The 141,318-nt window shown below is 46.4% G+C and overlaps 3 protein-coding genes, 1 long non-coding RNA gene and 3 other non-coding genes across 7 annotated transcripts; 6 read left to right on the top strand and 1 right to left on the bottom strand.

Annotated features, from left to right (window-relative positions):
• The first annotated feature begins 54,917 nt into the window (after window positions 1-54,917).
• Window positions 54,918-106,430, top strand: CLMP (CXADR like membrane protein). Its single transcript, XM_053963266.1, has 7 exons — window positions 54,918-55,056; window positions 95,080-95,237; window positions 96,220-96,421; window positions 97,509-97,676; window positions 98,185-98,307; window positions 101,025-101,166; window positions 103,255-106,430. The coding sequence occupies exons 1-7, from the start codon at window positions 55,029-55,031 to the stop codon at window positions 103,547-103,549; spliced, it is 1,116 nt and encodes a 371-aa protein (XP_053819241.1). The 5' UTR covers window positions 54,918-55,028; the 3' UTR covers window positions 103,550-106,430.
• Window positions 106,357-110,455, bottom strand: LOC128799138 (uncharacterized). The gene is made up of 3 exons (XR_008434650.1): window positions 109,922-110,455; window positions 106,743-107,052; window positions 106,357-106,473 (listed from the first exon to the last, which is right to left on the bottom strand). It is a non-coding gene; the product is annotated as an uncharacterized LOC128799138 (long non-coding RNA).
• On the top strand, window positions 109,440-114,591 carry HSPA8 (heat shock protein family A (Hsp70) member 8). Its single transcript, XM_053963265.1, has 9 exons — window positions 109,440-109,535; window positions 110,465-110,674; window positions 111,131-111,336; window positions 111,424-111,576; window positions 111,667-112,222; window positions 112,498-112,700; window positions 112,983-113,181; window positions 113,441-113,673; window positions 114,084-114,591. The coding sequence occupies exons 2-9, from the start codon at window positions 110,470-110,472 to the stop codon at window positions 114,267-114,269; spliced, it is 1,941 nt and encodes a 646-aa protein (XP_053819240.1). The 5' UTR covers window positions 109,440-109,535; window positions 110,465-110,469; the 3' UTR covers window positions 114,270-114,591.
• Window positions 112,332-112,428, top strand: LOC128799335 (small nucleolar RNA SNORD14). The gene has a single exon (XR_008434706.1). It is a non-coding gene; the product is annotated as a small nucleolar RNA SNORD14 (small nucleolar RNA).
• On the top strand, window positions 112,810-112,906 carry LOC128799337 (small nucleolar RNA SNORD14). Its single transcript, XR_008434708.1, has one exon. It is a non-coding gene; the product is annotated as a small nucleolar RNA SNORD14 (small nucleolar RNA).
• LOC128799336 (small nucleolar RNA SNORD14) lies at window positions 113,750-113,846 on the top strand. The gene has a single exon (XR_008434707.1). It is a non-coding gene; the product is annotated as a small nucleolar RNA SNORD14 (small nucleolar RNA).
• Window positions 114,592-139,187: 24,596 nt separating the features above from the next.
• Window positions 139,188-141,094, top strand: BSX (brain specific homeobox). Its single transcript, XM_053963571.1, has 3 exons — window positions 139,188-139,455; window positions 140,277-140,473; window positions 140,855-141,094. The coding sequence occupies exons 1-3, from the start codon at window positions 139,188-139,190 to the stop codon at window positions 141,092-141,094; spliced, it is 705 nt and encodes a 234-aa protein (XP_053819546.1).
• Window positions 141,095-141,318: the final 224 nt, after the last annotated feature.

Below are 141,318 nucleotides of genomic sequence, written 5' to 3'. Positions count from 1 at the left end.
AGCCCAACAATCTGCCCGTTTATCCCAAATTCAGAGCACCTAATGAGGAGGCAGAAGCCCAGACAGATGGAGGAGCAGGCTGAGTCTCTCCCCCTCAAGAAGTGAGGATTCAACAGCATCTGCTGCAGACACCCAGAAGGTTCCTGTCACACAAATAAAAACAATCATCACCTGCCAGCCTCCAATCTCTGCAGCAGGGATTCTCAGAGAACTGAGATTCTCAGCTCCAGGAGATCCAGCTGTTCTCTGGGGGAGTGAGCACACACCCAGCACTGCCCGGGGAGGGGGGGATCTGCAGGAATCTGGGAATCTCCATCCCATTTTTACCACATCAAACTCAAAGGCAGCTGCAGGGATTGGATATTTATTGCAGGGATTGGATGTTTATTTCAGGGATTGGATATTTATTGCAGAAACTGGATGTTTATTGCAAAAACTGGATGTTTATTGCACGGATTGGATGTTTATGGCAGGGATTGGATGTTTACTGAGAGCAGCCTGCTACAAACACAATTTCTCAGCAGGTGCTTCCACAAATCATTTTCTCTAATGAACCTACACCACAAAATCAAGACCAGAAGAATAGAAAACTACGAATTACTTGTCTCAAATAACCTTTTTAAAAAAAATAAAATACCAAAACACTCTTAAGTAAGGTCATCAACAGAGGGGGGGAAACAAATGGAGAGGTGCAATTAGAGCACAACAGTGCAGTGTTCCCTCTCAGTGTGGCACAAAATGCCTGGAAAGGCAGTGGAGCTCTTTGTGGGATAACTGAGGCTCAGCCAACACATCCCAGCCCCTTCCCCACCAGCAGCAGCTGCCAGGAGGGTCTCAGGCACGTCCTGGTGCCATCCTGGGGTGTCCCCACATGGTGCTTCCCCCAAGGAGCCGCTTGTCCGCAGCAGCTGCTTTTGGGACAGAGGGCAAAGAGAGGTGAGAGGAGCTCATGTGACACAGAGAACATAAAACCAGGATTTTTTGGGAGCAAACAGGAATTCCACACGTCCTTTCTCACTGCAGGAGGGATCAGCCTGGCTAGATGTGTAAAAACTTGAAGGGGTTTCTTCCCACCTCCCCGGAATTATTCATGGGCTGCAGCAGGAATTTGGCTTCTGCACGAAAGGAATGAGGGACTTGTCTTTCCAAACAAACTGTGGGTTTGCTGATCAGTCAAATGGGGTACTGAGAGGTGAAAGAAACAATGGGAAGAATCATGAATTCCATAGGAATTCCACTGATTGACACAAGGAAAAGGGAGGGCACACATTAGAAGGGGGTCTGTGTTAGGTGATTTTGTCTGAACCTCTCAAGTACCTCACCCAGTGGGGAAGAGAGAGGGAAATGTGGCTGGGAAATTGGGATTAAAAGTAGGCTGCATCCCTAAAAATTTGAGAGACCCCATAGGAAATGCCCCATGGCCTCTCCCTTTATTGGAATGAAGTTCCAGGACTCCTCTGTCTCCTTTTGGACATCAGCTTCTGGTGTTTGTGGATGAATTTTCCTGACATTCACAAGTTTCTTCACTTGCTGAAAATGGAAATCCACACAAGGGTGGATGGAGCTCTCAGTGTGGAGCAGCTGCCAGCAGTCCCAGCAGCAGAGCTGCACGTGAGGGCTGAGCTGATCCCTTCCAGGGCCACTCTCCTCATTTGTCACCTCCAGCTCCAGAAAAAGCGAGTGACAGGAACACAAAAGAGCTGCAGTTTTCCAGCAGGAGACCCAAGGCTCACATTTTCCAAGGTTCACATCATTTCTTTAATGCAGCAGTTGATGATCCACCTCCAGACACTCCAATGAATCCAGCACTTCAGCCAAACTCACAAAACTTGACAGAATTTCCCCTCTATTGATGAGTCATTAGCAGAGCATTTCCATTTCCCTCTCACTTAACTCCACTGGAATACAATCCCAAATCACTGGAGTGACACAGGCAGGACTAATTTCCTTGGGAGACTTTCTACCCCCTTCTCCTTCTCTAGAATTCTTCAAGGCTCTTGCAAGATTAAAGTCACAGGATGTGATTCAGAAATCCCTGCCAGCATCCCCTCGGTCAGAACAAGTGAAACCTGAAGAATTGTGGAGGGTGTGGGAACGTGAACGAGGCTGCTCTTGACTCTTTGGTGACACAAATAAGAGATCAGAAGTTTTTGTTAAATACACAAATTCTTCCCCAGTCAGTACAAATGAAAGTTCAAGCAGCTGGGTGCTGTAAGAACGTGGCCAACCTCTGTTCCAGGGAGTTTTAAGACCTGCCCTCACGTTTCCTCCCAAAAAATGTGTAATATCCTTTTATAATCAGCTCCAACACAGATTTTCCACCAGAATTCCAGATTTTCCAGACCAACCCCACCACTCTCAGAGGCTCAAATCAGACTCTGCCCTTTCAGCTCCAGTTTCCTGATCTCTGCTCTGCTTCCCACACAAACCAGCTCCACTTCCTGCCTCTGCTGGAATGGCACAGTTCTGTTGGTCCCAGCCTTTGCCAGAATTTACAGTGAATATTTTACTTTCCTCCTCCTCCCAAAAAGATTGGAAGTTTTTCTTTTAAACTCTTTTCCTCTAGATATACAATCAGTTAAAATATTTTAACCAATTTATATTTAATATATTTCTTCCAAAGCTCCTTAAATATTAAAACCCAAAGCTTATCTCAAGGAATCACTGTCCTAGAATATTCACTGCCACCGAATGAAGTTGATGCCACCGTTCCTTTTCCATCTCAAACATCTTTATGGCAGCACACGTGACACAGCTCAAATCCTGGATTTTTTTTTTTTCCCTTTTTGAACGGCGACTTTCAGAGTTTGAGCTTTATTAAGCCAGGTAGTCCCTCAGGCTTTTTTTTTTTTTTTTTTTTTTCCACTGTATCAAACAGGATCCAGAATTGCAGAAGAGGCAATAGGGCAGGGGACAGTGCCATCATGTGTGCCAGGGGCACACAGCCACACTCTGGGGGGTGCCAGGGATCACTCCAGCCTTGCTGAAAACATCACAGCCCCTCCTGAGATGTTGCCATAGAAACCTCAAATTATGTCTATAGGGGAACAGCAAAAAAAAAAAGAAAAAAAAAGGTTTCTTAAAGGTATGGATGAAGCAGCTCCATGGAAACCAGCCCTGGCTGTCAGAGGAAATGAACGGAGGGCGTTTGTGTGGGAAGATGATCATCAGCTAAATCTGCAAAGTGCCAGCCCCGGCAGCCAGGAGAGCTGGCACTGCCTGCTCCGGGGCTGGCACGGGGGCTTTGTGCCACAGGAGCTCCTGGCACGCTGGGGAACAGGTTTGGCCAGTGACTGCAGTGCCCACAGGGCCAAAATACCCCCCACACACCTGCCCATGGGGCCAAAATACCCCACAAACGACCACAGGGCCAAAATACCCCCCACACACCTGCCCACAGGGCCAAAATACCCCACAAACGACCACAGGGCCAAAATACCCCACACACACCTGCCCAGGGGCCAAAATACCCCACAAACACCTGCCCACAGGGCCAAAATACCCCACAAACGACCACAGGGCCAAAATACCCCACACACACCTGCCCAGGGGGCCAAAATACCCCATAAACACCTGCCCAGGGGCCAAAATACCCCCCACACACCTGCCCATGGGGCCAAAATACCCCATAAACACCTGCCCATGGGGCCAAAATACCCCACACACACCTGCCCACAGGGCCAAAATACCCCACAAACGACCACAGGGCCAAAATACCCCACAAAAGCCTGTCCAAATGTCTAAAATACCCCATTAATACCTGTCCAAATGGCCAAAATACCCCACAAATGACCACTTGGCCAAAATAGCCCATTAGCACCTGCCCACATGGATGAAACACCCCACGAACGACCACAGGGGCAAAATACCCTACACATGCCTGTCCACATGGCCAAAATACCCCAAGAACACCTGTCCACATGGCCAAAATACCCCAAGAACACCTGTCCACATGGCCAAAATACCCCATAAACACCTGTCCACATGGCCAAAATACCCCATAAACACCTGTCCACATGGCCAAAATACCCCACAAACACCTGCCCACATGGGTAAAGCACCCCACAAACGCCTGGGTAAAGCACCCCACAAACGCCTGCCCACATAATAATAATAATAGAATCTAATTATATTAATAAGAATAATATAATAATCATAATTATTATTGTTGTTATTATCATTATCATTATTATCATTATTATTATCATCATCATAATCATTGTCATTGTCATTGTCATTATCATTATCATTATCATTATATTATATTATTATCGTTATAATTATTATAATAATCATTATAACGAATTATTATCATAAATATGATTATTATTCCATTCATTATATTAATTATATTTGTTATTCTATTTATTGTTATATCTATTATTATTCATACCATACTATATATTTTGTATATTTTGCATATTGTGTTCTATATTAAATATATTATATATTATGTTTTATATGTTATAATAGATAATATTCTATTTGGATAGTATTGGTATATAAGTCTATATATCTATTATTATAGTAATACATTGTTTATAATATATATAATAATTTGTTTCTATATATATTATATATATATTATATATATTACTTATATATATGTCATTTATTATTATATATAATTTATTTATATATAATCTTTATATGTAAATTTAATATATTTTATATATTATATATATATTATATTATTATATTATGTATTATATTACATATATATAATATATAATATTATAGATTATATAATTTTATATTTTATATATTATTATTCTAATTATTGTTATATTTATTATTATTGTCATGCTATATATTTATATATTTTGTATATTATGTTCTATATTAAATATATTATATATTTATGTTTAGATATTATAATAGATAACACTATATTTGTATAATATTTGTATATAAGTATATGTATTAATTATTATAGTAATATATTAATATGTCATTTATTGATACATTATTTATATATAATTTATTATTATATATAATTTATATGTCATTTATTTATATATACAATATATATTACTATTGATATAATATATATTATATATAATATATATTTATTTTTATATATTGTTATTATATCTATTGGCATATTTATTATTATTTATATCATACTATATATTTATATATTATGTATATTATGTTCTATATTAAATATATCATATACTTTTGTTTTATATATTATAATAGATATAGATAATATTCTATTTGTATAATATTCGTATATAAGTATCCATATTATTATAGCAATACATTTATATGTCATTTATTTATATATATATAATTTATGTATGTGTTCTTTATTATTATATAATTCATCTATATCATTTATACGTCATTTATTTATGTATACTATATATAGTTATATATATAATTTATTATATATTTATTTTTATGTTTATCTATTATATATTATCATTTATTGTTTATATATATATATATACATACATATATATGTATACACACACACACACACACACACACACACACATATATATATATATATATATATATATATATATATATATATGCGGCCAGCTTTTCCTCCCCATTCTTTTTCTCTTTTCCCCTCATTTCTCCCCATTCTTTTTCCATTTCCCCCTCTTTTCTCTTCTTTATATTTCCTGGAAGGAGTTCTGTATCCAAACTCTGATTTGGGCATTCACATCAGTCCTGCAGCTCCTCTCCCCTACAGATTTCAGGCTCATTCATGAAGCTTTGATGAGGGTAAGGAAATGTATTTGGAAATATCCAAACAGATATGGGAGTGCCTGGAAATCCTTCCAGAAACAAAAATAAATTTGTATTTTACAGCATTTGGCTGCTTTATCACTAAGGAACATTTTCTGTGGTTATAAAAGGCACTGAGCTAGACAGGGGTTATAATTCCAGTTTTCCTCCCCATTCTTTTCCTATTTGCCACTCATTTCTCCCCATTCTTTTTCCATTCTTCCCCTCTTTTCTCTCCTTTATATTTCCTGGAAGGAGTTCTGTATCCAAACACTGATCTGGGGATTCACATCAGTCCTGCAGCTCTTCTCCCCAGTTGGTCCCAGCCTCACTCATGAAGCTTTGATGAGGGTAAGGAAATGTATTTGGAAACATCCAAACAGATATGGAGTGCCTGGAAATCCTTCCAGAAACCAAAAAAAATTTGATCTTTTACAGCATTTGGCTGGTTTATCACTAAGGAACATTTTGTGTGGTTATAACAAGGTACTGAGTTAAACAGGGGTTATAATTCCAGGTTTTCTCCCCATTCTTTTTCCATTTTCCCCTCTTTTCTCTCCTTTATATTTCCCTGAGAAGAGTTCTGTATCCAAACTCTGATTTGGGGATTCACATCCATCCTGCAGCTCCTCTCCCCAGCTGGTCCCACAACACTCATGAAGCTTTGATGAGGGTAAGGAAAGCATAGAAACATCCAAATAGATATGGAGTGCCTGGAAATCCTTCCAGAAACAAAAAAAAAATTGATATTTTACAGCATTTGGCTGCTTTATCACTAAGCAACATTTTGTGTGGTTGTAACAATGTACTGAGCTAGACAGGTGTTACAATTCCAGTTTTTCTCCCCATTCTTTTTCTATTTTCCCCTCTTTTCTCCCCATTCTTTTTCCCTTTTTCCCTCTTTTCCCTCCTTTATATTTCCTGGAAGGAGTTCTGTATCCGAACACTGATTTGGGGATTCAAATTTGATGGGATTTGAAGGATTTGAGTCCTTCCAGCTGGAGGACACAGCCCTGAGCTGGGGGAAGGCACAGAGCCCCAGCTCTCAGCCAGGCTCCGCAGGAGCTGCTCCCGTGTTCCATGAAGTTGATGTCAGGCAAAGCTTCTCTGTCGCAGGAGCAGAATTCCAGGGCACACAAACTTCCTGCCCTGCCCCCAGCCCTCCACCCCCTGCTATTCCATGGTTTTGCAATCCTACACCACACAGCTCTCAAACCTCTTCCTGCCCGCCTTGGGTTCACATTCCCCCCTCTGCTTGCCAAAACCCAACTCACAGAACTCTTTATTTATAAAATTCCCCTCTCTCAAGGCTCAGGAATAGCCTTGTCTCATCAGTGGTTCAGCCCATCTCTCCAGCCAGGTTTGCTATTGACAGCTGGAAAATTCTGCATTCTCCAGAAGTTAAAACAAACTTTTAAACCTATTTTAACCTTCTAACCAATTTAAACCGATTTTGTTAATAGGTTTGCTATTCACAGCTGGAAAATTCTGCGTTCTCCAAAATGCAGAATTTAAGTTAAGCAAAAGTTAAAACAAACTTTTAAACCTATTTAAACCTATTTTAACCTTCTAACCAATTTAAACCGATTTTGTTAATAGGTTTGCTATTCACAGCTGGAAAATTCTGCATTCTCCAAAACTAAAAACCAGCTTTTGAACCTGTTTTAGACCTATTTTAACCTTTTAAAGCTATTGTGTTAAAACAAAATAGGTTTGCTGTTTACATTTGGGGAATTCTGCTTTCTCCAAAAGTTAAAACAAACTTTTAAATCTGTTTAAACCTCTTTTAACCTTTTAACCTATTTAAATCTTTCAAATCTATTTTGCTAAAACAAAATAGATTTGCTATTCACAGCTGGAAACTTCTGCATTCTCCAAAATGCAGAATTTAAGTTAAGCAAAAGTTAAAACAAACTTTTAAACCTATTTAAACCTATTTTAACCTTCTAACCAATTTAAACTGATTTTGTTAATAGGTTTGCTATTCACAGCTGGAAAATTCTGCATTCTCCAAAACTAAAATCAAACTTTTGAACATGTTTAGACCTATTTTAACCTTTTAAACCTATTTTGTTAAAACAAAATAGGTTTGCTATTTAGAGCTGGAAAATTCTGCGTTCTCCAGAAGTTAAAACAAACTTTTAAACCTATTTTAACCTTTTAACCTATTTAAACCTTTTAAAAATATTTTGTTAAAACAAAATAAGTTTGCTATTCACAGTTGGAAAATTCTGCATTCTCCAAAAGTTAAAACAAAAAAACCTATGGGGAAAAGGCATCACAAACCCAAAAGGCAAATTATCATTTCACTGGAATAAAGCCATAAGAATTCCAGGATTTTTTTTTTTCATTGGGCAGCTCAGAACTGGTTTTCACCAAGTGCTTGTGAAGGGAATCAAAGCTGAGCTTTAGATGAAGGAGCAGCATTGTCACAGCAAGAACCAGACTCAGGATTTTACATTTTCCAGGCATTAATCCGTGCAGCGTTTGGTTTCATTGAGACAAACAGCTTTAATCAGCAGCAGGAATAAATTCATCACTCAGACAAATCAATTGCAAGCAGCACCTCCCAAAGGCAGCCCTGCTGTGGCAGCTGCAGGAGGTACCTGTGCTCCTCTCACATCTCCAGAGCACAAACAAGCCTTGCTTCTCTTGGCCTGCCAATCACAGAGCAGCAGGGATTTTTGGATAAACAGCCAGGAGGGATATCACTGTCCTCCAGAGGAAGCTGCAAAACATTCCCAGCTCTTGGGCTATTGTGCTTCTCTCCTTGACACCGTTACAGGAGTTAAAGAAACATTTTCCCTGGTGGGATGTTTCACATTCTCCAGTGTGGCATTCACATTCTCTGGACAGACAGACACAATTCTGTCTCTCAGGATTGCACAGAGAGGAGAGGAGAGGAGAAAACAATCTTTATCTCTGCTCCTTGGTTTTGCCCATGTGGAATGTGGTGTGGAGATTGTTCACCTGCAGGGATTGCTGGGCTGGATTCTGGTGAAGGTTGTTTGGGGTCAGTGACCAGTGGGATCCAGCTGTGCCTCGGGCTCTCAGCAGAGTCACCAGTTTGTAAATTAGGTAGGTAAGTAAGAAATAAATATATAGAATAAAATAGTATCTCTTTAAATAGTATATTAATGGAATATAGTAGAGTTTTAATAGAGCTGTCCTTCAGCCTCCTGATCTGGAGCAGACACCAGCATTTCTTCCCTGAGTCCGGGGTCTCCGTGTTTTTACTATATTCCAACTCTCCTGAACTTTGCTCACCAAACCCTTTTTCCCGTTTTCCTTGTAAAACTCAAAGCCATGAAGGGGCTTTAAACAGAGAAGAATTTAAGACAATTAAAGCACTGCTTACTCTACCCTAATCCTCAGCAGGATATTCCTTTCCTGAGTATTTACATCCATCTACTCCTGAAAATTTAAGATATCTTGTCGACATAAATGTAAATCTTCACAAAGGTGAAATCAGTGTGTGGGACAAACCCCAGGGCTGAGCACTGGAGGGGGCCTCACACAAGGTGCTGTTGTCACAAAACACCTTCCAACGTTTCTTTGGAAAGAAATGCAGACACAAAATCCATTTTTTCCTCCCACTTTCAAAAGCAGAGGATTTGTATTCCACAGCTTCATCTCCCAGCCAGTGCTTTGACAGCTGAGACACCCAATTCTAACAGGAAATCCCCTTTTTTATTCCAAATGTATCAGTTTGTTGCCTGTTCCTTGGGCTACCACTGCAATTCCAAATATTTAATTGCATAATTACCATTAAATGCCATTTTCAGCGCGGAGGTGGCAGCTCAGAGCCACAAGCAGGGGACATTGTCCAGAGGTTTGCAGTGACAATCAGAATTCCAGCCCAGAAGAGCAGCCACACTCCAGGGCTGCATTTACCCTGAATGACCCTGGCAGACTGATCAGTGTTTATTTGTTCTGCTCTGAATCCATCTTCTCCAGACTGCCACGTTGTGTTATCTCCTCATTTCCCTCCTTCAACCACTTCATTATTTCCATTTCTCTCTGATGCTGATACATGAACTTGCATCTTTTGTTGCTCACTTGTAAAACCTGACCTCTCCCCTTTTAATGAACCGTTGACTTTTTAAACTTTTTTTCCTTTACTTTTTTTTTTTTTTGGCTCATTTCCTTAATCCTTAATTCCTTTTTTTTTACTTTACTTTTTTTTGGAGGGCCTCATTCCTTAATGAGGAACACTCGGGGAGGTGTAGGAGTTCCTGACTTCATTTCCTCCTCAGATCACAGTAAAGCAGAACAATCAGCTGAATTAACCCCTCTAAGAATGAAAAAAAAAACTCATCTCAGGAACTCTGCTTGGGGGCCAAGGGTGTTAAAGAAAGGAACAACACACAAGAATGATTAGCAAGCTCTGCAGAGCTCCCCCAGCAAACACACAGATGGCACACAGACAGTCAAATGCTACACACACATTTCATGACATTTTGGAAGCAGCACATTTGGATTTGAATACCCCAAGCTGTTACTCAGAGCAACTTTTTTTCTTTTTTTTTCCTCTTTTTTTTTTCTTTTTTTTTTTTTTTTTTTTGCCACCAATAAAACTCTGCCTTGTTTATTTTCACATTTCAGCGCACCCACAGCACAGATCTTTGAGCATGCTTGTAGTAAAACTATTAACATGGATTTGGATGTTGCTGTGATCACTTTGCTTCTCCCTCTTCAGTCTGGAGGGAGCCAGAAGCCAATGAAAATAGAAAATCAATGTGTAAACCCATCAGGAGGAGACCTAAAGCGTCAGACCTCTTCAGAAACTCTTCTTATTCCTGGAAGTGCTCCTTGAAGTGACTTTGAGGTGCCTCAGCCAAGCTGTTAAAGCTCTGTAAGAGCAGACCCAGCAGCCCTGTGCTTTCTTTGCCCACCAGAGTTGGTTTTTTTGCCATCCTCATTCTTCCCAGCCCATGCAGAATTGAAGATGCCCCAATTCCCCTTCTAAAACCAGATTCAAACGCTCCCTGGCAGTTCTGCAGCCAGCACAACCCCACTCCATGGCACTCATACATCAGATTTATGAGTACTGGAATACTTTTATTAAATAAAACAGGTTTTATAAACAGTGGGGCTTTACTGAGGAAGCAGAGCTGGCCGTCCACCAGCTGCCACAGCAGCGAGGGATAGGACACAGAGATGGGAATTTCTGGATTTTATCAAGCAATTCTATTCCAGAAAGAACCCAGCACATCTGCTCTGAGCCCAGAGCTGTGCAAAATCATCCATTCAGTCACCAACACTCTTCTTCAGAAGGGAATAGCCCAGGAGATGCTGGCTCCCAAAATGCTGCTGGGAACCCCAGCTGCACTGAGCTCACCTGAGCCCTTCTGCAGGGCTTGTGCCAGAAATCAGAGACTCGGTGCTGCCAGACCCCAAACACTCCCTTTAGCTACAAATCCCACAGTTTTATCGAAAGTTTAACCACATCTCAAAAAAGGAAAGGAAAGCACTCCCTCATGGGCAGGGCTTGTGCCAGAAATCAGAGACTCAGTTACTGCCATAGCCCAAGCAGTCCCTCTAGCCACAAGCCACATTTATTTAAAGTTTTATCACATCTCAAAAAAGCAGAAGAAAACACTCCCTGGTGGGCAGGGTTTACAGGTTTTAGCCTCCAGCAAATCTCAGTTCCTGCTCACCCTTCAGGAAGAGGGGATGTCTCCAGAGAGAGCAGAGCATTAGTAAGCAGATCATCTCAGCTGTAATTACACTTGGCATTCAAATAATCATTTAAGCCCGGAATAATTTCGTTTGGGCCTTCACTGACTAACAGGAGAAATAAAAGACATCAATAAACATCACGGAGGGACGACAGGCTGGCATCAGAGCAGAGCAGAACTCCTTCCATCCCTGCTCTCCAGGAAAAACTCATGAATGGGGCACGGGAAGGTGCAAAAGCCCAGCCTGGAGAGCTCGGCTGCCTCTGAAGCACAGCCAGCCTCACCAGCCACTGCAGGGTCTCTCAGAAACAAACGTGAAAAGCAAGGAGCATTCAGCAATAAACACAGCAGCTCTGGGTTAGGAACAGGTTTGAAGGGCCTGGAATTTGAGCCATGCTACTGAAGACAGCAGCTTTAGCAAAAGCCCCTCCAATTTTGTGTTTTGAATGCCCAGAAGGTTTCCTGTGCTGTCCTTACAGTGCCAGTCTAAACCCTTCTGTGTTTCAACTGAGTGCTCAGTGTTTGAATAGATCTTGAGCCATCTCCCCTTTCACGTCCAAATTTGAGAAGTTTTGTTTGCTGTTAGTTGCCATTTCAACAAGTCTGAGATACAATCAACTTAGGAGCAGCACTTAGAACTATTTTTAAATTATTTCTGCTTTCAATTGCAATGCTTGCAGGAAGCAATAAGCCATATTATGATATGCATTATCTTAAATATATCCAATATATATGGTACAGGATATCCCTTATCTGGCTCCCACACCCATTTTGCTCTTCACACCCCATAAAGCACTGCCAGGAACGCACCTGGCTGCTGGGTTCACTCTCAGTTTCGGGAATTGCCAGCCAGAGGAGACAATGAATGGAAGGATGGGGTCACATATAAGCACAGCCCGGCAGTGACAAGGAACCCCGCCGGGAGCACATTAAAAACAAATCCCTAGAGGAGAGCAGCTCCATTGATTGATTCCAGCAGAGCTGCCTCAGCTGCTCAGGAGCAGGGGGAGCTGGGCTTTGTGTCCTGCAGCTGCAATCCAGATAAGCTGTGCTCTGCTCCAAGTGTGCTCCCCTGGAAAAACACAACAGCCTGCCATGTAAACCGCTAAGGAGATTAAAAAGCTCCTTTTCATCTCAGATGTGCTGCTCCCCGGGAAATTCCTCGTGTCCATCCCCCCCATCACAAACCCAGGGATGTCACCAGCACCAGGACAATGCCATGTGTGTGACAAGGAGCTCCTGTCCAGGGCTGGGCCTGACATTTCAAACGTTGACTGCTCCCCAGAGCCTGGCCCTTCCTCAAAGACACATTAGGAGATAAAAGTCTTATCTACACAAATAGTAAACATCCAGCTGGCCTGAGCTGCTTACCCCAGCCCTGGGGCTGGGAGGGCTTGGAGAGGGAGCACAAAGTGCCCTGAGATCTCTGAGGGCTTGGAAAAGGAGCACAAAGACCCCTGAACTCTGTGAGAGTTTGGAGAGGGAGCACAAAAACCCCTGAACTCTCTGAGGGCTTGGAAAAGGAGCACAAAGACCCCTGAACTCTGTGAGGGTTTGGAAAGGAGCACAAAGACCCCTGAACTCTGTGAGAGTTTGGAGAAGGAGCACAAAGACGCCTGAACTCTGTGAGAGTTTGGAGAAGGAGCACAAAGACGCCTGAACTCTGTGAGGGTTTGGAGAGGGAGAACAAAGTCACTCCTGAGATCTCAAAGGGTTTGGTAAAGGACAACAAAGCCACTCCTGAGCTCTCTGGGGGTTTGGAAAGGAGCACAAAGTCACCCTGAGCTCTCTGAGAGTTGGGTAAAGGAGAACAAAGTCACCCTGAGCTCTCTGAGAGTTGGGTAAAGGAGAACAAAGTCACCCTGAGCTCTCTGAGGGTTTGGTAAAGGAGAACAAAGTCACTCCTGAGATTCAGAGGGTTTGGAAAGGAGCACAGACCCCTGAGCTCTCTGAGGGCTCCTTAGCTCGGGGGCTGCACTTGGTGCAGAGCATTTCCAGATCTGAGGTGCCACAGACAGCTCAAAATCAGACAAAAACGGTGGTTTTTGGTCATCTACCAGGGCAGAGGCTGGAACATTCCCTGTCCAGAGCAGCACTGCATCACACAAGTTTGGAGTTAAAGCTTTAGGGACACGGCCTTGTTCTGCTCTCGCCCAGAGCTGACAAGTGGGAGATCAGCCCCAGCTCCCTCTGCACCCCAAGGTCTCGTTAAAATTAAATCAGAAGTGTCTGGCAGACTACCAGGGCAGCCCAGAGCCTCGGTCCACACCAGACATTTTTTAAACTTTCCCTTCGTTGTGGCACAGGGGAGAAGTCTTTCAACACTTAGGCTGCTCTAAGACTAAGTAATGAAGATTTCCCCCATTCTCTCTCCAGCCTAGATCCCCAAAGCCTTCCCTGGCAAAGGCAAAGCAGAGCAGATGTTCAGTTCAGATGAGATTAAAGGGAAATATCCCATTTTGGTTCCCCTATCCTGTAAAAGAAAAGGTGGAGACTAAAATGAATGTAAAGGGAAAAGATCTCAGATTTGCTAAGTGGTTCTGCTGCTAAAAGTGACAAGAAATTGGCCAAACGTGGCAGGACCAAGGAACCTGGCTTCAAAAATTAGCTTGGCCTGAGGAACTGGTTCCACTCTATTGATTTTACCTTGCCAGCCACTCATAAGTCTCAGAAACCAAAGTGTGAATTCCTAATTATTTATTGGGTACCCCAGAGGCAGGAAAAGTTAAATATTAAAGGGAAAATAATAATGTCAAGAAAGGGAAGGGAAGGGAAGGGAAGGGAAGGGAAGGGAAGGGAAGGGAAGGGAAGGGAAGGGAAGGAAGGGAAGGGAAGGGAAGGGAAGGGAAGGGAAGGGAAGGGAAGGGAGGGAAGGGAAGGGAAGGGAAGGGAAGGGAAGGGAAGGGAAGGGAAGGGAAGGGAAGGGAAGGGAAGGGAAGGGAAGGGAAGGGAAGGGAAGGGAAGGGAAGGGAAGGGAAGGGAAGGGAAGGGAAGGGAAGGGAAGGGAAGGGAAGGGAAGGGAAGGGAAGGGAAGGGAAAGGAAGGGAAGGGAAGGGAAGGGAAGGGAAGGGAAGGGAAGGGAAGGGAAGGGAAGGAAGGGAAGGGAAGGGAAGGGAAGGGAAGGGAAGGGAAGGGAAGGGAAGGGAAGGGAAGGGAAGAGCCAAGGAGAAATTGATAAATTAGGTTAGAATAAAAAGTTTCTGTGTGTACATCTGGGCTGGGTGACTCATGAGATAAAACATCACCCAGCCAATGGAGTTGTTTGAAGAGGTCTCCAGGGAGGGAAGCAAGGAAAAACAGAATAAAAATGAACCAAGACAATGATGTGGATGTTTCTTTCAGTCACAACACAGCCCAAGTGGAGGGTGGGAAGGTAGGCGAGGTGCGTGGGTTGAGACACAAACAAGGATTAAAGGCATTTTGTTAAACCTGGAACCAGATAAAAGTTTGCAATTCCCAGCCTGGTGATCTGAATCAGATTATTCTGTGTTATTCCAGCACAAAAGGTGGAACTGATGGTGGAAAGGAGCCGTTATTCCCTGATTTTCATTAGTGCTGGGCCAGCCCTACCACAACCATGGGAAACAGCAAACACTCACATGGGTGGGACCAACGAGCTGCTGATTTTCTCCATCCTGCTTTCCCAACTTTTCCCGGTGTCCTGTTTCCTGTAGAGCTTTTTCTAGCACAGGGTCCTGCAGTCCTAAGTGTGATCAAAGCCCTGCCATGGTCATGAAACCACGTCCTGAAAGATTCTCTCCAGCAGGGCTGGTGGCAAACCTGCCTGGTTTGGCTTAGGGGTTTTGAGCACGCTGCTGTCACCAAGCTTTTCGTTTTTATCTCTGCTAATCCCCCTAATCTCTTGCTCTTTAGTTAAATTAGGCCCTCAGTAGTTACCAGTATTTATGCTCTGAAGATTCAGAATGGGGTTACAGCAAATCCAATTTCTGTTCCCTCTTGAGTGAAATCTCAGAACTCTCATTAAATCAGGTAAGAATTACTAAATTAACTTTTCTGTGAGTTTCTGAGGCACCCCACAAGGGAAATCCCGAGAGAATCCACAAAAAAAGGCACATACCCCAAAGAGAATGGACTCTGGACACCCTAACAAGAAATTACACCCATTAAATGCTCTCTCCACCAATTTCTGTAAAAGGGGAAAGCATAAAAAGACATCAGGACTATAAATTCTAGGACAAAGCACCAGCACTGAAAGCAATGCTGATCCAGGCCTAACAGAGCTGTCATTTCCCTCCCCAGAATTTCAGGTTTCAGGGCTAAAACTGGTAACACAAAATGGGTTTGCACCTGGCAGGCAAATGCAGAAACAAGCATGTTCCAAGTGCGAGGAAAGGTGTGAGGAAAGGTGTGAGGAAAGGTGTGAGGAAAGGTGTGAGGAAAGGCTTCAGAGGGAGGACAGTGAGGGCACAGGGCTAAAACTGAGCAGAGATGGGGAACAGGCAGCAGACAGGGAGTAAAAATGGCTTGGGTGAGTTTCTCATTTTGTTTGCCATAAACACATTGCTGAAGAAGAAATCACCTTGCATGAACTTGTTTCTGATTCTCTTAGAGCTGCATCCAACAAAAGAAGTTTTCAGAGCAACCCACGGCTCCAGCCTGATTCTTCCTCTGCCTGAAGTATTTACTGGGCATAGAATTCCTATTTTTGGCTTCACAAGGGCCCTGAGCATCTCATTTCCAGCCCTGAGAGTCTACCAAAACCACTCCAATTCTCCCAGTCGCTGCTCCAAGGCCACAATCCCTGACACAAATTCTCACGAAGATTTTGTGTGACAAAATCAGATTTGGTGTCACAAAATCCGCCTGGATGCAACTTTGCCAGGTTCCAGGCATCCAGAATGCTCTCCAGACTTGGGGTGCAAGGCTCTGGCACTGCCAGAAGCCATCCTTAATATCCTTAATTACATCATGGAGCTAAAAAGGGGGATTGTCCCCTTCAATGTGGACATGACAACATTTAGTGTGTCCATAGATATTTATACCCACAGGAAGAGCACCCACTCCGGATACCTTGAAATTCACATCCTCTTTTAGAAGCAGCCACTTTTAGACCCCTCACTTAATTGAATTTGAGCCCTCCCTTGCAATAATTAATTGTGCTGGGGAAGTTTCTGGAAAGTGCAATCCGAGCCCACAGCTGGTGCCTTGCATGTGGATAATTGCAGCTGGGGAAGTGCAATAAGCATTCCTCACTCATCTCCCTCCCTTCCTAGTGCTTGCAAATGCTCTGCCAGCAGATCCTGGGAGCTGAGGGATCATTAATCACTTGGGTACAAAAAGAATATTAACCCAGCAGTGCTCCCTCCTGGGACTGAGGCCTGAGGCAAGGAGCAAGTCATTAGCTGGACTCTGCAGCTCCACCCCACTCACAGCAGTGCGCCAGAGCAGCTCCTTGATTAATCTTTTATTTCAACACAGATTATCTGTTAATGTTTGAGGCTATTTGTCCATTTTCCCTGCCACGGAGTTAATTAAAAGTGTAACAAAGAGCAGCACACAGTTCCAGGAGTGGGTTTTTCCTGTGGTGTCATCACAGAACCTAACGTGTAGATTATGCCGAGTCCCTCCTTCCTGACCCCCCCAGATTCTCACAAGAGCTACTTCAAATTTTTTTTATTTGCAGTATTTTATTATTTTATTTTATTTTATTTTATTGTATTTTATTTTATTTTATTTTATTTTATTTTAATTTTTCTCTCTTGTGAGAGTAGCTCTTTATCCATGGACAGAGAGCGGGGATGGAGCAAACCTGTGGCTGTGTGCAGTCAGAGCCCTGCCAGGCAGGCGTGGGTGCTGTACGTGACCTAGTTAGGAATGGAAATGTGAGCGAGAGCTGCAGAGATCTCCCACTCAGCCAGCACTCCAGCCCACCCTGAGCCTTGGCTTCCACCTCCCTGTCCTACCAAGAGCAGGGACCCCCCCAAACGGCACCAAAAATTTGGGTGCTGACTTTGGGTTCTGCAGCTCAGCTCAGCAAAGCTGGGGGGAATTTCCACCCTCCTCCCCTGCATTGCTGCTGTTATGTGTCTTTTGGATAATTCGTGCTTATGAGAAATAGACGTACGAAATATGTAATGTTGGTAAGAAATATTCTTATAAGGTTTCTTAAGCACGCAAGGCGGAGCCGGGGAGATCGCTTCACTTCGATCCACTTCACTTCGCCACCACTTCGGTGTGGTATTTCGAAACCACAGCTGGCAGCAGAGGGAGAAGGACCTAATTTGTAAGAGAAGGAAAGTGGCTCGAGGACCCCCTGAGATGGGTCCTTCTCCAAGGTGATCCGAGGAACACCCAATCCGATGGATAAATATCCCAATCCGATGAATAAATATCTAAGATTGAGACAGCCAGAGCCATCAGGAGGACACATCTCAATGCCGAGTTCCAGTAACTCCGTGACTGGCATACGTCGCTTCCCGGACACGGTTTTGTTCAGCTCGGACGCAAAGAAACCAGGTGAATATGTGAACCTCTGAAAAGAAGAAAAGGAACCCTGCCTCAGGCAGAACGGACGGTATAAGAACTGCTCGGACAGAACAGGGGTGAACAGAGGGGATCCGATGCTGTAGAGGTGGGACCTGTGTTCACCCAGCGCCGATCCCGGGCTTGGCACTGACCTTTTGATTGTGGCTATCTTAGACCGAATCTCGGTCGCGAAATAAAAATCTATTTTATTAATTATTAATTCGGCTTGATCTTTTGTTGTTGTTGTTGTTGTTGGTTGTTTTTTTTTTTTTTTGTTTTTTTTTTTTTTTTTTTTTTTTTTTTTTTTTTTCCATCTAACACTGCCTTCCATATCCCGTGCAGTTAGCTCGGGAAGCAAGGCTGTCACATCGCTGAGGCCGGCCCGGCCGGACGGGTGCCCTCCTTGCCGCGGGGGGCAGGAGGGCAGCGCGGCTCTGCAGCCCCGGGCCCCCTGCCCTTTGCACGGTGCCACGTGTCACAGCGATGAGTGTCACACCACGGGCAGGCACTGCAGCCTGCCCGCCCTCATTAGCTTCTCCCGGCAGACAGAAGGGCTGAAGGTGGTCGGAATTCGCTCCAAAAAGGAATTCCAGCCCCTCTTCCCCCTGTGGTACATGAGTAATGCCAGGGTTGACTCTCACAATTAAAAGGCAAATAGTATGGATATGTTAAGAGAAGTTTTATAGATTTATAGTTATGTTTCACCCTGCCTTGTGTTGTTATCGGGGGTGGCCTGGGTAGTCAGGACATCAAAGACACTGGACAGCAAAGAAGGAGTTGATTACAAGACTTTGAGAGGGGTTAAAAGGCAAAATATCCATTGTGTGGATGAGCACATAGTGGGAATATCCTCTTCTCCTGGTAATATTTTCACTATTCAGTCTTCTGTTGTATTTTTTGATAAGGTTTTAATAAACCTTTTTAAATGTTTTGAAAGTGAGTAGCGTTTCTCACACTCCCAAAATAGCAGGCACAGGACACGAGCAGCAGCAGGTTTGCTTCACGAGGAGGAGGTGGTGGAAAACTCCAGGCAGCAGTTCAGAATTGGGGGGTGAGTCGTAGAAAAGCCTAAAACACCAGAGCTCAAAACTGGAACACAACATGGGCACCCCCATCCATCCCTCCTGCCTCTTCTGGGAGCAGATCTGAGACTTCCAGCTCCTCCAGCCCCGAGTTTCCCTGGTCAGCAGCAGCCACACAAAGCAGGACATTTCCCTTCCCTTACAATTGTCACTGCAAATTCCACCTGGTTTAGACAGCCAGCTGTCACCAGCCTGGCCCAGAGCAGGACATTTCCCTTCCCTTACAATTGTCACTGCAAATTCCCCTGGGTTAGACAGCCAGGTGTCACCAGCCTTTCTAAAAGCCCAATTCCTTCGTGCCCTTCTTGCCAGGCCGCCGGGGGAGGAGGGGAGGCTGGGCAGAGGATGCAGAGAGGCGTGGGCAGGTGTGAGAAGCGCTGGGAACAGCACGAAGCTGATAACAGAAATCAAACTGTGCCTCCAGAGGAGCTGCAGAGGCTGAGAAACACAACACCTCTGCTGGGTTTGCAGACAGGAGACACCACGTGAGACACACCACCCCCGCTTTTTGGGGCTGGAATTCCAGAGCTGGATCGTACAGAACCTCAGGAGAACCCTCACACACAGCAGGGCAGACCCCACAGCAGCAGCAGGGAAATCCCACAAACCCAGGGCTGGGAAGAAGCTGGGACAGAATAATGCTCTGAAAAGGAGCATCAGCAGGCACTGGCACGGGCTGTAGGACCACTGTGGGGTGTCCCGTAGAGGTTTCAAGCCAAATCCCACAACCAGACATGGAGATGGCCCCGCAAAAGGTCCCAAATTATCCAAAGGTAAGGAAAAGGGTTTAGGATTTAGCTTTTACAGACTGTCATTGGTTTAGCTGCAAGTAAGAGAGGAGACTGTGCCTAAAACAGGCCAATGTAGGAAGTCTGGAGTTGAGCAGGAGAAAGGAAAAGCTGTAGTGCCAGTCTGGGTCCCACTACAACTGCAGAACATTTTTTGTGTTTATCATTCCAGCATCCTCCAGGGCAGTGCTGGCAGCCCCAGCTGCCCCACCCTAAATGAAGCCCCAGAATCAACACCAGGACAATCATGACCTGACCCTAAATAAAGCCTCAAAATCAACACCAACACTATGAACAAGTGCCTGACCCTAAAGGAAGCCCCAAAATCAACACCAGCACAATGAACAAGTGCCTGACCCTAAATGAAGCCCCAAAATTAGCACCAGCACAACCATCAAATGCCTGACCCTAAATGAAGCCCCAAAATCAACACCAGCACAATCAACAAGTGCCTGACCCTAAAGGAAGCCCCAAAAGCAGCACCATTTCCTGCCCCTGCAGGAGCCTGCTGTGGAGCAGGGGCAGAGCTGCAGCCTCCTTTTTGGCTCTGTAATAATTCATTTTATCTTTAAATTGAAGTTTAAAGTACAGAACTCAGCCTCTAGCAGCAGGGTGGGACAAACCCCAGGCTTTTGGGATCGAGGCCAGGATTTCAAACAAACTGTTCAAATAATTCCAAATAAGCACTTGTTCATCTGTCAGTGGGAAAGAGAGGAGAATTCCCAGTGAGAGCACACCTGACCCACTCGTGTTCTGTAAGGAAATCATTTATTTCAGAGACTCCAGGACTAAACCCAAATGTTTTTAACTTCACTCTGCACCTGCATGCCCAATGAAGATTTATCAGAGCATGGAAGCACAGGAGAGTGCCTGATTTGCATCTCATTAGCATGGATGTTTATTGCACTCTGCAGCTCCAGCTCCAGTTCCAGGGCAGAACTGGAATAAACTTGTGCAGCACAACCCTGTGGGACAGGCAAAGTGCACAGGGCAGGTGAGCTCCAAAATGCAGGAGCGGGGGAAGATAAAAAATGGAAAATTGGAAGAAAAATTGAATAAAAAAATTGGAAATTATGGTGTTATAATCAGCAATTTTACCTTTTGGCTCAAAAAATGAAACATGCCATGAAACCACTGAAAATGTGACAATTCCTTATGGGATTGCTGGGCTTTCTCCCTCCTCCTTTCCTACCGTGTTTTTTACTTTTTGCTGCTTCGTATTTCTGCTCATCCCCAAAACAACTGAAGATTTTTTTTTTTTTTACTTAACCAAGAGCCCACAACTCCAGCAACCTCAGCCCTTATGGCATAAATCAAATTTGCTCCAAGAGAAAAACTTGAAAATCCGTTTGGAATAAAAAAAATCACTAAGAAAACACCCCAGAAGCCCCAGAGGAGTGTGAATAGTTCTAGTTTTGTTAAATAAGATCTATTTCTAAGTTCCTCATATCATTAAACAGCAACAGATGCTTTGAGTTCCCTGTGAAATAGATCAAACTCAAACTCATGGCTTAAATTCCTCTCTGACACGTGCACATCACTGCCTAAAATCCACATTATTCACAGGCAATTCAACTGCAAAAGTTTTTTGTCTTTTGTAAGTGGAAGCCTTGCAGAAAGTTGAGCAAAACCACAACAGGATTATTCCCTCTCAGGTACTGCTCGGTGTTCCCTTCTCTTCCTCAGGGTCTCCTTTCAAGACTCAGAATTTTTTGAAGACACTCCTGTGTTTGCTGCTTTCCAAAACCTTTCAAAAATATCTCCTATTATTCTATTATTAAATATTAAATTAAATTTAGAATGAAGTATTATTCTATTATTCACTTGTTCGTTATCCTGGTTTTGATCAGGGGTCCAAATACGCTCCTGCTTCTCAACTGAAGAGTCAGAATCCTCTTTATTTTGTGAAATTAAAAGCAATGAAGACTCTAAGCCAACAGCACAGGGTGGTGTTTGGAAGGTGAGTGATGCAAACCCCACATATTCCCAAGAAATTCAACTTTTTCCACCCCTTCAAGGCTCCTCACTGCTACATCCACACATTTTTCCATCATTTCCCTCCTCTGTCCTCTCTGCCAAGAGTCCCCCCTGACTCCTTGGCACACCCAGAACCTTCAAGAGCTCCATTTGTGCTCCCTCCTGATGTTCTTTAGTCTGGGAGCCCCTGATCTCTGCCTTCCCAGCCAGGACCTGATAAATTGGCAGATGAATTTTAATGCCCCCATTCGCAAAAGAAAATTGGTGCTCTGAGGTGTCCGGACAATGTTCTTTTCTGGATAGGCCAAAAATTGAATTATTCAACTCTGCTGCTTCCATGTTTAGGGAGGAGAAAAGGCAACAGGAGCTTCAGGGCTCAAACTTCTGGTTTTCCAAGGCCAAACTTCAGCCTTGTTGTTTATATTCACAAAATGTAGGTTGTAAAAGGAAAAAAAACAACTATTCAGAGCTCATCTAGTCCAGATAAAGCAAGATGCAGATCAGGGACATTCATAAATAAATGAAATTCTGTAAAAAGCTCTTATTTATTTAACATTTACCCAATAGTTTCAGGCTTCTTCTATGGAAAAGGTCAAAAGGAGATGATGGTAACAGCACCTGATAGCTCCATATTGACCTTAAATTTCTTTTTCCCTCTTTGCCTCAGAGTGTTCTCATGAAAATGCACAGAAGCAGAATGGATTAGATATCAAATTAGAATTTTGGTTTAAGATAAATAAAAGACAAGCTCTGGTCAGCAATCAGCATTCTTGCATTCCATTTGCATGCTTGCAATTGCTCTGAGCAACAGGACATGAAGCTGTGGAAAAGATTAAAAAGAAAAAAGAGGGAATGTTTCCTAGATCTCAGGTGATGTTTCTTCCTTTCAGTGTGACATTTCTATCCAGATCCCCGCAGTGTGGGAAGTCTGCAATTCCTGCATCCCCTCCACACATTGACAGCACACTGCTAATATTTCAGAAAGGTTTTCTGTCGAGCAATCCAGAGAATCCCAGCCGGCTAAAACCCCAAGATTAACAGTGTCATTTTTTATTCAAGGCCTAATGCCCGCTCCTGAGGAGGATCACTATTAATGAGATTAGCTGGGTGTGCATTTGGAGCTGAGTGTGCTCACGGAATAATCAATGCCTGGCCAAAACCCTGGGCTAGGCTCAGCCCAAACTCCAGCCAAGGATTTTTGGCAATTGTTTATTGCTCTAAGTAATGCCTCCTCTCAATGTTTGTGTGAATTATATAATATATTTGAGTTAATTCTGAAAGCACACAAACAACTGGCTGTAAAAAGCGTGGTCCCACTGATGCTATTTGTGGCAAAAGCTGTTCTGAGAACTCAGATGAGAGGTCTGGACCAACCTAAGCCTGCTAACTCCCATCTAGCTGCTATTTCCAGGGCAATCACTTCCAGAAGGAAGCTGGGAATACTTGTTGACAGACAGAAAAGCTGCTCAAGAAAAGATAATCAGAGGAAAACCACCACAGAACGAAGAGCAGGGCAAAAGGTTTGGTTTTAGAATTGAGTAGCTGCACAAGTGGTTTGGAATATCCAGGAGGTCCAAAAAAATACTCTGTTATCAGAGTTGTCTGAACACCCCATCCTTCCTGTGCCAGCCCTTGGTTTGGAGGATTTTAATGCTCCGATTCCTGTCTGAGACACTGAAATCTTGTGGGATGAACAAAGCCAAAAGTCGCCGAATTTCCAATCCCCTCCAGGAGCCCCCATCACAGCCTGTTCCTCAGTCCATGTTAATAGCTTTACCAGCGGCTCGCAGCAGCTCCAGTGCTCCGAGCAAGCGGCAGGGCTCCCACTGCACCTCCAGAGGGGCCGCTCCCCGGAGATTTGCACTTTTGGTTCCCTCATTTACCCGCCTGGCTCCGCACCAGCGCCGGTCCCGGTGCTGTGGCAGAGCCTCCCGCGAGGGTGGCAGCAAGAGCACGGTTCTTACCCGGGTCCCGGCGCTGTGGCAGTGAGGATGGAGCAGGAACACGGCTCTCACCTGGTGCTGTGGCAGAGCCTCCCGTGAGGATGGAGCAGGAACACGGCTCTCAGCCGGGTCCCGGCGCTGTGGCAGTGAGGATGGAGCAGGAACACGGCTCTCAGCCGGGTCCCGGCGCTGTGGCAGTGCCCCCCGTGGGGATGGAGCAGGAACACGGCTCTCAGCCGGGTCCCGGCGCTGTGGCAGTGCCCCCCGTGGGGATGGCAGCAGGAACACGGTTCTTACCTGGCTCTCATTCATTCAGCAGCCGCGGCCAGCGGGGCATCCCATCGCGGAGAGGACGATGCGCTCCGGGCTGCGGGGACGCTCCGGGGGGATGAGAGGCGGCCCAGCCGGCACAGCCCCCCGTGCCGGAGCTCATCTCAGCGCCAAGGACACGCAGAGCGCCCGCACGGCGCCTCGGAGCCTGGTAAAAGCCTGTTAACCCTTGCCCGGCTGCGGCGCTGCGAGCGGGGTTCCCGGATCTCCGGGGATGTTCCCTCCGTGCCGGCCAATCCAGGCGCTCGCAGCCGCGCCTTTCCAGAGCAGGTGGGGTTCGGCAGGCTGGAGGTTGAAAAGGTGTCAAACCAGCGATCCCTTCTTTAAAAACCCCAAAAACACCCTGATAGGGAAGGTACAAAAAACCTCATTATCAGCAGAACGAGGGGGTGCCAGGACCAAGTGAATCCCAAACACACAGCACTGGAGGTGGAAAGGTGGCTTGGATCTTACAGAGGAGGTGTCTGAATATTTGTATTTCCTCCTTTCACGGCAGTATTAGAGAGGTTTTGAGCATCTGTGCCCACCATCTGCTGCAAGAACACAGTTCTTGGGGAGTTTAAGGATTTCTTTGTTCCCAGAATCAGAGGGGTGAGGGCAACACCTGAGCAGTACCTGGCAGAAATGTCACAGAGGAGACACAGATGCTGCAGCAGGTCAGGTTAATGGGCAACCAGGTCCATTCCAGCATTAAAGCACTTGCACTGGAGCAACCAGCCCTGCTGCCAACATAAACTCAGAGCTCTGACTGATTCTCTCCCTCACTGTGATCACTTTCCCTTAATTCAATGACAGGACCTATTCTATTTCTCTCTCAACAATGTTTATCCTATTCTATAACATTTCTAAATCAATAGTTCTTATCTCAAAGTTTACATAAAAATGCAGCCTATGTAAACCTTCTGTCAAGCTTTTAAAATTCTCTACAAATTCATTTCCCACAAAGAGCAAATATTCCTTCCCTAAAAACACACCCTGGGGACGTGGATCCCAAGCTGTCATTAACTGTAATGAATCAAAATCCATTGTGGGGCCTGAGGTTCAGCTGCCTGCTCCTGCTTTTAACCACAGCTCAATACAACACCTGAAACTTCCAGCCCTGACAGAAAGAGCAGCTCCCATCCTGGGCTTGCCAAGCCTCGGGGGTTGTACAATGTCAGAGGAAACAGACTGGTTTTTAGCAGGCTGGCACAGCCCACGCTAATCAGAGAAAGAAAAGACTCAAATTACAAAGCACATCTCCTCAGTGGTGCTTGCTCAGGACCAAACTCACACCACAAATGCATCAGGGTCAGGGAAATAAAACACGTGGGGAAGGCAGCAGATGGCAAAAAACCTTCACAAAGCAAACCCCAACCATCACATCCTTCCCCTCCAAGACTGTCAGATTCAGGGCTTCCTCTCTCCTGTTTGTTCTCAAAGCAAACCTCAGCCTTCCTCTGAGAGTTTCAAGGCAGACATTGGCAAACTCCAGTGCTTGTTCTTTGATGCCTGTGGGGGCACAGGGCTGGGTGCAGCCTCGTTTTGTGAGGATTTGAGCAGACTGGAGCCAGAGATGTCCTAGAAAAACAACTTTGGCCAGCACAGAGGAGTGTCCCAGCCAGCAGCCAGGGGCTGAAGGTGCTGTCTGCTCTGCAGGCAGGTGCCAAGGTTGTCTCAGGCACCGAGTGCCATCCAAGCAGAGCCAGAGCAGGAGGATCCTTCAGCCTGCCCAGCCCGACCCCTTGGAGCTGCTGGGATCCTCATGGGCAGAACAAGGAAAAGGAAAATCTGATATTCCACAACTCCTCCTGGTGGAAAAGAGAGTCTCCCCTAATTCCCAGGATGAAAGTCCCACTTCACAGAGGGTGGAATTTCCACATTGCTCTGATTTAATGCTGAAAGCCTGCCAAGATTCACCAGTGCTGCGGACTGTAGAGCACTGACACAGTTAACCAGCAGCACACCCATCCCAAACACCTCAATCGGGTTGCTCTCTCGAGATGTTAATCCAGAAAATTTAGTTAATTAACTTTTTTCCCTATGAATTTGTCTTCTCAGGAGCACAACCAGCATGAAGCCCATCACAGCATCCAGGACACATAATAAACATAACAGAGCTCCATGCCTTGGTGTCTCACTGAGGAAACTCCTGGCCTGGACTCCTTAAAAAAGCACAGAACAGCCCCACGGCTCCTCAGCAGACTGGGGGTGTAAAGCATCTCTCACTCTCTTCTGCAGGCAAAACAATCTGTCTGCAAGAAACCACCAGCCCCCTGCAAATCCACATTTTAATCAGTCTTGGGTTAGTCTACCCAGACTTGAATAAAAAACGGTGCTGAGGAGCCAGAATTTATCAGGGAAATACAGCCATTATTCAAAGCCAGCCCTCACTCGAGCTTGTTTGCTCCGTTATCTCCATCCCTCTTGCTTTGAGTGCTCCTCTATAAAAAGCAAAGCTGACCCTTTGCAGGAGCCAACTCCTTCATGCATCGCCTGCCAGCTCAGAAAAACATCCTTGAAGGGAGCTGTCAATGCAGAGCTCAAAATATTCTGAGGATGACAGAATTACACGGGGATTTCCATAGGGGCAGGCACCGTGGCTTTTGGAGGTAACAAATACAGCAAGGGCACCAAAACTCACATTTCTTGTGCTCCCAGCCAGCAGGAAATTGGACATCAGGTTTCCACCTGCCTGTTTTCAGATCTAAATCTCTTCCCTTGGAAAAAGGAAAAAAATCTGTGCCTTCTTTTACCTCCCCCAGACTCTAATCTCTCTTCTGCAAAGCAAGGAGTCCACACAAAGCCAACCCAGGGCTTCTGAGAAAGGAATTTGACCTCAAAGACTCATGTGGAGGCTGATAAGCTGCAAAAGAAAAACAGTTTCACAAAGGAAAAAAGTCCCAAACCTCAAACATTTAAGTGAGCCCACCTAGACACAGGATTAAGTCTGTCTGCACAACAGGTTTGTATTTATTCCCCTCAAATATTGAGTTTTCTGCTAGGACTCAACTCAAGAGAAACAAAAGAACAAGTATGTGGGAAAAAACAACAATGGTAAAAAAAATAATGGCAAAAAGTCAAAAGCTGCCTCATCACTGCACAACCAGAGAATTCTTTATTCTCTGAGCAGAATTAGCACTTGAATTGTCTCAGCCTGTTGCAGTAGCAGCCCTTCAAGGCAGAAGTGCAGCATCCCATAAAGGCAGAAAACAAACTGGCAGAGATGGGATTAGAATTTAGGACCAAGCCCCTGCCCAGGCTGAAGAACTCCCGGTTATCCCATTGCTCTGCTTTCCATACATCATTTTTTTAGGGCCACACGTTCATTTCTGTCCCGGAGCAAGCAGGGAACGGAGCTGGAGGCAAGAACAACTCCAAAATTATCCCAGCTGCACCTGGTTCCAGCTGCCAATGAGAGGGAAAAACCAACGAAAAAAAAATTAAAAACCCAAAAAAACCAAAAAACAAACAAACAAACAAAAAAAAAAAACCAAAAAAAAACCAAAAAAAAAAAAAAAAAACAAAACCAAAAAAAAAAAAAAAAACCCAAAAAAAACCCCCAAAAAACCCCACAAAAAAAATAAAAAAAAAACCCTTCCAAGTTGCAGGGAGACCTGAGGGAAAGTGAAATTAGAGCTCCTCTGGGGATTTTGCAAGGAATTCTGAATGAGTTAGAGGTGGGATTTCTGAGTTTTTTTAAGATGCTGTGGTTTATTTTTATTATTTTCTGTACAGGTAAGAAGGGTGAGTTTGGTTTACATCTTTACTGTATGGTTTAGAAGGTCACAAGGCTTCCAGTTATAAGATTTTTTTAAAAGGATTTATTAATTAATAAAATATTGTTAACGAGGATATTTATGGGTTTGACTTAATTTTTGAATATTTAGTTTTATGGACTTACAGTGTAAGTTTTTTTAGCTAATCATGTTACAACACACAAACTTATAATATTGTATTTTAAACTTCTGTTTATTTTTGTACCTATTTCTAGTTCTTTTTATATCTTAAACTCCAAATTTTCTTCTACTTCACATGTTTCTGCTTTAAATTATAAATCTACATTCTTGCTTTTAACACTTAAGTTTAGAAATCTTTTCTAAAGCCTCAGTTCCAACCTTGTGTTTAACCCTAAGCTTTAGCTTATGGACCCAAAATTCTGAGAGTTCCCTGTATTTCAGATTCCAACAGAGAGCAGTGGGATTTATCTCCCCTCCCACCACCCATAAATTTGAATCTGAGGACTGGAGCAGGGAGAAAGGAAAGCAGAGCCCTGGAGGACAGGAAATTCAAGAAGAAATTGAGCAGCTCCTGGTGTTTGGGATGGGGACCCAAGTGGTTTTATGTGATTTAAGAGGTCATTGGACATCAACTCAATCTCCTTAGGAACTGGGCAGAACTGTCCCTGCTGGGGATGGGTGGAAAATGTAAATCCAGTGTCCAGGAGGGTCTGGCTGTGCCCTTCACATCAAAAATGGATTCACCTCCTCTCACACCCTGCTCTTGGACAGTGTTGCCCCAACAGCCTCATTGTTTGCTAGCCCATATTGTACAAGTCACACTGCTCAAACAGCTGCACAGAAAAATAAAAAGCTTGTTCAGCTGCTCACAAGGTTGAATTCACAATCTGTCAGCTCATAATTGCTACACAAACATAAAAGGAGTTCCTCAGAAATGGGATTTTTTTTTCCTCAGAATCAGCGCTTCTATTAAAGAAGCAGGTCCCAGGCTTTGTTCCCATTTCCTTCTGTATTTTTTTTTTGCCATATGACCAAATGTAGTTTCAAATAAATCAGAAGACAAAATTTGTCTCAGTACCTGTGAGTGCTGAAGCAGAGAAACTCAAGCACATTTAGGCTGTGGAGAACTTGAACACACAAATACTCTTTTCCCCTCTGAACCATTTCCATGCAGCATTCTTGGTTTAGATGCCATTTTCCACAGAAGAACTGAACATTCCTCAGGTTCTGGAGGTCGGGACAGATATGAAGAAAACTTCAAACAGATTTATATTCTCTCCAGTTCAACACTCTTTGCAGAAATACTCAGAATTTCTCCAGTGAACCATTCCACTCTGCTCTGAACTCATGTTTACTTCAGGCTACCCATTTAAAACAAGGAGAAAAAGCCCAGATGAGTAATTGGAGGCAAAAAAAAAAAAAAAACCAAAAACAAGAAAAGCCCTCATGCCCTGACAGCAGGGCTGGGCAAAGCGGACGTGGCAGCAAAAGGCTGTGGTAGCTTTGAGGGGGCTTTTCTCAGGAAATAAACCCATTAGCTGAACCTTGCATGCTGGAAATGCCTCTGTCTTTACTTGGCTGAACTCGGTGAAACTCCTGAGCATCAGCTCCCCTTGCAATCCTCAACACTTCCACAGGGAGAACAAACAAAGCCGTGAAGGCCATCAAGGCTGTCTGACACGGCCCTTTTGATATGATAAGATTGTTTATTTACCTATTTTCAACCTCTGGCGCCGTTCCTGAACGGTGAGAAACCTGAAATCACACGTTCCAATTCCAGTCTGATGTGGTGGTCCCATAAATTCAGCTCCTTGGGGTGATCAAATCAAATATTTTTTCACCAATATGCCTCTGAAAAAGGATTTTTCTCTTCCTATAAATTCTACCACTCAGATTTTAAGTGAATTACCTCCTGCATTGTTGAGGAACCTCTTCACTCTCCCATTTCCTGAGAAACTGCGCTCAGGATTGAAGATCAAGCTTGTTTTAGAAGCCAGCCAGGGCCTTCCAAGATTTCCAGCAATAAAAAGATTTGCAAAAAGCACACCTGAGGAAAAAGGGCCCCATCTCCCTTCTGAGCTTGAGCTGTCTGGACTTACCCAAGAGGATGACAAAAATCTGCTCTCTGACCTTCAATCACACCTCAGCATTCGGCAGCTTTAGGGCTGCACTTCCAACCCTTCATCCTCAAATTTTACCTATTCTTTTTTTGGTTTTTTTTTTTTTTTGGTGGTGGTGGTTTTTGTTGTTGTTGTTTTTTTTTTTGTTTGGTTTTTTTTTTTTTTGTTTTGTTTTGTTTTGGGGTTTTTTTTGTGAGAAAAGGCAGAGCTTTGTGCCAAGTTCTGCCCCAATAAAAGCCTGGTGAGGCTCCAGATTTAAACTCGGTGCACAAAAAGTTGATTCTGCTTAGTTGTGCTTTGGGGAGGGAAAATAAATCCCAGCTTAGGGCAGAATTAGGAGCTGCCCTCTTGAGCCAGAACTCAAGTTCTTTTCCAGTGGCCACAATTGAGGACTTGTCCTTTAAAGTCAGGCAGAGAAAAGAATCCCAACATCTCCACTGTGTCATTGCCACCGAGGCCAGGAAAAGCAGAAATCTTAAATTCCTCAATGACATCAGACACAGCAGTAAACAGAAAATACCAGAGATATAAAAGTTCACCAGGCCTCAAGGCTTCTTCTTTCAAGGGCTGGGGTGTTAAATAATAAATGGGAGATGAATACAGCTCTCCATCAGCAGGGCAGGCCCTGGCGGGGAGCTCAGGGATGCAGGCTGCTTTTATTAGAGCCATTTAGAATATTCCCAGTGTCTGCTCCATCCCAAACCCGCCCCACAAGGATAAACACAGCATCCACATTTAGCTCGCTGATTTCTTTCCAGCACTTCCACAAACAAAAACTTGGTTAAAAAAAAAAAAAAAATATATATATATATTTTTGCGGCAGCAAAGAGAACAAAGAGAGTGAAAAACCAGCGGGGTACCAAGGGCGTTGCTCCTGCTAAGCAGAAGAACTTTTCTGCTCAAAATGAGATGGGAAAATTCCCATGTGAGAGGAGGAAAATTCCCATGTGAGAGGAGGAAAATTCCCATGTGAGAGGAGGAAAATTCCCATGTGAGAGGTACGGGGACAGCAGCTGCCTTCAGAGCTCCCAATTCCCCTCTTTCATTGGAGCAAAGCCACAATAAACATTCCCCAGCCTGGCCTCAGGAATAAAATCGGTTTCTACAGAGATGCCAAACCCCCAAATTTCAGTAAAACAATATATATTTTATATAATATTTACCATTGAAAATTATTATTTATAACTATTATTTAAGTTTAAATTATTAAATTTAAATTATTAATTATTTTAAATTATTAATTATAATTCTATGTAATTTCAGTTTTAAAAATTATTCTCTTTTTATCATTTCAGTAAAAAAAATTATTATTTTCAGTAAAAAAATTATTCCCAGCTATATAATTTCAGTAAAAAAACCTTCTTGAACATGCAGGTGTGTACAGAGCATGTGATAAAGACAAAAACCAAACACCAAACATTCTTCCTTCATGAAAACCCAAGTCTCATAATCCAGTGCTTGCCCAGAAGCAACTTTGCAGCTGTAAAATTCAAGAAAAATTGAATTTCAACCAAATTCAAGCTGCAGAAACTAACAAAAAAAAAAAAAAAAAAGACAGTTTCTGCTAATAAACACCCCAGTTTCTGCTGTGAAATACATTAATAACCACCAGCTGAGGAAAGGAGAAAAATCACGTAACCAATTAAATGCAATTCAGAAACTGGAGTGGAATATTTTAATGATTTCAACATTTCAGAAATCCCAGAATAATGAGGTTGGAAGAGACCTCTAAGATCATCAAGTCCAACCCGTGCCCTGACACCTCAGCTGGGCTGTAGCACCAAGTGCCACGTCCAGTCTTTTTTTAAACACATCCAGAGATGGTGATTCAACACCTCCCTGGGAAGACAATTCCAGTGCTTGATTATTCTTCCGGTGATTTTTTTTTCCTAATATCCACCCTGTACCTTCCCTGCCGTAGCCTGAGGCTGTGTCCTCTTGTTCTGTCAGCGCTGCCCGGTGGAAGAGACCGACCCCACCTGTCTGCACCTCCCTTCAGTGGAGAGCAGCGAGGTCACCTCTGAGCCTCCTCTTCTCCAGGCTGAAGCCTCTGCTCTGGGCTGAGAGCCCGAGGCACAGCTGGATCCCACTGACCCCAAACAACCTTCACCAGAATCCAGCCCAGCAATCCCTGCAGGTGAACAATCTCCACACCACATTCCACATGGGCAAAACCAAGGAGCAGAGATAAAGATTGTTTTCTCTTCTCCTCTCTGTGCAATCCTGAGAGACAGAATTGTGTCTCTCTCTCCATGCCACATCGTAACTGATAAAAAAAAAAATACTGAGAGAGGCGTGCCAGCCTTAGTTATGGCAAGCCAGAGAAATCCATTCCCTAACACAATATACCTGGGACAAATAATCCAGTGCAGCAGCAAATTCGCTTCCTCTGGAGATAAAGATTGGATTATTTCAGTAGGAGTCAGAGAAAACTCAATATGAAATCTGAGTGAGTTCTACTAATCCAATGCAAGAGACAAGCCCTTACATGAGAGAATTGAGAGAGAAAGCACTTGTCTGTCTCAATAAAAAAGCTGGAGAAGCCTGGCAGGAAAAATTCCCTTCAGCTCCTCCAGGATGAAGTGCAGGATTTGAATTTTAAGCTTTCCAGTACAAGACATTTACATGCAAATTCTTTCTTCTGTTATCTAGACCCAGACTATCTGAGGCTGAGATTATTTATCTTTATTCGTTGTTCACCCAATGGAAAGTGTTCATATTGCACAGTTTCCTGGGGTAACAGCATTTCAGTCTGTTGAAGAGCAAAGCAAAATATTCACAGCAATCACTCTGGGAGGATCTATCAGCAAAGTAAAATATTCACAGCAATCACTCTGGGAGGATCTATCAGCAAAGTAAAATATTCACAGCAATCACTCTGGGAGGATCTATCACCAAACATCCTCAGTGAGGGGAAGAAAGATGTGGTGGCATTTGCCAATATTTCCCCTTCCGTGTGACAAATTCAAAATTAAACCTAAACCAGGAAAACACAGAGGCCATGTAACAAGTTTTTATTTACCCTCTACTTTCTGTTGTATTTTCAGGCTCCATTTCCATTATTTTTATGCACACTCAAGTCACAGTGATCTTGCCCCAAGGCCATTTTCTGGGTGAAATGCTGCAAAGAACACGAGTGTGAGCTGTCTGTAGAGACAGAAGGCAGAGGCAGTGTCACAACCTCCCTCGTGGGTCCCCCTGATGGGGAGACCCCTAAAAAGTTCTGTGCCAGGAATGAGAGCTGGTTGGGACTCTTGGGTTTTCGGTCTTCAGGTTTTGTTTATTTTTCTCTTATCAGAAATTCAGCACCCTGTCTGCATCTGAGACTTAGCGTGCAAAGAGAGGGCACCAAAAGTCACCAGACACAGAGGTTCAAGGTCTTTTAAAGCTGTTTTGTCCAACTAACTCTTAGAACGTGCTTTATTTCTACCTTTCTACCAATAACTAATTGTTTTTCTGTATTAACATCTGTACTGCAGCTTTTTCTAACCAATCACCCTGTGCTCCCAGCACAGCAGAAAATGGAGCAGATGAAGAACAAGAAGGAGATCACACAATGCCCAAAATCATTTTGTCTCCTACCCACCTCCACACTAAAAACCCCAAACTCCAAGATTTTCACCCTGTGATAAGCTGTACTACTGTCTATTTCACACACGCAGATTCCAGTTCATCCCAAAGTCTTGGAAGCTTTCCCCATGGACAAAGGTTAAAAGCAGAGTTCTCCTGGGGGTCAGGACATCTCAGGAGAGGCAGAGAAACATTCCCAGTGCCCTGGGTTCCAACAAGGCAGAGTCACTCTGAGACTTCTTGCCACGATTCACTTTTTCACCGTCCTTCCTTCAGGATTTGGGAGATCCGGAGCAGCCTCTTGGCTGACGGGAGGTTGGATGGCAAGAAGCATAAAGATGTGTCTGCTGGAATCAAAAAGGAAATGTGTTCAGCCAGTCTCCAGAGAGCAGAAGGAAAATTAGGAGGAGATTGGGAGCCCTGGGGGGCAGAACTTGTGGCAGGCAGGGCCAGCAGCTCATCCCTTGCTTTGACTCCGAAAGGTTGTGGCAGCAGCAGGTCTGCCAGCCTGGAACAACCCCAATTATTTCCAGTGCTATGGCAAATGATGGACCTTCCAAGGAGGAACCCGTGCCAAACCATCTTTTCATAGCTACAGGGGATGCATCAAATGTAGGATGAATTCTTTTTGCTGGTATTACCCAGACTTGTGTTCCTGCTGCAGCTGTGCCCTGCTAGGGTTTGTTACATAAGCACAACCAATGCTTTCCCAGAGGCTGAATTTCCCTTTTTATAGGAAAACAAAAAGGCTGAATTTCCCTTTTTATAGAAAAAAAATAGCAGAAGCACTCCCCAGGCTGAGTAGGGGGGAAATGAAGTTCTATCACATTAGTGCAGCGAGAATCTGCATTACCTTGACAATTTTCTGTCACAAGCTCCAGCCCTTCCAGCCTCCTTCAGCAGATCCGAGTTTATTTCTCTGGACTGGAAAAGGGAATGAGCTTTGCTACATTTTGCTCTGCAAAAAACTGGGGGCAGGAGAGAAGCTTTGAATAAAAAAACCACAGGGCCTGACCCAGCCACGTGGTCTGAAAAATAAGGAGGGATTTTGAAGCAGGTGATGTTAAATTTGGATTTATACAGATCTTGTCCCACAAATGCAACCCCAAAACACTTTGTAGAAGCATCTTGATTTTTAGTCAGCTGCTGAAGGCAGGGTAGTGTTGATGCCTTGTGCAGGCTGGCCTAGAGCAGAGCTGGGCAGAGCTACAAAATAAAGCAGGGATTTATTCAAAGGATCTCCTCCATGGATCCACCTTGGGCAGCACCAGAGCCCAGCCAGGGCTGCACCCAAATGAACCAAAATGGTCCCAAAATGAACCCAAGATGAACCAAAATGGTCCCAAAATGCACGAGCGCTCCCGGGGGCTCTCACTGGGATCAGCTCTGCTCCATTTGCACCTTGCAGTTCATTGTCCCATTCCAGCTTTAGCCCAGGCACTCCCATCCTGCTTGTTTTTCTCTCTCCAGCCCACGCTGTTTGTGCTCCTGGGCCTGAGCTTTGGATCATTTGTCCTTGGTGCCCAGCTGGAGCAGGAATTGTTTTGTCTCCCTGCTCTGTGCAGAGAGCTCAGCATCCCATAATGTGAAGCCCAGACCCACAGACTGAAGCAGCTCAGAATGTGAAAAATAGAAAAGCTCAAACCTGAGGCATCAGTGTGACCCCTGGCAGTTCAGGGGTGGGGAATTCTGTGTCCCCCTGGGAAAGAACACAAAATCCCTGCTGGGCAGGTCTGTCCTGGTGGGAATCTCTGGCTCAGTCACAGCTTTAATGTTAAGATTTTCGGGTGCAAAGGTCAGCTCTTCCCCCATTTATTATTCACACCCACAGCAGCCCTTCATCACCACCTTCCAGCTCAAATTGGCTTTTCTCTCACGCTCACACCCTTCCCAGCCACTCTGGCACAAAGGACTTTTGCCCAAAAAGCAAAGGATTGCATGAACCTTGTTAAATGCACAAGTCCTGGCTCCTCGTTTTGCCTGCAGGGGTTTTTGTTGCATCCAGCACAGACGAGAGCCCAGGTTTTTGTCAGGTGTTTGCAGAGTGCTGGAGGACACTGCTGTGACATCTGGGAGCAGCTGAGGCTTCCCTGCCATCTGCTCCCTGTGTCCCTGTGCAGGGAATGGCCATTCCAGGAGCATCTTCATCCTGGGGTTGCAGGGCCCCAGGAATTTTCTTCAGAGAGCAAACCCTGGCATCATTTTGGCACCAAAACTGGAGCACATTTTGCACCCACAGCAGCCCTAAGGGGTTTTTTAAACAGCACCAGTGCAGGGTGCACACACTGTAGGACAAAGACCAACCAATGTTTCCTGTGGGTGAAATAACCCAGCTGACAAGAAAAAAATCTTTGAAATAAAGCAAAAAACAACTTCATTCAGAAGTGCCATCAGCACCAACCATCAGGACCTCACTCCTTCACGCCACAAACGCATCTCAGGCTCACCCAAAGCCATGAAGAAGAAATCCAACACAAATAATCTATCCTCAGACTTTCTGGGGTTCATTTAAAAGTCTTTATTCACTTGTTAACCCAGGCTAGCCTTGCTTAACTTCCACTTCCTGATAAAAATCATGACCTAGAAAAAAATTTTTGCTGTGGGAAGCAGCAATGTTCGTAATTGAAGTGCAAGGAAAGGAAAGATAAAAGCACTGGGGAAAGGCATTAAGTTTCTTTGGAGGCCTGGGGAGAAACATATTTAAGCTTTAATGTGGGCTGACATGTGCAGACTTAATAAAGAGTTGTTAGATCATGATCCAGCTTCCTGCATCCTCTCCCCTGAATTCCAGGGATGAAGCACCAGGCTCTGGTCAGAACACTTCTGTTTTCTCTTTAAGTGCACTGGGTTTGTTTGCCAGGACATTTTTATTTTTTTAATCTCTGCTCATCCCATGCAGGAATTCCTTTATCTCCTGGATCAGCTCCTGCAAAGAAATGAGCTTTAATTCCTGCCCTTTCTTCCTTGCCCCACAAAACCTTCCAGGACTTTTTGCTTCAAACCCTTCCCAGACTTTTTGCTTCAAACCCTTCCCAGACTTTTTGCTTCAAACTCTTCCCAGACTTTTTGCTTCAAACCCTTCCCAGACTTTTTGCTTCAAACCCTTCCCGGACTTTTTGCTTCCCAGGGTGTGTTCGGCAGGACTGGAAATGTCCTGCTACATTTCACAGCTCATTATCAGTGCAATGTACCGCTCTAGAAAAAACATCCCAGCAAGGCACCTTTCATTCCCTTGGTGTCTTTCTTTGCTTGCTTTTCTCTGGAGCTTTCAGAAATAGCCAGAGGAAACAGCTTAGCACAGCTTAAAGCCAAGTGTCTGGTGTGTGTAAGAAACAAAAACGTTTACAAGTCCTTGAAACTTCCATGAGACGTGAAAATAAAATAAAAAATACTCCTATTGATGCCGAATGTTTTTATTATTTGGGGGTAGGGTTAGCTTGAAGTTCCACTTTGCAGAGATTCCAGCTGGGCAGGGGCTCCACCTGCTGGGACACGGGACAGCCTCGGGCTGTTGGGACATCCCCAAACAGATCAAAGAGATCCCCAAGGATCAGCGGGCAGCTCGGGAGCCTTGGAAGTCACAGCATCCACACAGACATTCCTTAAAACGGGATGTCTGTTCTTTATTCAGGCTCCGAGCCCTCCTAAATCTCATTTTTCATCCATGAAGTGATCTGTGCTTCCCAGAGCATCCCTGAGTGGGAGCTGAGCACAAATCCCTGCTGGCAAGAGCTGGAGCAAAGCCCTCCCAGACTGTTTTGGGCTCTGGATTCCCCAAAAGAGAGATGAGGAAATTCAGGAGCCTCTGGAAGTCACAGCATCCACGCAGACATTCCTTAAAACGGGATGTCTGTTCTTTATTCAGGCTCTGAGCCCTCCTAAATCTCATTTTTCATCCATGAAGTGATCTGTGCTTCCCAGAGCATCCCTGAGTGGGACCTCTGGGAGTCACAGCATGGATACAGACATTCCTTATCCTCCAGAGCTGCAGATCCATGGGGCAGACACCTGGATGGACAAAACTTCCCTGTCCTGTCCTTATTCAGGCTCTGAGCCTTTCTAAATTTCATTTTCTCCTGTGATTTGTGCTTCCCAGAGCATCCCTGAGTGGGAGCTGAGCACAAATCCCTGCTGGGAAGGGCCACACCCAATTCCAGCCTGGAGCAAAGCCCTCCCAAACAGTTTTGGGCTTTTGGATTCTCCAAGACAGGGCTGGAGGACTGAGCAGGAAATTCAGGAGCCTCTGGATGTCACAGCAGGGATGCAGACATTCCTGTCACAAATTGATTTTTTTTTTTAAGAACAGCACAGAAAAATCGAATTATTTTGTTTTTCAAAGGCATCTCATCAGTCCTGGGGAGTGGAAGCATTTCAGGACAGACCCAGATGTTGGGAATATCAGGAGCTCTTTCTCAATCCTTGTTTTTAATCCATTTCTGCTGGATGTGGGATTGAACTACGTTGATTAAAGTAGTTAAAAAGCACTTTGAAATCTTCAGCAAAGACCCGGTGCCCAGTGTCTGTGTTATTAAAATTTCCCGCTAACAAGCTGCAGTTGGCACTGCATTTCTTTGATATGGGTTTGACAGAATTGCCCAGAAACTCCTTTGAAAAATGAACATTAAAATCTCCCAAATAGCTCTTGTCTCGCTACAGCGGTGAGAAGCTGGAAAGAGGAATAAAAAAAAAAAAAAAGTTAACAAGAAAATTGTTGCAAGGTGAGGCTGTAAAATGGGAATTAGAGAGCTGGGAGCATCCCCTGCACCCTGGATTTCAGCCCTTCCTCCCGGCGGAGCCCACGAGGTGGCACCGTTTCTAAAAGAATAAAGGCTCGGGAATTAATTATTTCATCATCCATTAACCAGCGGTCAACCGCAACCCCCGAGCTCTGGTGGAAGTTTGGAGCTGGCTTTTTCACCCAACACAACAGCTTTTAAATTCCAATTTTTCCTTTAAACCGACACTGAGAAAGAAATAAAAAGTCGGATTATCTGTTCTGCATTTCCAGAGCACAGCAGAGAGCTCAGAGAGGCTCTTCAATGCCTCTAAAAATCAAATTACACCCAGGCACCCCCTCCGAGGGCCGGGACGAACCCCACTTCAGTCTCTGTAATAGAAATATTTTGTTTTAACGGCAGCTGCTGCCTGGATCCAGCTTTAATTAACCTGTGCCTGCGGTGCCCCAGAGCTCTCCTCCTGTTGTGCATCTCCTCTCCAGCCCTAATTTTCATAACAATAACATCAACAGAAGCGCCCTCATCAGTTCCATTGCTTTTGACATCTGCCTCAATATTTAATGATGGAATAGGCCCCTGCCTTCCATCTTCCTGTCCCTCGCTCCAAGCCTCAGATTTTTGCCTATCTCCATCTCCAAATGATAAAAACGCTCCCATTTTTTCTGTTCAAGCGCTGAGAAATGTTGAATTTCCATTTAGCAAATTAATACCATTTTTTTCCCCTCTCCCAGGGGCAGTTTAGCAATGTCAGTACCCACAGAACATTTCCTGCAGGTGTTTCATGAAAATAAAATTGCCCCCACTACAAATTAACAGAGAAGGGGGGAATTTAAAAGCCTGCATTAAGTACATCTAATTAACATGTCCTAACTCCTGAAAATCCAACCATGGTGATGCCACCCTTGAATTAAGTTCGCCTTCAAAACCCTCAGCTGATACAGAGCTGAGATCAAAGTTAAAATCAGTCCTCACCTTCACCTCGTTTTTCTGAGCACAAGGGACAAGTGACACCTCTTTGGGTGATTTATCCATCCATGTTGCACTAAGAGGAAAAGAGAATTTATCCTTGATTAACAAAACTAATAATAAAAAACCCCACAACAAACAAAACTAATAATAAATAAAACTAACAATAAATAATTGTAATAATAAATAAATATTATCATAACAAAATAAATAATAAAAAATAATAAGTGGTCTTATTTTATTTCAACTCCACTGGATATTCCCAGGCAGGCTGAACAATCCCAAGGGTTTTCTGCAGAGCATGAAAGCTGCAGGAATCCCGAGTTTGTGCTGCTAAAGATCACCCTGCCCTTCTCCAGGCCCGCTGTAATCGATGTGACAGAGGAGAAGCTGAAACAAGGTGACATTTTCTACTCCACTGTGCAAAACACGAGCTGGGAGTGGGTTTGCATTCCCAAATTACCACGAGCACCTTTCCAGCCGGGGGAAAACATCCCGAGAACGGCCCCGCGCTGCCGGCGGGGTGCGGGCGCACGCACGGAGGGCAAAGCCCTTGCACAGGTGCAGGGGGAGCTTTCCCTCCAAAGAAATGAGAAAAACCAGGCCCCAAACCTGCTCATGTTTTCCCCTTCTGTGTCAAATTCCTCTTTTTCAACCACTGAAATCTTCCCTCACCTCACCACATCCTTCCCCTGACTGCAAGGCAGGCTGTGGGCATCTCCTCATTCCTCCTCCCTGCTGTAACTGCAGGTGAACCCGGTGGAGGAAATGCTGATGTCTGACTCCAGCTCAGGAGGCTGAATGATTTCTTTATTAAAACTGTGCTATAATACATTAATATATTATTTAAAGGAGATACTAAAACTACAAACCTGCTTGTTCTAACTGTCATACCTAACTCACAACTCGTGACCCTCTCTGAGAGTCCAGCCACAGGGGGGTTGGATTGGATTGGATTGGATTGGATTGGATTGGATTGGATTGGGTTGGGTTGGGTTGGATTGGATTGGATTGGATTGGGTTGGGTTGGATTGGATTGGATTGGATTGGGTTGGGTTGGATTGGATTGGGTTGGGTTGGGTTGGATTGGATGGGTTGGGTTGGGTTGGATTGGATTGGGTTGGGTTGGATTGGATTGGATTGGATTGGATTGGATTGGATTGGATTGGGTTGGATTGGGTTGGGTTGGATTGGGTTGGGTTGGATTGGATTGGGTTGGGTTGGGTTGGATTGGATTGGGTTGGGTTGGATTGGATTGGATTGGATTGGATTGGATTGGATTGGGTTGGATTGGGTTGGGTTGGATTGGGTTGGGTTGGATTGGGTTGGGTTGGATTGGATTGGATTGGATTGGATTGGGTTGGATTGGGTTGGGTTGGATTGGGTTGGGTTGGATTGGGTTGGGTTGGATTGGGTTGGATTGGGTTGGGTTGGATTGGGTTGGGTTGGATTGGATTGGGTTGGGTTGGGTTGGATTGGATTGGGTTGGATTGGATTGGATTGGATTGGATTGGATTGGGTTGGATTGGGTTGGGTTGGATTGGGTTGGGTTGGATTGGGTTGGGTTGGGTTGGATTGGATTGGGTTGGGTTGGATTGGATTGGATTGGATTGGATTGGATTGGATTGGGTTGGATTGGGTTGGGTTGGATTGGGTTGGGTTGGATTGGGTTGGGTTGGATTGGATTGGATTGGATTGGGTTGGATTGGATTGGATTGGATTGGATTGGGTTGGGTTGGATTGGATTGGATTGGATTGGGTTGGGTTGGGTTGGATTGGCCACCAGCCCCAAACAATCCTCACCAGAATCCAACCAAGAAATCACCCCAGGTAAACAATCCTCCAAACACATTCCACATGGGAAAAACAAGGAGCAGAAATAGAAATTGTTTTCTCTTTCTTCTCTCTGTGCTCCTCTATGAAAAATCCTGAGAGAGAGAAGAATGTGCCTGCCACACCTCCCCATCATTTTCCAGTTTGGAGCAGCTTTTCCCTGAGCTCCTGTGGAAAGGAGGCCCCAGACAGGCCAAAAGCTGCTCCACGAGAGGGCCATCCCTTCTCCCAGATTGACCTGTCCTTTCTCCTCAGGCAGAATGAGTTAATGCCAAGACACAGCTGGATAAAGCAGCTTGGAGTTCTGTTCTTATGCCAGACTGAGGGCAATGGAATAAAAGGGGAGAAGATTGTTCCAAGTCCAAAAGTCCCACCAAGCATGGAGAAACCCAATCTCTGAGGTCCACATCCAGCTTTAAATTCACATTGGCATCACAGTTTTGATCAGCCCAGGGGACATTAAAGTTATTCCCCTGCCTCCCTCCTCTATTAAATAACTCCAGCCCCTTGCTGCCCCTCAGACATCCTCAGGCTCCTCTGCAGCCAGGTCCCGTCAGATCTGCTGCCAAATTATTGCCAGGAATGGCTGAATCAGGGGTTGCAGAGCTGTCAATGCAGAGTTTGGAGTGAACAGCCACTCTCAGGGCATCAATCAACAGAACAAACCACAAATCAGCTGCCCCTGAGCAGGGCTGGTCTCTGTTTCAGAGCTCTCTTTCATTCCCAGAGATATTTGGGATATTGGCTGCTCCATCCCTCCATGCTCAACCTCAACCCTTCAACAACAGCAAAGCTTTCACATGGAAGTGACTGAACAAAACACAGGAGAGGGGAAGGATGAGTGAGCTGCACAAAAGAGATTTTATCACATTTATGATCACCTGGACAGGTGAAAGGTGTCTCAGCAGAAGGCCCCACCACAGACCACATTTCCTAGCAGGTGGTAGAAAGCACAGCTGCTTTTTACATCCTTTCTCTGGGTGGAATTCAAAATAAACTCTGGCTCTCCTCCCCTTCTGAAACTCAGGGGATTCATAACTCCAGTTATTCAGTGAAGGGATCAAAATCACCTGCCAGACTATGGGTGGTGATGCAGGAAAAGCTCACAAGGGTTGGAAAAGACCCCAAGGATTATCAAATTCATTTTTTAGCCAAACACCCTCCGATGAACCAGAGCAGAGCACTGAGTGCCCCATCCATCCTGATGGGGCAGAACAGCCAGGTAAATGTGATAGGGAAGTTGGAGTTGATGTCCTTGTATTATGAGAGGCTAAAATCAATTTAAACTCCAGGCTAATATCGGGCAAAGGCCAGACCATGGCCTGTCCCCTGTGTCAGCAAAACCCCTTCTTCTTCAGGTCCACAAAACCCCTTCTTCAGGTGTCCACAGCAACATCAGTGACCCTGTGTCAGAAAATGAACTTCTGGTGAGTTTTCTCCCTGTTTCCCTCTCCCTGTAAGGAATGGGATGCAGCAGGAGGGAAAGGCTCCATCTGCACACTTTGCAGTGCCAGAATCCCTCCCCTGGGTGAGACCACCCAGCATCCCCCAGCTCAGACACAGCAGGGCACAACTTCCTGCAATTTATCTCCCCAGGAGCTTTTTTGCTTCATCATCTCCCAGACGTTATTTTGTCTTCAGCTCCAAAGGGACACACAATGTTCTGGGGAAAGATATTTGCATGTTGAAAGCATTTCCATTAACTGGCTTTTCCTCCTTTTTTTGTTTTTTCTTTAATTTATTTTTTTCCCTTTACTTTTTGAAGGTCACATAAATAATTCAGAGCTACACGCTGAGAGAACATGCAAAGCTCAACTTTGGACACGGACTGGAGCTAAAGGAGGCATTTCCATGAGCAGAGGATCACAGCTCATCTGAGTGCTGCTCCACTCAGCATGGAAAGCTGTTCCAGCACAGCAATAACGCAGCACTGAGCACAAAAACACACACGAGGTGCTTCAAGGGGTTCAGTTGTGCACAGGAATCCTTGGTGCAGCGACACAGGCAGAGGGTGATGGGCCACCTTATCTGAGTGCAGAGTTAGGAGCACACGGTGGCTCAGATCAAAGCTCAGGACTGTTTATGCTTTGTGAAATTCCTCAGGAGTGCTGGCGAGGGGTGGGAGATAACAAATGGAGCTGTGAATAGAGCAGATCAAAATAATTTGGTTTATCTTTCATTTCTCCAGCTCTATTGAGTTAAAACAGTTCGAGGGTTTTTTCCAATCTCTTAAGGCAGTGTACAGAAATTAGCTGTAAACTCTGCTGGTTATTAAGCAAAGAAAAAAAAAAAATCAATACACAGGAGTTCTCCTGCATATGGAGCCAGAAGAATTCCAGCTCACACCTCAGCTTTATACATCTCTTAAACCAAAGTTTCAACGTTTGATTTTATTCCTCTACGGCAGCAGTGGAGCGGGAGGAGCACTCCCTCCCAGGTGGGAATTTACACACTCCTTGCACGAGGCTGCCTGGAGCTGCGGCCAAGCCGGAGCTGGTTTGAAGAGCAGCTGATGGGGACATTCCCCAGGGACCGGAGCTGCCATTCACCCCCGAACTCTGCAGTCACAGCACAGTCACTGTTACCTGCTCACAGCCCTAAGAGACTCCATCTCATCCCAGCCATGGTTTGCAGGGTTGATTAATTCCCTGAAATTCATTGCCGTGACAAAAGACACGAGTGCCGCCCAGGACAGAGCTGTCAAGTACCTGTAAGGAGCAGGAAATGAGTCAGCCAAATCTGGGATCCGCTCTCCTGCAGCGTCTGCTCCTCATCTGGGGGCAGAGCAGTGATGCCGAGCATCATCTCACACACAGGATACAGGAGCTGGATCCAGCAAACACAGGGAGGTGCAGCTGGTCACCCCGGAGGGTGAGCCACAGGGCCTGGTGCTGAGCAGCTTGCTCCAGTGACGGGAGAAGGAAAATCCTGCTCCCAGTTCCCTGTTCCTGGCAAAGGCAGCGTGTTCTGAGCGACTGTGCTGCAGTGTACAAACCACATTTCACCCCCACGCTGAACGATTTCCATTCCTGACCTCTCTGTCCTTTCCCCTCCCCTCCACCTTTTAAAAATATTTTGCATTTTAAGTCGGTCGTGAAAAAAAATTTTGCGTCTGGAGCTTTTCCAGGTTGGAGCCTTCACGTCCCCGTCAGCAGAAGCCTCTGAGTTAAGAGAAAGAAATTTGCAAAAATCTGACACCTGCCACTTTCCATTGAGCTTTGGGTGGAAAATGTCCCTGGCCTCTTCCATTTTTAATGTCAGAGCCAGCCTGGTGGAAAAGATTACCTCAGGTAAAGTCACTGGGAACAGGAGCTGCTGCCAAAGCCCTCCCCTGCTCCACACAGCTCCTCCTTTGCCAGGGATAATCCTCCACGGGGGAGCTGCACACAGCCCCCACAGCCAGGATTTCTGCTCTCAGGGGGGATTTGGGAGCCCAGCACCCAATCCTGGTGGGATTCTCCTCTCCAGGAACACGGCAGAGTGTCTTTGAAATTTCTTCACAAGAACAACCAGCTTGTTTCTGGAGATGGGAGAGAACAGAGGAGGATTTTTGCCTCTCCTGGTGTATTTGGGAGCCCAGCACCCAGTCCTGGTGGGATTCTCCTCTCCAGGAACACGGCAGAGTGTCTTTGAAATTTCTTCACAAGAACAACCAGCTCATTCCAGGAGATGGAAGGGAACAGAAGAGGATTTCTGCTCTCAGGGGGGATTTGGGAGCCCAGCACCCAGTCCTGGTGGGATTCTCCTCTCCAGGAACACGGCAGAGTGTCTTTGAAATTTCTTCACAAGAACAACCAGCTTGTTTCTGGAGATGGGAGAGAACAGAGGAGGATTTTTGCCTCTCCTGGTGTATTTGGGAGCCCAGCACCCAATCCCGATGGGATTCTTCTCTCCAGGAATGGGGCAAGCTCTGTGCTCTCCCAGAAATTCCTTCCCAACAACAAAGAGATGCCAATGCAGGAACCTCCACTTCACAGATATTTAACAGCTTTCAAATGCCCTTTTTAGTCTTCAAGGGGAGAATGTCCTTAGGAAAATTCTGGTTTGTTCCCAAATCTGTAGGATTGTGGATTTTAGCTCTCCCCAGCCCAGGCTGCAGTAATAATAAATGAACAGCCTCCTCCTCTTCTACATATCAGCACTTTCAGAGCTTTTTTGTGCTGCAAACTCGGGGGAAAAAAAAAAAAACATCTAAGGATCTATCAGAGCTTCCTAGAGCAGAAAATGATTGGGTACGTTCCACATTTGTACAGAGGCTGCTCAGCTTGAGGGTGAAATACATTTGCATTAGAAGTGAATTGCATGGAAACACTTGGATTCCCTCCGCAGTTCCCTGGAGAGACCAAGATCTCCAGCCCAGCAGAGACTGAGATGTGACAGGGCAGAATTCCTCCTCAGAAAGGAGCTACACAATCATCAGGGCTGTGCCACCAACCTGCAAGAAAAGCAGAGGATTCCAATTAAAGTAATGCTGCCTCGGAGGTGATGCATTTCTGATTAGGGCTCAGTGCAAAGCCTGAAGGATGCCTAAATCTTACTAGACACCAATCAGGTCACTCAGACATGGAAACCTGGGAGGAACAAGGAATTCTTCAAGGAAACTCACTAACATAATAGTTGAAAAATGGTTCCCTTGTTATCTGTACAAGATAGAGCAGTTGTGGCAGGACTAGAGCAAGATTTTACCAGATAGCACAGTAAATAAGGCTCATCTAATTAGTACTGGACTAATTACTTTTTAAAAACCTTGATCCTTCTGAAAAAAAAAAAAAAAAATAGGATTTCAGTTCTGCCAGAGCTCCCATCCCTGACAGCTCATGGAAAATGCAGCTCTGCTTCCTTCCCTGCAGGGGCTCCTTGGGTAGTCCTGAATTCCCTGTATCCCCCAGGACTCTCCAGGCCAGACTGAGCTGCCTGGTGTCGGAGTCCAGCACATCCCTGTGGCTGCCCTGGCTGGCTCCAGACCCTGGCAGGGGGTTTGGAGACCTTGGCACGAAGTCAAAAACACCTGTGGCTTTGATTTTAGCCCGTGGGAAAAGCTGCCAACTCTGTGTGAGGAATTACAAACCACAAGGGTTTGAGTAGTGTGGTAGTTGAGTTAACACAGGGTGAAAAAGTAGAATTTTGGGGTTTTTAGAATGGGGTTCAAGGGGACAAGATGGAGGGGTTTGGGTGTGTCCTGACCTTCTTCTCCTTCTCCTTGCCCTCCATGTCTTGCTGTGATGGTGACACTTTTCTATTGGTTTAAGGCAGAGATTCAGAGTCTAACAGAGGTGACAGGAATTGGTGAGGAAATTGTAAACATACACAGGTAACTTTTGATATAAAAGGAAAACACTGCCCCACAGGGCAGGGCAGAGGGCCACGGCCTCCTTGCTAGGCAGAGCTCGGCAGGTCAGAGACAGAATGTTATAGATAAGAAGAAATCAGCAACCTTGAAAGCGCAATCGGACACATTCCTTCTTTGGCTGTGTTGGGCCTGGGAAGCAAAGACTCTTTTTGATCTCTCGGGGTCCCCCTGAGCTTAGGAACCCCGAGAGAAATCGACAGCCTGGCAGGGCTGCATGCCCTGACTCGGGCAGGAAGAGCCCACGGAGAGGGTTCAGGGCAGGCTCACACAGCTGCTCAGCCCTCTCAGCTTAATGGATCCCTTTAGCACAACACAAATTCCCTTTTTTAATCCAGAACCGTGCTCCAAGTGCCACTTGGAGCTGAATATTATAACTTGAATGTTCCAAAATAGAAGGAAATAAAAGCAAAAGAGATGTCATTCTTTCCTCTGGAATGTGATAAGATACTGATGCTCTTTATTTATTGATGGAGTGCTCTCACTCCAGTCTAGCAATCTCAACATCTTCATGAATATTTCTGTGCACAGGGGAAGGAAATCCTTCTGCCTCTTGCCTTTCTGCTGGGACCATGAAAAAAATTTGTTTCCTTTGAGTTGTTGGGCTATTGTCATTTGGCTGCCAAGAAACAGGAGCAAACTCATCTTGGTTATCTGCTCTGACTAAACTCGCGATCCACAGAAATCCAGGTTCAAGTAGCCAGGAAGATCTTGGAGAAATATTAATTTAATGATTCATTCACAGCATGGCAAGGGCTGTTCCAAACCCTTGGGCCAGGAATGGTCACAGGAGGTGGAAGGAAGAGAGGAGCAGAACAGGAACTACTGAGGGTGATTTATCAACCCCATATGAAGAAAAAAAGGGGGACTGGGATTCCCTCAGAACATGAACGGCACTGGATGGAGCAGTCCAACACACTGATCTGAAATGAGAATTCCAGCAGGAACCTGGCTCCAGAGCCTCAGAGAGGAGAAGAGAAATAGATCTGCTGTCAGAAGAGATGTTCCTGTGAAAGCAGAGCAGCCAGGAGCAGCCAGGGACAGCAGGGACAGCTCCTGCTCAGCTCCTGCCTCCTGGCAGGGAAGAGCTGCTCCTGCTGCCTGGCCTGAGCAGTTATCCCAATATTCCCATTAACCCCACTCCTGCCTCTTCCAGGCTGCCCCAATGCCCAAACAATTTGCTCAGAGCCCAGAGAAGAACAGGGGAGCATGAGGGAAGGGATGAGACACTTCCTGCTGTATTCCTGCCTCTTTATTCCACTGCTCCAGCTCTTCTGAGGGCTGAATTCCATCCACTCCTCAAACACAGGCAGGGAAACTTCTAAGAGCATCACCCCCATCACAGATCCCTTGAGCTCATTCAGGATTTCCTCTCTCCTCTCCGGTGTCCTCTGGGTTTAAACAGCTTTGATTGGTGCACCTGGGACTGTCAGGAGAGGTTTGGGGAGTGAGCAGGAAGCTTCCCAAGTGTCCTTCAGCCAGCCAGAGCCGGTGTCACCGCCCCGGTGACCACGCTGGCATCCTGACAGGAGCTGAAGGAGCGCGTCTGGGAGCCCTCACTCCTTGCACTTCACATTAAATTAGTAATAGCCGTTAAATGATGATCTTAGCCGGCATTATTTAAACATAACCTCGCAGGACATTCGCCCGGAGCAGCTGCAGCACGGAGCTGAGGGATGATGCAGCTCAGCTATGCATGAGTGTGCAACATTCATCTGCACGCGGGGCTGTGGCCAGGCCCTGCAGGAGCTCCAGCAGGTTTGGAAGCATATGGACACCCAAACTCATTAAAACCAGGCTGAAAATCAGGATTTTATAATGGATACAGCGATTTTTTTTTTTAATTTTTAAATTTTTTTAAAATTATTTTTAAATTTAGCTTGGAGGCCTCCCATTTGTAGGTAACTTCCTTAAATATCAAAAAAACTGAGTTTAGGCACCCAAAAATCTCAGGGATTTCAGGAAATCATAAAAGAAATGCCTCAGAGCTGTCCTCCTTTATGTATTAGTGCAACAGGACTCCGAAGCGTGGCTTGCAGTAATTAAATAAAGCAGTTACACTGGGGGTGAGCAGCACAATTAAACAGAGAGAAGTGGGGAGAGCAGGGATGTGGGACCATCCCACAGGGAAATGACCCGCTGGATCCTCCCCTCCCCTCCCCTGAGGGTGAATAAATGGGAAATGCAAGAGGAACAACTGAAAGAATGACAAACGCAGGGGAAACAGCTGAATAAACGAGAAATAAAAGAGAAATAACTGAATATATGAGAAATACAAGAGAAACCACTAAATAAATGACAGATATAAGAGAAACAACTGAACAAATGAGAAATGCAGGAGAAAAAATGGAATGAATGACAAACACAAGAGAAACAACTGAATAAATGAGAAATACAAGAGAAACAACTAAATAAATCAGAAACACAGGAGAAATAACTGAATAAAAGAGAAATTCAAGAGAAGCAACTAAATAAATGACAAATATAAGAGAAAAAACCGAATAAATGAGAAATACGAAAGAAATAACTGAACAAATGAGAAATACAAGAGAAATAACTGACTATATGCGAAATACAAGAGAAACAACTGAATAAATCACAAACACAAGAGAAACAACTGAATAAAAGAGAAATTCAAATAAACAACTAAATAAATGACAAATATAAGAGAAAAAAACTGAATGAATGAGAAATACAAGAGAAATAACTGAACAAATGAGAAATACAGGAGAAAAAACTGAATGAATGACAAACACAAGAGAAACAACTGAATAAAAGAGAAATTCAAGAGAAACAACTGAATAAATGACAAATATAAGAGAAACAACTGAATAAATGACAAATATAAGAGAACTCATTGAATAAATGACAAATAAATGAGAATCAGAGTGGGGCTCAGGACATTGATAGGAAAATTCACAAAGCTCTCCCCTTCATTTCTCTTTTTTCAACGATGCTTCTTTTCAAGATCAGCTCTTCTAAATAATATGTTCTAATAATAAGAGTAAAATAATTTTCTAGCCAAAATATTTTGCATTCTGTTAACCAAAGCAAAGGATTTACTTTTCCATAGGCTGCTGGCAAAAGCCTGTCCCAGGAATTGCATCCTGTGATGGAAGTGCTCAGGAATGTAAACTTCACTCTGGTGTTTACCAGAGCAGAGCTTAGAAGGGAGAACTTGGACAAAAGCTACCTGAGAGCAATTCAGAAGCACAGAGTGACTTTATTTTTAATTTTACAGAATGATTATAATTTTGTTCACAAGAAGCTTGAAATTTACATTTAAAGCATCAAAATATTTGTTTGAAGACTTGCCTTGTAGCTGCAACACTTTAATTTAAAAATATTTAAACATTTGTTGTTAGGGTAAAAAAAAAAAAAAACAAAAAAAAAACTCCTTCTTTTTTTTGTAATTAGATTTTATTAACCTTTTTAAAGTATTTTTATGTATTTTAAGAAATAAATTTCTGTGGAGTGAAGACAATCCTCAGGATGGGCCTTCTAAACTGTGCTGTACTCGAAGGCAGGGAGGTATTCCAAGGAAAATTCAGCTGTGAGGAGCGGTGCAAGAGGTTCCACACGGATTGTGCTGTGGTGTGAGAGGAGTGGAGGGGGAAAAGGGAGGAACAGAGAAGGGAAATGGCAAAGCAGAGCTGGCAGGTGCCGAGTGTCACCGAGCAGGTCGGTGACAGGGCCTGCAGGAAGGCTCGGGGCCACCTCCAGCCCCAAAGTGCAGAGCTACAGCCACTCCATAAGTAAAAGAATCCAATTATGATATCATTTTATAGCAATATAAAATGAAATAAAATGCTGGGGAAAGGGATTTTAGCAGCACCACATAGAGCAGCATCTTTGCCTTCCCTCATTTCTCCGGCAGAAAGCTGCACCAAGCCAAGGAGCACCTTCTTTAATTTTTTAATTATTGATTTAATTCGCCGTCTGGATTAAACTGCTCGTGCTCAGAAGTCCCAGCCACCCAAACCTCCTTGAGCTGAGGTTTAGGCCCAGTGACACCTTCTTCAGTCCTTCTTCAGCTTCTTTCTTTCTGTTTTCCTCTCTTTTACTCTCAGTTAAATTCAGTTTATGCATTCAAATCCTTCCCCAGCACACTCAGAAAAAGAATAATTCCAGAGCATTAAAAAATCCAAGGATTTTACCTTGCACTAAAAGAAACAATTTATCTTTTTCAGAGCCATTACTTCCACATAAATTCCTCTCCCTGACCACTTTATTCAGCTTTTCCTCCAACACTTTCTATTATTATTACATTTCAGTTCATGAATAAATTAATTTAAAAATTAAGACCTTCAAGCTTACAAGCCAATAAATTTTTTTTGCCATGTCCCCTGACCCTCCCTGTTTAATCCCCTGAACCCCACACCTGCATTCCTCTGCACCCTCACATTTTCCCCTTGTAGCTGGGGCCTGAAACTTGAAGGAAAAGAGAAATTCTTCTTTTCTTGTGATGCCTTGGTGCATTTTTTAGACCAGTGGGTGATGTTTTCTTCTCAGGAGTGTTCTTAGAGCCTGGCTTGTAAACAAAGGTCTTGTATTGTACAAATATTTCAAGATTTTATGGTGATAAAAATTCAGCCTTGTAGGTTTCGACCTGGTTTGCTTTCTGGTAAAGATTCAGTGGAACAGGTTTGTGCCCAGTTCTTTATTTTTGAACCATCAGCGTGAAGTTAGGAGACTAAAAATGCTCTTTCTTTGTGTGAGGAACAATTTACTTTGACTCTACTGAGTTACAGCCTCACAGAGGAAAATAAGACTATAAAAAATAATAGGGGTGTTTTCCCCTCAAACAAAGGAAAATAAACCTTGGAGCTCTGTGCACGGGGGCTCTGAGCTGGAGCTTTAAAGAGCTTTTCAGTTGTTTTTTTTCCCTCAAATACATTTACTGACACTGTGAGTGCCGAGCCTCATTGAAGGGATATTGATAGGAAATGACTAATTGTGCTTTTTTAATCAATTATTGAAGCCTGGCTGAGGGAGGAGAGCTCCTTCAACAACAACTGCTTTACAAAGCAGGGCTGGCTCCCACAAAACACAAATCAGCCTTTCCTCCAGTGGCTGATTGTGAAAAGAAATCTGTGTGAAGGGTTTTATTTCTCCCCTAACATTTTTTGTTGTCTGTTTTGAGGTTTGTTTGTGTCATTTGGGTTGTTTTTTTTTTTCCCTCGTGTTCTTGGTGCTTTATTTCAGTTGCAACCCCAAAACCAGAACAGAAATGGTTTTTTGCTCAAGAGATTCAAAATGATGAATGAGTTTTGTTCTTTTAGTGACTTTGTCAAGAAGCTGCTCAGATCATTAAAACTGAGTGAGGAGAGGAGACAAAAACGAATCAGCACCAGGGGGGAGTCAGCAGCAAGAGTGGGAGTTTGGGGGAGAAAATGCAGATTTTGGATAAGTTTGGGGACACTAAAACACCACTGAGAAGAGAATGAGCAGCTCTGCAGCGCTGGGGGACAGCTCAGGCTCAAGGAGGAGTTTCCTTGGAGGAGGAAGAGCAAAGTGAAAGGAATAAATTGATTGACAAAAAAGATCAGTTGGAATTAGAGTCCCCACACTTGCCAGGTGGGGTATAAAACCATGTACAACTGTGCTGGGCAGGCTCTTGGGGTGAGAGATCCTTTAAGATTTAAGATAATTAAGATTTAAGATATTTAAGATATTTAAGATTTAAGAGATTTAAGATGTAAGATTTAAGATTTAAGATTTAAGATTTAAGATATAAGATATTTAAGATTTAAGATATTTAAGATTTAAGATTTAAGATATTTAAGATTTAAGATATTTAAGATTTGAGATTTAAGATTTAAGATTTACGATTTAAGATTCAAGGGAGAGTGTTTTCTGAAAGGTTTGGTCATCCAAATGTCATGGGGCTGAAACTGAGGAAGCTCTACCAAAACTGCTCTGTGGCCCAAGAGGATTTCTGCAGATTTTTGTAGCCAGGTGTTTTAATCTGAGCTTAAAGGTTGGGCTCTGTCAACAGCAGTACAGGAACTCTGAAATACTGAAAAACAAATTCAGTTTATCACAGTTTTTTACAGAATTTCTTGTTTTAATGATTATCTCCAACATCGGTTTCCCTTCCCCTGCTCTCCCTGGTGGGAATTCCTGATCCATCTCCCATGGAGCAGCAGCTGGGAGCTGTCCCAAAGTGTCTGGAAGGAATTCCTCCCTCCTGGAAGCACAAAGAGCTGCAGAGAGGAGCTTTTCCCCCCGAACAGAGCCAGCAGAGGACGTGTGGGTGAGCAGCACCTCTGCCCTGCTTCTGCCCTCCCTGCAGCTGCTGCAGGAGCCCAACAGCAGAGGGAGAATCCCCAGTGCACCCCAAAGGAGGAGGTGGTGTGGGAACAGCCTTGGAATGGGATGAGGATGAAGAAAAGGAGATTTTCCATGCACCTGGACCTTTCTTTCCACCCTCCACCCTCCTCCCCCTGCACACCCCGGCCCCGTGGGATGGGAATTTTTTTTCTAGAGGAAACCCCCTTAGAGGTTTTTCACCTAAAATTGCCCCAAACCAGGACAGGGGGGCAAACAAAACTTTATTTTTAAATCAAGTTTAAAACCTGTAATCCTTATTTACAAATGAAGTTTTGTCTGGGGGAGGCTGGGCAGGCAGTGCAGGGTGCCAACACTCCTCTCCCTCTCCCTGGGGAGGAATTGATCCCATTAAATCCATCAGGGAATTCACAGCAGAGCCAGGGACATCTTCTGTCACACTCGTAATGCACAGAGACAAGCTCAGTGCTGCCTGGCCTGCAGAAAAAAAAAGAATTTTTCTCCATTGATTTGTGTCCTGCTCTGAGAATCAAGGGGGTTTTAGGTGCATTTATTAGGGAAATCAGCAGCAGGTTTGGTCAAGCGTGTGGGGAAAAATTCTGGAGGAATCTTGGGATTTGGTTATGTGGGATGGACAGAGCTGCTCTGTGGGAACTGTGATATCCACCTGATCTCGATTAGATTTGGATAATCAGTCTGTATTAGGCAAAAATAATGTTTCAAACATTGTGATAAAGAGAGAAAATCAGTTCTGGAGAGGAGGAGCCAAATGCTGCTCCTGTCTCCATCTGAGGCTGGAAGGGGCAAACAAAACTTGGATGAAACTGGATGCAGAAAGATGATTTTTATCATCTATCTATTTTTACCTGGATCTATCCAAATCTAGGGTTTGATTTTGGTTCTAGGTTTCAAAGATCTAGGTTTTGATCTTTGCTATCTTCCCATAAATACCTACAGAGCTCATCAACACCAGAGGCACCAAATTCCTTCAGAGCATCCAAGAGTTGTGCCCCTCGCTGAGGGCTTCATAAATATTTCTGTATTTCATAAAAAATACAATATCCTCAACTGAAGGTGACCAAAAGAATCACCGAGTGCAGCTCCTGGCTCTGCACAGGGTTTCTTTTCATCCCTGGGGAGGCTGAGCAGCATTTTAGCCCTGATTTTTTGGGGGAAAGTATAGAGAAATGGTGTGTGGGTGGAGTTACACAGGGAAAGACAAGAAAGCTTGGAAAACTGGAGTGTGATGTCCCAAACCACAGGCTGGCAGCCTTGCCCATGGTTTGCTGCTTTCCTCGAGGCTCCACAAACACTTTCATAACTGTTCTGAGGGGAGGAATTTCTGCTCTGCACTCCAAGGCACCGAGGTGGGTAAATCTGCTTTATTTCCTTTCTGCTGTGTGGGCTGCGTATTTCCTTATGGGGTACCTGAGGTAATTTTAAAATCTTGCTCCCCTGCACGAGGGTGAAGCTGAAGCTGGGCTGTAAAGGTGTCTCTGTGTGCCTTAAAATGCCCTTTGGGGGGGAGTTAAAATTCACACCCCATAGCCACCAGTTTCTGCTTGATTGAGCTTTGCCCTCATCGGTGAAGCGCAGCTACGACGTGAAATTAAATCCGTTTTTAGGGGATTTCTTTCTCTCCTAAAAACACAAAAAGAAACCCACGCAGCAGGCAGAGCGAGGGTTCCAGCAAGCCTGAAATCTCCGATTTCCAGTGCAGAAAAAAGCCCAAAGCTAATGCATCCAGGGGAGTGTGTTTATCCTCCTGAGGAGCTTTTTCCAAGAGTCTCCCTCCAAACCCTGAATGTCGAATCTGATTTTTTTTTTTTTTTCATGCTGGATTTTTTTTTCTTTTTTTTTTTTTTTTGCTGCCTCCAAACTTAACTGTTTTGCCACTGGAGAAATCCTCTTGTTTGTCTGTTAAATATCTGTATTCCTGCTGGAAATCAGCTCTACCTCACCCACATGACTGGTCTTCACTATTAATCCCAGCTGATGGCAGGGAGGGGCTCAAGTGGGAGGCAGCCATGTGGTGAACATTGAGCTCAGTGTTTTCCCCCTGCTTCTCTCCTCTCCAGACAGGAAAAACTGTTCTGTGCTGCCGTGGATGTGAAGTCCTCGCCGTGCTGCCTCTGCCGCTTTCTCCCCCAGAAACTCCCAGGGCCCTGAATTTACAGCCCCAAAAATCCACCCCCCTAAAAAAAAAAAAAGCTCTGGCTGGATGTGGATGGACGATGGAGCAGGGGATGAATAGCAGGAGGGAAGAAAGAGTGAAGTTGGTTCTTTTTCTGGCACATGGATGCAATTACACTCAGTGCATTCCAGAGGCGTTCCTTTGAATCCTGTGCAGGTCTGCCTGCCGTCCTTGGGAGAGAGGAAGAAAAAGGGAGGAAAAGTCCCTCTTGCTGGGAGACGGAATGTCTGCATTTTCAATCCTCTTCTTAGGTAGGTTGGCTTTTTGGTGTTGCTCGCTTTTGATCTCATCAAACTTCCCCGAGTCTGCTCCGTGTGCCTGAAATTCATTTCTGGTGAGTTGGAGAAAAGGGGTTTGTAACGAGGAAACTTTCATGGGAAACTGTAATTTCAGTGGTGTTTGAGTTCTGATCCTTTTCTGGTCGCTTTATGAGCAGGTTGAGATCTCTGATTATCTGGATTAATTTTGAAAAGTGCTGGTCAAACAGACTCATTTGGGAATGTGTGTTTCTTGTTTGAAGAGAGCAGCGCTTTTCAGGGATAAAGGAGAGAGGGGCTTGGACCTCTTGGGCAAAACAAGGTGAATAAAATGTCTTTGTTTCAGGCGGAGTGTCAAATTTGTGTAACTGTGCTGAATTGTTGGGCGCTCGGCGTTCAGATGTTGAAAAGAAAAAGGGGTTATTGTTTGCAATGGATGGCTAAGATTAGAAACAGATGTGTTGGAGTGCAGCAGGGAGCAGTTGGGGGAGAAAAGGATGCAAGAAGGGGGGAAGGAGAGAAAGGGCCGCTGAAAGGAGGGGAAGAGAAGAGGGAGAGAAAAGAGAGAGGCTGATTTGTTGAGGAGGAGAGGAGCAGAGAATGGAAAAAGAGGGTGGAAAAGGAGAGTGAAGGAAAGCTGGAGGGAAAAGAGTTGGCAGCCCTGAGGTGTCTGAGGGGCTCCTGCTCCTGCAGGGGTGAGCAGTGAGCTGTGCCTCCCTCCTGCTGACAGGCACCGGCCCTGGCTGGGCAAACCTGGCCATTGCGGGGCCAGCTGTGAGCTGGAACCTGCTCAGGTGTGACAAAGGGGGCTGGGCTCTGCCTCCCTGCGAGGAGCTGAGCGCCAGGGCATGGGGGACAGGCACAAATAGGGTTTTTGAACAGCTCTAAGGGCTTGTGGCACGGAAAGCCCAGTTTAAGGCTCCCAGGTGTGGAATGTGGACTGGAGAGGGAGGTTTGGTGATCAAACACAAGGTCTGTGCAGCTGCTGGTAAAGGGAGAAGTGGCTTTTGCCCTGGGGATTGCTGCCAGCACAGGTTTTCTCTGTAGGGCCGTGGTGCCGGGGGATGTGGGCACTGCAGGCAGCACTTGGTGCCTGCACATCTGCTCTGGCCATTTGTGCCTCTCTGGGGTGGGGAGTGCTTGAGAGAGCAGGGCTAGGAGCAGCTCAGCCCTTCAGGAAGCGGCTCTGTGCAAATTTGGGACACAGAGGGGTTGGTTGCTCACCTTGCTGATGGAAACAACGGGAATTGCAACCTTTGATCCTGTTCAGCTGCTGGATATTCCAATATGCTCAAGGTTTGGAGTGAAAGGAACAAACTGTTGCTGCAGAAAAGGTGGGTTTGTGTGTAATTAATATAATGACTACTTACCTTTGCTGCTTTTATCTATAAAACTTTATCAGTTGTCTTGGTTTACAAGACAGGTGTTTGCTGGGGAAGGCAGAAAGCCTTCCTGGAATGGAGAATTTAAATTATCAATGTGTCCTCAGCATCTCCACTATGACAGGAACACAGGAATGCCCAGGAAAAGACACTTTGCTCTCACCTTTCCAGAGGTTTCTCAACCTCTCCTGTCCAAGCACTGCTGAGGGGAGAATTGTCTTCAAAACTCAGAGCAAAACCTGGAATGTTTTGTTTCCTGGTCCTACAGTGGGCACTGAGCTGCCCCCTGAGCTTTACCTGCCCTGCCAGCAGAGGACTTGGTCTTTCTGCTCCTTGTCCAGCTTCATTCACCAATATCAGAAGCAAGTCCAGGGAAAAGTAAGGAAAAGTTGTGGTTCCCTGTTCCTGGATCCTCCTGAGCACGAGGAGGCTGGGGAGTCTGATTTGCTGGCTAAAGCCTGGATTTTCTGCAGTAAAAATCTACAGAACTGCCAGTGATGTCTTGCTTTTTTTTTTTTTTTTTTTTTTTTTTTTTTTTTTTTTTTTTTTTTTTTTTCCTGATAAAGTGAAGACTAATATGGAAAAAAAAAGGTTTTAGAGAAGCCTTGAGAGGAAGGTTTGTGTTGTCATCATTAAACATCCAGTAACGTGGCTAATATACACAAGTCTTGTCTTTTCCACTGTTTACCTCTCTGGGGCACACGAGCAGCTGTGTGAGGAGACAGGAAACAGGAGCCAATCTCTTTGAAGGAGACTTTATTAAAACAGGACAAGATGAAAGACTTGGCTGAGTGTGGACAAGAGCTCACTTTGCCAGGAGAGGCTGAGGAGGGGAAGGTGGCCCTGTAAGTTTGACATGATTGTGACCAGCTGAGGAGTGAGAGTCAAGTGTCACAAACTCCCTTTGTAACCCACTGCACCCTTGAAAAGCAGAGTTTTGAAGTGGTTCTTCACTTCAGAGTGGAAAAAGTTCATAATAGGATGTTGCATTTTTCACCCTATAAAGAAGTAGCCAATGCTTCCATTGAAATGCGTTCCTGAATTGGTTTAAATTTGATGGGGTGGGAAATCTCCCCTTTGCCCCACTCCAAGTCAGTCATGAATGTTTTTAATGACCCAACAACTAAGGAAAAAGCTGATTATCTCGTGGTCAGAACAGCTCCCAGGGGTGATTATTTGTATGCCTGGCTTTGTCACTGGTTTCTTGTGCTTTGTCACTGGTTTCTTGTGCTTTTCCTTAGCTGTTGGCTGCTGTGAGTGCTCTGCCCTGCAGGAGCTGCTGGCTTTGGGGATCAAAGCAGGAGATGTGCCAACCCCAACCCCCCCCACCTCGCTGCCATCCTGCTGTGGGCACTGACCCCTTCCTGCAGTGCTGGGGGTCACCCACCACAGTGCAGCAAAACCAGCACCTCAGCAGTGATTATGTGCCCTGTGGGAGCTGGGCTGTCAGTCTGGGGTGTCTGTCAGTCTGGGGAGTCTGTCAGTCTGGGGTGTCTGTCATTCTGGGGTGTCATTCTGGGGTGTCTGTCATTCTGGGGTGTCAGTCAGTCAGGGGTGTCAGTCTGGGGTGTCTGTCAGTCTGGGGTGTCAGTCAGTCTGGGGTTTCAGTCAGTCTGGGGTGTCTGTCATTCTGGGGTGTCTGTCATTCTGGGGTGTCTGTCAGTCTGGGGTGTCTGTCAGTCAGGGCTGTCATTCTGGGGTGTCTGTCAGTCTGGGGTGTCTGTCAGTCTGGGGTGTCAGTCAGTCAGGGGTGTCATTCTGGGGTGTCTGTCAGTCAGGGGTGTCAGTCAGGGGTGTCATTCTGGGGTGTCTGTCAGTCAGGGGTGTCAGTCAGGGGTGTCATTCTGGGGTGTCTGTCAGTCAGGGGTGTCAGTCTGGGTGCTGCTGAGAGCTGAATCCCCGCAGAGCAGCTCAGCCCTGCCCTGCCAGCTCTGAGGTGGGGGATCTCTTTCCGCGCTGTCCCAGGGCTCTGACAGCGCTGTGCTGAGCCCCAGCTCCTCCTGTCTCACTGCACAGCAAAAAGGTTATGGAGCAGCTCCTTGCAGGGCCTGCTGGCGTGAGGAATTGCCTCTGACAGCCGGCATTTGCCCAGGTACCCACGGGCTGGTAGCTGGGAAATCCGAGCTGATGCAGAGCTGGGGCTGCCCGGGGCTGTGCTCTGCTGGAAAAGCCTCCCGTGAAATCCCTGCCGGGAGAGCACAGCAAGCCCTGTGCTTGGCATCCTGCTCCCCAAACCCTCCTCTCCTGGGCCACAGCAAAGCAGAACCTGCTGGGGTAGTTGGTTTTTAAAGAAGTGCCCCCGCTCTCAGCGAGCGCGCTGGGAACTGGGAATTCAGTGGGACGCTGCTGCCTAGGGGTGGTGGGAACCAAAGGAGACAGATTTCAGAGTGCTTAAAACAAAGCTTGTGGTCCTTTATTTCCCAAAAACTAAAGGAAGAGTTTATTCCTGTTCGTTTTCCAGAAGTGGTAAAAGAACAAAGGAGAGAGTTTTCAGGTTCCTTAAAACAAACCTTGTGGACCTTTATTCCTGTTGGTTTTCCAGAAGTGGTAAAAAAACAAAGGAGGGTTTTCAGGATGCTTAAAACAAACCTTGTGGACCTTTATTTTCCAAAAACCAAAGGAGAGCCTTTTCAGGTTCCTTAAAACAAAACCTATGAACGTTTACTTCCCAGAAACCAAAGGAGACAGATTTCAGGGTGCTTAAAACAAAGATCATGGACCTTTATTCCCCAAAAACCAAAGGAGAGTTTCCAGGTTCCTTAAAACAAACCTTGTGGATCTTTATTCCTGTTGGTTTTCCAGAAGTGGTAAAAAACCAAGGGAGGGTTTTCAGGATGCTTAAAACAAACCTTGTGAACCTTTATTTTCCAAAAACCAAAGGAGACAGATTTCAGGGTGCTTAAAACAAACCTTGTGAACCTTTATTTCCCAGAAACCAAAGGAGACAGATTTCAGGGTGCTTTAAACAAAACTTTATTCCTGTTGGTTTTCCAGAAGTGGAAAAAAAAACAAAGCAGGGTTTTCAGGTTGCTTAAAACAAAGTTTATGCATCTCTATCCCTGCTGATTTCCCAGGAGTAAAAACCAAAGGAGACAGGTTTTATGTTGCTTAAAGCAAAGCTTGTGGGCTTTTATTCCTGCTGATTCCCCAGAAATAGTAGAAGGCAAAGGAGATTGTTTTCAGGTTGCCTAAAACAAAGGTTAGGGACCTCTATTTCTGCTGATTTTCCAGAATTTCCAGAGTTTCTCAGTGATAACTGGAAAATAGCAAATATATTATATACTTTAGTTTTCTTTGGCTCCTTCTCTTGCCTTTGACTGTCCCTTTGTGGTACAAGGGCTTTGCCTCACTTTTTTTTCTAACATTTAGCACAAACCTTGGCTCAGGAGTGGTGTAAAAAAAAAAAAAAAAAAACAAAATCAACCAGCAGCTGGGAAAAGAGGTTTTGAGTGTGATTTTGTGTCTTGATTTCACCTCCCCTTTGTCACTGGCTCCTGAAGGAATGCAGGGAACTTGGTGGTGTATTCAGCTTTAAAAAAGGACAGCTCTCCCCAGGGCAGCTTCATGGGATTGATCCTAATTTCTCTCAAATTCCAAGAGCAGGCAACAGAACATCGGCTGTGTGAGAGTTGTGGGTTAAATTCCAGGCTGTCAGAGGAGTGTGGGTTAAATTCCAAGTCTTTATTAGCACACTGCCCTGGGAATACCTGAGCAAAGGGAATAAAGGAGAGCAGAGGATGGATTTGGCACCCCTGGGGAATTCAGAGGAGGCAGACAAAATTGAGTTGCTCTCTGGCAGAATATCAGGGTTAACACTCCTCTGAGACACTCCAGTTCTTCCAAAGCCAGGGATGGTTTGCATCAAATATTTGCTGTCCAGACACTTGATGATAAATTGCCTGTTTTTCTCTAGTGGTGCTTTGTTTTGTATTAAATAGTTGGGATTTTTAACAATTAAAACCAAAAAAACTTTATTTTGGAGGAGTTTTTTTTAATCCAGAAATGACATTTTATCACGAGGAAGAAAAGGGAGAAAAGAATAACCTGCCAGAGTGAGGAAAAGCAGCCAAATTTGTGGAGAAAAAAATCATTTTTATGGGAAGTATAGCCAGAGGGAAGGCAACTTTTCTGAATTTCCCATGGAAAACAAGTGGTGTTTTGCCTTTGTACCCACCCTGGCTTTGTCTCCTCCACATAGAATTAGTGGTTTGGTTTTGGGGGGCCCTGGCCCGCTTCAGAAGGATAATTTGTGTAAGAGCAGCACAAGCTTCTTCCCAGAAATGCCACTGCACAAGTGGCAGGGAGAGATCCTGGTGTTTATCCTCAGGATCACAACCAAGAGCCCTGCTCTCCCCCAGGCAAGCACGGGGTGTTGGGGGGGATTCAGCAGGTTTGCAGTCTGGGATTTGTTCTCAGAACCAGAAGGAGATGTGAACAATCCCTCTTGGATGTATTTGGGAAATCTTTTCTAAGTCCTTGTTACGCTGGACTAAAAATCGTGTCTATACCAATAAAATTGGTGTTGCAATGCTACAAATGGCACTGCGAGCTGCTTTGTGTGCCTTTTCCCCACAATTTTAATCAAAATACACCTTAAATTCCTGATTAAACAATGCCCTGTGTTAGCCCAGGCTGCAGGCAGTGTTTGTGCATCTGAAACGTGTTTTATTGTGCCCATTTGTGTGCTACAGAAGAGGCTGCTCTGGGTGCAGAAGGAGCCTGGTGGTGCTGTGTTGAAAAGATGAATGGGTCTGTTTTGGTTGTTTTTTTGTTTTGTTTTGGTGTTTTGTTTGTTTGGATTTTTTTTTGGGAGGTATTTTTTGTTGTTGTTGGTTTGGATTTTTTTTTTTTTTTTTTTTGGTGTTTTTTTTTTTTTTTTTTTTTTTCCCTCCAAAGCTGTGTCTTCATTTGTTTTTAGAAATGCTCAGTTTACAGAAGCAGCCCAGCAAAAAGTCAAGGGTGAAGCCAGGTCAGGGAGGTCTGTGAGTAGAGCCTTGACAGGACAGCGCAGGGCTGGGCAGGAAGCACAACAATGGAAAATGTGTGAGAAGTCAACAGGCACGGGGCAGAATTCCAGCTCCTCCATCTCCCGGGCTCTCTCCTCCCCTCAGCATTGCTGGGGGCAGTGACAGCCCCCTCTGTGCTCTGTCCCTTTTAGTTTGGCCCCACCAGGGTTAAATGCGTTTCCTTTGGGTGCACCTGGAGCTCTGCACTGGTTGTCAACCCAGAATAAAGCTGGTCCTTCTTGCCAGAAATAGCCCAGTCCTAGAAAAGGAGGATGGGCACCAGGCCAGGCTCTCCTAAACCACACCTTGGCACCTTGGTTAATTTATCTGACTCCTTAACGAGCTCTGGCTCTTCTTTGCAACAAGTTGTAAAGGGGACAGAGCAGCTCTGAGGTGCTGGATGTGACAGAAGGCCACAAAACCCACCCTGTCCTCCTCTGCTCCTTCCCTTGCTCCAGGAAATCATTTGGCAGCTGAAAAAAGGCAAATGTTTAAGTGAGAACTTCCCAGCCCCAGCGTGTCAGAGTTGCTGTCCCACAAGGATCAATACCCATCAGAGCCTCTCTCTCCTCCTGGGGAGCTGCCAGGATGTTTTTTTTGCGTGGCAGGAAAACCAGGCTGAGCCCTGGCCGGGTGGAAAGGTTGGAGCTCAGCTTAGTGCCTGCAGTGGAGCTGCCTTTGGAGGGAAAAGGTCACTGAGGATTGGGCTGGTTTTGTGACATTGCCTGGCAGGAGGGAGGCTGCTCTGAAATGGAGCGTGCAGGGTTAGAGGCAAGGCATGAGCACGGCTCGGGCTCTCCAGGAGAAAGGGTCACTCCACGAGAGAGCTTTTGTTCAGCCCACGTTGCACAGAGAGCATTTAAAGCACACCTGAGACAGGGGGAAGCTCACACACACGGGTGGGTGCGCCCTGCTGATGGTGCTGGAGCACTTGGAACATGTCTAACTTAAATTCATTTTAATTTAACTTCACTTAAAGTGATTTTCCTCCTGATACATCCCCAGATGTGGGCACAGGAGTGATGTGCAGATCCTTAACAAAGCTGAATCCAAGCTGAAATCCTTCACCTTCCACCTGGAGGGACGAAGCTTTATTTTCTGGTCAGATATTTATCTAGTATCTTGTTTTCTAGTAAGGTATTTATTTATTTATATTAATTTATTTATCACATATTAATGGTTTGTGGTGTCCCTGGAAGTCGCTTGAGCTCCCCCAAGAGATGATCTCATATTAATGGATTTTTTGGTACCACTGTGCTGAGGAACTCCACTCATGAAGTGTTGCTGTGCTCTCAGAGAAACCTCCCCGAAAGGAAATCCTGGGCTCTGAATTACTCCATGCTGCACATGAAAAAAAGGAAAATGAGTTTTTTACCAATACATGGAGTGTATTGTGGCTGTGAGGTGTTTTGAACAGATTCTCTCCCTAAGTGCCTGGATGGGCTGCTAGGAGGCCTTTTCAGAAATGTAAAATAAAAAAAAAAAAAGAATTACTCCATTCCGCTCCCTTTGTGCTTCAGCAAAATATTGGAATTAGGTGGATTTCCAGTATTTGGAATATTTGAGATGGGTGCCGGGTGAGTGTCACAGATGACTCAGGCTGTGGTTTTCCTTACAGATCTGATAGGACTTCAAAGGTCACAGGAATGTTTAACACAAATATGAACCTTTATTGGCCAGGTAGGGCCAGGAATCACAGAGTGCCTTTGTGTGTGTTTGTGCTTTCATCCAACACAGCAAGCCTGGAATATTGAACTGAACCACAGCCAGGCACTTTTTTTTTTATTATTATTATTAAAAAAAAAAAAATATTGCAGGGTTTTCAACCTTGAAGGCAAATCACTTTATGACTTCATTGTTTAAATTTAGGTTTTGTTTTGCGGGGGGATCGTTAGACTTGAAGCAAAAGCCTTGTAGCCCAGGGACTGTCACTTCTGATTACTTCCAGTGACACTTCCAATTATTTCCAATCACAATTCCAGGGACAAGAGGAAAAAAGGAGACACATTCTCCAACATCAGGGCTCTATTTTCCCCTTTTCTTTCTTTCCCTTTTTCCCGAACAAAGCAGCATTTCCCGAAGCTCTGCAGGGAGAGGTGCAGAGGCAGACGTGGAGCTGTAATTCCGGGGTGGATCTGCTGGAGTGAGGCTGGAGGCCGGTGTCTGGCGGGGTGCTGGCACTGCTGCTCTGGATCCTGCCTTGTTGAGCAATGTTAAGGAAATTGCTTCATTCTCCCCAGGCTCTGGCTGGCACTAGCACTCGCTCCAGAGCAGCAGCATCAGGCTGCTCCACCCCCCGTGCCCAGGAGCTGCTCCTGGAGAGCAGGACACAAAATGGGACACAGGGATCTGCTGGGAGAGCTTGGGAGACTCCCAGCGACACCAAAACCAGGATTTGGTGCAGTGAGTTTTGTCCAGAGACACAAAAATTCTGCTGGGGGAGCTCAAGTGACTTCCAGGGACACCAAACCCAGGATTTGGTGCAGTGAGTTTGGCCCAGAGACACAAGAATCTCCTGGGGGAGTTCAAGTGACTCCCAGGGACACCAAACCCAGGATTTGGTGCAGTGAGTTTGGCCCAGGGACACAAGAAATCTGCTGGGAGAGCTTGGGTGACTCCCAGGGACACCAAACCCAGGATTTGGTGCAGTGAGTTTTGTCCAGAGACACAAAAAAATCTGCTGGGAGAGCTTGGGTGTCTCCCAGGGACACCAAAACACAGGATTTGGTGCAGTGAGATCCCCCAGAGACACAAAAAAATCTGCTGGGAGAGCCTGAGTGACTCCCAGGGACACCAAACCCAGGGTTTGGTGCAGTGAGTTTTGTCCAGAGACACAAAAAAATCTGCTGGGAGAGTCTGAGTGACTCCCAGGGACACCAAACCCAGGGTTTGGTGCAGTGAGATCCCCCAGGGACACAAGAATCCCCTGGGAGAGCCTGAGTGACTCCCAGGGACACCAAACCCAGGATTTGGTGCAGTGAGTTTGGCCCAGATGAGCCCAGGCTGCTGCACCCTTCATAAAACGAAGCAGGAGCCCTGCCCCATTTCCAGAGGTCTCTGGTAGCCTCACTTGGAGCCCCTGGAGCATCAAACCAGCCTGAAAACGGTGCCAGAGCCCTCGGGCACACCCAGCCAGGCCTCTCCCCCCAATGGTGCTGCACTGGGCTGTGAGGCTCTGTGCTTCAGACTGGTGCAAGAGCTGGGCTCTGCAAGAAGGGGATTTTATTAATATTTTATTACTATTTTATTCACATTGTAATAATTTACTAAAACTGTGTAAGTGAATATTTACAATTTGGATACTGTATTAATGTTTATTTACCATTTACATATTTACATATTGCCGTTTACATTGCATGAATGTTTATTTACTAATTGTATATTGCATTTTTGTTTATTTACTATTTGTACATCCTGCAAACAAGCAGCAAGCCTGGTGTGGTGTTTAGAGCCACATTTGAAGAACCTGAGTTAATTTAGGATTCTGGGCCTGAACATTTCCAAAACAGCAGTAAATGAAACGTAGCTTTACGTGGCGACTGACAACCTTTAACTTTTAAAGTAGAAATTAGATTTATCAGTGACCTGGCTGGGTGATTGCTTCTCACTGCCTTCACCCCCTGGTGCTGTGGGAGTGCAGGGAGCTTGGCTTTTCTCGTTTTCTCAGTGCTGCAGGTGTTGGGTGTCACTGGGAGCCACCTGTGCCAGCCCCATCCCTTCCTGTGAGGAAAACTGCGTGGCTGTGCAGGATGGACGCTGCTGTGACGTCCAAACACGGCTGAGTCGTCCCTTGAGCACAGAGCAGCCCACAAATCCTGTGCCAGCTATTGCAAATGCAGGTGAACCCGTGGGAGGAGATGCTGATGTCTGACTCCAGCTCAGGAGGCTGAATGATTTCTTTATTAGAACTATACTGTAATACATTAATATATTATTTAAAGGCGATACTAAAACTACAAACCTACTTTTTAAAACTATTATATCTAACTAACAACTCATGACCCTCTCTGAGAGCCCAGCCACAGGTGGGTTGGATTGGATTGGGTTGGGTTGGATTGGGTTGGGTTGGGTTGGGTTGGATTGGGTTGGGTTGGATTGGCCACCAGGCTCAAACAATCCTCACCAGAATCCAACCAAGCAATCACCCCAGGTAAACAATCCTCCAAACACATTCCACATGGGAAAAACAAGGAGCAGAAATAGAAATTGTTTTTCTTTCTCTCTGTGCTCCTCTATGAAGAATCCTGAGAGAGAGAAGAACGTGTCTGTGACAGTCAGTGACGTTCAGAAGCTCAATTCCACCTGAGCAATTTGACATCAGCTCCTGGGCTCCTGGCCATCAGCTCTGCTGCTGCTGTGGCATTTTCTGTTTGGGTGGGGTCGGGTCCCTCACAGTGTCACTGAGGTGACACTTTGGGACAGCCTGGTGCTGCTGCCCCAGGACTCAGCATCTCCAAGGAGCTGTTTGGATCCATCCAGTGCCATGGAGACATTCCCACTGTGCAGCCTTGTCTGTGGTCTCTGCTCTGGGCAAAACCTCTCCTGTTTCCATTGTTTCAAGCCCTTGCTTGGAGACAAAGGGAATTTTAGCCACACAAAGCAGATCTTTTTGTGTTGACAAATGCCTTTTTTTTTTTTTTTTTTTTTTTTTTTTTCTATTCAAGGGGGATATGAAGCAATGGTGAGTGTCTTCTGGTCAAAGAAGCATTCAGGATGTTGAGGTTCCAGCCTGGATTTTGCCAGTGATTCATGATTTAGTGATTCAGGCTTCCTTTTTAAATGCCTGCTCATTTTGAGTGTCTCCATTTCCAGTGTTTTAAGGGATTAGTGCTCTGGAATTTGTGAGTGTGGGGACACCCGAGCGGGGTCACACCAAAGGAGGTGACACTTGGTGTGTCCTTTAATCCCCCCAGGTCTTGGGGGGGCACTGGAGAGCTGAAAATGCTGCGTTTGTCAGCTTTGTGCTTACTGTGCAGAGGGAGAGTGTCGGAGTCCAGCACATCCCTGTGGCTGCCCTGGCTGGCTCCAGACCCTGGAGGGGGCTCAGAGACCTTGGCAAGAAGTCAAAAACACCTCTGGCTTTGATTTTAGCCCATGGAAAAAACTGCCAACTGTGTGTGAGGAATTACAAGCCACAAGGGTTTGAGTAGTGTGGTAGTTGAATTGACACAGGGTGAAAAAGTGGAATTTTGGGGTTTTTAGAATATAATTCAGGGGTAAAAGATGGAGAAATCTGGGTGTGTCCTGGCCTTCTTTCCCTTCTTGCCCTCCATGTCTTGGTGTGATGGTGACACTTTTCTGTTGGCTTAGGATAGGCACAAACTGTCCAACAGAAATGACAGATATTGGTGCATTGTTATAAACAGACTGTACGTAACTTTTGATATAAAATGTAAACACCTCCAGGGAGGGCACGCCAGACTGCCATGGCTTCGGTACCAGGCGGACCTCGGCAGGTCAGAGAGAGAATATTGTAGATAAGAAAAAATGAACAACCTTGAAAACTCGACCTCACACATTCCAGACCTCTTCTTCGGCTGCCGGGCTGGGGGAACAAGGACTTCTACAATTTCGGGGTCATTCCAAATGGGCAAACCCCAACAGGAGAGCACTCAGACCGTGCAGCCTTTCCCTCCCGAGCCGCAGAGTGCTCTGAAACCGCTGCAGAAACGGGGCTGGAGAGCCCAGCCCGCCTGTTCCACCTGCCTTAATGCGGGAAGAGGCTTCCCGTGCTGTGCCAAATGCATCCCGGCTTTTCTGGCTTTGTCAGCTCCTTCCTCTTAGCCCGAGGCTACCCCCGGAGCCAGCAAAAACCACAATTCTGCAGCTGCCGCTTCACTCAGGCCCCGTGTGACCTGGGAGGAGGGAGAGGCTCCAAACTCTGCTCTGCAGACAGCGATGCTGAATTACAACAGGGCTTCTTCTCTAATGACTTGGGCTCGCATTTTTCCCGTTGAGCAGCGCCCTGGGCGTGCTGCTCCCATTGTGGGGCAGCCAGGAATGCGTTCCCATTAGGAAAAGGCTCCAAAGGTGGTGGAGGCCGCGGGGATGTCACAGGCATCCTCCCCTCTCCATGTCCTCCACAGAAGCCAAAACCAGGATGTGAATGGAGGAAACATGGCCTTATTTAATTTTTTTCTGGATATATTGCACATTTTTTTCTGGATATATTGATTTTTTTTTTTTTTTTCTGGATATATTGATATTTTTCCTGGATTTTAAGTGCTCTGAGGCAGGGATTGTTTCTTTGCCTGTATGCAGTGCTCCTTAAAACACTGCAGATCAAATGTTTGTATGGAAATCCTAAGTTTTAACCAGGTTTAAATCTGGTTTTGTCCCTGCCTGCTGTCCAAACGAGCCAGGCACCTGGTTTGCATCTCTCTGTGGCATTCCAGAGCATAAATTCCTGCACAAAAGCTGGGATCTGAAGATATCTTAAACAAATTCTTTACTTCCTTCCCTTTCTCCTGACAAACACCTTTAAGAAAAAAACATTCAGGGGGATAAAACAAAGCTGACAACAAAAGCTGATTATTCATGCATGTAGAATGATTTTAACTAGGCAGTTAGGCAATATTGACATTTCCCTGCCTTGTTAGTGCTTTTCTGAGCACTGCTGGAGACTGTTCTTTGTTCACAGGCACCACTGCTCTGATACAGCACAACCTGCTGGGGTTTTAGGATTTTTAGGGTTTTTTAGGGGTTTTTTTAGGGTTTTAGGATGGTGCAGGGCCTGTTCTATCCCACCTCAGTGATTGTTAAGTGAATTAAAAAACTATTTGCTCTGAGTGATTTACTACTGTGCCTTCACACCCTTTTTTTTTTTTACCGTCGCCTCATGGAGGCTGTGCTGGGCAGAAGAAAATCCTTTATTTTGACCAATAAAATTCGCCTTGCCCGAGGAGAACCCTTTGAATGCAAACCCTTTTTCTCACTTTGCAGTGGCACGTGACATATGCAGGAGCATTTCCCCTCGCAGTGAAGCGATACACGGAATAAATAAACAGACCCCACACCCTGGGGTAGTTATGAGGTGGGTCTGTGTGTCAGCGCCCGGCACAAGTGAGATATTGCTCCAAAACTTGTGCCCCGAGCCTCAGTCTGACCCACACCTTTATTCCCAAAGCTGTTCCATGTGGAACACACTGCACAACTTTCCCATGCATATTCACCCCCTGGCCCCGCCTGTCCTCGCCCCTCACGCTAAATAAATCCACGCCCTCTGGGCACGCCTGGTTTGCTGTGGTGGTCGCACGGGGGTCTCTCGGTGGTCCTGAGGCTGAAGATTTTGGTCTTCCTCATGATTGAACTTTTGAACTTTTCCTCTCTGCGCGTGCACTTTCGGTCCTTTGGTGCTTATCTGAGTACGTCTGTCAGTCTTGATGGGCTTGGACACAGAGGAGCTTCTTTATCTGGGTTCTTCCCCTCCTCTGGTATTGCTCTTTATGCAAGAAGCTCTAGAAATCTGCATTTTCCTATGCCCTTTGTACCAGGCAGGGGTTTCTTAAGTAAAAGGTTAAAATTCAACACATAACTCTACAAGCTAAATTATAAATGCTTAATTCATTTTGTTAACCTAACTCTAAAAACCTCTGTTTCAACAGTGCCACTCCCGCAGCCTCCCCCTCTCCCCGAGCAGCCTCGGAGCCTCTCTCTCCCCACCGTGTGATGCAAACCCGTGTGTGCAGCATCCCTTTGCTGCTGGCTGCAGCTTTTCCTTCCAGCTCCTGCCCCTCGGGGTTGTCCTCTGTGAAAAATGCATCTTTTAGGATTGGCTTTTGGCAAATATTACAATGAATATTACATGTGTACTGTTAGAAAGTTATGCTGTGTTAATTCTCTTAAGTTGTGTGTTAAATATAGTTTTAGGTTATAACATCATGTTAAAATAGAAACTCTGCGATGTAAGATATTTTTCACTAGTTCAAGAAAGAGATTAGATAATCAAGAAACTCTTCACACAGAGATAACAGCGACAGGGCACATAAAGAGTTACAGCCTCCTTATCAGAAAAGACAAACATCCTTCCACCTTCTCTCCGTCTTTATGGAACCACCAGGATTAAGGGGAAGAAGTTGGCAAAAAACAGAAAAATTCTTAATTTGCAAGGAATTTCTGCACCATGTATGAGATATATGAATATGCAACAGGCTGTTGCTTTTCAGGGTTGTTCCTTTGTTCACAAGGCGTGGTTTTGGCAGCTCAGTGCCCAAAAACATCCACACGTCCGAAATTCTTTGCTTTTTGTAATTGTCCTACCTCTAAATTTTTATTACTCTAATTGTATTACTATTTTTATAACCATTTTATTATTATTAAACTTTAAACAATTCTAAAAACAAGTGATTGGCGTTTTTCGCGTCCTCTCAACATTTCCTTTTCTGCAGTGTGGAAAACCCAGCGTGCCCAGAAAAACCAGCAGCCCCAAGAGCTCCTGCCTGCTGCCGAGACAGGCTGGGAGTGTGCTGGAGCTCTTTTAACTCTGTGTGCTCGTCTTCTCTTGGGGGTTTGGGGCTTTTAGAAGCCTTTGATGGGGTCTGCGATTCTCTGTTTCTGTCATCTCTCCCCACTGAAAGCTCCTGGTTTAGCAAGTCGAGCTCAGGAGCAGCTTCAGCCCATGGAAGGCAAATTAATTTCCAGTTCCTGCAAGGATGGAGCTGATTCAGGCAGGAATTAGCGCTGCTCTTCCACCCTTGCTGCTGATTTAAATGCTGCTTCATTTTTTATGATCGTCTTGTAAAAGCAGAACAGAGCGGGGGGAAATACTCCAAACAATAAAAAGCAAATAAATTCTGGTTTTCTAAAATATCTGTGTGGGGATTGGAACAGAGCTCCCTCAATGCTCTCTCCTGGAAAAGATATCTCCTAACTGGAAGTAGGATCTGCCTGGCAGTGAGAGTTAATTGCCTTAAAAACTCCTGGATTTAGGAGTTTGTGATGTTCTTGCCTCTGAGGAGAGCCAGTTCTCTTCTTCCCTCTCTGATTTAATGTCCCAGCTTTGCTGTAACTTCTGCTGTGCCTCTGAAAGCTTTAATTCATGGAGGGGACACAGTGTGTGGGCTCCTTGTTACCAAAACTGATAATCTTATCAGCAAGTGAGGGAGAGGCCGTCAGAGGCTCCGGGACTGCTCTGGGTGAGGAGAAGGAGCTGGGTTTAGGTTGGCTCTGGCTTCTGGGAGGAAAGGGCAGGAGCAGCTCTGTATTCCTGCTCTGCTCATGGTTTGAAATCATTCAGGGGCTTTCTTTTTCTGTGTCAGCACTGTCAGAGCCTATATTCCTCAAGCAAAAGAGGCCATCCTACCCCAGCAAGAGAAGGACTTAGCGAGGAATCCCCTTCAGCAAGGATGTGACAAGCAGACTGACAATGTAGGAGAAAGGGGAAAAAATATCCTGAGCCAATATGCATAAAATTAGGGCCTGATTATGAGGCAGAATTAAAAATAAACCGGGAAGAATTCCCCTGGTGGAGGGAGCTGGTGGAGCAGCAGCATGGGCAGCTGCTGGTGCCAGCCGTGCGTTCTAAGAGCAGTAATTAGCAGGTAATGATGATGAGAGTGCCTAAAAAGCCTCCCTCGCTGCTGGAGCCACGCAGGCAGGGCTGGATGGAGCGGATAAATGGAATTCCTGCAGCCACTTTGAACAGCAGCCACTGCTCATCTCCTCCCGTCCCCTCTGATCCAGGAGCTGTGCATAATGGATGAACGTGCCAGGGAAAAAAAATGTCCTGGGCAGCTGGGGGAGATGAGAAATCCTGGGGCAGCGGGGCTGGGCTGTGCTCTGGGTGCTCGGACAGGTTCTCCTGGTGGGCAGAGGGGCTCCGAGCAGGATCTGCCCTTCGGCTGTCCCGGAAATCTGAGCAGAACACTGCCCTCGAGCTTCAGGTGGAGCTGGAGACTTCCTGCAGGAGCAGGGGTGACTAAAGCATGGCAAATGGCGTTTAAAGCGTGGGATTTTTATAGCAAAAAAGTCAGAATCCTTTGTAAGGAGACGAGATGGGAAGACAGAAAACTGTGGTTTTTCTTCCAGTTCCAGTGGTGACCCTGTTTTCACTGTTAAAATTCTGTTCTGTTGTTGATTAACTCATCTCATTCTCTTGTTGATTAACTCATCTCACCTCACCCCCAGTCCCACAAGGTGCTTTTGACAAGTCCTTTTGGAGCCTCGGCTTCCCCAGCTGTAAAACAGAAAGGGAAACGTCTCATTATATAATGGAATCTCTGGTCTTGAGACAAAATGGGGAGTATTGGTAAATAATTTGATCATGGTTTTTATCAGGCTGCCCTTTCCAAAGAGCTGATAGCTGCTGTCTGCTTGCATTTGTATTTCGTGTCACTGGGATGGAGCTGTGCCCTGACAGAGGCAGCTCTTTCAGCATTTAGGGAAGAAGGCTTTGAAATCTTAAGGAGCCACACAAGCCCTTGCCAGAATTCTTTATAAATTTTGTAGGAAATACACTCAACCACACTTCCTAAAAGAGGAAATGCTTGAGTCCTGTCTCCTGTGTTTAGCATAAACAGAGTCCAGATAATTTAATCTAAAAGGAAAACGCTCTTTTGAGGATAAACAGCCTGAATAAAACATTTCTGAGCAAAGCCACGTCCCCCCTGCACACCCCAGAGAGGCTGGGATCCTGCAGGATGCCAGGAGCAGCTCTGAGCAGGGAATTGGCCTCACCACAACCCCGGCCCTGCTCAGGACGCCCTGTCCTGCCTGGTACCCCAAACACCGCCCTGGATCAGCCCACAGCTGGGCACATCTGGCTGCCTGCTCCTACAGAAATGTCAAATATTGCCCGGCAGACACTTCGGGGCTGTTTCTGGATGTTCATGAGGAACAGATGGAGACTGGGCTGCTCCAATCTGCAGCTATTTGATTGGTTTCATTTTATTTATTTTATTTTATTTTATCCCTTCTCTACTAAGCAAAAACAACAATTTCCAGTGTGAGGAAGCTGTTGCTGCTTTGTTCTGCTGATCTGGCTGAGCTGGAGGAGCCCAGGAGGGAAAATCCAGGCTGGAAAGAGGGAAATGAGGGATTGCTGTCGCTCCAGATGCAGCAAGGACAGCAAACAGGGATGGGAATTGTCAGGGCAGGAGTCACACGTGAAAGTGCCCAGGGTGCCAGGATGTGGTACAGAAAACAGGGACAGTCAGGGCTGGGACACTGCTGCTTTCCAGTTATTTTAAATATTAAATAGTTAAATATTTTTAATATAAAATATTTAAAATAACGGGAATCCAGTTATTTTCAATATTAAATATTTAAATATTATATATAAATACACTATTTAAATATTAAATATAAAAATAACGGGAATCCAGTTATTTAAAATATTCCTTAGCATAAGGCAAAAAACCAGTTAAAACCAGTTATTTTAAATATTTAATATTTTTAATAACTGGAAACCAGTTAACAGGAACTTTAACTTTGCCTGTTAGCTGGTTTCCAGTTATTAAAAGTATTTATTTAACCTGTTATCTTGTTTCCAGGTATTTTAAATATTCCTTTACATCCTATATTGTTTCAAAATATGTAAAATATATCACTTTATCTGTTAGCTTGTTGCCAGTTATTTTAAATATTCACTTTACTTGTTAGCTTGTTCCTAGTTATTTAAAATATTCCTTTACTTGTTAGCTTGTGTCCAGTTATTTTAGATATTCCCTTAACCTGCTAGCTTGTTTCCAGTTATTTAAAATAAGATCACTAAACCTGCTAGCTTGTTTCCAGTTATTTGAAAGACTTCTTTGCCTTGTTTCCAGCTTGTTTCCTCCTGCCTGTTGGATTGAGTTTTTTTTTAAGTGGGGTGTGGCAGGCACATTCTCTCTCTCAGGATTTTTCATAGAGGAGCACAGAGAGAAGAAAGAGAAAACAATTTCTATTTCTGCTCCTTGTTTTTCCCATGTGGAATGTGTTTGGAGGATTGTTTACCTGGGGTGAGTGCTTGGTTGGATTCTGCTGAGGATTGTTTGAGCCTGGTGGCCAATCCAATCCAACCCAACCCAATCCAATCCAATCCAACCCAATCCAACCCAACCCAATCCAACCCAACCCAATCCAACCCAATCCAATCCAATCCAATCCAATCCAACCCAATCCAACCCAATCCAACCCAACCCAACCCAATCCAATCCAACCCAATCCAATCCAATCCAACCCAATCCAATCCAATCCAACCCAATCCAATCCAATCCAATCCAATCCAATCCAACCCAATCCAATCCAACCCAATCCAACCCAATCCAACCCAATCCAATCCAATCCAATCCAATCCAACCCAATCCAATCCAATCCAATCCAATCCAACCCAACCCAATCCAACCCAATCCAACCCAATCCAATCCAATCCAACCCAATCCAATCCAACCCAATCCAACCCAATCCAACCCAATCCAATCCAATCCAATCCAATCCAACCCAATCCAATCCAATCCAATCCAATCCAATCCAATCCAACCCAACCCAATCCAACCCAATCCAACCCAATCCAATCCAATCCAACCCAACCCAATCCAACCCAACCCAATCCAATCCAATCCAATCCAATCCAACCCCCCTGTGGCTGGACTCTCAGAGAGGGTCACGAGTTGTGAGTTAGATATGACAGTTAGAACAAGCAGGTTTGTAGTTTTAGTATCTCCTTTAAATAGTATATTAATGTATTACAGTATAGTTCTAATAAAGAAATCATTCAGCCTCCTGAACTGGAGTCAGACCTCAGCATTTCCTCCACCGGGTTCACCTGCAGTTACAGTAGTGGGGCACCAATTTTTGGATTAAACCCTTTCCTGGCCCAGGGATGGGGTAACTGAGAGGTGTTTGAAAAACTTTTATTCCATTTTCAGTCTCATGAGAAGGGTGAGATGATACAGCTGTCATAATTCACATTATCACAATCAGAAGCTGACTATTTCCTAATTCCAATACACAATATTGTGTTTTAATTACACTATAAGTGTTTCTTGGCCTACCAGCTTTGGCTATACCATGCTGAAAATGCCTGAAAGCCAATAATCTAAAATTACCCCTCATAAATCCTTCTACAATGCATTTTTCATAGTTCTGTTCCTCCAAAGCATCTATCTATCTATCTATCTATCTATCTATCTATCTATCTATCTATCTATCTATTTCTCCAAAGTTTTTGTGTTTTTTTTTTTGTTTGTTTTTTTTTTTTTTTTTAATAAAACCAGCCTTTAAAACTTGTTTCTAGCTCTGTTTCTCTCTCAACAATGTCTGTCCTATTCCGTGGCATTTCTAAGTCAGCATTTCTTACCTCAAACTTTACATACAGAAACATTCTATCAGATTTGAGAATTTTCTACAAATCCATTGCCCACACCTGCCTGGCAGAAAACTCAGGAATAAGGAGCCAGGAACTCCAGATTAGAGGAGAACAGTGGTTGATTTAATGATTGTTTCACTCTGAAATAATCCAGGTGGAAGAAAACCCCTAAGTGGAATCACAGCAATATTGGGAATTTATTGTTGATTATTAAGCAGCTGGGGAGAAGCATGTGTTGATATTCTGGAAGAAATAAATCAAATTTCACTTGTCATTGAGCTTCCTAAATAGTCTCAACAGACAAAGATCTATTTTTGGACAGACGTTAAACACTTGGAATCTGTTTTCCAGCAGCTGGATGTTCCATTTCTTGGGATAATTTCCTTAATTCCTGAGGAAAATGGGTCCGGTTCTGCCTTTGTCAATGCTTAGCACCACATCTTCTGCCCAATGCCACCAATGAGGCCAGTTTTGGCAACAGCCTGTAGGATTAGAATTCTCCAGAAAGGAAAAGTGGGAATCTTTACAAGATCTTAAATCAGTTTTAAAAAATGCAAAGTCAAGTTTTGCTCCTGCTGTTCTTGGGTTGTGGGAAAGGAAAATACTTCAGGTTTTGCTGATACAGTTTTATTTAATTTATTTTTTATTTAATGATTTAGTCTAGTATTTTGCTGATACTGTTTTATTAAACTGTTTTATTTCACTCCAAATCTATCTTCTAAAAGATTCTAAGGACTGAGTGCTCAGAATAAAAATTTGGATGCTGTTTAGCCTTGATGGGATGGACCCAGGTTTCCATGGGAAAAAGGGAACCAAACTGGGGAGGAAAGTTGAGCTGACTGAGATTTTTCATGTTTCATGGCCAACACCTGAGTGAAAATAAAAACTACAGACACTGGCTGAGTTTATAGATCTGAACTGCTGAATTTGAGTGGATCTGATGTTGGCTGTGCTGAAGAAAAGAGCTTTTCTCAAAGTGATGGTGGAGTTGGGACAAAAACAGTCCGAGGAACATTTTGAGGGGTTTGAGCTTTGGCTTTGGGAGAGTTCTGTGTAGCCTGGGGTGAGGAGCTGCCCTCCCACATCTCCCTGCAGCCTCCCAGCCACGCTCTCAGTCTCTGGCTGCTTGAGGACACGAGAGATGTGTAAATAATCAGAATGTGGGGCTTTGTTTAGGAGCTGGTGCCTGCAGAGCCTTTGCTTAGTCTGGGTCAGGGAAAGGTCCCTGCTCTCAGCAGCTCCAGGAATGTGAGCCCTGGCAGGCTGGGGGTGGCTCCAGGCTGTGTTTGCTGTCACACACACAGGATTTGGTCAGATTGTGCTGTCTGGCACCTCTTGCTTTACCTGCTCGCGTTTTAGAGCAAATATTCCTGCACAGGTGTCCAGGTGAACAGCAGGCTGGGTTACACTCAGCCCAGATGGAGAGTGCTGGGATAATCCTCCCTCTTTTCAGGGAATCTAAACTCATTGAGTCATGGAAATCCCAGCCTGGGTTCTTAATGAGCCCTGGATCCTAACAGCATCTGACAGCTGAGGCTGGTCCGTGCTCAAGCTCCCCGGGATCAGGACAGCCCCTGCTGCCTTTGCAGAGCCCTCTGAGAACTCTTCAGAATGGGAATTTAAGCTCTGCTAGCTGGAAGTTTGGCAAATGCAGGCTAGAAAGTGAATTTCAAGCAATTTTCTGTTTCAAAGAAAAAAGATGCTGCCGGAGCTGCAGGCTGCCAAGCTGCAAACACTGTGGTGATGTTGTGTGCTCTCTGCTGCACTAAAAACTGCTGAAACTCCATCCAAATCACCTGTTCTGTTTTGACAGATCTATTGCCAAACAGTGCACTTCATTTTTGCAGTTTGATTGTTGGTTGAGACTTAAATTGTGCTCTTAGAAGGCCCCACTGAACTGTTCTGGGCTTAAAATCCCTGTTAATTCTGAGCTACAGCTGCCTCATGCATCACCATTAAATGCAAATTTAGGTACAGAAATTTGTGGTAATGACTGCACCAGGTCAGATCCTGGACTCTAAAAAAGGCCAGGCAGGTGTCTGACTCACTTTCCTGTTTTACTTTAGTTTGTCTGTTCAAATATCTTTTGTGACCCATCTCAGTTTCATATTAGAGGCTTGACTTCTCCTCAGTCTTATAATTTGTTCTAAAGATATCCACAAGGCTGCTTTTGTTCTCGTGAGAAACCCCAGGGAGTTTGAGGCTTTGTCAACCTCACCAACTCTTTAAAATAACATTTAGCAAACACAAGTTCAGGAAAAATAGAAAGCCAGAGGAACTGGAATGCAAGTCCAGGCTGCTAAAGGGGTGGCATTTAAATGGGTTTGAAATTGTGAGGAGTTGAACTGCAAAAAAACCTGCAGCTGTTTGATTTTTTCCCCCAGCCACTCGATAACCTAAAGATTTTAAGTCTCAAATTCTCCTTTCTGAGTTTCTTCATCAGTCTTAACTTGCCTGGTGCCCCCTTTTGCACAGAAATTTTCAGATGCCACAATCACAACTTGGATATTCTTTATGCAGCACCTAAATAAAATATATCCTTGGCACTGCAAAAAAACCTTCAGCTGTTTGTTTTTTCAGCTTTCCCCCCCCCCGGCCACTTGATAACGTAAAGATTTTAAGTCTCAAATTCTCTTTTGTGAGTTTCTGTATCAGTCTTAACTTGCCTGGTGTCTCCTTTTGCACAGAAATTTTAAATAACCACAACCACAACTTGGTTATTCTTTATGCAGCACCTAAATAAAAGATATCCTTGGCTAATGCAAATAATATCAAGCCACATCTCCAGCTGGCATCTGGAATTTGCCAAATTTTTGGCCAGAAGAGAATTTTTACTCAGCAGTAATTTGGCCTTAAATGTGAAAGCTTCAGATGCTCTGTTTTTCAATGCCTTTGGAATAGATTCCCCACGTCCTTCCAAAAGCAGGGAGGCTTGTTTGTAGCATTTATCCTGAATTGTTTATTCATTTGATCTTAAAAGTTCTGTGGGGGAATCTCTTATCAGCTCGGAAATGTGGCTGCGGTAGTAAACTAGGAAGCTGTGACATTAAAAGTAATTGACATTAAAATGTTGTGACATTAAAATTAATCACGTTTGATGGATGCTAGAGACTGAATCCACAAGGCTCCCGGGTTCATGTTCCAGCAAGCTTTGACATTCACTCTCCCCCTCAGTTCCTGCAGCACTTATGTAACTGCTGTCCCCAGCACTGGTCCCGAAACTGGGAGCTCCTGGAGGGAGCTGGGTGGAGGAGAAGGGATTTCCTTGGAATTCTCCACCTGGAATTGGGAGCTCCTGGAGGGAGCTGGGTGGAGGAGAAGGGATTTCCTTGGAATTCTCCACCTGGAATTGGGAGCTCCTGGAGGGAGCTGGGTGGAGAAGGAGAAGGGATTTCCTTGGAATTCTCCACCTGGAATTGGGAGCTCCTGGAGGGAGCTGGGTGGAGAAGGAGAAGGGATTTCCTTGGAATTCTCCACTGGAAATTGGGAGCTCCTGGAGGGAGCTGGGTGGAGGAGAAGGGATTTCCTTGAAATTCTCCACCGGAAATTGGGAGACCCTGGAGGGAGCTGGGCAGGGAAGGAGAAGGGATTTCTTTGGAATTCTCCACCTGGGAATGGGAGGTAGAAGAGTTCTCTCAGTCCCCATCCAGTGAATCTCTGTCAGGTATTCAGGATTGGCACAGAAATGGCCACGTTGGGGTCTCAGTCACCATGAGTTGAAGATAAAAAGGAACATTTTGGGTTCTTAATCAGCAGCATGAGATGGAGCTAAAAATTATCATTTTGGGTTCTTAATCACCATGAGATGGAGATAAAAAGGATCATTTTGGGTTCCTCATCAGCACCATGAGATGAAGATTGAGGGAATCATTTTGCTCATCCATCCTTGGGATCTTGGAGCAGAGCTGCTGGAGTTGGTGTGGAGCCTTTGTTCCCTGTGCTGCGACAATTCCAGACAGAAAAAAAACCTTGGAAAAAAAACAACCCCAAACCCCAAACCAACCCCCCTTGGCCCTTGCAGTGTAAATAGTGCCAGTTTTTGTTGCCATTTTTAGTAATAATGGGGAAATATTTCATTCTTGTACAACAGTGCCAGGTTCAGGAGGAAACATTCCCAGCTGCCAGCTCAGCTCACGTGGCACCAGCACGGAGTGAAAAGAAATTGAGTTTTTTTCTGGAGTTCCTCAGAGCTGCAGGGGCTGCGGTAGAACCTGACACGTGGATTTTACAGCCAGGAGTATGGGAGTGCCAGGAATAGTCATTCATTCCGTGTTTTTGGGGGCAAGAACTGGGGGAAACCTCTTCCAGAGTGGGAAGAGCTCACCCAGAGCTCACCCAGAGCTCACCTAGAGCTGCTCCTTGCTGCAGGCAGGGAGAGAGGCAGAGATGCAGCATTTTGTGCTTCCAGGACATTTTCCAGCTGCCTTTTTTAGCCATGTGGAGCTGGAGGGGCCTCAGAAAAAGGAAGGGATGTTTTGGGCAGGAAGCCAGGTACCTCCTCACAGCCTGAGCTCGGGGCTGGCTTCACTCACTCTCCTAGCTGGAAACCAGGAGGAATGAGCTGATTTTGGTTTTTTTTCCCTTCCCACTGTGGGCTGTGTAAGATGCCAATCTCTGGATGTCAGCACAGCGGGGCTACAGCTTTTTTTCCACAGGTACCTTGCATAAACTCCATAAAATTTATATTTTTTTGAGCAGCAAGACTGGGCCATAAATTAATGTGGAGTTAAAGCTTGGCCTCGTGGTTAGGGGGCTGAAATCTGCAAGCAGCCAGGTGAAAGGTTTCCTTGTGGATTGTAGATTTATCTCAAAATCTGTCACAGACTGGGTTCCTCCCAACCTTGGTGAGTCTTGTTGCATCCTGAGTTACCCACTGTGCCTTCAATATCTGTTTTTTTTCCCTTGCAAATTGAAAACAGGGAGAGTTGGGAGCTTCAGTGAAGAGAACACAGAGGTTTTAGCAGGGGGAGTTGTGATTTTTGTCCTTTTTTGTTGTCCAGGTGGCACTGTGGGATGTCTTTGCTCATGCAAGAAGGAAAAGTGAAAATAAGGAGGCTTAAAACAGTAAATAATGACAATGGTGAACATTATTTCCTTTTCTGGGCAATTTTCTACTTCTCTTTGGTGTTACATCTCTGAGAGAGGCTTAGAATTGGAAGGGGCCCATCAAGATCATCAAATCCAACTCCTGGCCCTGCACAGGACACCCCAACAATCCCCCCTGGGAGGTTTTCCCCAATTTCCAGGTTTGGGAAGTAAAAACCAGTTAGAGATGAGCTTTTCTGGGGCTGTTCTGCAGAGGTGCTGGAGATTTCCAGCAGGGGATGGAAATCCTCCCTGGGTGAAGGGGGTGAGGGTGAACAGCAGAGCCCAGAGTGCTCAGGGCTTTTATCTGGGATTTCTTCTCCCTGAAAATGCCTTTTTAAAGCAAGGGGGAGAAGCTGGGTCAGCTCCTATTACAGAAAATGGGTTTTCCTACAGAATTCAAGCCAGCAAAAAAAAAACCCCATGAATGCTGCAGGGAGCAGCCAAATATTTCAGTGGCTTCTCGTGGCAATTCTGACTCCAGAAGATTGGGAATTTTCAAAGCCAAAATGAACCCGTTGGAACAGTAAATTGCTATAATTCAAATTCCCTGCAGGAAAGGAGATTTTGTGGGGTTTGCAGATGTAAACCTGGGGTTGTTTGCATTTCCAGGATCACAAGAGGGAATGGAGGCAAAGGAACAAACTGGGCTGGTTGAGCTCCCCAGTTCTTGCCTCAGTTCCCCAAATTAAAGCTTTGAATAATATCAGATACTCTGCTAAGGTAAAACCTTAATATTTGCACATTCTGTGCCCCTTTTTGTGCTGCTCTGTGGCCAGTTCATGATTTATTAAAAGTCGTTTTTTCTGGCACCTTGAAATTCCAGTGCTGCCCAAGCAAATATTGGGAAAACCCAATATATGCAAAAGCAATATCAGGTGGTGGATCTGATCACTCACTTGTTTATTTTTCTCTCTATGTGATGGAAAAAAGTGGGGACAGCTGGGACCTGTTCACAGATACTGTCAGCACAAAAAGAGGCTGAATTCATCGAATTTCAGCAGGGACAGAGGTTGAATTCCTCACATTCTGAGCTCAGCTATCCCACAGACCACCCAGGCTGGGTTTGGAGCTCCTCGGGGAGCCGCCTGCTCCCTGCTGGGAGCTGCCTGGGCTGTCACTGTGGTGAGACCAACTGAGGCACTTCAGGGGCTTCTCTGCACTGGGGGAAGAGCCTTCTGTGCTTTCTGGGGCAGTTTAGGAGTTGCAGTGAAAGCTGAAGGTTTCAAGAGTGGGATTTGACTCTCAGGGATCCGTCTCTGACTCCAGACTTGGAGCGTGGCACAGAACAGTGAATTGGAAGGGGTTTCTGAGGGTGGTTGGCTCAAAGCAGGACCAGTTCACACCAGCTCAGCCAGTCCAGTTTGGAACAGCCCCAAGGATGCTGATTCCACAACCTGTGAGCCCTCACTCCACGATTCCACAACCTGTGAGCCCTCACTCCATGATTCCACAACCTGTGAGCCCTCACTCCATGATTTCACAACCTGTGAGCCCTCACTCCATGATTCCACAACCTGTGAGCCCTCATTCCATGATTCCACAACCTGTGAGCCCTCACTCCATGATTCCACAACCTGTGAGCCCTCATTCCATGATTTCACAACCTGTGAGCCCTCACTCCATGATTCCACAACCCGTGAGCCTTCATTCCAGTGCTTGACTGCTCCCCCTGTGATTTCTTTCCCTAAAATCTGACTGGGATTCCCCTGTTTAGGATTTCTCTCATCCACCTCTGAGAAGTCTGGCTCTGCTTCCTTTAATTTTCTTGTTCCCTGTGTCAGCTTTACACATTCCCCCCCGAGGCACTGCAGCTTTTCTTACACAGATTGGAAAGGACAGAAGTGAGATCAGAGAAGCTGCAGCTTGTCCAGGAAACGCAGCTTGTGCAGCAGGGCTTCAAGTTCTCTTTTAACTTGAGCTAAAGCTTTGCCCAGTTTGGGGCTCCCCAGTGTGAGATAAATGCTGGAATGAGCCCAGCTACAGAGGAGCAAGGGACTGAGTGTCTGCTTGGAGCAGGATTTTGGATTCTTTGGTTTCTTGGGAGGTCCCTTCTGACTCCTCTGTCCTGATGTTCTAAAGCACTCCTGGTAAAACTGAGATCTCACTTTATGGCAGGTGTTGCAGCTAATCTGTTGTCCTCAAAAAGTGGCTCTGAACGATGATGTTTTGATCAAACAAAATCCAAAATAGCTGTTCCCACGAAGGGAACGGTGTGGCACAGTCTGGTTTTTGTTTCCTCCAATGAATGCTATTGGAGATGAATAATTATGATAATAAAGGTGAATTGTAAGATGAATAAAGATGAATTGTAAGATGAATATTTCTTCAGCATCAGCTTTGTGATAAGTCAGGGCTGTGGCTAAAACCCTTCTTGGTGCTGAGGAAATCAGCCTGACTCAGGACATGGGAAACGTTCAGTGATGGTTGCAGTAAGGTAGAAAAATCACAAAGAAAGGCTTCACAAAATCTGGCTGGCCTGTCATTTCTTCTAAGGCAAGCTGGCACTTTGCAAGTTCCCATGTGAAAGCAATCCTGGTGTGAGCAGTTCCTTAGCACAACAATCTCTTCCTGGGTGAAAAACAACCAGCACCTGTAGAAACTGGTTTTACATTGTAGAAAAATGAAAACTACCTCTCACAAACAACTTTTCCTGCACGTACACCCTGGGGGTTTGAGTGGCCAATCAATACAGAATTGATTATTAACCAATAATTGGCAAGAAAGCTGCCGGCCAATTGGACTCCCACACGAGGTCTGTAAAACTCTATAAAAAGGAGTTCTGTGAATAAAAAAGGGCTTTTTCCACCATGAAGGGAATGGAGTCCGTGTGGTTTGCTCCATCAGTGATGGTTTCAAGGCTTGGGAGATGGGCTGGGAAGGAGGGTGGAGCCCCAGCCTGGCGGTGGAGCTGGTCCTGAGGCCCCCGTTCCTCCCGGCCTCACTTCTCCATCTTCCCCTGACCTTCCCAGCGTGTTTCCCCGTCAGATGCCTGACCTTTTCACATCCCATCAGCAGAACGCTTCAACTGCTGCCTGAATCCCATTTTCACCTCCTCCTCCTCCACCCCAACCCCTGCTCAGATCCTGGAAGCTCCGTGCTGGCTCTCCAGGGCTCCGTGATGTGCCGTAGCTCTCAGCCAGGGGTTTTTTAGGCTGATCCCCAATTCCTGTCCTTCCAAAGGGCTCTGCCTCTGCAGCCTCACTCGGGGCATCCCTGTCTGCAGGGAGGGCCCTGTGCCAGGGAGCTGCTTTGCTCTTTCCCAGCAAAGGTCACAGGAACATTTGGCAGGCGCGACGCTCGAAACCTTCTCGCTCGGGGTCGCCCCCAGCCATGGCCCTGGGCTTGCACAGACCCGCTGGCTCTGCAGGACCCTTGGTATTTGCAAACATGAAAAAATCCGTGTAACATCTCAGCTGCTGGCAGGGGAGCCCGTGGTGGGCAGGGAGGAGCATCTGCTCCCTTCCCAAGCTCATCCCTAACACTGAAAGCGTCGGGTGTGACACCAGGAGTGAGTTCAGAGTGATGGGCTGAGCTCCCTGCCTCTGGGACATCATCCCCCTCTGGCCCCTCCAACACTTTGCAGCTTTTATTTCACCTCAAGGAATACTTTTGGTCTTCCCACCTGTATTTTTGACAGGCTGCTGAAATTGGAATTGAAAAGCTGTAATTTGAGAGTCTTTCTGAGAGAAAGGAAATGGAGCTGCTTTCTGCTTTAGTCCTTATGCCTTTTCCAAACATCTTACTTGGTGACTTAACTCGTGCTTTGAACTCTTAAAGATCAGGATTTTGGTACATCTACACCAAAACTGCACAGGTTTCTAAGTAAATAAGTAAAAACCCCAAAGCCAACCAAGAAACATGATTTGAAAACAACCAACAAACAGAATTGCCCAGAAGTTTTTAAATCTCCCAAAATTTTGACAGTAGCAAAGAAAAACAAATCAATATTTCTTCATTTTCTTCATCTGTTTCTTAGGCTGCAGCAGTGTTGCTGCACTTTTTATTGTGCATTGTCGTGTCCTTTTTAGGTTTGTGGGCTGTTGTCAAGTGGAATGGATCCAGAAGTTGGAATTTGGCACCCTCAGCTCCCAGGCTGGAGCCCTGTGGGGAGCAGAATCCCCCTCAGGCTTTTTTCACTACAGGAGAACACCTTGAGTCACGGAAAACAAAAACATACATTTATATACATATGCAGGAATCGATCCTACTTTGTGTTAATAACATTTCCTTGTTTCCTGTGTCTGAGTTTCCCCGAATTTCAGGATTTTGGGATCACTTGCTGTCAGTTAAAAGAGCTGCTGTGCTCCCCTTTGGAAAGGGAGAATTCTTTCCAAATTGTGTTTTGTCTCATTTTAAATTCTCAGGGGTACAGCGTTCAGTCCAGTCCTTGGCTTGTAAATGTTGTTGGGCAGGAATTTGGGATCCCTTGGAGCCTCTCCAAACGCCAGGTGAGGCTGTGCTCCGTGCAGTGTGAGCTCACACAGGGTGTGCAGGGCTGCAGTGAATTCCCTGTGAGATTCCAGCTCCCTAAAATGCAGCTGGGGTCCCTTCCAGCCTTTCCAGTGGGGTTTGCATTCCTCAGCAATCCCCACGGGCAGAGCTGATTCACAAACTGCATTCAGAGCTCCACCTCCACTCAGAGCTCAGTGTGATGTCCAGATGCTTCAAACCCTGCCAAGAGTGGAAAAAGTGAGAGAAAAGCTGTTCATATCCTCAGAGTCTGCTTGCAGCTGGTACAGGGCTGTGCCAAACTCCAGGGGAAGTGCAGGGAGGGAGCTGAACCTCAGTGATGAGAATGAAAACTCGATCCTTAATTTGAATTTCTGGTTCACACTAAAGCCAGTGAAAGATGAGGATTAAAGAATGAGGTTCCTTTCATTTTCTTACCTCTGGATTAGCACAAAATAATTGACCCTGCCTAGAACAGAACTGAGGAGGAAGAGGCTGCAAGCAGTGGATTGACAGTGTTGATGCCTTAGGATTTCAGATTTTATAGTTTTCACATATTTGTAACCTTGCAGTTCTTTAGTGTAGAACTCCAAACTCCACACACAATGTGAGCTGCTGCTTCCCCATTTGGGGCAGACACAACAATTCCTCTCCAGGCCTGGCAATCAAGGACCCCTCACTGCCTCAGGCCAGAGATGGAAACAAAAGTGAGTTGGGGGAGCAAACTTGGGGTAAATGACTTCATTAGCTGAAGCTGTAATTGGCAGATTCACCCCCAAAATGCAAACTTTTTTATAAAAGTGTGAAACCCGTGACTAGTTGTCCATTTTTGGGTGTAGCCCCTTGGGGGGGCTTCATCTGCCCTAAATGCACCTGAAAACCTGAAGGAATAACAAATTTTTATTCTCTTCATTTTGTCTGGCCTCTATTTTTAGGTAGCCCAAAAAGGCATCAGCGTGACCACCCTCACTGTGAGCGAAGCTGCAGCTGCTCAGCCCCTGCACTTTGCACCTCGGCTCCGTCTCTGAAGCCTTGCAGAGTTTAACATCTCCCTTACAAGACTTCTGGGGGTGCTGGGGAGGAGCTGCTGCTGTTCATTTTGTGCCTTAGGGCAGCTGTGGCCGAGGGTTTGAGGCTGAGCGGAGATGAAAAGTGACAGAGTGTTAATACATTAGGCATTCATTTTGTACCATATTAGTGGTGCTTGGAGTGGGGAAGGGAGATGTCAGAGCCTGTTAGGTGCAACTGGGAGCCCACAGCTGAACATCCCGTGGAGGTAACAGGGATGGGCTGGGCAGGGAGCGAAGGCTGGGCCTCAAAACTGCACCAAACCCTGCTGGGAATGGGATCGGGGGAAAGCTGCAGGGAGCAGCCAAATATTTCAGTGGCTTCACGTGGCAGTTCTGGCTCCTGAAGATTGGGAATTTTCAAAGCCAAAATGAACCTGTTGGAACAGTAAATTGCAACAATTCAAATTCCCTGCAGGAAAGGAGATTTTGTGGGGTTTGCAGATGTAAACCTGGGGTTGTTTGCATTTCCAGGATCACAAGAGGGAATGGAGGCAAAGGAACAAACTGGGCTGGTTGAGCTCCCCAGTTCTTGCCTCAGTTCCCTCCTGCTGGGAGGGATGAAGCTCACCTGTGAATACCTTGAGTTTCCTGGGCCCTTTTTTGGGCAAGTTTAGAACAAGCTGAATTTCCAGGACAAAAGAAAAGCACAACCAGTTCACTGCCTTCTGATTAAAATCTTACACCTTGATGCAAAGGGATAAAAAAGGCAGAGGGAATCCTCAGCACAATAACATTTCTATTAGGAATCCTTACCAATCTCTCAAGTCTCTTCCAATCTCATCAATTTTCAGACTTAGCTGATGCAACCTTCTCCTTGGATTTCAAAATGGGTGAGGAAAGATCTGATGGACAAATACTGCTTTGAAAACAGTTTTGTTGCTGTCTCTTTGGGTTTGTATTCTGGATTCTGCTCCGTGTCTGCCTTGGGCAGAGAACTTCATTTCTGTGTGCCTTCATTTGTGTGTCCCTGAACTGACAGCAACAAGAGATTCCCTGGGAGACTGAGGCCTGAGAATATTCCTCAGACAAAAGAAATCCTTGAAATGATCACTGAGATCATCTTCCTCCTCTTAATCAAAACCAGGTGAAAGGAGTGAAATTTCTGATGTTTAGGGATCGAATGTTTAGGTTTTCTTGCCTTCAAATCTTTAAGGGACACAAAGCAACCCAAAAATGCCTGGGAAAAAAAGGGAATATCAGAGAGCCATTGGTGCTGCTTCCCTCCAGGAGTCTGAGACCTGCCCTGACAAACTCCCAGCTGCATCACTGAAAGGCTTGGCTGAGCTGGTGCTGTGAGCAGGAGACACCTGGACCAATTCCCTGCTAAAATCACCAAAGACAAAGAGATTTCACACATTTCTGTGCACAGGCACTCCCCGAACCACTAAACTGGGAGGTGCAGTGCTGGGGCCTTGTTTTCTGTTCCTGATGGAAAGCCAGAATCTCCAGCTTGCACTGGAATTTCTGAAGTGCAATGAGGGAAAGGAAAGCACACCCAGAGCTGCTGGCTGCCTGGGAGGCTCCTTGGCCAAGGGAAGGCTTCCATGCTTTATTTCCCAGTATTCCCAAGCCTCTCCAGACTTTGGATTCGATGTGGGTTGGCGCTGAAAGTTAACTCTGCCATTTTCAGAGACAGAATTTTGCCTTTTTATTGCAGGTAGGATTTCTAGTTGCTTGTGGTTGCTGGGTACTGCAGGATTCGTTTTTTACTTGTCTTTAATTGTGAGGGAATCCTGAAGATTTCCCTGAGGAATACTGAACCCTTCCTCTGGGGACATTTGATGAACCACCTCATTTAGACACCAGGAAGAGTGAATTTACTCACACAGGGCGTGCACTGGTGCTGTGCTGGTACAGCCATCCCACATCCCTTTCCAAGATTTCCAAATGAAGGATTGCTGGACACTGTTGATATTTCTGCTGGTAAAGCATCACCAGCCCAATTTCAGCCCCACTGCTGTTGCGAACCTTTAAAAACCAGAGGTTTTTCTCTGTGAAATGTTGGGTTTTCTGCTCTCCCTGGCCTTGCTCCCTCCTCTGCAGTCTCAATTCCAAACTCTTCACGTCACCGCTTGGAAGCTCGGCCGCGTGCGGGACTGTGCTCTGTTTGCACAGCTCCCCCAGCCTCAGCACATGTGGTTCCAATTCCAGAGGCTCTGCAGGGCTGCGTGGATGGGGATGGGGCTGCCCTGACCCCTCTCCTTCACCTCAGGGAGGGGGAGCCGTCTCTTACCCAGCGTCTTTCCTATTTGGGATGCTTTCGCTTCGCAGGCAAAGGCAGGCGGAGGGGAGGCGGCTGCAGGCAGCGTGCTGGGGCCAGCCCGTGGTCACTGGGAGCACTGGAGCTCTCGGGAGAAGGCAACCCTTGGCCTGTGTGGCTGTGCCAGCCAAGGAACACAGCGAGCAGATGTCCCAGGGCACAGCCTGCGCTCCCTTAATGACCCTCAGGAGACCGCGGCCGCCTCCGGCCTCCCCTCCCTGGCGCAAGGAATGCACAGAGCTGTCTGCAAGGAGACGCTGCCTGCTGTTTATTTTGGCCTGAAATGCTGTCAGGGTAACTGTTAGGGCTGGTGTGGGCTGAGCATGAGCGGGGCTCTCGACCTTTTTGGGTTCTGCTCATAACTCTGGGATGAAGCAACACAGCTTTCCCTCCATCCTGCTTTACCCGCAGCAAAATCTGGGAAAGGGAGTCCAAGGGGACACAAAACCTCCGTGTGCCTGTGGCTGTCATCACTGCTGAGCAGCACCAGCGGGGGAAGATGTTTTTGCTTTCTCAAGAGTTTAATTTTAAGGCCCACTGAGCCTTAAATGCTGGAGTGTGGAGCTCTCTGCGGTGTGCGCAGCACTTCACCGCTCCAACTCCCCAGTCACACAAGCAGCCCTGCAAGTCTGGCTGGAGATGGAATTCCTTGGCCATAAAAGTCGTTGTCAGCCTCCTGCTCCAGCAGCTAAAAGTCTGAATCTGCTGATTGCAAAACGCTCAGGGTTTTTCTCGTTAGCACTGGATGGGGGGCAAGCTCTTGTTTTTTTCACAGAGAAACTCGGTAAATCATTTCCTGTAAGACTCCTGCAAGAGGAGACTCCAACAGATGTGAAACATCTTCAATTCCTGGCGCGAGGGAGTGGTTCAGAGCTGCAACATGGCAGGCTGTCCTTTTTGTTTTTAACTCCCAAACACATTATTCCTGCACATGCCTAATTTGGACGCATCTTGTTTTCAGACACTTTGATTTTAGCACAAAACAGTGAGGCAAATTAAGGATTATCCAGCTGAAGGAACTCTCTGGTGCAGTTCTGTGGATGTTTATTCTCTCTGGGCTGATTTAAGTAGGAAGTTCTTGCTTACTTGGGCTGTTTTTATTAAAATGAAGTATTTCAGCAGTTCAGGTCTAGCTGAGAGCAGCTCTAGCACGGGATTTCTGCGTGCACTGAGGTGTTTTTTTTTTCCAAGAGCCTGGATTTTGGGAAGAGTGGGTGAGTCAGGACCACAGGGAATTCACAAATCACAGAAACCCCAGGTTGGAAGAGACCTTCAGGATCATCGAGTCCAACCCAGCCCCAGCACCTCAACTCAACCCTGGCAGCCAGTGCCACATCCAGGCTTTGTTAAACACACCCAGGGATGGTGACTGCACCACCTCCCCGGGCAGAACATTCCAGAACTTTATCACCCTTTCTGTAAAAAACCTTTTCCTCCTTGGAAAGATCCCATTTTCCCTCAGGGGAGTGACACGGACGTGAGGATGACTTTTAGGAGGATCCCAAGGAATGAAGCCCTGTCTGCAGGGGACAGCTCCTGCGCAGGGAGGATGAGATGTGCCCTGGCACCGGGGCTGCTCGCTGCTCCTGTCACACCTGCACACAGCAAACCTGGTGATCTTAACGAACAAAAGCAGGCAGAGCACCCATCACAGCTCAGCTGGGAATTGTTCAGACAGGGCACAAACTGTGGGTGTGTGTGGACACCACTGGAATTCCTGCCTTGCTGCTGTGTGGAGGGAAGTTTCCCTCAGCAGCAGATTCCAGGCGTTTCCTGAGTCACTTGTGACCTCTGGAGCTGCAGGAAAAATCACAGGTTGCATTTCTGCTCCTCCCTGGACATCAGGAATATTCTGTTGCAAATCTCGTCTTTGATAAAAAGCCAAAAGAAATCATAAAAAGCAAATTGCACAGAAGTTCCTGAAGAAGCTGAAATTTTTGAAAACCTCTTCTGGATATTCACATTTTAAGTGAGCTTGGTGTAGGTATGGTTTGGGCTAAGCTTACAAAGGTTTATTGTGCATTTATTTTATCTTGATTCTCAGAATCTTTTCTAGGCTGTTCCTCCTAATTCCAGCAGTTAAGTGATACAGCACAACCTATTACTTTTTAAATAGCAGAATCTATTTTTAGCATTGCTCCCTAATTCAAACCTTCTGAACCTAATGAAAGATTTAAGTCTGGAAGCTCTTTAGCTTTTAGGATGGGAATTTGCCTACAAATAAAAACATCAGCAAAGCATTTATTTCCCCTTTGATTCTGCTTGTCTGGTAATGCATATTTGATGTTGGGATATGTGGGGGGTGTGTACATACAGATAATTGTAACAGGTATGGAAACTCTCTGGGTTTCAGCACAGCATGGACATGAAAATGTGAGATCCTGGAGGGATTCAGGCATGAAAACTCTGCTTTGGGGGGACAGAATTTGTGATAAGGCCAAACACAGGCTCGGTTCACTCAGCATTTGCTGCTTGCTGCGTTGCACAGGCTCCTTCCCCCTGCACCCATTTCAAAGGGCTGATCCTGCTGAAATTCAACCCCTTTTATGACATACACCCACAATGAGAAGCCCTTAAAATGTTGAAACGAGTTCTGAGGAATTCCTCATGCCTGACATCTTTGCTGAGGGATCCAGCCTGTTGTCCATATTTTTTTTTTTTTTTTTTAATTTAAACTCTGCCATGTGTGCAAGGCAGAAGGGGCTGAGAGGGCTAAAAACCCTTTGAGTCCTTCCCCTGGTCAACCTGGGCGCTGTCTGGAGGGCTTTGGGTTGATTAAAATCTGTCTTGCTGCGTTTTCCTTGGAGTTTTCAAGCCGGGGAGGGAGGAGAGGATGGTCTGCAGGGTGTGGGGTGAGTTATTGTGCCGGGAACAATGCAGGGAACAGTCACACAGGGTCTCTGCTGTGCCAAAGCCTTCAGGCCAACGCTCCCAAAAGCATTTAAAATAACAACAACAAAAAAAAAAAAGAGTCGGGATAAGCAGGAAAAGCAATGCCACCTCCTCCTGGAGTCACGGGAGGGAGCTGAGTAAAGCCACAAGCAGCGATTCCCGAATTCCTGACGGCACAAAGAGCTGCCCACAGGATGTGGAAGGGGAGAGAGGGTTTGGTGGGCAAGAACTGCGGAGCCTGCAGAAATGCAGCATTGCCTTTGGACGTGATTTCTGGGAAAATCATCCCTTTTTTCATCCATTGTGTGCGGGATCCAGCCCTTGAGGCCACCCAGGGAGGGTTTGGAACAGCACAGGGATAAATAAATCCCTTTGCAAGCCCGCCCCAGTGTCCTGGGCAGCGCTGCTGGAAGGGGCACACACTCCTCTGGCAGTCCTTTAAATGAAACTTCAACTTTTAACCACGAAAATGGTTCAAACCCTATTTATTTATTAAAAATCTCATTTATTTGGACTGTCCTTGCAGGGTCTCACCTGCACAAATACAACTTCAGGGAGTGTTTGTGATAATAAAACCTAGAAGGGACCTGCATCTGTTTCTGGCTCCTTTTTCTCTCCTGTGCCATAAATTCCTGCACATTTCTACACCTAAATCACCATTTCACCCCTGTTTGCTGCAGCAAGACCCTACCCAAACTGTGGAAAATGTGAGATTTGTTCATATTGAGGCCTTTGGGGATTTTTTTGTGGGTAATTTCTCTACCTGGCTCTTATATTGGGTTATTGGAAGAGGCTGTTTTATTTTCCTTTCAACGTGTGGGTGACTGGAGGGAAGTCAAGTGACACTCCTGTCTAGAGAACCTGCAAAATTTAAACTCCTGTGGGAGTTTTCAGGCATTGATAAAGCATTAATAAGGATTAAGATAATAATGTTATGGAAAAGTTTGCACGGTGTGTGAGTTTGGTTATTGGTTCAGACATGAGTCAGCTCCAAATTATTTCTGATTCTTTGAAAAAATAAAGGGTGCTGTAGGGATTTGTCACTGGATGAGACATCCACTCCCTGGTTTTTCTCCCTGTTTTGATGATGAGTTTATAGGCACAGGGCTCTTCCTCAAATCCCCAGATAATTCCTGGGAGCAGCAAGAATCCCTCTAAGGTGTGAGCTCTGTTAAACCCAGCCTGTCTAAACCAGAAAGGAACGAAAACTCTGCCATAATCTCGCAGAAAAATCCTAATTTTGCGTGAAAAACCTGGAGCAGGATTAAGCTTAAAAACTCAAAACACCTGCGAGGTTGTGCACGAACCCTCGGAGCTCCACAGGGCTTGGAAAATGTTGCAAATGTCGTGTGAATGTCCCTGTTGTGGTGCCTAAATTAAGATTATCGATCAGTGATGTGGCGAGTGGCGGCGCTAATGAGGGCAGCCCGGGCTCCAGGGAAAAGCTGGGTTCGTCCTGGGCAGGAATTCTAATTGTATTTGGCAGATGGAGCTTTGGGAGCAGCGAATCCAGTGATAAATGGGATTATTTTCCCTTTAAAGCAAGCAGCTAACGTGGCTGGGAAGGAGCTTTCACTGGAGGAGAGCTGAAGCTTTGGCAAGGCTCCACCTGTCCTAAAATTCTGGGTATTTAATGCAGTGGATGAGAATTCTTGATAAAGTGTTTGGGAAGGAGAAATTAAATCTCCAAATCTCAGCAGCTGAGGGATGGTCATGGTAACTCAGAGGCAGATCTGAGAATGGGAGCAGGAATAGAAGGAATTTCCTAAAAGTTGCTCCTGAAGAAGTGGAAAAAATGAGGGAGAGTCACGCTGGATGTCAATTTTCTGTCTGATTTTCACTTGAAAGTTCAGAATCCACTGTTTAAATAGCATAAAAGGATATAAATAGTATATAATAATATTAAAAATACAGGAATAAATCCAGCCTGAGTAGTTGGAACCTCTCGTGCTCCTGCTCTGTCCTCCCAGGACTGCGTGTTCAGTCACACGTGGGACTTCCCAGTGCTCTGAACTTCCCCAGTTTTCAGCACTTTCACAATATTTGGCCCAGGAAGCAAAATATTTCCTCCCACTTCATTTCACAGAGAAAAAAAAAGAAACGGTTTTAGGGTTTTGTCTTGAACAGCAAAACTGCAGAGCGACTCAAGTGCCCTGTGAGGATTTACACCCCAAAGGCAAACGGCGTCGGAGCCCCACGGAAATGTGATCGGGGAATTTTTGATTTGGACCTGGCGGACCCCTGAGCCTGTAACTTTCCCTTCCTCTGATCTTGTGGGGCAGATTTAACTGAGTTTGAACTTTCCACGCTGAGTCCACGCTCACAAGTCGGAAATTCTGGGCAAAGGCAGGAACTGATGGTGGATTTTTGCCCGGTTTTTCGTGTGGATGCAGGATAAAAGCTGGAGCAGACAGCGCAGTGCTGGCTGAGCATCCCATTTCCCTGCGGGGCAGCGTCTCCCGGGCAGCTCTGAGGGCTTTTCCGGGGATTTTAATCACATTCCAAGGGCGCTGCTTCCCTCTAGCGGGTTCGCCTGGCACTTCTCGTTTTAGTTCTTTTTTAGATCCTGACTGACCATTTTTGAAAACTCTTTTGGGTTTTTTTTTTTGGCATTGCTATTCAAAGTTACTTCCCAATCCTACTTTTTCCACGCTTTTCTTAAGTTTAACCCTCTTCTTCCCAGGCTGGTTTCTTATTGCTGATATAAATAATATTTCTGATATATATATATATATATATATATATATATATATATATATATATATATATATATATATATATATATATATATATATATATTTCTGACATACATCGTATTTCTGATGTATGTATTTCTGACATACATAATATTTCTGACATACATAATATTTCTGAAATACTTAATATTTTTGATGTATATATTTCTGATATACATAATATTTCTGATCTATATTTTTGATGTACATAATATTTCTGATCTACATAATATTTCTGATATATATCTATTTCTGATATGCATAATATTTCTGATATAAGTAACATTTCTGATCTAAGTAATATTTCTGACAGATATTTCTGATATACATAATATTTCATATATATAGCTATTTCTGACATACATAATATTTCTGATATACATAATATTTCTGATATATATTTCTGATAGACACAATATTTCTGATATATAGCTATTCCTGATACATAATATTTCTGGTACATATTTTTGATAGACACGATATTTCTGATATACATAATATTTCTGATCTATATTTTTGATGTACATAATATTTCTGATCTACGTAATATTTCTGATATATATCTATTTCTGATATACATAATATTTCTGATAGACATACTTCTTATCTATAGACATTATTTCTGATAGACATACTTCTGATCTATATTTTTGATATACATAATATTTCTGATCTACGTAATATTTCTGATATATAGCTATTTCTGATATATATCTATTTCTGATATATATCTATTTCTGATATACATAATAATTCTGATAGACATACTTCTTATTTCTGAAATACATAAATATCTGGTGTTAGGGAAGAGGCTCCAAGCCTTTGTCAGACTGGTGAAGGGATAAATTGAAGCCTTTTTGGGTGGAAAGAATGCTTTTGAAATCAGGTGATTTCAATAACAGGAGGTGAGGGCAGAGCTGGGCAGGCTGTCTGAAATTTGGGGTGTGCAGAGGGAGTGGGAATATATTAATAATATATAATAAACTCCATTCTGAAAATGGAGTGTTGCTTTGTGCTGTCTCCATCTCAGCTACGACACCAGGGTGCATCTCTGGAGGGTTTTGTTTTTTTTTTTTTGCTGGATTCTTCCTCATTTTCTTCACAGCATCCAAGCAAAGCGCCCGTGCAGCTGATTTGAGGAGCCATCTCTGCAGAGCCAGGCGTTTCCACAGCGATCCTGCAGCACGAGCAGATGGCCTCACACTGCGGGGCTGCCAGTGCTCCCACTCCCTCTGCACACCCCAAATTTCAGACAGCCTCTGCCCTCACCTCCTGTTATTGAAATCACCTGATTTCAAAAGCATTCTTTCCACCCAAAAAGGCTTCAATTTATCCCTTCACCAGTCTGACAAAGGCTTGGAGCCTCTTCCCTAACACCAGATATTTATGTATTTCAGAAATAAGAAGTATGTCTATCAGAAATATTATGTATATCAGAAATAGATATATATCAGAAATATTACATCGATCAGAAATATTATGTATATCAAAAATATAGATCAGAAATATTACGTATATCAGAAATATTTTCAGAATGGAGTGTTTTTATTCTAGCATGCATGCTTTTTATACATTCTTACAAAACTCTTCAGTTTGCACTTTACTCATTGGTCAGGAGAGACAAAGCGCTCATTGGAACAGGCAGTTGCAGGTTTCTCTTATTTATCTCTTATTTATCCTTCTTTCTTTCTTGGTTTCTATGTCAAGGACCTTGGTAGGAAATTCTTTCAGGGCTAAACGTGGATCCTCTTACCAAACTTCTCTCTGGCTCACAGAAGTGGCTGGAAAACCTCTTCCACACCCTGCCCTCTGACCGCTTTGAAAACTGAAAATTGGAATTTGTCTTCCAGCTTCCTGTTCTGTTTGGCTCTGCGCGGCTCAGACTGAGTTCAAGAGGGTGGCTGAAGAAAACGTGACCCTGCCCTGCCACCACCGCCTGGGGCTGCTGGAGCAGGGCAGCCTGGACATCGAGTGGCTGCTGCACATCTCCGAGACCGTGCAGAAAGCGGTGGGTTCCTGTGGGTATTCTCAGAGAGAAAAATAGAAGGATTTCTGCCAGGCTGAGCCTGGGAAAAAGTCCCAGAGGAATCTACTAACAATCTATTATCTTTTGTCTATTAACAATCTATAAACAATCTATTATCTTGCTTTCCATTCACATTGTTTATAGTTCTGTTCTACCACACTGACCTAAGTCCAGTGTGCCAATCAGGTGAGATGTTTTTACTCTAAGGAATGAACGTTCACAATGTTCTCTATAAAAGAGAGAAGTGCTTTTGAATAAACGCTCATTTTGCCTTCTAAAATCATGTGAGTAATTTCACCTGTCCCTGGCTCAACAGCGTCAGGGTTGCTGAAAAAATCACTTTACTCCTGCCTTCACGCCACCAGCCCTCCATTTAACAGCACTGCTGTGATGAACTTTGCAGGTTGTTCTGGTGATGAGAGCAGTGTTTGGAAAACAGAGCTGATTTAGGGAGATTTAGAATGTGGAACAGTTATTTGATATCCAACACGGACCAGGTTGGGTTACAATGGATTTTTTTTTTTTTTAATGTAGTCAGTCTTCATTAGATCAAGTTCAGAAGTGCCCTTCAGGCTTTCAAAATAACCTTGGATTTTGCAGGCCCAGTTTTCAAATCTTTGGTTTCAGTACAACACACGGTAGTTCAGTCCTTATAAAAATGAAGTCTGCAGTGACTTAAATTAGCACAGCCAAACCTCCAGACTGCTTTGACGTGCTGTGGCACAAAGTGATGCCTGTTTTTACACTTGTATAAATGTAAAGATACAAACCTCCAGCAGAAATAAACACACTTTTTGCATCATTCTCAGGGTGGAATGATGGGTAGGCTTTCACAGCCTGCCCCAGGCTTCCTGTGTGACCCCTGACAAGTCACTTCACTGGGATGTGCAGCTCCTGGAAATGCTCAGATTTGTTGTTCCATGAGAAAATAAAACGACAACTCGGTGTCTGCTCTGCTCCTCAGGTGATCACCTACTCTGGAGGCCGTGTCTATGATGACCTGAACGAGGAGCAGAAGGGCCGTGTCTCCTTCACCTCCAACTTCCTTGCTGGAGATGCATCCTTGCAAATCATCTCCCTGCAGTCCAGCGATGCAGGGAAGTACATCTGCAAGGTCAAGAACGCGGGGCAGTACGAGTGGGCTCGCATCACCCTCAAGGTTGTGGGTAAGGACAGCAGATTGCTCTCCCAAAGGGAAACAAAGAAATCCAGACTCACTTCCTGAGGAGAGATTGGTTTCAGCAGGGTATAAATACACAAAGACACCTCAAGATTGGGTTTCAGTGCTCAACTTTATATCTGCTTTGCATTTTTTGGCCACAGGAAGAGCCTAAAGAACTGGTTTGAGGTTGGTGTGATAGGACTGAACTAAGTACTGAACCCTAACACAAATTCATAAGGATCATCTCATGCACAATGGATACATCATGAAAATATCAAGGTTCCCACCCGATTATGTCTCCAGTAGGTTTCAGCTTAGTGCTTCCAGACCTGTCATTTGCAAATGTTGTTCCTCTGTTCATCTCTCCACTGCCTGGCAGCAAATTAGTACACAAATAGGCACAAATATGCAAAGCCATTCTTTCCAAATGATGGCTGTGATCTCATCACCCGAAGCGGGCTGATATCCTATCTCAGCTGGCCATCACCCTGCCCTCACTCCTGCTGGGGACTGGCTCCTCATGGCCCAGCACCAGACCTGGCCCCAGCCCCTGGAGGTGACAAAGGAGCAGCTGGGGGTGGCACTTCCCTCCCTGATTTCAGGTCCTTGCTTTTCACACACTCTGTGATCCCCTGGAAGGGTCCTGCAGCTGCCAGCTGCTGTGGGCAGAAGGAAGAACTGGAGAAGTGAAGGGAGGGAAAGATGTCCTGGAAATTGTGCCGGGAAGAGGAATGTGGTGATAGAGCTCCACTGATGCAAGTGACCACGAGTGTTAGAATGTCACTGCAATGGCTGAGCCAGGCAGCTCCTCTGGGGGGTGGCAGCTAAACCCCTAAAAACCTTCTGCTGTGTGCCCTATAGGAGAAAAAAAGGAAAGGAAAGGAAAGGAAAGGGAAAGGGAAAGGGAAAAGGAAAGGGAAAGGGAAAGGAGGAAAGGGGAAAGGGGGGTTTAGTCTCCTAAAAACCATCACTGGTGTGATTCCTTAACGCATTCCAGGGAAGGCAGCTCTTGGAAGCTGTTTAAATGCCAAAGGAAGGGTTCCCAGTGAGCAAACTCTGCTGTGACGGCATGACCTGTCTTCTCCTTCTAGAGAAACCCTCCAAGCCCAAGTGCTGGCTGGAGGGGGAGATGCTGGAAGGGAAGGAGCTGTCGCTGCAGTGCCGCTCCGCCTCGGGCACTGCCCCCATCTCCTACCGCTGGCAGCGCATCAGCGAGGAGGACGAGAGAGCCGAGCACCTCCCGCCCAACTCCAGAGTCAGTGAGTCGGGGCATTCCTTCCCTCGAGCTCTGGGATCACTGGGTGGATGCTCCAACACTCCTCCCACCGCTGCGGCTGCACCGGGGGGGATGCTCCACCCTTCCCCCTTCTTTCCCCCTTCTTTCTCCCTTTCTCCCTTCTTTCTTCCTTCTTTCCCCCTTTTTCACCCTTCTTTCTCCCTTTTCCCCTTCTTTTTTCCTTATTTATTCCTTTCCCTTTCTTTCTCCCTGTCCCCCTTATTTCTTCCTTCTTTCCCCCTTTTTATCTCTTCTTTCTCCCTTCTTTCTCCCTTTCCCCTTCTTTCTCCCTTCTTTCCCCCTTTTTCTCCCTTCTATCTCCCTTCTTTTTCCTTCTTTCTTCCTTCCCCCTTCTTTCTTCTTTCCTTCCCCCTTGGCATTGTTCTGGAGTAGATTTCACCCCGCACATCAATTCGTGCCTCTGTGCACTACCCACAGCTGGAGTTTCTCGCTCCGTTCGATTCATCCCGCTGTTGTTTTTCCCCTTCCAGACATCTCCAACCCCGGGCAGGTCCTGCTGAAGAACCTCACGCAGATGAGCACGGGGCTGTACCAGTGCGTGGCCACCAACGAGGCGGGGCAGGAGAGCTGCGCGCTGCGGGTGACGGTGCAGCGTAAGTACCGCCCTGGGCAGGGAAATCCCCCCGCAAACACCCGGGGCTGGCGGCCAAAAAGGAGACAGAGGAGTCCTGGAACTTCATTCCAATAAAGGCAGAGGCCATGGGGCATTTCCTATGGGGTCTCTCAATTTTTTAAGGGATGCAGCCTTCTTTTAATCCCAATTTCCCGGCCACATTTCCCTCTCTCTTCCCCGTTGGCTGAGGTACTTGAGAGGTTCAGACTTCCCAAATCACCTAACACAGACCCCCTTCTAATGTGCGCCCTCCCTTCTCCTTTTCCTTGTGTCAATCAAGGTTTCTAACAGACCCAGACATCTCAAGTGATAAAACCATCATCTGGGCTGCCTTTCCAATCAGTGGAATTCCCATGGAATTTACGGTTCTTCCCATGGTTTCTTTCTCTCTCAGTATCCAATTTTATTAATCAGCAGACTCACAGTTTGTTTGCAAAGACAAATCTCTCTCATTCTTTTCATCCATTCATCAATGGGATCCTTCCCTTTCTTTCTTTTATCTCTCTGGGCTGGGTTTATCTCCCAGCAGACCCACACTTCCTGTGGAAAGAGAAATCCCTCACTCCTTTCACCCAGAACCGTGTCCCCGCTCCACGGGGGACCCGCTGCCTCCCAGCTCTCCCACCTGGAAAATTCTGTGCTGCTCCTTTGCCCTTTCATGCTTTAATCCCACAAAATAGCTCTTATTTATTGCATTTTTGATTCACACAGTGGCCCTCACCTAAAATAACATCACAGCCTGATTCCAGATGATGCTTTTATCACTTCAGATGTCTGGGTCTGTTAGAAAAGTTGATTTTCAGAACGATTCATGAAACACAAGCAGGGAAAATGGTAAGTTAGGGGTTCTTCTGGCTGGGGTGATTGCATGAGGTGACTCTCAGGTATGAATTCTCTCTGTGGATATTCCATCACTCCAAATTTTGTATTTGCTGTACTTGGAACAGCAGAATATCTAAAGGCCGTTGGAAAGGCTGGCTGCGGCGGGGACTAATTTGCAGGATAAAAAGTAACTTTTGACATAGTTTAATCGGGTTTGGCCATTTGCGTCCTGAACAGCAGAGGTCAAAATCGCCTGATTAACCCCACGAGGGTGTGGGCAGCCCTCGGCAGGGTGTCCTGTACATCTGCACACCAGGAGAAGGGTGGGGTTTATCACCCAAGGCCAAACAATGGAGTTCAGCAGCTCTCAAAGCTGCACCTGCTGTGATAAGACTCCTAACAAAGAAGTCTCCTCCCGGAGATTCCATAGCTTTGGAATTTCTCTGCCCAGCCAAGACTGAAATAACTGGAATATGGAATAAGGAAAAGCGGTTTGCCTCGGGCATGTGAAGTAAAAGCGTCCAGGCAGCTTTTATGGCAATTGAACTGAACTGGTTTAAAACCTCACTTGGCTTTGCTAAACCCTCCTGAGGGACTGAGTTTAAGGAAACAACTTTTAGCCAAGCCCAGCCTGACCACTTTTATCCAAAAAGGTTGTCATAAACTATCAGCAAGGGCCCATAACCCAAGGGAAATGTTCTCGCATTACTCGGCCGGTTTGGATGAACAAAGCCCTGCCCAGGATGGTTTCCTTTCCTGCTTTGTCTGCCTCAGTCAGGTCACTTTTCCTCCACATTTGAATAATTCATTCCAGAAGTGGGCTGTAATTATTCAAGGGGAGTTGAAAGGAAAAAAAAATCCTCAAAGGGAAACGTTAACAGATCAAACATTCCCCTGCCTTGGGGTGCTGCCTGGTGCCGCATTTCACATGGGGGCTGTCCTGTCTTTGTGTTTTCTGTATTTTTATGCTCTTAGAAGGGGATTTTCCCTCCTTATTTCAACTCTGCCCCAGAGCTGAAGGCAGAGCACTCGTGCCTGCACCTTTGCAGAGGTGATTGCTTTGCGCCCCGCCAGCTCAGCTTAGCTGGAGATGAACTGGTTCAACTTCTGTGTGGAGACACACCTCAAAAAATAAACTCTAGTGTTCTGTCCTGAGTGTGAAAAACACCAATCACTTGTGGTTTTTTTTAATTTTAACATTTTATTAGTAATAGAATAGTTATAAAAAATAGTAATAAAATCAGAGTAATAAGAATTTGGACAATGAGGATCAGGACCCTACGAGACAATAAAAAGCAAAGAATTTCTTTCAGATGTGCGGATGTTTTTGGGCACTGAGCTGCCCAAACCACGCCTTGTGAACAAAGGAACAACCCTGAAAAGCAACAGCCTGTTGCATATTCATAGATCTCATACATGATGCAGAAATTCCGTGCAAATTAAGAATTTTTCTGTTTTTTGTCAACTTCTTCCCCTTAATCCTGGTGGTTCCATAAAGACGGAGAGAAGGTGGAAGAATATTTATCTTTTCTGATAAGGGGGCTGTAACTCTTTATGTGCCCTGTCGCTGTTATCTCTGTGTGAAGAGTTTCTTGTTTATCTTATTCCTTTCTTGAGCCAGTAAAAAAATATCTTACATCACAGAGTTTCTATTTTAACATTATATTATAACCTAAAACTATATTTAACACATTACTTAAGAGAATTAACACAGCATAACTTTCTAACAGTACACATATAATACTCATTTTAATATTTGCCAAAAGCCAATCCTAAAAGATGCATTTTTCACATGAGTTATCCCCAGTGCTGGGACTTGTAGCGTGGACTAGAACCAACAAGGGCTCACCAATAAATTTGGTTTTTGGTCAACAGATGCACAAAACATCAGCATGATCGCCGGGGCAGTGTGTGGAGTGGTGGTGGGGCTCTCCCTCCTTTTCCTGGTGGTCAGGCTCACCATCAGGAGGAAAGAAAAGAAGAGATACGAGGAAGAGGAGGCACCGAATGAAATCAGGTAACGCCTTTTGTTTAATCCCACCTCCCACACTCCCTTCCTGCAGTTTCTCACGTCTTTGTCTTTGCACCGCGGTTTTAACGAACTGCAAGTAGCTTTAAGTGTCTTCAGAGGTTGTTCTAAAAAGCTTTTAAAGCCTCCGTGAAATATCACTGACAAATTTCCTGACTGTGAGAATCTTTGTGAAGACTTTCCTGAAAATCAAATTAAAGTCACCCCTCCTCTCTCCCGGCAAATTAGCACAGACCTCAGCCAACTGTTTTCTCTCACATTTGTAATTTCGGTATTTTGAAGCATTTGCATATTCTTTCATGGTGTCAAATTGAAGCTGCTTATCCGTTGTGGTTTTGAGAGGGTTTGGGGGTGGTTTCCTTTCCTTCTTTCTTTTCTATTTCTTTCTTTCTTTCTTTCTTTCTTTCTTTCTTTCTTCTTTCTTTCTTTCTTCTTTCTTTCTTTCTTTCTTTCTTTCTTTCTTTCTTTCTTTCTTTCTTTCTTTCTTTCTTTCTTCTTTCTTTCTTTCTTCTTTCTTTCTTCTTTCTTTCTTTCTTTCTTTCTTTTCTTTCTTCTTTCTTTCTTTCTTTCTTTCTTTCCATTCTTTCCCCCTTCTTCCCCCTCTTTTTTCTCCCCTCCTTTCCCCTTCATTCTTCCTTCTTTCCTCCCTTCTTTCCCCCTTTCTTTCCCCCCTTCCTCCTTCCTTGTTTCCCCCTTTTTTTCCGTTCAATTGCAGCTCCTATTTGGCACACACTTTAGCAGACACGTTCTCTGAGCCCTCCTTGAGCCTTTTGAACAACTGTTCTCCCGGATTTAGCTCCGGGCGAGCACGGAGGGGAGCGGGAGCACCGCGAATGCCGACTCCTGTTCCTGGAGCTCATCTGTTCCCTGCTCTGAACTCCCCTAAGCTGCGCTTGGGCTCCAGCCAAGCCAGCCTAAACTCCTCAGGAAGGAAAGCGCTGGAAAGATCTATTTCCAGGAATGAGTTTGAGCTGCTGCTGCCCTCCAAGAAACAAACCCTTGATCCATCTTTACATTTATCTGTGCGGCCACCTGGCCTCGTGTGACATCTCTGCACCACCAGGCACTTCCATAATCCCTTCGGCTGCTGATCGCTCTCAGCTTGCCGGCACAAAGGCAGTCTCTGCTCATTTCTTCCCCTTTTCCTGTTTCCTTTTGCTTTCCTTGCCTTTGCACTTGGAGCCTCTCTTGTAGCGCCCTTTCACGCCTGCCTGTTACATCCTCCCCCTCCTTCTCTCTCTCTCCCTGTCAGGACCCGGTTGTGGCGCTTCTCTCCCTCCCCACAGGGGTGGTTTTAAGTGGAAGAACCGGTTTCAGGCAGCCTTGCCCAGGCCCTTTGTGCTTCTGGCTGAGGATTGCAGAGCAGACAGCTCAGCCTGCGCTGTTTGCTCTGACACTCGGTGTTCACTGCACACACACACAGAGCCGGGCGTGAGCAGCGTGTGTTTATTCCAAATTCATTCAACAACACTCTGCAGGGCAATGGGGAGTTCAATCCATCAAGTTACACAGCAGAGAGTTTGGACAATTTGGAGGATATTAAAATCCCCCCTTCTTTCCCTGGGCAAATTAGCACAGACATCAATCAACTGTATTCTCTCATATTTGCAATGTCAGTATTTGGAAGGATTTGCATATTCTTTGATGGTGATAAATTAAAGCTGCTTGTCCATCCGTTGTGGTTCTGAGAGGGTTTTGGGGTGGTTTCCCTCCCTTCCTTCCTTCCTTCCTTCCTTCCTTCCTTCCTTCCTTCCTTCCTTTCCTTCCTTTCCTTCCTTTCCTTCCTTTCCTTCCTTTCCTTCCTTTCCTTCCTTTCCTTCCTTTCCTTCCTTTCCTTCCTTTCCTTCCTTCCCCCCCCCCCGTTCTTCCCTTCGTTTCCCTCTTCTTTCCCACCTTCTTTCTGCCTTTTCCCCCTTTTTGTCCTCCCCTTCTTTCTCTCTTATTTCTCCCGTCTTTCCCCCTTTTTCCTCCCCTTTCCCCGCTCTTTCCCCCGTTCCGGGCGGCTCCCAGCATCAATCCGGAGGGGTGACCCGATCATTTCCGCGCTGTTTGATCCCTGGCTGTGCTCCCTCGCAGGGAAGATGCCGAGGCACCCAAGGCGCACCTCGTCAAACCCAGCTCCTCCTCCTCCGGCTCCCGGAGCTCCCGCTCGGGCTCCTCCTCCACCAGGTCCACAGCCAACAGTGCCTCCCGCAGCCAGCGGACTTTGTCCACGGAAGCCACTCCGCACCTGACCCCGCCGCAGTACAGCCAGCGGCAGGCGGACAGGAGGGAGCCGGAGCCCCGGAGAGGGGATTACGGGCAGCTGGTGAAGGTGGCAGCGCCGGCGGCGATGGTGCCCGCGCAGAGCCGCGCCTTCCAGACCGTGTGAGCCGCCCCGGAGCGTCCCCTGGCCAGCAGCGACACTTCACACAGCACCAGCCACTTAGCATCGCTCGGGTAGCTCGTTCTCTTCCTGGTCAGCTTCGTCCTAGTCACTCGGGATTATTCACACCCTCCCACTCGATTCTTTCGGAGCGTCACTGAGGTTCTGATTTAGAGAAAGATTTATTGGAGGCGAAAAGGGAGCTTATTTTTAAATTATATTTTTGTTTGTTTGTTTGTTTGTTTGTTTTCCTTTGAAAATGGAACACTGAGCATTTAAAACCTACGACAGCAAAGCTGTGCTGTCGAGTGAAACTGTATGAGTGAAAAGAAGCCAAACCTCAGGATTTTTTAAAAAGGGATCAACAAAGACTTAAAGATGCATAATATTCCAGAGAGGTTTTGTGGGGAGGGAGAAGTCTCTTGGACTGGTTTTGGAGAAGTTTCTCGAAGATGTGTTGTCCTAAGTGAAGATTTTGAGGCTGAGGGTGTCCAGCCTCAAAGGGAACTGACAGGTGCTTCACATTTTCTGCATTCAGTGACATACTGGAGGCTGTAACTAAAGTGGAAATTAAAGGATCACTCCCAAAGGACAAGAAATGCAGTATTAAGGAGTCTGAACTAAACTCTGTACTAAAGACAAAGGACCTTTTCCATCAAGAAAAGAGGTGCTTTAATCGCCAGAATAAACTTCGGGCCAGGAGCCTGACTCTGCTTCCATGGGCAGCACTGCAGAGCCACGGGAGCCACGCTGGAGGGGTGCCCGTGGCTACTGAGCCTTAGAGAGAGGAGAACTGGGCACTGAGCCCAGCAGTGCCCGGGTGGGGAGGGCCACCAATGTACCAAAAAGCCTGGATGGAGCCTTGGGAAGAGCTCTCAGTCATTGCCAGCTGGAGGATTGGCCAGGTTTGGGGGAGCTGTGCTGCAGAAGCCTTATGGAAAGTTCTTCCCGAGTCTGAGTGAACAGCACTCCCCAGCTGACCCCCAGGGAAGGCCTGAAGGGTTCCCTGACAGAGGAAAACACACCTGGGACAGGTAAAGAAGCACAAAACGCTGCTCCCATCAGGACATCTTTGTGTGCATTGTCCCACTCCTACACCAAATGCTGGGCCATGTGCCAGGGCTGAGGCTTAAACCTTTAGCAAGACTCTTAAAAAATGGCAAGAATTGTAAAAAACATTCTTTGTGAGCAACCAGGTTAAGCGTTTCCACGGCATCTGAAGTTAGGAAAGGATGGGAGGTAGGGACAGATGCAGAATTCTGTCATTGATGTTTTCCTCTGAAGGACTTGGCTCTGACCACTGCTACACACAAGACACTGAGCTTGTAGGTTCTAGATTCCTGTATTCCTAGACTGGTGATTTTCTGTTTCAAAAATGAGGGTGTTTGGGTTTTTTTCTCCACTGGGGGGAGGGAAAGGGTTTCTCCAATTTGTGGAAAGAGCTTAAAGAAGATGGATGAGCACAGAAGAACCACAGATCTATAATTCTTTCACTCCAGGATTGTCATTAATCTCCTTTTCTCACTGAGACCCAGAATTCTAATTTCTTTACTTGAGATCTTTGACAACCTGAGCAAAGCCACTTCCATATGGGAAAGAGTTTTCAAACTTACCCTACAGGATGTAAGAACTTCTCTTCCTAGGAGCACTCACTCAAAATTCCATTGCTTTCTCTACCCCAGATTTAACCCCTGGCAGGACAAATTACTGATGCTGTGCAGGTAAAACAATGCCAGTTTTAAAAAGGGAGGCCTGGTACGAGGTGTTTGATAAGCTGCTCCTCCCATGCCAGCTGCTGGTGGTGGATACTCTGTCATTCCACCCTGGATGCTCCAGGAGCACATCCCTGCATCAGCTGGGTGGGGGCAGCAGCTCTGTGTGTCTGTGATTCCTCTGCAGTTGGTTTTTTCCTGAGCCCTGAAGGTTCAGGTGCTCCAAAGCACTCCCGAGCCACTCCAGAGCTGGGAAAATTCCAAAAGCAGGAACAGGGTGGTGAAAGCAGCTTGTGGGTTCTTCTGTGGGTGCTCACTGTGCTGAACACTCCCTGAGGATCCTCACCCCGTGCACAGAGAGCCAGGAGTGCTTTTCCCTGAGCCTCCAGGAGCTGCTCACCACAAACCCAGCGTGACAGTTCCAACAGCTGAGCTGGCCACAGCCCGAGAGCCAAAGGCTCTGGGGCAGCTTTGAGTCCCAGCCCAGCCTGGTAATTAGCAGAGAGGAGGCTCTGCAGCCTGGAGGGAGGAGAATTTGCCCTGGCAGGTTTTCCTGGAGCCTTTGGAAACCACTCCTTGTGCTGTGAGCTCTGCTGGCAGGGGCTGAGAGCTCCGGGGCCCTGGGGAGGCTCAGGCAGAGGGGCAGTGGCTGAAGCCTGCTCTGGGGGATCCATCCTGCCTGCTCCAAGCCCTCTTGGCTCAGAATTTCCATCCTCTTGGGATGCAGGTGCTGTCCAGGTACCCGCTTCAGCCCACACATCAGTGACTCACAGGGAAGGGAAAAGTTCATCACCAAAGGGAGCAGGAGAAAGGGATCATTCCAAAGTTATTCGATTTTCCAAGCTCCAGCCCACCAGGAGTTGCACAAGGGAAGCAAATAAGCCAAACCCTGTTTTGTAAAATAGTGTATTAAAGCATTTACTGTCATATACCAGCTATTAATTGTGTGATTAAATGCCTACCATGTTATGTAGCTTTTTGTTTCTCAGCAGCTAAACTAAGCTTCCATCTCTGCTGCCTGCTATGATTGGTGTACTTGTACTGTGTCCGAACAACTCAGAGGAAAGCAAATATTTATTATTGATTCCTTTGAATCAATGATTTAATAATTTTTTTTTTGGTTGGTTGTTTTATAAATAAAGGTGCTGCAGCTGAAGCGCTGCAGCTCAACTCAACTCGTTCCATTTTCTGTGCTGTGATGGGTTTCATGCTGTCAAGCTGAATCCAAGGGAAAAAAAAAAAAAAAGGATGGAGTTAAAAATACAATTTTTAAGCTAAGCAGGCCTATGTGCATATTTGCAGGGGAAGCGTGGGGAAGCTGGGCTTTTTTCCTGGGTGTTTTTCAGACTAATTTAGGTGACATTTCACAAAAGATGTGAAACCCTGGGTGATGCATGGAAGTAAATGTGGTTTTATCTGGGGATAAACCCCAGATATTTGGGTGTATCTGGGATATTTTGGCTGAGGATCAGGTGCTGGAAGCCAACCTGGTAAATAAATAATGGCAGCACAACAACCGCTGGTGGCTTCATCCTCGCCCTGCTGTGACCTTCCTGCTGAACCAGCCCACGTGCTTGGCTTTCCTCATGAGCTCTGAGGTGAGGAGCAAACCTTGAGCTGCGTTCAGCCAGTTCAGATCTCCGAGATAAACCTTTGGAGGCAGCTCACAGGGATCCAGGCAGCTGGGGCTGGGATTTAGGGGAGCTAAAGGTGCTGTGCTTGGTTTCTCTCAGCCTTCTTTCCCCCCAGGGGGTTTTGCAGAGGTGTCCAGACATCAACAATCCTCCTTGCTGAAATCTGGGAGCAAAGATTGCAACATAATCAGGCAGCGTTTGGAACAAAGCAGGGTGACAACACAGTGGGCTCACAGGTGTGTCCTGTCTGTCCCTAATTCGAGAGCAAACGCTGTTCCTGATCCCTCTGGAGTCGATGACATTAAAAACCCTGATTAGGTGACACACGTTTTGAGAGGATTTGTGCAGTTGCAGACTCTTGTACAGGATCAGGAATTTGGGGTTATTTTTAACCGGGAGCAGTTTGTCCCGACACGCTGAGAGGGGGGGAACCCCATGGGAAAGGGAAGGGAGGGCCTTGGAAAAGGGTGATTTTCAAACTTTGGCGGATGCAAGTGTTATATAAATAAGTGCTGCTGTGGTGAGCAGGAGGAATGCCTTTGATAATCTCCCTTCTCCTCCCAGTTCTGTTTTGAACACTGAAAGAGGAAGCAGTGCTAGATCCTTGAAACAGTAAATTCACTCCCAAAAAAAAGGCTTCAATCCATAACTTGAGAAAAAACTCCACACTAAATACTTAAACGAAATACTTAAGCCTGCCAAGATTTAATTTATGTGATATCAAGTAAATGAGCGCCTTCTGTCCAGTTTAACAGCCTCCAATTTCTGATGGGATGAGTCATTTGCAAACTGCCCTCCTCCCTGCTCTGACTCACTGCAGTTTCAGGCTGCCTCCCCTTGCTCTCAGCCTGCTCTCCCAAGTGTGCTTGCACATCTAAATGTCACTGTGGCATCCCAAGCTGCTATTCTTAGGTCCTACCGAAATTCTGCCCATGCTTTTAAAAAAAGCAACCCCCAAAAGCCACCCCGATGGCGAACAGCAAGGGTGCCGCGGTGGGCTCAGCGTGAATTACCCTGAGGAGCATCTCTGGAGTAACCCTGGAGCAGAACACCTGTGCTCTGGGCAGGGTGGAGCGTGCTTTGCACGCCTCACCTGGCCAGGTGCACCACGGTTTGGACCTTACCTCCAGAGGCTCGGTGACACAGAGCCCCTTCCCCTGTCCTGCCTTTCACCCTCTGCAGCCACAGAGCCACCTCTTGGCTGCCACCCCAACAGCCCCGCTCAGCTTTTAGCCCTCGCGTCCCCTCGCTGGGGTCACCACAAACTGCCAGGAACAGCGATGGTGCCACCCTTGGCACAGGATGTGGCTTGCACACAGGAATTGTCACAAGGAACGGGCTGAGGGACCGGTTCCTGTGTCCCTGTATTGGGTTTTTAAGTGTTACCACGGGCATTTTTGTCTGAAGTCAGCCTGGGAGAACCTGAAATGCTTTTTTTGTGCAGTTTTTACCCCTTTAAATGGAAGTTCCTTGCCAGTTTTGCCCGTGTGCCGTGTCCCAGAGCCCGGGCAGGATTCAGAGTTTGTGCTCCCTGCTCCCAGCGCCTCCCTGGCCTTTATTCCATGCAAACACTGGGTGCAGGTCACAGCCCTGAGCGCGACCTCAGGTGATTCCCCACCTCTGCCCAGCTCCCCTCATCCCTCAGGACACCAAAAACCACCGCTTTTCAAGCATTTCCCTTTCCAAACGAATAAATCCCTGCCGGGAGCTGGATCGCCCACACAGCGAGCAGCACCAGCACACCAAGGGGTGACAGCCTGCCCTCGGCCTGGACTGAGGCTGCTGCTGGATGAGAACATTTAGGATGGATTATAAAGCGTGGAGATGCTGAGACGGCTTTTGCTCTGTGGAATAAGCAGCTCCAGTGCCTGAACACAAACAGGCCGCGGGGGTAAACCGGGGAATGCCTTGCACAAGGGAACATGGAGGATGCTGACTGTTGTACTCGGGGGATTTACTGAGCACACGCTGCGGGAAGCACTGGGCAGACGCCAGGCGATGGCTGCGAGCAGGAGAGCGGGGAATGCCGCCACTCCCGAGGGGAAGGAGGGGTCTCGGCGGGCACAGGGGGACCCCGGGGCTGTGCCCAGGCTCGCCCCTCATGGCGCCGCCATCTTGCGCTTCCCCTTCCCCGCCGCTCTCCTTCCCCAGCGCCCTCTATGCAAATCACCCGCCATCCCCGCGCGCCGATTGGCCCCTCCCGCCCCATTGCGAAATATGCAAATAAAGACCTGGCGCGCCGCGCGGCGATTGGCTCAGGCGCCCGCCCGCTCCTCACGCCACGCCCCCCTCCCGTGTCGTCACCTAACCTGCGGGCTCTGATTGGCCAAAGCGCTAGGAAAGCCGCGCCCACCGCGGGGTTTGGGGGGGCGCGGGGAAAGCGCATGAAGGTTCGAGAACGCGGGGCCGGCCGGCGCGCAACGCCCCCTTCCGGCGCGCGTCACGCACGGCAGGGACCAATCACCGGTGACCAGGGGGGCGGGATCCAGACGCTGATTGGTCAGAGCTGTGCGAGGGAGGCGTGGCCTTCTGGAAGGTTCTGGGCGGGTATAAAAGGGCGGCGCGGCAGTTGCGGGGCATTGAGCGAGCCGGAGCTGAGCTGAGTGGGTGCCCAGCGTGTGAACGAGAAACCGGGCCGGACTGCGGGTAACGGGGCTGGGGGGGCACCACGCGGCACGGGAAGGGCGGCTTGGGACGCGCCTGCCTTGCAGTGGCGTAGGGAGGGTGCAGGAGGCAGCTTAGGGGTGGCCTGGAAAAGGCGGAGGGCCCTCCCGGGTGGTTTTGTGTCCTCAGGAACCGTTGTGCTGTTGGATAGGGAGGGGATGGCGGGTAGTGACCCACTTTGGGCCGCTGCGGTGCGGTTTTTTTTTTTTTTCTCTCGCGGCATTTGCGCGCTTGTCTCCTAAATGCAATGTACCGCGGGAGGGGGAGGGAGGAGCGGGGACTCCGCTTTCTTCTCTCCCCCCCCCCCCCATTCGTTAATGCTGAGACGGGGGAGGGGAGGGCTCCAGCAGGCGCAGCGCCCATCTTACCTCGCTGGGGGCGGCCTGGGGCGGTGCCGGGTGCTGCAGTGCTCGGGGGTGGGGAACGGCCGCGTGTGGGATGTGGAGGGGACGGCTCCCGGGGGCGGGGGAGGTGGCGGTCTCGGACGGGCTGTGCTGGCACACGCGGCCCGCCCGCCGGAGACTCCATTTCCCGGCAGCCCCCGGACACGCCCCGCCGCCGTGGTGACGCTGCGCGGGCGGCGCGCGGCACGCTGGGACTTGGAGTCTCCCGCCACGTGATGCGGGGGACGCCAAGCGGCGGAGGCGGGGAATGCACCCGGTGTGCGCGGCCGGGGCCACGTGGGATAACGGGGCTGGAATTCCCGGGATCATCCGGAGTTCGGAGCGGGTGGGGCGGAAGGGATCCGGTTACAGCCCTTTGCAGCGGGACACATTTCACTAGAGCACGCTGCTCCTAGCCCCACCGGCCTGCCTTTAAAAACATTTAAAAGATGAAATAGCCATAATTTCTCTGGGCAAGCTATACTAGCTTCACTTTTAACTAAATTATTACTTTTCTTTTTTTTTCAGACAAGATGTCGAAGGGACCAGCTGTCGGGATCGATCTTGGCACCACCTATTCCTGTGTTGGCGTGTTCCAGCATGGGAAGGTGGAGATCATTGCCAATGACCAGGGCAACCGCACCACGCCGAGCTACGTGGCCTTCACAGACACAGAGAGGCTCATCGGTGATGCTGCCAAGAACCAGGTGGCCATGAACCCAACCAACACAGTCTTTGGTAAGGCTGCAGGATTGGCACGCTGTGTAGTGATTAAAGAGGCTTTTTTTCCTGCTAGTGTGAATTACTAAGAGCAAGGTTAAAGGCTTTTCGTAGGCATTAATATATCTAAATTATCTTTAGCCAGAAGAAAGTTGCACTGGTAATAGCTAAAGTTTATCAGAGGCAGAAAAAATACTTGCAGTGTAGTAGGTTTTTCAGGGTAGTCAGTCTTGAATAGTCTTAACCAGTTGTCTTGACCTGGTTAACCATGGCTCAGTATTTCAGAGGTGATAGATAGCACTGGGTTTGTGCTTATCAATGAGATGACATTTAGTGTTTGCCCCCGAGTCTTAACAAGGCAGTAATAATATTAGGTGAAGGATTGTGATCTAGGATTGCCTGCATTTTTAATAAGAATTTAAAGGTTTTAATTGGGAACGGTCACTATTAACATGGGTAAATCGTCTCTTGCAGACGCGAAACGGTTGATCGGGCGCAGATTCGATGACTCCGTGGTGCAGTCTGACATGAAGCACTGGCCCTTCACTGTGGTGAACGATGCTGGCAGGCCCAAGGTGCAGGTCGAGTACAAAGGCGAGACAAAGAGTTTCTACCCGGAAGAAATCTCTTCCATGGTTTTAACCAAAATGAAGGAAATCGCAGAAGCCTATCTTGGAAAGGTGAGTCCAGGACTAAAAAGGGAAGTGTGCCGAGTAGCTCTGTGTGAGGGTTGCCATCCCTAACTGAGCTGTTTGCTGTGTTTGCAGACTGTTACCAATGCAGTAGTGACTGTCCCAGCCTATTTCAACGACTCCCAGCGCCAGGCCACGAAAGATGCTGGAACTATTGCAGGGCTCAATGTCCTGCGAATCATCAACGAGCCCACAGCAGCTGCCATTGCCTACGGGCTGGACAAGAAGGTATGGAGGGGTCGCTGTGTCTGGCCAGTGAGTAAGCTGTTTTAGTAGTAGTAGTAGGAATGGAGTAGTGAAAATGGATGTTTCCTCCAGGTTGGTGCTGAAAGGAACGTCCTCATCTTCGACCTGGGTGGCGGCACCTTCGATGTGTCCATCCTGACCATCGAAGATGGCATCTTCGAGGTGAAATCCACAGCAGGGGACACCCACCTGGGTGGGGAGGACTTCGACAACCGCATGGTGAACCACTTCATCGCCGAGTTCAAGCGCAAGCACAAGAAGGACATCAGCGAGAACAAGCGCGCCGTGCGCCGCCTGCGCACCGCCTGCGAGCGCGCCAAGCGCACCCTGTCCTCCTCCACCCAGGCCAGCATCGAGATCGACTCCCTCTACGAGGGCATCGACTTCTACACCTCCATCACCAGGGCCCGCTTCGAGGAGCTCAACGCCGACCTGTTCCGCGGCACCCTGGACCCCGTGGAGAAGGCCCTGAGGGACGCCAAGCTGGACAAGTCGCAGATCCACGACATCGTGCTGGTGGGAGGCTCCACGCGCATCCCCAAGATCCAGAAGCTGCTGCAGGACTTCTTCAACGGCAAAGAGCTCAACAAGAGCATCAACCCTGATGAGGCCGTGGCGTATGGGGCAGGTAATTCATTGCTCGCTCTGCAGCTCTTGGTGGTGCAAACTGGTGTAGGCCCTGGGTTTTCCACCTCAGTCACTAGAGCTTGCCAAAGCTGTAGGAATTCCCTTTGGACTTGCAATGATGAATCAGATTCCAAAGCCATTCGTAGTTTCCACCAGAAGTCGAAAGGCTTGTGATGGTGCAAGTACCTTCCTTGGATGTCTGAGCGAGCCCTGTGCGTCACTGCAGTTCACAGGGTACGTTTTGCAGGGGTTCTAATGCTGTGTCTCTCCCCCCAGCTGTGCAGGCTGCTATCCTGTCTGGAGACAAGTCTGAGAACGTGCAGGACCTGCTGCTGCTGGACGTGACTCCCCTGTCCCTGGGTATTGAGACAGCTGGAGGGGTCATGACGGTCCTGATCAAGCGCAACACCACCATCCCCACCAAGCAGACCCAGACCTTCACAACTTACTCTGACAACCAGCCCGGGGTGCTGATCCAGGTGAGCAGAGAACTCTGGGGCAATGACACTGTCAGTGCTTTCACTGCTTGATAGTTCATGCAATTCTTAGGCCAGAGGTGTTAAATTCCTGTAATTTGTAAGTTCCTGGTTGCTGTGATGAAAGTGACTCCAAAGCCATTCGTAGTTTCCACCAGAAGTCGAAAGACTGGTGTTGGTCCAAGTACCTTCCTTGGATGTCTGAGCGACCACATCCCTCCAGGATAATGATTAAATAACCTGTTATAACTTTAATGATGTAATGTGATGTTTTTTTCTCCTCAGGTGTATGAAGGAGAGCGTGCTATGACTAAGGACAACAACTTGCTGGGCAAGTTTGAGCTGACTGGCATTCCCCCTGCTCCCAGAGGGGTCCCTCAGATCGAGGTCACCTTTGATATTGATGCCAATGGCATCCTGAACGTGTCTGCTGTGGATAAGAGCACTGGCAAGGAGAACAAGATCACCATCACAAATGACAAGGGTAAGGATCTGCTGTCCTGAGGCTGGGAGAGCATTTAAATGGGTTTGCCAAGCTCTGCCTGCTGTTTTAGTCAGAACTTGGCTCTAATAGGATTTGTATCTGTGTGAGCCTTTTCTTTAAGCTGTAGTATTAAATGATTTATTAAGAAAGGCATGTTCTGGGCCTCTTCTGCCTCCCCACATATAGTGTGTAATGCTTGGGAATTGGAGATCGTTCCCTGAGAAGGACAATCCATACTCATGACTTGTGTTCTCTGCAGGCCGGCTGAGCAAGGAGGACATTGAGAGGATGGTGCAGGAGGCAGAGAAGTACAAGGCAGAGGATGAGAAGCAGCGGGATAAGGTGTCCTCCAAGAATTCCCTGGAGTCCTATGCCTTCAACATGAAAGCCACTGTGGAAGATGAGAAGCTCCAGGGCAAGATCTCTGACGATGACAAGCAGAAAATCCTGGACAAGTGCAACGAGATCATCAACTGGCTGGACAAGAACCAGGTATGTCAGACTCCATGTTTAGCTCCCAGGTCTGGCTGAGCCACGGGGACAGTTGAGGCTGGAGGAGAAGCTCTGGTTGCTGTGATGAAAGTGACTCCAAAGCCATTCGTAGTTTCCACCAGAAGTCGAAAGACTGGTGTTGGTCCAAGTACCTTCCTTGGATGTCTGAGCGACCACGGCTGGGGGGAGCACAGGCAGCTCCAATCCCTCCTGTTCCCTTCCAGGCTTCTGCTGTTCAGGAGCAGTGTGAGATGCCAAACCAAGCAGGGATAAGTGCCTCTAGCACAAGCCTGCCTTGGTGCTGGGGCTGAACCAGCCCAGATTGCTGCAGTGTGTGCCCCAGGGAGTGCTGCTTCCCTCCTGGGCTGTGCCCAGCAGCAGAAGCAGCTGAGCTCTTGTTTCTCTTGCAGACGGCCGAGAAGGAGGAGTTTGAGCACCAGCAGAAGGAGCTGGAGAAGGTTTGCAACCCCATCATCACCAAGCTGTACCAGAGTGCAGGAGGGATGCCCGGTGGGATGCCTGGAGGATTCCCTGGGGGTGGAGCTCCTCCCTCCGGGGGAGCCTCCTCTGGCCCAACCATCGAGGAGGTGGACTAAGGACACTGGGAAATGCATTCCACTAGCAGTTAGTGTTGGAGGAGACCCCCAGCTGGGGGCTGGAGTGAAGGACCCAATCCTGTAGGCACATCTGGGTTTATTTTGCCAGATTAAAAACTCCATACCTGAGCTGCTGTAAAAAAAGAAAAAAAAAAAAAGAGAAAAAAATTAAAATGGAACAATAACCATTTTTTTTCTGGGCATTTTAAATACTTGAAAATGTGCACAGGTGGGAGATGAATACCATTGCACTTTACAGTACTGTAAATGAGTGGAAATGCAATTCATGTCCTAAAGAATAAAAACTATTTAATGGGCATCACACTGTCTCTGCCTTCACTTGTTTGTGCCAACTGACCAGTGTAAATAAAGGGAAAAAACCTCCAAACACAGGTAATTGGTGCTGAACTGAGCAGGAGCCAGGTGGGTATTGCAGTGGGAAAGGGTTTGGAACCAGCTGCTGCTTGGGCATTCAGTGCATTTTTGAGAGGAGAACTTAAAATGGGCCATTACTGACCTGTGGCAGGAAATCTCAGAACTAGCTTGGAAAAACCTTTCAGCTAGAGTCCAACCTATAAATTGAATCTTGCAAGTACAAAAATACTGGATAATTAGTAATTCTCAAATAAAAACTAGCTGAAGTATCTCAGCTTGCAGGACAGTCCAGAGGTGACTGGAGTTGAATTTTCAGCAATAATTGGCAATGTCTTGTCATCTTTTATGAAAAAACCCCACTGCTGTATAAATATGTATTTATGTGGTATCAGTGGAGAAACAATAAATTGAATTGTAACCAAAATCAGAAAATTCCTAGAGCAGTACCAGCTGGAAAGGAACTTGGGAGACATGAACCAGTCTGAAAAACAATTTTGTCTTGAAGACCCTCAAATGCCCAGTGTGGGGCATCACAATGATTTCCCCTTGAGCCATTCCTGTGCATCCTGCCCCAGGATCCCAGCAAAATCCCCCCTCCCTGAGGGCAAGCCCTGATCCCTCAAGTTCCAAGTGTTCACCTTCACTTTTGGGTTTTTCCAGAGCTGCTGGTACCTGAGCACTGTGGCTTTGCCTGAAAATGTAATGGGGAAAATGAAAATCTAATCATGGGATTCTTTTCCCACCTGTTCACAGGCAGGGTTCAGCCATTCCTAGGCAAGCTGGGCTCCATCTCCAAAATTTCTCAGCTCCATGAACCCCCACCATGGTCTGGGGCATCCCTGGGCTGATTTGGGGTCAAAAACATCCCTGAGTGCTCATCCCTGCTTTATCCCAAACACCTGCAGAAATTCACCTGTCCCAGCCCAATCCAGGTGACTTTGGCTTAGGCCAGGCTGGCCCTTGGTGTCCCCATACAGAGAATCCCCTAATAACAGCCAGGAAGTCATGAAAAATTAATTAATCATGCAAAGCAGGGAAATTAGAAGGAATTAAATACATTTTAGTTTGGGGACCCTGCTGGCACTGCTGGTGCTGGGCCACCAGATAGCAGCACCTGCCCACAGAATCCCTTTTTTTGGGACATCACTTTTTTGAGTCCCTTTTTTTGATTGCCCCTCTGGGTTTGAATTACATCACCCCAAAATATTTATGGTGTTGAATACGATCCAGAGCAGCACCTCCCATTAACAGTGTGCAAGGTTCTTGTTGCCTTGAGGGCCACGAAATGGAAATGGGGTTTGGAAAGTGGTGGTTTAGGGTATTTAGTGGGTGAAGGGGCATCCTGGGGGCTGCCAGAGCTCTGGTTCAAACCCACAGCTGCTGGGGCTCAGGGAGGAGGGTTCAGGGGGTGAATCCTAAAAGCACAGCACAGGCTGAGGGTCTGGGACCCAGAGGGGACAGCAGGAGCTGCTGTGGGGCCCTGCAGCCACAGCAGCACCTGAACCAGGGCAGCAGGTGAACAAACGAGTGAAAACAATATCGAATTTATGGGATTTTTGCATTGATCACAACAAGAAACCGCCCCCGCCCCTCAAAAAAAAAGGAAACCTAAAAAAAAAAAATTAAAAACCCTTCAGGAAAGTGAGAGCTGGGTGTAACGAAAGGCACGCACTGAGACTGTGGTTGGAAATGTTCATTTTAGGAGGGATTTACTCCTAAAATGAGGCTGAGGCAGGAGTGCAGCAGCCCGTGCTGAGCCTCGCTTTCCTGTGCCTGATTTTCCATGCCCCGATTGACTTTGTTCAGCTGAATCCAGCAGCCTTTGCTCCAGGAGCAGTCCGTGCACAGGTGCCTGGACAGGCCAGGACTGGTGTGTTTGAGCCAAGGCAGCAGTGAGGCAGGGCTGGCCAGAGCCCGGAGTGCCTCAGGTGGGCTCGGGATCTCAGGGATGGCCCAGGATGAGCCACAGCAGAAAAGAACTGAAATGAGGCGTTTTCCTGGGCACATCCGCGTGTTTCGTGTACTTTGGGGGATTATTCAGCATTCAAAAGCAGCAGCAGGGCACCTAATCCTGGCACCTGGGGCAAGGCGTGGGTTTGTTCCTAATCCTGTACCTAACAAAGTGTGGGTTTGTTCCTAATCCTGGCACCTGGGGGCAAGGCGTGGGTTTGTTCCTAATCCTGTACCTAACAAAGTGTGGGTTTATTCCTAATCCTGGCACCTGGGGTCAAGGCATGGGTTTATTCCTAATCCTGTACCTAACAAAGTGTGGGTTTGTTCCTAATCCTGGCACCTGGGGGCAAGGCGTGGGTTTGTTCCTAATCCTGTACCTAACAAAGTGTGGGTTTATACCTAGTCCTGGTACCTAACAAGGTGTGAGTTTACACCTAATCCTGGTACCTAATAAAGCGTGGGTTCATTCCTAATCCTGGTACCTAACAAACTGAGTTTATACCTAGTCCTGGTACCTAACAAAGTGTGAGTTTGTACCTAGTCCTGGTGCCAGGGGGCAAGGCATGGGTTTATTTCTAATCCTGTACCTAACAAAGTGTGGGTTTAGACCTAATCCTGGTACCTAACAAGGTGTGGATTTATTCCTAATCCTGGTGCCAGGGGGCAAGGCATGGGTTTATTCCTAATCCTGTACCTAACAAGGCGTGGGTTTTACCTAATCCTGGTATCTAACAAGGTGTGGGTTTATACCTAGTCCTGTACCTAACAAAGTGTGGCTTTATTCCTAATCCTGTACCTAACAAGGTGTGGGTTTATTCCTAGTCCTGGTACCTAACAAGGCATGGGTTTATACCTAATCCTATACCTAACAAGGTGTGGGGGTTATTCCTAATCCTGTACCTAACAAGGTGTGAGTTTATACCTAATCCTGTACCTAAAGTGTGGGTTTATTCCTAATCCTGGTACCTGGGGACAAAATGTGGGTTTATACTTAATCCTGGTGCCTAACAAGGCATGGGTTTATTCCTAATCCTGGTACCAGGGGACAAGGTGTGGGTTTATTCACCCCACCCTTTACCCAGCACCCACAGGCACTCAGCACCCTCCTCCTCCTCCTCCCTGCTCTTCTTCCACTCTCCCTCACCACCAGCACCATCCCTTCCCTGCTGATTTTCCACCAATGCCTCCCTCTCTTCCCGGGAATGATTTCCCACCGGGCAGCAGGACTTATTTCACTCATCAAATCTCCCTGCAATCTTTCCACATGAAATATTTAGCCCGGCCCCAGCAAAGCACACCGAGTGTTAACGTGTCACAAGCTGCCTGCAGACAGCATTAGGCTGTAATTTGAAAGTGAGTGAAGTGATAATGCCACGCTCCCTGCTTTTGTGAGCCTGCATTAATGCAGCTCTGCCAGCGCCAGGCATCGACTCCCACTAATAGTGTGAGGGAGGGTGGCAAAATTGGGGCTGATGCAGGAAATAAAGGGTATTGACCAGCCCACTGCAGTGCCACAGCGGCCTTTAATCTATTACTGCCCTTGATGGGGGTGTTTTAATGCAACTTCAGTGTCAATCACATTTCCAGTCCCCACTCTGCCTGCTGGGAGGGCGGCAGGACTCGGGTCAGGCTGTTGCTCAGAGCTCATAGGTATTGATCGTGGCCAGGCTCAGGGCTCTGGGTTATAATTATTTCATTAAACCATTTAATGGTTATCAAATATGAGCCCCTCTCCTGTTCCATTTAGGAATTGTTGCAATTGTTAATCCATGTCAAGCTTGTTTTGCTGAAATTGGCTGATGCTCCCAAGTGCTCGCTGTGCATTGATCCCAGGAGAGCCCCTCTCCTGTGGCACGGGGATCTGGGGCTGTGTCCCGGTGATCCTGCGTTAAAGATCATCCCAAATAAGAACAGGACACCCTGGACCCATCTCAGAGCTGGTTTTGCCCTGGTGGGGTCACACTGGGGGAGATGCTCGGGCTCTTTCCTTACACCAGAACCTGGAGGAACAGATTGGAGCTGAGCCAGGGCAGGGTCAGGCTGGATTTTAGGGAAAGGTTCTTCCCCCCGAGGGCGCTGGCACTGCCCAGGGGATGGGCACGGCCCCGAGGCCGCCAGAGCTCCAGGGATACCTGGATTTTGTGGGATTTAGGATAGTCCATGACTCTTTTGGAACACATTCCGTGCCTCAGTTTCCCATGTGACCCATGGAATTAGGGTTTTAACTCTTTTGGGGTTTAGGGAAAAAAGGGGCAAATTATGACCAAAATCCTCCTCCTTTTCAGACAGGCTGTTCATGCCTGTAAAGGAGGGAGAGAATTCCCCTTCCAAAGTGTTCTTGAATCCTTTATGAGAATGCAAACGATTCTGTTGTTTTTCCCTTAGAACCAGGCCACGGCTGCATCCCAAGTGTTTGAAGCAGCTTTTAGAACACAGGCTGATGCTGCAGGAGCTTTTCCCTCTTCCCAAGGCGTGTTATTCTCCACATGAGCACCTTGAACTGGCACAACCCAGGGGAGTTTGGGGGCTCCTCTTGGTTCCTCACCCTCCAGAAGTGCAAGAGGTGCTCCTGGCACAATCTTTGTGGGATTTGGGCTTGGTTTATTTCTGTTAAAGTGAACTGTGAGTTCCTCTTCATCTCACTTTTCCTCCTTATGAATGGCACATTAAGTCAGGGTTTAATTCCTGGAACTGGAAAATCCCAGAGGAGCTGTGGGAATCCCAGGGACTCTCATCAGCTGCCCCAGGGCACCCTCCTGCCCTCTCTCCCAGCCCAAATCGCACAGATGGATAAAACCTGGGTGAGCCCAGGTGTGGGGAGCCTTTGGAATGCATTTGTATTCCAGATCCATTGGAGCCTGCATTCGCTGGCACCTTTCCACAGAAGCCCTGGATGCTCTGGAAGAAGCTATATCTTAATTTGAACAAAGTGATTCCAGTTTCTGTGGGCAGGCAGTGCAGTTCCTGCAGAGTCCTTTATCAGTATTCTGTGCTGCCTCCTGGCAGCTGCTCATTTGCTGTTGCCTCAACCTGTGCTGACCTCATTTTCTCTCACAGAGCAGCGAAGGATTTGGTAAAAATTAGTTATATTAGTGGCTCCCGATCCAGCCAGTTTATTTGTGATATGACAAATATTTCAGCCATTAGGATCTTTCCATCTCTTAGCAGCTTAAATGCACTCACTTATATTCCAAATCACTGCTTAATTTAAAAGCCTATTTGTGCAGATTGTCGCAGGCAGGGAAAAAACCTGCGGAACACTCACCCCTCCAAACAGGGCTGTGGGATTGGATCCCCCACTCCATAACTTCACACTGCCTCTAATCACTCTGAGCACGCCAGGAGCACAGCAATTCCATGGAGGAAGGGTGGCAGGAGCTGGGGATGCAGGGCATGGATGGATGCTGCTGCCTCCCCCGCTGGCTGTGCCTCAGTTTCCCCTCCTGATGCCTTGTGCAGGCTGGCCTAGAGCAGAGCTGGGCAGAGCTACAGAATAAAGCAGGGATTTATTCAAAGGATCTCCTCCATGGATCCACCTTGGGCAGCACCAGAGCCCAGCCAGGGCTGCACCCAAATGAACCAAAATGGTCCCAAAATGAACCCAAGATGAACCAAAATGGTCCCAAAATGCACGAGCGCTCCCGGGGGCTCTCACTGGGATCAGCTCTGCTCCATTTGCACCTTGCAGTTCATTGTCCCATTCCAGCTTTAGCCCAGGCACTCCCATCCTGCTTGTTTTTCTCTCTCCAGCCCACGCTGTTTGTGCTCTTGGGCCTGAGCTTTGGATCATTTGTCCTTGGTGCCCAGCTGGAGCAGGAATTGTTTTGTCTCCCTGCTCTGTGCAGAGAGCTCACCATCCCCTCCTGTGAACCCCAGATCCACACACTAAAGCAGCACAGAACCTGAAAAATATAAAACCTAAAACCTGAGGCATCGCTTCCTCCCTGCCAGGGTTTTGGGAGCCAGGTGGGTTTGGGAGTGAGGACAGAGGTCAGAGCAGGGTTAGGGAAGGTAGGAGGGATTCAAACCAAGCCTGGCAGCAGATCCTGGGATGGTTTGGAAAGGACCTTGAGGCTCGTCCTGTTCACCCCCTGCCCTGGGCTCCACTATCCCAGGCTGCTCCCAGCCCACCCACCCTGGCCTTGGACAGCTCCAGGGAAGTGTGCTGGTTCCTGGGGGAATGTTTTCATGTTTCCCGTGTCCCAAACACTGCCATGAATAAACAACCTCGCCCTGCTCAGGGAGGGAGGGAAGGGCTGGGAGCACAGGGAAGGTGTTGGGATCACCCCTTGCTGCTGCCCCTCCCTGAACTCCTCCTAAAATCCAGCCAGCCCATTCCTCCAGGCTTTCCTTCCACCTCCAGGAGGCCTCAGCTCCTCCTTTAGAGGCTTGGAGGTTTGCACTTGCTGGAGACGACATCAGGATGTGACTCTAGGGTTGCTTTAAGGGGTGGGCACAGATCCCAGAGAAATCCCAGGAGCTGCTGATCCCTGATCCACCGGGCTGTCCTTGTTCTCTCCCTCTGGATCTCCCTGGGGGACTTCCCTCTGCTCCTTTGGGGTTTTATTTTTTCCCCCTGGAGAATTTCTCAGTGCTCCTTGGATGGTTTTTTTTTGTTTCCCCCTGGGAAACTTCTCAGTGCTCCTTTGGGAATTTGTTCTTTTCCCCCCTCAGGGAATTTCTCAGTGTTCCTTTGGGGTTTTATTTTTTTCTCGCTGGGGAATTTCTCAGTGCTCCTTGGAGGTTTTTTTTTTGTTTGTTTGTTTGTTTGTTTCCTCCTGGGGAACTTCTCAGTACTCCCTTGAGGTTTTTTTTTTTTTGGTTTTTTTTTTTGTTTGTTTTTTTTTTTTTTTTTTTTGTTTTTTTTTTTTTTTTTTGGTTTTGGCTTTGGTTTTTTTTTTTTTTTTTATCCCTGGGGAACTTCTCAGTGCTCCTTTAGGAGTTTGTTCTTCCCCCCCCACATCCACGGAATTCCTCAGTTCTCCTTTGGGAGTTTGTTCTCCCCACCCATCCAGGGAATTCCTCAGTGCTCCTTTGGGAGTTTGTTCTTTCCCCCCCCCAAGAATTTCTCAGTGCTCCATTCAGATTTTGATTTTTTTTCCCCCTGGGAAATTTCTCAGTGCTCCTTCGAGGGTCTTTGCCCACCCAAAGATGGGAAACAAATGCAGGTTGTGTGATTTATTTTCTGCCTCTTCTTCCCCCTGGAGCTGAGCTCTTGGGATGAGACACAGCAGACATTTCCCTTGGACTTTCAGGAGCTGAAGTTGATTTTTGAGGAATAAAGGACTCACAGCTTAACCCAGTAAATCTCTGCCTCTGGATTATCTGGAGCAGGCGATGAGGGACAAATTCCACGAGCCCAAAACCTTCCCTCAAGGGAAATGATATTTTGGCCATTGTCTCTTCGAGCTGGTGAATTCCTTCCCTTCCCAACTCTCTGCAATCCATCAAATCCAGCTCTCCCTGCCTGCTCCAGATAATCCTGCAGAGCATCTTCAGGGTGGTTAAAAAGTAAGGGAAGGAACTGATAAGTAAAGTTCTCGGAATTTTACTCACATGGAATTACTGCTTGTGTCAGCTGGGATGTTTGAACTCAAATTGAAACACAAAATAGCTCTAAAGTTTTACAGTAGGTTATGGCAGAGGATTCGGACTGAAAATAATTATCCGTGATAAATTTTCCTGTGCAACAATGATAAATTTTCCTGTCACAATTAGGGAGTGATGCAGACACATTTGATGGCAAGGAAAAGCTTCACGAACCAGAGCAAACTGTAATTCTTGCTCAGCCTCACTCCTCAACTTGCAAGGCTCTGGGAGTTCAGATGCTGATGGAAGTGGATCGATTTTCCCTTATATTGAAAGCTTCCAAAAAAAAAAAAAACAACCCCTCCTCAACAAAAAAAAAAAAAAACCCAACCCACCTCCCGGGCTGCAAGTCCCATGGTTCCAATTAAAATCACCTGTTAACTTAAAAAGGTCTCTTTTTAAAAGGGGTTTAAAAGATTTTCATTTAATTGATTCAGTGTAAAATGCCCTTTACAATTACCACTATAAACTACTTGTTTCCCACTGAGTAAGACCCAATTTGAGATGTTTATCAAGACTTTGCACTCTCTCCACTCTCCATACTGAGTTCTTAAATTCTTTATTGACAGCTTGCATCTGTCAGCGAGGGATATTTTTAGTTTGTGGCAAGAAAGCTTTTAAAAGGTTGTAATGGCTCGATTTTGTAGTCTCTGTAGCCTCAAGAAATAAATCAGCTCGAAATGGCCTCGTAAGTGGGGGCAGTGCTGGGTGCCCCTCATTTCAGAGCAGGATTTCACAAATTTCTCAGTGGTTCCAGGAAGGTTTAGTGCAAAAATCACCCTCCCGCTCGGATTTCTGGAATTTTTGTCTCCTGCCATGAACTTCTTCACAATTAATAAACCTTGTGCCACTGACTGGGTCCTCCTCAGTCTCTTGACTTTGACTGTGGGGTTCGTTTAGAACTTTGGGGCTGATCCCCATGGGTGCTTTCCAACCCAGAATATTCCACAATTTGTCCTCAAAAAATTCCTAAAGCCCCTCCTAAATTCCACAATTTGTCCTCAAAAAATCTGATGACTCCCACAATTCCACTGAGGCGAGTTTGCTGGATAAAACCCATTTATTTGACCCCATTTGCTGTCTCCTTGTGCAGATTTAATTTCATTTTTTTTTTTTCAGCAAGAAAAGGATCCAAAAATCAGAGTCCAACTTGTTGGGTGTTTGGTGGATTTTAGTCTGGGGAGTTTCCCTTGGGGAAAAGCAGCTCCCTTTTCCTTTCTCTTCTCTGGGGAAAGAAGAATTCTCCAATTTTCATCTCAGGAGCGTTGAATTCTTGCAGTGCTTTGAGGAATCAAACAATTCCTGTACCCCCAACTCTCAGAAATTGTGAAATATGAATATTTCACCAGCAAAAATCCCATTTTCTGCAGTTTTACACCTTTGACCTGGGGGAAAAAAGAATTCTCCAAGTCTTCAACCCAAGGAGGGTTGAAATCTTGCAGCGCTTTGAGGAATCAAACAATTCCTGTACCCCCAACTCTCAGAAATTGTGAAATATGAATGTTTTAGCAGCAAAAATCTCTTTTTTTTCTGCAGTTTTACACCTTTGACCCCTCAGGCTGCAGGAGCCAAGGAGGGAAGGGTCTCTCTGCAGAGGGATCTCCACCTGCTGCCTCCAGGGAGCTGCTGGGAATTGGCTTTTTCCCAGAAAAAAAAATGGGAAAAACTGGGACAAACTGGGGGAAAAATGGGGAAAAAACTGGGAAAAAAAACTGGGAAAAAACTGGGATTTGTGAGTCCTTCAGGCACCAGAAGGAAAGAGATTTTTCTCCTTGGCAGTCAGCATGGATGGAATTGAGCAAATATCAGCCCAGGAGATGTTTTTTTTTTCCTTGTGAACCCATTTGTGTCTCCATTAAAGGAGAAGGAAAGTGCTTCTCTTCAACCCCTACACCCTGAGCATCCTCCCCAGCACATAAAAACAAAGCACAGCCCTCCTAAACCAGGGGCTGGCATCTCCTGCTCTTTGCTCTGCCTGCATTTCAGCCTTTCTCCAAGATTTTTTGGAAAAAAAAAAACCCCAAAAAACAAAACAAAAAAAAAAAACAAACAAAAAAACAAAACAAAAAAAAAAAACAAAAACCAAAAAACCAACAAAAAAAAAAAAAAAAACAAAAAACAAAAAAAACAAAAACAAACCAAACCAAAACCAAAAACAAAACAAAACAAAACAAAAAACCCAAAAAAATGTTTGTGCTGCTCAGCAGCGTCGCCACAACTCCTCATTAATAAAACACATTTTAAGCGTGCTTAAACCCAGCCCAGCTCTCTGACCTGGGCTTGCTGCTGATAAAAACCCCTCCCAAATTCCCAAAACCCCTCCTAAATTACCCCAATTACACTTTGATAAGCTCAGAGTTTGTTTCCACACTTTAAATTCAAATTCTACCCAGACCAAGAGAGAGAACCTTACAGCCCCTGGCTAATTACAAACCACAACAGGTTAAAGTGTCCAGCACCAAGGTGATAAATATGGGCATAATTATGGGGTTATTGTAGGAGCTTAATTAGGAGAGCTGTAATTAGCTGCTTCTTCCCAATTTTCATTGAGCAGCTAACAAAAATCAGATGGGAAGTATTTTCATTTAAAAGGCATTCTCAACAAAAATCAAATGGAAAATATTTTCATTTAAAAGGCATTCATGGAAGAGATTTAATTATTCATTGATAACTACGGGGTGGAGAAATCTCTTTTGTGCCAGGAGTGGGGAAAAATGAGGCTGCCAGCCAAAAAATAAACCCCTTTTTTTTCCCCTTTAATCGGGAATTTTGGTGCCAGTCCCTGAAGAATTCTGGGAGTCCTCGCCTTCGCTTTGGTGAGGTTTCATTTGCAAACTTCAATTTGCAAAATTTCCTTCCTTTTTTTTGGGGGGGGGATGAGGGGCTGCTGGGCACTGCCAAGGAGAGTCTGGGCTCCCCAAGAACCCAAATTTCCTGGTTTTGTCCCCAAGAATCACAAATTTCCTGGTTTTGTCCCCAAGAATCCAAATTTTCCTCTTTTTAGGTCCCCAAGTGCCCTAAATTTCCTGGATTTGGTCCCCAAGCACCCCAAATTTCCTAATTTTTATTCCCAGGCACCCCAAATTTCCTCTTTTTAGGTCTCCAAGCACCCCAAATTTCCTGGTTTTGTCCCCAAGAATCCCAAATTTCCTGGTTTAGGTCCTCAAGCACCCCAAATTTCCTTTTTTTTTTGGTCCTCAAGCACCCCAAATTTCCTGTGTTTTGTCCCCAAGCATCCCAAATTTCTCGATTTTTAGTCCCCAAACACCCCAGATTTCCTGATTTTTAGCCCCAAATCATCCCTAATTTCCACTTTTTAGGTCTCAAAGCACCCCAAATTTCCTGTTTTTAGGTCCTTAGGCATCCCATATTTCCTGATTTTTGGTGCCCAAGCATCCCAAATTTCCTCTTTTTAGGTCCCAAATTTCCTGGTTTAGGTCCTCAAGCACCCCAAATTCCCTTTTTTTTTTTTTGGTCCTCAAGCATGCCAAATTTCCTGGGTTTTGTCCCAAAGCATTCCAAATTTCTTGATTTTTAGTCCCCAAACACCCCAGATTTCCTGATTTTTGGTCCCAAATCATCCCAAATTTCCACTTTTTAGGTCTCCAAGCACCCCAAATTTCCTGTTTTTAGGTCCTCAGGCATCCCAAATTTCCTGATTTTTGGTCCCCAAGCATCCCAAATTTCTCGATTTTTAGTCCCCAAACACCCCAGATTTCCTGATTTTTGGTCCCAAATCATCCCAAATTTCCTCTTTTTAGGCCTCCAAGCAATCCAGATTTCCTGGTTTTAGGTCCCAAATCATCCCAAATTTCCTGGGTTTTGCTGCCTGCAGCTGCTCAGTGCTCAGGGGTTGTTTCAGGAACATCTGAGGGGGTTTAAAAGCAAGGCTTGGAGCTGAGCTCTGCTCCTCCCAGCATCCTTCCGAAGGAAAAAGGGAGAGAATTGGGAGTTTGAGAGGCAGGTTCCAGGGGTGGCTTTGCCAGGGAGAGGAGCAGCTTTTAATTCAGGTGCCCAGGGTCTAATTAAGTCTTTCTGCTGCTGAAATTTGAAATATTTGTGCTGTCAGAGCCTCCTTGAAGCTGCCAGGGGCTGATGGAGCCTGGAAAATTCTCCCTCTGCATCCCACGGGATCTTCATCCTCTGGCTAAGGAAAAAAAAAAAAACCTCAAAAATGCTCATTTTCCTTAAAGTTAAACAAAATAACCAATCCCTGACCCCGCTGGTGTGGTGGCAACAGGGCACAAGCCACATTTAACATCTCAGGTTTTTATTTTTGGGTTTTTTGGGGCTTTTTTTTTTTTTCCCCCCTGGTGCTGCACATCCCCCTGGATTTGGCTGCTCATTTCCTGGCCCTGAAATCCTTCCCCGTGCCCGAGCTGAGCAGATGAGCCTCCAAGATTCTTCTCTTTCTTGTGCATTTAGGGGTGAAAAATCGGCAGCAAGGATTCAATTAGCATCATATCTGTGCCTGCATCCACATTTGGGCCTGACAAAAGCAGCATCTGCTTTATTAGGAGTTGCTTAATTAACCCTGACACGGCCAGTTATTATTTGGTAACAATGTCCTCTGGGTGAATACTTGGAGGGGAAGGGATGGGGCAGTCATGAAAAGATGATTTTCTTCTTTTTCTTGGAGCTCCTTTCAGCGTTAAAAGCTGGGGCTGACCTTGTGCAGAGAAGTCCCTGATTTCTGCACCTGACTTAGGTCTAATTTCCGGAGGCTAATTTGCCTCTGGAAGTTTTGGTTTATTTGTAAATTTATATATAAATTAATAATTTATATATAAAAACAAATAATTTATTTGTAAATTTATAGATAAATTAATAATTTTTTTCATCAGAAAATGCATGGTCAATACTGGCAGGAAGGCTTTAAATGATTTTCTTCTTTTTTCTTGGAGCTCCTTTCAGCGTTAAAAGCTGGGGCTGACCTTGTGCAGAGAAGTCCCTGATTTCTGGACCCGACTTAGGTGGGGCTAATTTGCCTCTGGAAGTTTTGGTTTATTTGTAAATTTTTATATATATAATTTTTTTTCCATCAAAAAATGCATGGTCAACACTGGCAGGAAGGCTTTAAATCATGTGGGATGGATTCATGTGGTACACGAAAATTAAAATTGCCTTAATTGCTTTTCCTGAAGTTGATTAAGACAAACTTAATCAGGCAGGATCTCAGTGGAAAACCTGGAAGCTCCTTTTGGAGCTCCCAAACTCATCTCAAGCAACTCTACACAAACTCCAGAGCTCTGCCGTGATGGGGGTGAGGTCAGCAGCTCTGTGGGAATTGCAGAAACCTCCTGAATTTCCCCGGGAGGAAATAGGAGGGTGTGTGCTGAGGAAGGGATGGCACGGCTCAGAATCCCGGGATTTCGGGGCAGGAGTGGAGAAAAATCCAGAGCTGGCAGAGCCAGCCTGCCCGGGCATGGGAGCTGCAGCTCTGGGGGAACCTTCAGCATTTAAACAGGGCAAGGAACTCCCAGTTTAAATTCGGGCAGCACAATTATCGTGTGTCATCTCAGAGGAAAAATGTTGAGTTAAATTGTGAGGTGGAAAGCAGGGAGTGCCTGTGATGTATTTAAATATTTTCTTTCTTTCTTTCTTTCTTTCTTTCTTTCTTTCTTTCTTTCTTTCTTCTTTCTTTCTTTCTTTCTTTCTTTCTTTCTTCTTTCTTTCTTTCTTTCTTTCTTTCTTTCTTTCTTTCTTTCTTTCTTTCTTTCTTTCTTTCTTTCTTTCTTCTTTCTTTCTTTCTTTCTTTCTTTCTTTCTTTCTTTCTTTCTTTCTTTCTTTCTTTCTTTCTTTCTTTCTTTCTTTCTTTCTTTCTTTCTTTCTTTCTTCTTTCTTTCTTTCTTTCTTTCTTTCTTTCTTCTTTCTTTCTTTCTTTCTTTCTTTCTTTCTTTTTCTTTCTTTCTTTCTTTCTTCTTTCTTTCTTTCTTTCTTTCTTTCTTTCTTTCTTCTTTCTTTCTTTCTTTCTTCTTTCTTTCTTTCTTCCTTTCTTCTTTCTTTCTTTCTTCCTTTCTTTCTTTCTTTCTTCCTTTCTTCTTTCTTTCTTTCTTCTTTCTTCCTTTCTTTTTCTTCCTTTCTTTCTTTCTTTCTTTCTTCTTTCTTCCTTTCTTCCTTTCTTCCTTTCTTTCTTTCTTCCTTTCTTCCTTTCTTCCTTTCTTCTTTCTTTCTTTCTTCCTTTCTTTCTTTCTTCCTTTCTTCCTTTCTTTCTTTCTTTCTTTCTTCCTTTCTTCCTTTCTTCCTTTCTTCCTTTCTTCCTTTCTTCCTTTCTTCCTTTCTTCCTTTCTTCCTTTCTTCCTTCCTTCCTTCCTTCCTTCCTTCCTTCCTCCTTCCTTCCTTCCTTCCTTCCTTCCTTCCCTTCCTTCCTTCCTTCCTTCCTTCCTTCCTTCCTTCCTTCCTTCCTTCCTTCCTTCTTCCTTCCTTCCTTCCTTCCTTCCTTCCTTCCTTCCTTCCTTCCTTCCTTCCTTCCTTCCTTCCTTCCTTCCTTCCTTCCTTCCTTCCTTCCTTCCTTCCTTCCTTCCTTCCTTCCTTCCTTCCTTCCTTCCTTCCTTCCTTCCTTCCTTCCTTCCTTCCTTCCTTCCTTCCTTCCTTCCTTCCTTCCTTCCTTCCTTCCTTCCTTCCTTCCTTCCTTCCTTCCTTCCTTCCTTCCTTCCTTCCTTCCTTCCTTCCTTCCTTCCTTCCTTCCTTCCTTCCTTCCTTCCTTCCTTCCTTCCTTCCTTCCTTCCTTCCTTCCTTCCTTCCTCTTTCTATCCATAATATACAGAAATATTTCTATTTTTTGCTTCACATCCACTGCATTGAAGCACGAATTTTCCAAGACACACAGAATTAATCAGAATTAATTCGAATTAATCCATGCAGAGTCCTTTGCTCCCCAGACCAACCCCAAAACCTCGACGAAGCCCAGAATTTGTGAAATTCCCTTTTCCAGCCTCCCCTGTGATCCCAGCAGCTCCGAGTGCCTTGGATTGGGTGGGAGTAACTTATTAGGGAGCATGAATAAAACTTGTTACCCTAATTGGAAGAAAAGCTGAAATAAACCTCAAGGCTTGAGGCATTAATGGATGGCAGAGGAGGATCCGGGCTTCCTGTCCTTTTAGGATTGGATGGCAACAACCTCCCAGCCACCACAGCTAAATTAGAGAAGATGGCTTTCCATAATTTCTCCAAACAATCACTTAATGGGAGCGGTATAATTCCACGAAATAGGTGAATGGAGTACTGATCCATTTTATGGAACCATCAATAAACTAAACCTTGCCTGCTTTTAAGATTAAACTGAGGAAAAAAAAAAAAAAAGCCCCCAAAAAAGAAAAAAGCTTACAGGCAGAGAAGGGAGAAAAAAAGAGTATTTATCTTTACACAGAAAATTTGTGTGCTAGTAAAGTGCAGGCAGTGACAGGAATTTCAATTATTTAATCAAAAAGAAAATGAAAGTGGCTTTAAGTGTTGTGATTTGAGCCAGTGAAATCTAATGTGGGCTCACATTGAATATGAGGAAAATGGGAAGAAAATTAAAGCTGCTCCTACTTAAATCATGTGGTTACAAATGGTAAATTAGTTTCTCGATGTTTTCATTTAAGTGTTTAAGTGGAAGGTTTTATTCTTAATGTAGTGTTGTGACACAGAATAAAAACCTTATCTGTCTCTATGGCTTTTTTTTTTTTTCCTTCCCCCCTCCGTGCTGCTGCCTTAGAAGGCAAAAGGGGAAAAAGCTGCAGCAGCGCTCGCCTGCTTTTGTGAAAATTGGGAGGCAATATGCTTTCACCACAGGCTCATTAAGGTAATAGATGAATAATGTCTATTAAAAATGCACTAGGCTAAATGAATTTAATGTGTGTTGGGAGTGAAATTGCGCTTGCTGGAGGATACAGGCTGGAAAATTCTCTCTCTTTTTTTTTTTTTTTGTTGTTGGAGTTATTTGGGGCCTCAAGGAGCGACGTCGGCCGGGCAGAAATGCACGCACAGAGATTTTATTTGGGAGAGTGAGAGAAAGCTCCGAAAATCCTAAAATCCCTCAGTATTTTGGAGAAGATCTTCTGTGACTTGTCCATTCCCCTCTTTCTGGCTGTTTTCCTGCCTCCAAGCTGATGGTCCTTCCCTTGTAGGTTTAATTTTCCACATCATTTTCCAATAACCATTGGGAACTCTTTTGAAAAGCCAAATTTGGGTCCCTCCAAACGCAAAAGAAAACAAAATGTGTGCAGAAAACCCTTTTTTTTTCCCCTTTTTTGCATTGTTAACGTGGCGATTTCATTGCACTGAACATCTCCAACACCAACTTTGAAGAGTAGAAAACAGATTTATTTCTTATTATCCACATTATATTATATATTATTATATATATAGTTATATATATTATATAACACATTTATTATTGATTAACTAGGAACCCCATTCTTAAAAATGCCAGATGGATGGGGGTTCAATCAAGACCTAAAAATCCCAAATTTCCTCCCATCAGTAAGAAATCAGCAGGCTTTGAGGTGTGTGGGATTTTCTGTCCCATTTCTCCAGTTCCAAAAGGAAATCCCAAACTCACTGCAGCGATTTTCAGGGATTTCCAGCCTTCTGTGCAGCCACTTCCATCAGGAATATTTGGGGAAATGTATATTTGAGGCTGTTAATTGTCCAATTAATTTGACTTAAATTGGCTTCTGGGAAGAGGAGATTTAGGGAGGCACATACAAGCACCAATTTTTTTTTTCTTTTTTTTTTTTTTTTGTGCAGGAAATCATATTAAAATCAAATATCAGGAATAGCCGGGCTGAATCGAAAAAAAACGGGTTTGAAAAATCATCTCAATATTTTGTTATTGATTTGTTAGGACGTATCCACCTGCATCACTCCTTGTTTGAAATGAATATTTCCCTTTGAAAGTAATATTAAATTTAAAATGAATTTAAAAATTAATATTGTATTGAATGTGAGGAAGTATTTGGAACATTAGACACCATCCCCTCACTTCGAACATCTCCCCTTTGGCAATGGACAAAATGCCATTTCAAAATGCAATTTCCACTTTTAGAGCATTATTTGAAGATGCATTTGTGAGATGCTGACTTGATTCTCTTTTATTTTTTTTTCTCCCCTTTCCCCCCCCAGACCTGTCATCCACTTCTGGAGTGCTTAAAATAAAGTGCACAGATACAGAGGAAGCTGAAAGAGTCAAGAAGCCACATAATACAGAAATGTTTGGAGTAAAGTGTGTTACTCAGATCTTTCTAAAGTACATTTCTGCCTTTATTCTGAAGGCCACAGCAGAGCCAACTCTGCCTAATGCAAGTAATGGAACCAATCTCTCCCTTTGATCATCAAAAAGGTGATTTTTTTTTTTTCCTAATTTTTTTTTTTTTTTTTTTTTTTTGTAAACTGGTTTTGCCATCTGTTTGGGGCAAACATGAAAGAAAACAAGGTTTAATTATGCTGCAATAAAGGATAATTCCATTTAATGAGGAATTGTGCTGCTGCGCCGGTGACACGGGAACATCTCAGGTGGGAGTCGTGACTTTTGCGTGCAGAAGGTGATGTAGAAATCTGTATGCTTAAACTGGCTGGAAAAACCAAGCCAAGTGCACTGAGGCTTGTCTTAAGTGATTGATAAAATCCACTTCCCACTAGAATTGACCTTTTAACTGCAGCCTGAATGGTGGTTAGGAAATCTGAGTGCAGGGTTTGTGAACAAGCACAGAAAGGCTCAAAATACAAACCCAGACAGGAGAGCTGTGCAGAGAGCTGGAGATCAGCGTGCTCATCCCCCAGGTTACAGCCACTCCTTTCCTCTCTGTGCTCACTGTCATGCATCAAATATCATTTACAGGCTTAGAAAAGTGGGGTTTTATGCCACAGGCTGGATGTTTTCTGTGTGTTTGACACAGAGCTGGGTTTGGGAGGAGTTGTGGGGTCAGCCTGGATGCTCACAGCAGCTCTCCCTGACCTCGGAGTGCAGATTTTTCTTTTTGAGGCTTCAGAACGAGAGATTCTAAAGCTGGAAAGCAAAAAAGTGGAATCCAAAAGGGCTCAAAGTATTGGTGTCGTTCAGGTTTTTGTGCTCCAGTGGGTTTTATAGAAGTGAACTCCTCACTTACTCCAGATTGGGGGTTATTTATCCCAGGGGTTTCTCTGAGTGGGAAAGGCACGTGAGCTTTTCCACGCAGCAGCAGAGCGTGGTAAATAATCAGAGAGAAGCCACAGAGGACAGGAGGAAAACAATGGGAATAAAATAAAGGTTGGATGGACAAGAAAGGGGAAAGCAGGATTATCCCACCCCAGAGGTTAAAGGCAAGGGTGTACGTGGCTCATACAGCACAAAATCAGGGAAACAAGGGAGGTCCCGAGCCATTAGTGCAAAAAAGGGGGAATCAAAAGGTGCAGTTGTGCAGCTGATTGTTCCACAGCTGGAATGAAAGCAAACCACGGAGCCTCAGTGTGCTAAAGGCAGCAACAAAGAGGGACCACAGCAGCAGGAATGGATTTTTTCCAGCAGAGGATTAGCCCAGATCCCAAAGTACAGATGGTCCTGGGTGAAATAATCACCTCTGCGCCCAGGGAGCCAGCGGGGCCCAAGGGCTGGGCAAGGAGGAATTGAGAGGGAACCAAATGAAGAGGAGAATAATTGAAAGAAGGTTCCAGGGAAAGTTCCGAGCCTCCCTCCTGATTTTTGATCCATTCTGAAAAGAAAGGAAAAGAAAGAGAGAAGGAATGAGAGAAAGAAAGAGAGGGAGAGAGAAAGTGGGAAAGAAAGAGAAAAGAAAGAAAGAAAAAGAGAGACAAGAGAGAGAAAGGGGGAAAGAGAAAAAGGAAGGGAAGGGAAGGGAAGGGAAGGGAAGGGAAGGGAAGGGAAGGGAAGGGAAGGGAAGGGAAGGGAAGGGAAGGGAAGGGAAGGAAGGGAAGGGAAGGGAAGGGAAGGGAAGGGAAGGGAAGGGAAGGGAAGGGAAGGGAAGGGAAGGGAAGGGAAGGGAAGGGAAGGGAAGGGAAGGGAAGGGAAGGGAAGGGAAGGGAAGGGAAGGGAAGGGAAGGGAAGGGAAGGGAAGGGAAGGGAAGGGAAGGGAAGGGAAGGGAAGGGAAGGGAAGGGAAGGGAAGGGAAGGGAAGGGAAGGGAAGGGAAGGGAAGGGAAGGGAAGGGAAGGGAAGGGAAGAGAAGAGAAGAGAAGAGAAGAGAAGAGAAGAGAAGAGAAGAGAAGAGAAGAGAAGAGAAGAGAAGAGAAGAGAAGAGAAGAGAAGAGAAGAGAAGAGAAGAGAAGAGAAGAGAAGAGAAGAGAAGAGAAGAGAAGAGAAGAGAAGAGAAGAGAAGAGAAGAGAAGAGAAGAGAAGAGAAGAGAAGAGAAGAGAAGAGAAGAGAAGAGAAGAGAAGAGAAATCTGTCTTGCTGGGTTTTGAAAATGTCCAGATCACCCTGCTGAAGCTGAAAACAGCTGCTGGGTAATGAAGAAGGTCTCAATTAGTAAGTGTCACTTTTAAGGGAAGTGTTTGGATCAGACTTGTCAATGTTTTTATTCTCTGCCTTGAGGAAACACTCAGGGTTATCAGATAATGAGAAAAAATTTTCAGTAGAGAGATAAAATTCTGGATTTGAGAATGAAACTGCTGAGCCCACCCATGGGTAGCTGAGTTTGGGAGCTGTGTAAGGAAGCGATAATCTTTTTACACTTTCGATTTTATCCCTTTTTATCCCCAAGATTCCTGCAGTCCTTGGTGGGATAGAAACCTCAAAAGTGCCTTCCTGTCTCAAAACCTTCTCCCATCAGCAGCACTTTCATACCCCTGTGCTTTTCCCCTGGCACTTCAGCCCTGGGATTATTGTGCTTTTCTGGGGAGGTTCAGTGATTTTCCCAGCATTACACAGAGCTGGCTTTTAACCTGAGTGTTTATTGTCTGGGGAGAAATCACCAGGCTGATTTCCCCTCTGGTTCCCGTTCTGGCTTTTCCTCTGCTCAGCACAGGTGAAGGACAGTGCCAGGCTGGGCAGTGACAGGGTTTTGAGGCAGCAGAAGCCAAGGGATGAATGATGAGCCTTGGAAAACTTGGATGGATCTTTCCCTTCCACCAAAGCCTGGTTAGGAGGCAAACTCCTCTCTGAAGCTTTTTTTCCCCTCTCTCAGCCCTGGGACATCAAACCCATCCTCTGAGCTCTCCTTGAGCTGCTGCCAGGGCACAGCAGAGGCCTTCCAGCAGAAATATTCCCAGAATCACCGAATATCCCAAGCTGGAAGGGACCCACGAGGAGCTCAGCTCCCGTTCCTCTGTGGCAAAGCTGAAATGGCAGAAAATTTCCAGGGCAGTCCCCACCTGGTGCTCCAGGGGTTCCCACTTTGTCTCAGCTGAGCTGGATTGATAAAATCCCTCAGCACCAGCACATCCATCCCACTCCTGCATTTTCCACAGGGTGCCAGGCGAAGCTGAGCTTGTGGAGAAAAGGCAGATTTGGGCAAAGGCAGACAGGATGGGGATGGGGAGAGGCGCTGGGGCAAGCTGGGAGCGGTTTGGCCTCTCCCCAGCAGCAGAGGCACTCTGCTGGGAATGGGAAGTGGCTGAGCCTCAAGCATCAGGCAAGGAACATTCTCCATTAAGCCAAGCTTTGTGTTCAAAAGCCCTCTCTCGGTGTTACATGTGTGGCTACTCAGCCCGGGCTCTTCAGCCCTCTCTGCTGCAGCCAGGCTCCCATTTGGAGCCTATCAAGGCTGTCTGTTTTTAATTTAACCCTTCCTTTTGGAGTGGATTGGTCTTGAAAGGCATGAAAAGGCCGGGCTCCCGAGCTACCTTACCTCTTCAAGAGGCACGGCAAGGTAAGTGCCTGTATTTTTAAACCACACCAAATTTATCCCTAATGCAGCACACTGAAATAAAGCTGCCAGCATCAATGCAGCCGTGCTGACCTTTGAAATGACCCCCGAGGTTTTAAGTCAAATACATTTCTCTTTTCCTGGATAAAATTCTCCCTGTGATGTCTTCAAATGATCTTAAGTGTGCGAGTGATGATGTTTATCTAAGCAAAGCACGTGTGTTATTAAATCAGAAACGGGGTGCATCACTTCCAGCAGGTTCACAAACCTCTTGGAGCCCGCAAAAATCAGTTTTATTTCATTGAAGGAGCTCCACGGCAGCGTGGCTGTGGTTAGATTAAAATCAGGAGGACTGAGTTGTGTGGGGTCCAGGCTGGGATTTACAGAGTCCCCCAAGGTGTTTAGGGGGGATGGGAAAAGGGACAATTCTGGTCCTCCCTTCTGGTTCCTCCCAAATGGGGAGGGAAACAGCCCAAGCTGCAGCTTCTCCCTGCCTTGCCATGGTCCTGATCCTGATCCTGGTCCTGGTCCTGGTCCTGATCCTGACCCTGGTCCTGGTCCTGATCCCAATCCCAATCCCGATCCTGATCCCGATCCTGATCCCGATCCTGATCCTGATCCCGATCCTGATCCTGATCCTGATCCTGATCCTGATCCTGATCCCGATCCTGATCCTGGTGCTGGTGCTGGTGCTGGTCCTGGTCCTGATCCTGATCCTGATCTTGCTCCTGACCCCAATCCTGACCCTGATCCTGACCCCAATCCTGATCCCGATCCTGGTTCTGCTCCTGATCCCAATCCTGATCCTGATCTTACTCCTAATCCTGATCCTGCTCCTGCTCCTGATTCTGATCCTGATCCCAATCCCGATCCAGATCCTGCTCCTGATCCTGCTCCGGATCCTGATCCTCATCCCAATCCCTATCCCGATCCTGATCCTGATCCTGATCCAGATCCCGATCCTGATCCCCATCCCAATCCCGATCCCCATCCCCATCCCCATCCTGCTCCTGTTCCTGCTCCTGATCTCGATCCTGCCCCTGCTCCCTATCCTGATTCCTATCCTGATCCCTGTATTTTCGCTCCTGGGTGTGCCCCCAGCCCTGCAGGTTTGGGGCAGTTTCTGCTGGGGGACACCTCCACAGGGTCTGTTCTCCCAGAGTTTGGCACCAAACGGGATGGGGTGTGTAGGGAAAGGCTCTGTTCGTGTCCATGTGTCTGTCCAGCCTGGCAAAGGGCTAATCCAGGATCCAGGGGCTGCTCCTGGGCGTGTCTGGGGGTCCCTGGATGAAATCCACTCTGCTGGGTCCCCATCACGCCAGGGACCTGCAGAAGAGGGACAAATGGGGAAAAACAGGGAAAAGACTTCTGGGGTAGAGAGGACCAGACATACCTGGCACCCCATTTCTGTCACAAGCAGCTGTGAGATGTTACCTTATAAAAAATCCCTGGATGTGAGGACTGCAGGGGAGATCTCCCCTTCCTGGGGCTGCCGTCCTGCCCCTTCTCCACAGATGGCGTTTGCACCCTCTGCATCTCGCCCCAAAACAGCAGCAGGGAGAGGCTGTCGTGCCTGAAGTGCCACTGCACCATTTGGGGACGAGTTTTGCTGCAAATTAACACCAGGACACAGCCCCTTTCCTGCTCTGCCTCATTCACCTGTGCCCTAAATAAAGAGGAGCTCCAAAAATCAGCCCTGCCAATGTTCTTGCCCGAGTCCTGAAGCCGTGACCCAATCTGGCTGTGGTGACAGAGCTTTAATCTTCCAGCTCTGCTTTAAATACCCAAATTTACCCCCCAAGAGCCGGGTGAAGCCCCGGCCCCCCCGGCAGAGCAATCTCAGCTGATGAAATGGCCCCTCAAGCAGCTTACACACTCCTCATTAACAGGGGGGCATTAGCCCCGTTTCATCACCCTGAATTCATCGGCTCAGTTGCTCCAGCACAGAAAGTTGGATTTTAAAATCCTTCAGCCTAAAACTCCTAATGGTCATTTCAGGAGGGGCCACTGCAACAGAATTATTGCCTTCATCTATTTATTTTTTTTAATCTAGTAGTTTATTTATTTGTCTATTTATTTATTTGTCTATTTATTTATTTGTCTATTTTTCCTGGGGAAAAAAAAGGGAGAGGAGAGGAGAGGAGAGGAGAGGAGAGGAGAGGAGAGGAGAGGAGAGGAGAGGAGAGGAGAGGAGAGGAGAGGAGAGGAGAGGAGAGGAGAGGAGAGGAGAGGAGAGGAGAGGAGAGGAGAGGAGAGGAGAGGAGAGGAGAGGAGAGGAGAGGAGAGGAGAGGAGAGGAGAGGAGAGGAGAGGAGAGGAGAGGAGAGGAGAGGAGAGGAGAGGAGAGGAGAGGAGAGGAGAGGAGAGGAGAGGAGAGGAGAGGAGAGGAGAGGAGAGGAGAGGAGAGGAGAGGAGAGTTTTTATTTATTTATCCTGGAGAAAAAGAGGGAGAGGAGAGGAGCTGAGTTTTTCCCCCAGTCCTGGGGGACTCCTCCTGCTTTCCTGCATCAGGGCAGCTGATCCGTACTCTGCTGGCAACTGTGTGTATAATCATATGCATAATTTAAAATATAAAAAAACACATATTACAGATAAAAATATAATACGCGATATAAACACAAATATAGCGCATAAAATAAAGGCAGAAACGCGTGTGTATTTAACGTACAGAAATACTCGCCGCTGAGGCGTGCGAGCGCTGCCTGTGCGCGGGCACCACGGCACAAAACCACGCGTGGCTGTGGCTCTAACGGGGCACAAAACGCTCCCGTGGGGTTTCCTGCGGGCACGGGGAGCTCTCCGGCCGCCCCGTCCCGAATTTTGGCAGCTGCTGAAGGAGCCACCGCTGCCCCCCGGCCCGCGGCTGTGCCCGGCACCGCTGGAGAACCCGCGAGCCGCGCACTCATTAAAGCCCCGCGCTCGCCGTTTCTATTCTTTTACAGCTTTTTCCTCATCTATTTACCATTTACCAGCTCATCCATATGGAAGGCATGGCTTGCACTTCCCTGAGAACTGTACTTTTAGGACTAATTGATTCGGGTAATTAATTTGTTCTACCTGCTGGATCAGATGGAAACGCTGTCCGTGTGCCCAAGGATTAGCACTTGTCTTTCTAACATCTTTCTTAATTATCTAATAGCATGGGTTGTGCGAATTCTGCCTCTATTAGAACACTTTTACTATTAACGGTAGTGATTGGAATTGTGATGACAACTCGATTTCAACAAATTAGAGCTTAAAATCAGGAGATGAAGGAGAAGCGCCTTCTTTTAATTTCCCTGAGTTTAACATCAATAATTAGAGCAATTTTCCGAGATGCGAACCGAAATTATCTCGGCTATGATGTGGTGTATCACCCTCATTTGAGCAAATTGACTCCGGGGAAATGAATGGTGCAGATTAGAGGGGTGAGGAAAGGCAAAAAAAAAAAAAAAAAAAAAAAAAAAGACAAACAGAGGAAAGACCCAAAAAAAAAAAAAAAAAAAAAAAGTGTTGGCGCAACAGAGAGCGGGGAAGGGATGGGAACAAAACCGTGGTGGGATGAGAGCTGAGAGGGAAGGGAGAAGCTGCGTGCGCGGGGACAGGTTGGGAGCGGAGCGTGGGAAAGAACCGCTGGTTTATTTCCCCCAAGTTTTGTTCTTTTAAAAATTTATTTATTTATTTTATAAAAAGAAAAGAAAAAAAAAAAAACAAACCGAAAAAAGGAGATCCCCCTCCCGCGTTTGGGGAAACGCCCCAAGCGCCGCGCTCGGAGCGGGGCTGAGCGCGCTGGTGCGGAGCGCTGCGCGGGGAGGCTGCGGAGCGGCTCCCGGGCGGCTCCTCGCCCCCTCCTCGCCCCCTCCTCGCCCCCGGGGTAGTTTGGGTGGCCCGGCAGGCCCGTCCCCCCCCCGCTCGCCATTGGCTCAGCGCGCATCCCCCTTCCCAGCGCGCCTCAAAGGCGCGCAGCGCCCCGCGCATCCCCGACGCGCCCGCCTCGCCTCCCCCGGCTCCGCCAGCTTATTTCTGCCTGGGGGATTCGGTTTATTTTTTTAAATTATTACCGCTATTTATTTTGACTGCGGATTAAAAAAAAAAAACAAACTTTATTTATTTATTTCCATCATTCTTTTCATTTCTTCCCTGGCGGCCCGGGGGTGCAGCCGGCCGCCCCCTCTCTCTGCTCCCGCAGCTCGGCGCGGCTCCGTCCCTTGCCCGCTGCCCGAGGGGGACCGAGCCGCCATGAACCTCAACTTCACATCGCCCGTGCTCCCCGTGTCCACGGGCAGGCCCACCTCCTTCTTCATCGAGGACATCCTGCTGCACAAGCCCAAACCCCTGCGGGAGGTGCCCCCCGAGCACTTCCCCGGCTCCTTGGCCTCCCGCGTGCCCCTCTTGGACTATGGGTACCCCCTGATGCCCACCCCGACCCTGCTGGCGCCTCACCCGCACCCCGCCCTGCACAAGCCGGAGCATCACCACCACCACCCCTATTTCCTCACCACCTCGGGTAAGTGCGGCAGCACCTGCCGGGTTCGGGGCGTCCAGGTGGGGACTCGGGTGGGGACTCGGGTGAAAGAGCCGCTCTGAGGCAGCCAGGTATCTTGTACATCCCTCGCCACCACCCTGCTGCATCCCCCGGGGCAGGAGCAGCTCGCCCCGGGGCAGCCACTTCGTTAGCGGATGCCCAAAACCTTGAGAGTTTGCCTCTCTTCGCCTTTAATTTATTTGTTTTTTAAAAATCGCTTTTATTTTGGGACCGATAACCTCGCTTTTCCCTCTCGTTGTCCAAGCGGGCTTCGCTTTTCCGCCTCCAGCAGCTCCGCTCCTCTCCCGCACCCTGCGGCTCTGCCCGTCCCCGGGCCCGTTTCTTGCTCTGCAAGAAAAAAACCTCCAAATTTCCCAAGCCGTGTGTCAGCGGGGCCGTGAAGGATCGCTTCCCCCTTCCCAGTCTTTTCCAGGGCTCCCCCGGATTTTTCCGTGCCCATTTCGTTGTGGTTTCGTCGCCGGGAGGGTTCAGGTGTCCGCGCCAGCCTCGGGTCCCCTCCGGTGGCAGCGCTGCCCGGGCTCCCTTCACCTTCCTGGGGTGGGCTCGGCGGGGGCGAAGCGCTTGGAAAATCCCCCCGTTTTCAGCACAACGAAACCCCCAAACCCAAACCAATCAATCGACCTCGAAAACGAAATAAACGAAAAAACGACAAAAAATTCAAAGAGGCGGAGGGAGAGCCCACCCCGAGCCGCAGCAGGAAAAGTCCGACTTTCCTGGGGGTTTGCCCCGGTCCCGGCTCCCTGGCCGACCGCAGCGCGGGGCTCCGCCGTGTGTCCCCCCAGGAATGCCGGTGCCAGCGCTTTTCCAGCACCACGCTCACGCCGAGCTGCCCGGGAAGCACTGCCGCCGCCGCAAAGCCCGCACCGTGTTCTCCGACTCGCAGCTCTCCGGCCTGGAGAAGAGGTTTGAGATCCAGCGGTACCTCTCCACGCCCGAGCGGGTGGAGCTGGCCACGGCCCTCAGCCTCTCCGAGACACAGGTACGGGGAGCGGGGACTGGGTCTGGCACCTGTCCCCAGCCCTCATCCCGAGGAGCATCCCCACATCCCGAGGAACATCCCCTCATCCCGTCCAGCATCCCCACATCCCGAGGAGCATCCCCACATCCCATCCTTTCAACATTCCCCGGATCACTTCCAGCATCCCAGCTCCCCGTGCAGCATCCCTGCATCCCCTCCAGCATCCTGCACATCTCATCCCCTCTGAATCCTCACATCCCACCCACTCAGCACCCCTGGATCACTTCCAGCATCCCCGCATCCATCACAGCCAGAATCCTTCTCCCTTTAATTTTTCCCCCTTCTTTTTTTTTTTTTTTTTTTTTTTTTCAATCTTTCTCCCACTTTGCCTCCTCTCCCCAGGTGAAAACCTGGTTCCAGAACCGCCGCATGAAGCACAAAAAGCAGCTGCGGAAGACGCAGGACGACCCGAAGCAGACGGGCGGGGAGGAGAGCCGGGAGCAGAGCTCCCCCGAGCCCGAGCTGCCCGAGCCGGCCGGAGCCGAGCCCCGCAAGGGCCCCCCCGGCCCCTTCCTGCTGCAGGACCCCGAGGACGAGGTGGACATCCTGGAGGAGGGGGACATCTGCCCCCACCGCCTCTAGGACAGCCGGGGCTCTCCTGCCTCTCCTTGCCTCTGCCCCGGCCCCGCAGGTCGCCCCCGCCTCCGCACCTCGGGAACGGCTCGGGAAGGGGGGCACGGCTCGGGAAGGGGATGTGGATGCGGGGGAGCCCCCTCCCCTCCCCGGGGCGAAGGTGGCGATGCCCCCGAGGGGGCCGGGACCCCGCGGTGCCGCCGGTGCCCCCCAGCATCACCCCAAGGCTGGGC

This window comes from Vidua chalybeata, chromosome 23, assembly GCF_026979565.1.
Source record: "Vidua chalybeata isolate OUT-0048 chromosome 23, bVidCha1 merged haplotype, whole genome shotgun sequence".
Classification (NCBI taxonomy): Eukaryota; Metazoa; Chordata; class Aves; order Passeriformes; family Viduidae; genus Vidua; species Vidua chalybeata.
Note: the sequence above shows the minus strand (reverse complement) of the source record. Positions and strands in the feature narration are given on the sequence as shown.

Excerpts from the sequence above, each read along its gene's own strand:
- BSX (XM_053963571.1), top strand. The coding sequence starts at position 139,188 with ATGAACCTCAACTTCACATCGCCCGTGCTCCCCGTGTCCACGGGCAGG. Across the intron at positions 139,456-140,276 it reads CTATTTCCTCACCACCTCGG|GAATGCCGGTGCCAGCGCTT; the intron begins GTAAGTGCGGCA and ends GTGTCCCCCCAG. Across the intron at positions 140,474-140,854 it reads TCAGCCTCTCCGAGACACAG|GTGAAAACCTGGTTCCAGAA; the intron begins GTACGGGGAGCG and ends TCCTCTCCCCAG.
- CLMP (XM_053963266.1), top strand. The coding sequence starts at position 55,029 with ATGTCTGCATTTTCAATCCTCTTCTTAG. Across the intron at positions 55,057-95,079 it reads ATTTTCAATCCTCTTCTTAG|CTTCCTGTTCTGTTTGGCTC; the intron begins GTAGGTTGGCTT and ends TTTGTCTTCCAG. Across the intron at positions 95,238-96,219 it reads CCGAGACCGTGCAGAAAGCG|GTGATCACCTACTCTGGAGG; the intron begins GTGGGTTCCTGT and ends TCTGCTCCTCAG.
- HSPA8 (XM_053963265.1), top strand. The coding sequence starts at position 110,470 with ATGTCGAAGGGACCAGCTGTCGGGATCGATCTTGGCACCACCTATTCC. Across the intron at positions 112,701-112,982 it reads AGCCCGGGGTGCTGATCCAG|GTGTATGAAGGAGAGCGTGC; the intron begins GTGAGCAGAGAA and ends TTTTCTCCTCAG. Across the intron at positions 113,674-114,083 it reads ACTGGCTGGACAAGAACCAG|ACGGCCGAGAAGGAGGAGTT; the intron begins GTATGTCAGACT and ends TTTCTCTTGCAG.